This window comes from Mus musculus, chromosome 10 (assembly GCF_000001635.26).
Source record: "Mus musculus strain C57BL/6J chromosome 10, GRCm38.p6 C57BL/6J".
NCBI classification, from domain to species: Eukaryota; Metazoa; Chordata; class Mammalia; order Rodentia; family Muridae; genus Mus; species Mus musculus.
The window spans coordinates 63218549-63362191 of NC_000076.6; the positions used below are offsets into that span (position 1 = coordinate 63218549).

The window sequence follows — 143643 nt, forward strand, 5'->3', positions numbered from 1 at the left end:
AAGTGTCTTTAATGAATGTGGCTGCCCTTGCATTTGGAGTGTAGATATTCAGAATTGTGAGTTCCTCTTGGAGGATTTTACCTTTGATGAGTATGAAGTGTCCCTCCTTGTCTTTTTTTTATAACTTTGGGTTGGAAGTCGATTTTATCCGATATTAGAATGGCTACTCCAGCTTGTTTCTTCAGACCATTTGCTTGGAAAATTGTTTTCTAGCCTTTCACTCTGAGGTAGTGTCTGTCTTTTTCCCTGAGATGGGTTTCCTGTAAGCAGCAGAATGTTGGGTCCTGTTTGTGTAGCCAGTCTGTCAGTCTATGTCTTTTTATTGGGGAATTGATTCCATTGATATTAAGAGATATTAAGGAAAAGTAATTGTTGCTTCTTTTTATTTTTGTTGTTAGGGTTGGCATTCTGTTCTTGTGGCTGTCTTCTTTTTGGTTTGTTGAGGGATTACTTTCTTGCTTGTTCTAGGGCGTGATTTCTGTCCTTGTATTGCTTCTTTTCTGTTATTATCCTTTGAAGGGCTGGATTCGTGGAAAGATATTGTGTGAATTTGGTTTTGTCGTGGAATACTTTGGTTTCTCCATCTATGGTAATTGAGAGTATAGTAGCCTGGGCTGGCATTTGTGTTCTCTTAGTGTCTGTATAACATCTGTCCAGGCTCTTCTGGCTTTCATAGTCTCTGGTGAAAAGTCTGGTGTAATTCTGATAGGCCTTCCTTTATATGTTACTTGACCTTTCTCCCTTACTGCTTTTAATATTCTATCTTTATTTAGTGCATTTGTTGTTCTGATTATTATGTGTCGGGAGGAATTTCTTTTCTGTTCCAGTCTATTTGGAGTTCTGTAGGCTTCTTGTATGATCATGGGCATTTCTTTCTTTATGTTTGGTAAGTTTTCTTCTATTATTTTGTTGAAGATATTAGCTGGCCCTTTAAGTTGAAAATCTTCATTCTCATCAATTCCTATTATCCGTAGGTTTGGTCTTCTCATTGTGTCCTGGATTTCCTGGATGTTTTGAGTTAGGATCCTTTTGCATTTTGTATTTTCTTTGACTGTTGTGTCGATGTTCTCTATGGAATCTTCTGCACCTGAGATTCTCTCTTCCATTTCTTGTATTCTGTTGCTGATGCTCGCATCTATGGTTCCAGATCTCTTTCCTAGGGTTTCTATCTCCAGCGTTGCCTCGCTTTGGGTTTTCTTTATTGTGTCTACTTCCCTTTTTAGTTCTAGTATGGTTTTGTTCATTTCCATCACCTGTTTGGATGTGTTTTCCTGTTTTTCTTTAAGGACTTCTACCTGTTTGGTTGTGTTTTCCTGCTTTTCTTTAAGGGCCTGTAACTCTTTAGCAGTGCTCTCCTGTAATTCTTTAAGTGACTTATGAAAGTCCTTCTTGATGTCCTCTATCATCATCATGAGAAATGTTTTTAAATCTGGGTCTAGATTTTCGCTTGTGTTGGGGTGCCCAGGACTAGGTGGGGTAGGAGTGCTGCGTTCTGATGATGGTGAATGGTCTTGATTTCTGTTAGTAGGATTCTTACGTTTGCCTTTCGCCATCTGGTAATCTCTGAAGCTAGCTGTTATAGTTGTCATTGTTAAGAGCTTGTTCTTCAGGTGACTCTGTTAGCCTCTATAAGCAGACCTGGGAGGGTAGCTCTCTCCTTAGTTTCAGTGGGCAGGGTATTCTCTGCAGGCAAGCTCTCTTCTTGCAGGGAAGGTACCCAGATATTTGGTGTTCGAACCGGTCTCCTGGCAGAAGTTGTGTTCCACTCGCCAGAGGTCTTAGGATCCCGTGTGGAATCCTGTGTGGGCCCTTGCGGGTGTCAGGCGACTCTGCTCGCAAGGTACCCCGGTGCTCGAGTGGAGTTGGAGGGACTTGTGCCCCAGGTCAGGCCCGGGTAGTCTGCCTCCCTATATCCCGCAGTTTTAGGTTCCGCGCAATTGGATTGGGGCAGGCACTGTGTTCTACTCACCAGAGGTCTTAGGATCCCGTGGGGAATCCTGTGTGGGCCCGTGCGGGTGTTGGGCGAGTCCGCTGGCAAGGTACCCTGGGGCTCGAGTCGGCTAAGTTATTCCTAATGATATTTAACCCATAATAATAATGGGTTATGATATTTAACCAACCAAATGCTATGAGGAGAATGAAGGAGAGCTAAAATGCTTGGATATTCACTATGTACTGGTTACAAAGTGGAGAGCCCTGTGAGCCATTGGCTCAGCGAACGCTCAGTTTCTGGTTTAGAGGAGGAGAATCCTTACATTTGGAATAGGCTTGGTGCTGTCAGGTGTTCATCTTCCTCAGGGAGACTTTCAAAGATGCCTCCTCTAGGGTCCTTCACACCTCTGTAGTATCTACAGTGACCAGACAATCACTTTTCCTGATTGCTTCTCCAAAGCCTTTGTTTTATATTTGTCCCCTTTCGATCTGCCCCATGAAGATAAGATGGCTTCCTATTGGTCTCTTGGTTTGTTTTTGTTTTTGTTTTTTTCCTCTCTTGGGTTTTACAATTCCTGACCCTAAAAGGGCAACTCTGTCTACTCCCATGCCTTGATTTTGCAGAGTCCAGCTCTAGGTCTCAGCCAAGCTTTTCATTTTTCCCAGAAGTAAAGAATATATTGGAAACACATTGTATCAAGATTTCAATCACTTGTTACTGTCTCCTGATTGGATTTACTCTTTGAAACGCAGATAAACAGCATGGGTCCCTTTGCTCCTTAAGATGCTCTGATTCTTGGCCAGCAGCCAAGCTTTGTTTTCATTGCTCTGGTTAATTTAAGGACAATGCAACTCGGGAAGTCTGGGTCATTATCCCTATTTTATGGATGATGAACCTGAAAGCATAAATTACATGCCTCTATGGTTTTTGCAAATTCAAGGGCCTGAAAAGATCATTTAAGGTGTACTATGTCATTATCTTCTGTTTATAGAGGAAGATACTAAAGATCAGAGAAGAAATTTGTACAAAGCCACTCCAGGCTGTGACTCACACCCGGGTCTGCTGGATGCCAAAGCCAAGCTTTTCCGTCTGCCAGCAAGCCCCGCTTCAGTGGCGTATGCACCTGTTAGTCATATACTTAGGAATCAGTTTGGGGTTGGGAGAACCATGGCAGAGGTAGAATGACGAGAAGACATGTAGCAATGTTAGATCCTGATGGCTACTAACTCCCTCCCAAGTTCTCCCAAGTCCTTTGCAATCCAGGTGCTTTACAGGTCTGGTGGGTCAAAGAAGCAACATAGATCATCTAGGTAACAATAACAATTCTCTCTGTATCTGCAGACGAGACTGCACGGGATATTCAAGCAGTGAGGCTGTTTAGCTACAATCTTTTAAGTAGAAACATCCTTAAGTCAATCTCTCTCTCTCACTCTCTCTCTCTCTCCCCCCACCCCCCACCCCCGTGTGTGTGTGTGTGTGTGTGTGTGTGTGTGTGTGTGTGTGTGTGTGTGTTGAGACAGGGCCTCACTATGCAGGTCTGACTGTCCTGAAACTCTGTAGACTAGTCTGATCTGAAACTCAGAGATCCTCCTGCCTCTGCCTCCCAAGTGCTGGGATTAAAGGTGAGCACCAGCAACGCTGGGCTAGCATTCTATCTTTTTAGAGTTATTTCCAGTTACAGTGCCAGTAAAAACAAGGAGCTGAGTGCCAGGGCTCGAACTTTTGTAGCCCTAGCTATTCAGGAGGCTGAGGTAGGAGGAATGCTTGGAGTCAGGACTGCAAAGCAGCCCGGACAATGTGGTACAGTCTATCCTATGAACAACTAAATAAAAACAAAAGTAACAGGACAGTACTGTCGCCAAGGCTGGTCTTTACTGTGATTATTTAGTATGTAGAAAAGTTGTTTCATAGTGCTGTGCTGTGTGTGAGGACACACCAGCAATAAAACCCGCATCAGGAACAACACCGAGTAGAACAGGCAGCTAGAAGAAACCCTTGAAGATTATTTTATATCTCTAGATAGTAGTTACTATAAACATTATCTTACAGAGTGATAATATCTGTTGAGAATCAGACTGATTTATTTATCTATCGAAATATAAATCAAATTGCTTCATGAACTGTACTTTAAAGGTCATCTATCCCAGTAAAACTGTATTCCCTAGTATAGTGGGAATTCTGGAATGTTGGTTCCTTAAAAAAAACAAAGTAAAACAAAAAACCCCACAGAGACACACAAGAATGTGCTTTCATTTTAATCATAGGTGTAGGGATGTGGGGCTGCTATGGACTGTCCTCAGCAGCTGACTGTGATTTGCCTCCTGCTCTAGCAGAGGTGTGGTTTTGCTAGCTGTGTGTGAACTTTCCAGAGGGTATATAAATGCTAGCGCCCTATAGGAGGGTTGAGTTGTGGTTTTTTAGTGGTCATGCTCAAAGAAGAAACAAGAAAAGAGAAATTAGTCCCTCTGGAATCATAAGTCCAAATAAACTTGGTCTACAAGAAAAAAAAAAAGAAAGAAAAGAGAAATTAGATTCAAGGGTCTCTCTCTCTCTCTCTCTCTCTCTCTCTCTCTCTCTCTCTCTCTCTCCCTCCTTCCCTCCCTCCCTCCCTCTCCCTCTCTCTCTCCCCCCCTCCCTCCCGCTATCCTTTTTCACTCCTATCTTGTGATGGAGTAAAACAAGGGGGATAAGGAGGATGAGAAAAAGAAGAATCCACAAAGTAGCAAAGACTGGCTATACCCTAGCTACTATGAGGAAGTGCCATCCCATAAAATACAAACTCAGATTTTTTTGTTGTTGTTCTGCTTTTTGAGACAGGTTTTTTACTGTGTAGCCCTGGCTGTCCTAGAACTCACTATGAAGACCAGGGTGGCCTCAAACTCACCAAGATCTGCCTGCTTCTGCCTCCAGATTGCTGGGATTAAAGGTGTGAGCTACCATGCCAAGCTCAGAAACCGTTTTTTAAAAAGCTGATCATGATCATGTGAGCTTGTAATCTCAGCAATGGGAGGCAGAGACAGGCCAATTCCTGGGACTCCCTGGTCAGCATAGGCTACTTGGCAAGTTCCAGGTCTGGGTGAGAGCCTGTCTCAAAATTAAGGTTGACATTGCTTGAAGAACACAGTCTGAGGTTGTCCGCTGGCCTCCACTTGCACACACATGAACTCACACCTGCACACAGCTGTGCATCCCATTTATACATACACAAAGGTGTCAGGTACATAGGAAGATGCAAAAGAGGAAGTCAAGCGTGTGCTATAATGGGCAGAATGTAATTGTATTTTAACCACCATGTACTGTCTGAGAAACTTCTAGCAGGCTATTGAATCTCCTTATGCTTCAGTTTATCCGTTTCTAATAAATGGGAGCCAGGTACAGTGAGGTGCCCCTAAAGTCTCAGCATCCTGGAGGCTAAGGGGGGAAGATTATTTGAACCCAGAGTTTGAGACCAGTCTGGGCAACACCTTGAGATCCTGGGTAAACGAATAATAGAATATGTTAATAAATAAATAAACTTTAAGGGAGGGGGGATCGTGGGAACTATATACACAGGAATTCTTAATGTGAACATTATTAATACTCTTCCATCAGTGCCTGGATCCTTGCAAGTGAGCGACACACGTTAAGCACCACTCTTATTACAAAATGTATCTTAAGCCGGGTGTTAGCACTGGGTAGCTGTAATCCCAGAACTCTGGAAGCAGAGGCAAGAGGATCACCACAAGTTCTGGGGTGCTTTGGATCATGATTGGAGTGCCGGGCTAGCCATGACTATACAGCAAGACTCTATCATTGAATTTGTTAAAGTAAGAAATAGAGACAGAAAGCGAGAGGACCATACTCTGGTCTGCTGTGTAAAGTCTCAAGCAGTGAAGTTCGTGTAGTTGTGCCGAGCCATAAACTTAGAGAAAGGCCAGTGGCTGAATGGGTCGCCTAACACTGATGACTCAAGCCCTGCTGCATGCAGTTCGGGTTTCCAGACTGATTCAGGCCTTGGCAGCTTTCCTGAGGCTGACAACGAGAATGCCAATCAGAGCCAGGGGTGCTGAGCTTCTGTACCCTGGGGATGGGTGGGGAGTGGGGGGGGTGCGGGGAGCTGTCCACGAAAGATGTGAATCAGGTGACTTAAACCCATCGTGATCACCGGAGCTCAGACACACGCTGAAGATAAACGGGAAAATGTTCCTATCTAGTTACTGTGCTCTGGAGACATCTGCCTCTGAATTCTGGATTGTCAACTGAACCACCGCCAAGGGGCTAAACATAGCTAAAGTCTGTAAATTATAATTTGATCTGTCAGGTCAGGTGTCAAACAAGACCTGTGCGGCCAAATAGAGTGGTGACAAACGTCAGAGCAGGTACATCAATTGGTGGTATGTGTTTATTATAAGGCAGTAATAATATTAGTGACAATATTAGTGAGTATTTTTTTCTCATTTAATCTAAATAAAGGGTGTCTGTTTAAGCCTAGCAGTCAACACAGGCTCACAAAACTATTCTTCAGTTTCATTGATGTATAGGGGAGAAACCTGGGGAAGTGGCTTGAGAATATCTTAATCTTTTCATGGTCCTGAATTGTCCAAAAGGCTAATGTTAATGCATATTAATGGCTCCTGAGGAATAAGATAAATCAACATAGATCTACTAAATAAATGCTCCAAAAGACAATGGCAGTCAACTGGGACAGATATCAAATACAATACAGTAGTGTTTTAAGACTATAACTGAGGCTGGAGAGATGGCTCAGTGGTTTAGAGAACTGACTGCTCTTCCAGAGGTCCTGAGTTCAATTTCCAGCAACCACATAGTGGCTCACAACCATCTGTAATGGGATCTGATACCCTCTTCTGGTGTGTCTGAAGACAGCTACAGTGTACTCATAGACACAAAATAAATAAATAAATCTAAAAGAAAGAAAGAAAGAGAGAGAGAGAGAGAGAGAGAGAGAGAGGAAGGAAGGAAGGAAGGAAGGAAGGAAGGAAGGAAGGAAGGAAGGAAGGAAGAAAGAAAGAAAGAAAGAAACAAAGAAAGAAAGAAACAAAGAGAAGAATATAGCTAGAACTGCGTGGGTGACAGGGTGTGGGGCACACACCTTTAATTCCAGTGCTCAGGAGGCAGAGGCAGAGGCAGGCCAGTCCCTGAGTTTAAGGTCAGCCTGGTGTACAAAGCTAGTTCTAGTGTAGCCAGGGCTACACAAAGAAACCCGTCTCAGAAAGCAAGACAAACAAAAGACTATTAAGAGATCAGCAAGATGGCACAGCAGGTAAACACTTGGTGTTGCAAGCCTGACCACCTGGTTCCATCCTGGGATTGCCAGAGTCCACTTAGAAAGACCAAGCATGCTGATATAACCCTGCAATCCCAGCACTCCTATGGCAGAGTCGGAGGTGGAAACAGAACCATCTGCAAGTTCATGAGCCAGCTAGCCTGTGGTAAATATGCAGACCAGAAACAAGAGAAACCCTTTCAAAGTTCGAGAACCCTGACTCCTGAGAGCTGCCCTCTGATCTTTGCATGTGGGTGTGGGTACACACATATATGCACAGACTAGTAAAACAGAAACAAAAAATGAATGTTTTTGCCTTCCATAAAGATGGGTGGACACACACACAATAATAATAAACAAAAATAACTGGGCACAGTGGTGGTACACACCTTTAATCCCAGCATTCAGTGAGTTCCAGGACAGCCAGAGAATCCGCACTCCCCCTGTGTGTGTGTGTTTGTGTGTGTGTATAGACATGTATTCAGGGGCCAGGCCAGAAGCCAATGTAGGGTATCTTGTCTTTCCTTATTACTGTTGTTCTTATTCTTTCACTGAGACTGCAACTCACAGATCATCTAGGCTGGCTGGCAGCAAGCCCCAGGAATCCTCCTGTCCCCCACACTGCATACACACAGGATATCAGGTACTATGTCAGGCCTAGCTTTTTAGGTAGTTGCCTTGTATCAGAACTCAGGTCTCCGTGCTTGTGCGACAAGTACCTTACCAAGCCATCTCGTCAACACCAGGCCAAGAGTGATGGCGATGGCCTATAATCTTAAAACTTGGGGGTCTGAGGCAGGAAGATTTTAGAGTTCAAGACCAGCCTGAGCTATACAGTGATACCCTATCATAAATAAGCTTTATATTGTTTATTAGAAAATACTTCTCATGTGGGTCTAGGGTTCTCATAGAATAAAAATAGTTAAACAAAAAAAATGAAGACGCTTCCATAACCCCCTCCCCAAAGTCTCAAGGACACAAGGATGAAAACTTGACTTTTGGCTGTAGCCAGATGACCAGATCTATATTCATTCAGTCAGTGAGTGCGGGTATCCTCTGCTCTGTGCAGCTAAACCCCAGGAGGTGACAAGGAAGAGAGGTGCAAGGGGCATCAGGAGAAATGACTAGCATTGCTCACTCTGCCACTCTAGACAGTGGAGCCCAAAATCAACAGCCCAGCACCAAAGGCCGTAAGGTCAGCTACTTGTTTTTTTCCTGCACAGCAGCACTCTTGGCTTTGAGTTGCTACACTTGATCTTAGCCAAGAGGCCAAGAATCGATGCTCTGAGTTTGTTTATGAGGGAAAAAGTAAGTTGGTAAACAAACAAACACCGTGGCATTTGATTTACTTAGAGCCTTTTTGTCTCTGTAAATCAACAGATTGGGGGAATTGTGGCACATGCCTTTAATTCTAACATTCAGGAGGCAGAGGCAGGAGGATCTCTGTGAATTCAAGACTAGCCTGATCTACAGAGTGAGTTCAGGCCAGCCAGGGCTACACAGTGAGATACTGTCTCTGAAAACAAACAAATGTAAGAAACATAAATGGACACCTTGGAATTGTGGCTGGTGGAGTACCCAGGCAGAAGGCCGGGATTTGATCCTCAGCAATGAGAAAACAAACAAACAAACAAACAGCTTCAGTGAGAATTTTGAGGGAAACAAAGTTTATGAGTCTGAGCTTGGAAGGCTGAAGGCCAGACAGTGGAACCTGTCAGTTTCATCAAGGTAAGCTACAAGGTCTTTGACAGTCAACCAAGTGGACTTGCCTAGACCTCAGCCCTGTAATTCAGTATGTCATATTTAGCATGAAATAAACACCTCCAAGGCAAGTGTGTCATAGCGATCTTGCCACAAAATATTGCACGGTATAAGCAACGGACATGGAGTTTTACCTACATTCCTGTATTATTGTGCCCCAGCCCCTGTGTGTGTAACTATTTCTTTCCTTTGTTAGACATCTAATCATAACATCTACTCTGTGCCTTTTACATAAGGGCTGGGATCTAAACCCATGGCTTCATTTGTATACAGTAAGCACTCTTAACATGGAGACATGTCTCAGCCCCTTCCTAATCAAGAACTGCAGATAAATTGACGGCCCAAGATGGTACTTGATGTTAGTTCAAATTTGACTTAACAATTGATGCTTCCTGGTCCAGAACATGAAATTATTTCCACAGCTTTTATGAAACAATGTCATAGCTGTACTACGTGCATATACACAACTGCATCTCCCTTTCCAACTTTAATAAACACTTACTTATTGCTTAGTCTGTTTAAAGCCCTCTGCTGTGTTAAGACTATCTTCTAATCTGCCTTGTAGGTGTTATGATTAGATGTCTAATATTGAAAGTAGAAGGAAAGAAATATTTACTAAGATGCTAATACTTAGCTTATAGTCTAGACATACTACCCTCTTCATGATTCACTTACAGAATGTATAACCAAGCTGAGTGTGGTGCCTGCCTCATACCTTTAATCCCAGCACTCTGGAGGCAGAGGCAGGCAGATCTTGGAGTTCTAGGTCAGCCTGGTCTATTGAGTGAGTTTCAAGACAGTCAGAGCTACCCAGAGAAACCTTGTCTTGAGAAATAAACAAACAGAATGTATAACCTGAGAATCTATACCTATGTGCTCTCCAGTGATGGCCTAAACAGATATGTGTCATCATATCAGGTCTTCTCTGAGACTATCATTAAATAAAAATCATCACTGGGGCTGGAAGGTGGCTCAGTAGTTAAGAGCACTGACTGTTCTTCCAAAGGACCTGGGTTTGACTCGCAGCAACCACATGGCAGCTCACAGCCAGAACTGTAACTCTGGCTCTGAGGGATCTGGTACTCTTTTCTTCAGGTGCTACACAAATGTGCTGTACAGATATACATGCTGGCAAAACACCCATACACATAGAAAAGAAAAAAAAACCTAAAAGTCACTGTGACTACACCGTGTTGGTGGGAAACACTCAACATTGCCCTGCCTTCACAAGTGAACAAGCCTAAAGGAATGACCGTGGGTATTCACTGTGAGTGGACAGTGGGGGTAATGGTGAAATCAATGGAGAAGGTTCTCCTTTTGCTTGCTACACATTTAAATATCGAAACACACTACTACTACTACTACTACTACTACTACTACTAATAATAATAATAATAATAATAATAATAATAATAATAATAATGATCAGGATTCCACTTATATGGAAAGCCCAGAATAGACAAGTCTACAGTAGCAGATATTAAGTCAGTGACTGCCTGGGGCTGTAGAACCCAGGAAAGTGGAGGGAAAGAGGTGTGTGTGTGTGTGTGTGTGTGTGTGTGTGTGTGTGTGTGTGTGTGTGTGTGAGACAGAGAGAGAGAGAGAGAGGTTCCAAAACTGTTTAACAGTGGTTGCAATTTGCATAATCCTATAAATATTTTCAAACTCACTGAAATGAATATTCTGAATATGTGATTTGTATTGTGTCTTAGTGTTTCACTGCTGTGAACAGACACCATAACCAAGGCAACTTTTATAAGGATAATATTTAATTGGGGCTGTCTTATAGGTTCAGAGGTTCAGTCCATTATCATCAAGATGGGAACATGGCAGCGTCCAGGCAGGCATGGTGCAGGAGGAGCTGAGAGTTTTACATCTTCAGAAGACTGCTAGTGGATGTCTGACTTCCAGGCAGGTAGGATGAGGGTCTTATAGCTCACGCCCACAGTGACACACCTGCTTCAACAGGGCCACAGTTTCTAATAGTGCCATTCCCTGGGCCAAGCATATACAAACCATCACATATTGTATGTGTATTATATCCCATTAAAGTTATTGTTTTAGTTCTGAATTTCTGTTATTCCTTTGTACAATCACTTCAGACTAAACCTGGGAAGACCCTTTTTCTCTACGTCTGGAAAGTTTTAATGTCAATGAAGGTTTGCAATTTTTAAAAAAGAAAGAAGACATATGAAAATAGATTCCAGAAAGGCACAGAAAGTTATGGATGGATGGAGAGAAGCTAGCGGGGGAGGGTCCAGCTCACTGACAGACCATCTGTCTAGTGTGACTGAGGCCTGGGTTAGAGCTCCACCACCATCACCACAGCTGTAGGAAGAAGGACCAGTGGAGGCCAGGTGAGGGGAACGCATCTATTTCCAGGGCTTAGGAGGATGAAGCAGAAGAGTCAAAAGTCTGAGGCCTTCCTGAGCCACACAGTGAGCTGGTTGGTTGGTTTGTCTCAAAACCAACCAACCAGCCATCGGAGAGTGGTAGGTTACTACTAACTTGACTGAGAATGGTTTGCTAATCTAATCTAATCATTCATTCATTCATTCATTCATTCATTCTTCTTTGACAGAGTCTCATGTAGCTCAGACTGACTTCAAACTTGCTGTGTAGTCAAATCTGATCTGAACTCTTGTTCCTTCTATGCCCATCTCCTAAGGGCTGGAGCTATCAGTTATAGTAGCTATCAATCCCTGACTGCTAGTTCTTTATGAAATACCTCAGATAAAACTCTAGCTCTCTCCAGGATTCTGTCCTCCGTTCTCCGTCAGCTCGACTACTCTGTATTTCAGCCATGGAGAAGGTCCCCTTTTGCCCCCACTGGTCTTGTCTGCATCTTGTCTGTTGAATCTTTCTGGTTCTGCATTTTCTTATCCCTCTCTCTAAATCATCAGCGGCACGTTCCCCGGGCCTCTTTCCATATGCTTCACAGATTTTTCTCAGGCGTTTTAACACTTGAAGATAGCACATGCTAGAGAGCCCCAGTTCAGAAATGTGGGAGAGGGTGGTTTGCATGGAGATTCTGCTAAGGATGGATATGAGGTTTCTATTGTGGATCTCTTAGTAACTAGATTATTGAAAGCATCATTCATTGGTAATAGCAAACCTTTCAATTCTCTGGATACCCTCCTAAGAAATCTACCCACCCCTCCCACCTCTCCTTTTCTTTCTCTGGCTATGCTAGCCCACACCTGTAATCCCACCACCTAAGAGGCTGAGACAAGCAGATAGTAAACTTAAGGTCAGCCTGGACTACAGGTGAGACCCTGTCTCAAAAACAAAACAAAAAACCAAAAAAGTCACAACAGAAAGGAAGAATGGGGCAGTCTGGTGTGGAGGGGGGCGGGCGGGGGGGGGGAGGGAGGGAGGGGGAGGGAGGAAAGGAGGTTGCTTTACCCCCAGTGGGGGCCTTACCTGTCACCAGCAGAGGCTGCAGAGGCTAAAGGGGGTTCCTCTGGGAACTCCTCACTTGCTGAGGGTGGAGGAGGCTGCCTGGCTTTCCCTCCGGGGCTTGCCCATCCTGCTAATTTTAGGCTGCTTCCTCATGCTGCTGCCATGAGTGTCAAAGCATGCGGCTCCCCTTGGAGGAGCTATTTTCTCCTGTGAGCCTCACTTGTTTGCTTCCAACTTGTCTCCCTTCTCCTCCCCCACGGTGGGACTGAGCTAGCTCACTGTCATGTATCTCTATCTATCTATCTATCTATCTATCTATCTATCTATCTATCTATCTATCTATCTATCTATATTATATAGATACACTTAATATACATCTTTCAGGGGCTTGTTAGCATACAAAACCCTGGGTTCAACCCCAGCACTAAAAGAAAGAAAGAATGAAAAAGAAAATGTGAAAAACCCTTTCAAAATTACACTTACTCTGATCTGAATTTAATCCTGCATCCAAGAGACTAAAGCAAACTTTTCACACTGGATTTTAGCTCTACCTGTCAGTAGCCAGGTTTCTAAGTCATGTTTGTCTAGACAGATAGTTACTAAACTGCCCAGGGTCACTGAAGCACACAGATGAATGAAGCAGACCCGTGTTTACTGGTGAAGTCTTGGTACCAGGACATTTATCAAACTTCTGCTGTGTCTGTGTCAGTAAGAGAAACCCCGTTCCTGAGAAGGCACCAAGATATTTCAAAACATAAAGACCTGAAGGCATAAGTCTAACAAATTCCGGCTTAGACTTGGATTCCAAACAATGAAGAGACTAACTCAGTTTGTCAGTAATGAATGTGAATACAGTACTCTGCCAGGCACTAGAGGTACTAGAGTTGTAGATGTCATTACTGTCCCCCGGTAGAAAGGTTGTAATCTAAACAGGAAGTGGCTAGCACTGCTTAGATGTCAAACACAAAATGTACTGATTGTGTTCACGGTCTTCTCTGAGGTCTGTCTTTTCCGCTAGAGATACTGCATCAAAACATTTTCATAGGCTTAATCAAGATTTCTAAGAACTTAATTTTTCCTTTTTAAAGTAATAAATGGTTTGGGGGGTGGAGATGGCTCTGCAAATAAAGGTGTTTGCTGCCGCGCCTGACGACCCAAGTTTGGTCCTCAGAGGGAGAGAATCAACTTCCCAAAGGTGTCCTTAGACCTCCACATGCATGCTGTGGGCATGCGTACGCAGACATACACATCCACCTACGGTAAATAAATAGACTTAGGAAGAGAAACAATCCATCAGTCACCAAGTTTCTGACCGTAACAATTTAGATTCATTCAATCTTGAGGATCCGTGGCTAAGGATATCCAAGCTCACTGGCTGTGGTGGCCTAGGCTTATAGATAGTCTCAGCACACGGGAGGCCGTAGCAGGAAGAGTCCAAGCAGCCTAGGCTATGGAGTGAGCTCTGGGATATAGATCAGTAGCAGAACACTTGCCTAGCACGCAGAGGGCCTGTGTGGAGTCTTTTGAATCCCTCCTACCACACAAAGTAATAGCAGCAAACGATAGCTCAACACTAAAACAAACAAACAAACAAACTTAACATTTATTGTTCTGTGGGGTGTTCATTTTGTTACCAACACTGCCAAAACTTGTAAATGGGGGGCAATTTGAAACTGTTTTGGAGTTTAGCCTGCTGGGGAAAGCTTCCTGTAACAGATGGAATGGAACACGTAACTGAGCATGGTGGTACATGCTTTAAATCCCAGTACTCTGGAGGCAGAGGTAGGCAGATCTCTGTGAGTCGGAAGCCAGCCTGGTCTACCTGGTCTAGTTCCAGGCCAGCCAAGGCTACATGATATCTCGCCCCTCCAAAAAGGTTAAACAGATGAAACTGGCTTGTTGTGGCAGGGGCTTGGGGTGGGGGAAGACACACAGCATCCTGATTTGCCTCATAACATCCCATGTTTACAGAATAATTTCCCTTTGATTGAATATGTATATAGATTTTACAAGTAATGTGGACAGCATAGCATTTTTCTTGGTCTAACATTTTTGTTATTTTAGCATGGTTAAGCTGTATTGGGCAAAGCGCAAGGGACAACTATAATTTATCTCCTAGAACCTCCAAGTCCTTCTGGTCTCTATTGCTCAATCTCTTTAGGCTATCCGTTCCTGTGCTATGTTTATAAGAGTACAGAAACACCAATGCTGGGATGCTCAGTGGGGAAAGACGCTGGCTGCTGCGTCTGAAGATCTGAGTTCAATCCCCAGGTCCCACACCAAAGAGAGAACCACTTGCTTAAAGTTGTCCTTCAACTTACACACATCTTCCTACCACCCCGACACTCCCAACACTAAATAAAGGTGTTTTAAAACTTAAAAGAATGTCAGTGATTTAACCTGTCTGCCTGCCTGCCTTCCTGCCTTCTTTCCTTTCTTCTCCCTCCCCTCCCCCTCCTCTGTTTTCCCCTGTCTCCTGAATATCAGGATTAAAAGCACATGCCACTATGCCCTTTTAGAACAATTGTTATTTTACTTTTCCAAAAGAGGATGACCTGGGTCTGCAGGTACAAGCTTGGAATTTCAGCACTCCAGGAGGCTCTATATAGCAGGAGGCTCAGGACTTCAAGCTACCTAGCAAGTTTGAGGCTAGCCTGGGCTATATAAGACCTTGTCTCAAAAAAAATATTAAAAGATTAAATTAAGCAAAACAGAAATGTTGCCAACCAATCAACCACCTTCAACAACTACAATAACAAAAATAAATATCTGTAGGCATTTAAAAAGAATTTCCGGGGCTCAGTGTTGGTGGCACATGCCATTAACCCTAATACTAGGGAGGCAGAGGCAGGCAGATCTCCTGGTCTGGTTTGAGGCCAACCTGGTCTTCAGAGTGAGTTCAAGGCTACACACAGAAACCCTGTCTTGGACTCCTCCTCCACCCCACCCCACCCAAATCCAAAGAAGTGTCTGTACCTGTGTGTGTGTGTGTGTGTGTGTGTGTGTGTAAAGGCATACATGCTGCAGCCATGAATGTAGAGGTCTGATTCCCAGTTATGTCTCTCCTTTTACCACGTGGGTGGGTCCCAGATATTTAAATCAGTTCTTTAGGTTTACCTAGAAGTACCTTTAGCCATTGGTCCATCTCATACCTACCCCATCTCCCACACTTGTACAACTTAGGTGATGTCCATTAATAAGAACTCACAGAACTTCTGTCTTGGGATTGTTGTGAGATAGAACTGATATTAAAATAATAATTTATGATGCAGTGAAGTCTTTGTTTTTTAACTGTTGTAAAAAAAAAAAAAAAGTAAAAAAGCAAACCAATAAGGCGATTTGAGAGCATCTCTGATACGGAAGTGTAGTAACAGCTGGAGCAATGACTAATCTCTAGTGCACAGTCACATCCCCCCACACTGGTGGAGGGCCACACTACACGCCATTCTTTGGGGTTCCATCTGCTTGACTGTAGGTTGTATTTCCACAATTAGCTAATGGGAAACAGAGAGTCACATGGCTATAAAAAGAATGTTTTTGAGACGGTTCCGGCTTTCACAACTCAAAGATCACTGCCATTTCACACAGAGACAGTGTGAAACAGAGAAGAAAATTGAAGTCATAAAGTAAATTTGGACTGACAATTGAGGTTTGGCTAATTGTAAGGGTGAAAATTAAAAAGATGCAAGTATTATTTTCTTATGTTGTTGACTTAGTGGAGTATTTTATAACAATTCATCAATAAAATTACTTTTAATATGCTAGGAGTTATTTCTCTCTCTCTTTCTCTTTCTTGAGAATAAGACCAGACCCCTCCCCCACTACAACTAAAGGGTTTTTTGTTTATTTTTGAGGTATGTTGAAGTGGAAACCTAAGGGTTCTTTGGAAAGATGGTTGGATGGTATTTTGCTGGGGCAAACACGTGAAGGAATGTTTCATTAAAGTGGACACAGGTGTGAAAGGCTTAGGCGGACTCGTGAAGGAACATTTCGCTGAAGCAGACAGAGGAGAGAGGATGCTCTGCTTAAGCAAGCCTGTGAAAGGACACGTGATCAAGGATTCTTTGCTAACAACATGCATGTATTGGTCTGCCTTTCATTGCGTATTTGAGCTGCACTTGTCAGGATTTCATAGAGAGAAGCGCACCAAAAAACTTCTGGTGGTGTGCTGCAGTTTCTTGCTGCTTCTAAGGACTGATTTGATGCACCTGCTGAGGTTAGATCTGTGCTGAGGCAAGGCATGTGGAGGACACTTGATGTTTGATGTTTGGAGGGTATAAATAGGACTCCACAGAGTGACAGAGAACTTGGCTTGCTGGTACAGCTATCTGTGCAATGCTTGTGGGTCTCAAGTCTTCATTGATCTTCGTTTACTTGAGAGAGGCACAGCTGAGAACTCCTGGTGTCCCTCCAGGCCCCTCCTGCCTACTTGAGCTGAGGTTGAGGCCTGGCTGTCTCTGCTAGGTAGTGTCACCACTGTTGCTAACCCGACTCTACCAAACTGGACTGCTGGTGTATCCATGAGGTGTTTACAAGTGAATCGAGCTGCTTGTTAACCTGTGAAGTGAACTGCAGCTTTCCAGACAACACAGATGGGAGTTGCTCCAAAGAACCTTTCTACACTGGTCCACTTCTCCTGTATCCTTTCTTTCCCACTACCTCTGGTGGGTGGTGGGTTGCAAGAAAGGTTAAAGCACTTTATAATCATCATTAAAAATAGGGTGTGAGGCCGGGCGATGGTGGCAGCCTGGTCTACAAAGTGAGTTCTAGGACAGCCAGGGCTACACAGAGAAACCCTGTCTTGAAAACAAAACAAAACAAAACAAAAAACAAACAAAACAAAAAACAAAAAATAGGGTGTGAGGGCTGGAGAGATGGCTCAGCAGTTAAGAGCACTTGACTTGTCCAGCAGGTCCAGTTATTCAAGGGTCTCGAGGGGACCTTCTCCTAATAACCAAAATGGGGGGGGGGGTAGAGAGAGATGAGGGTCTTGTGCGAATAACGACACAGAAACCATTCTGGATTGCATCAAGACCCCAAATGTATTGAGAAAAGCCCAAGGCTTAAATGCATAAGCAAAAGGGGAAGTACAGATACTTATCAGCGGAAGGGGTGGAGCAATACAAGCAAAAGGAGAAGTACTTATCAGTGGGTGGGGGGGGCAATAGAATTGCACATTCTTAGGCAGTTACTAGGGAAAGCAGGAACCTGGTGGTATCAGGGTGTGGTCAGGACATGGCAATGATTTAGGGCTGGAACTTCTGGTGGTTGATCTCGGAATTGATGCGTCGGTGGCCTGCTTTTGACCCTCTTTTCTTCGCGGGGGGAGGGGGGGAGAGGCCCAATTCAGAGATCAAGAGTTGTCTTAAGAGCTCCCAACAAGCACTGACTGCCCTTTTGAAGTCCCTGAGTTCAAATCCCAGCAACCACATGGTGGCTCACAACCATCTGTAATGAGATCTGACACCCTCTTCTGGTGTGTCTGAAGACAGCTACAGTGTACTTACATATATATAATAATAAAATAAATCTTAAAAAAATAGGGTTTGAAAAGATTAAAGATACAGTATGTTCTTATGTCGCTCAGGCTAACCATGAACATAGTAGGTAGAGAAAGAAAACCTTGAACTCATTCTCCTGCCTCTATTTCCCAAGTCCTGGGGATGTCTGCAAGTGACACCATATCTGGTTTATTTAATTATGAATGCTAGGCAGGCACTCTATCAACTGCACTACATTCTCAGCTCAACGGGCTTTTTAAGAATAATTCAAAAGAAAGAAATACGGGCAGGGTGTGACTCCTAACACCTGTAGAGCCAGGACTTGGAGGTTGAACCCGGTCCACTGCCAGGAAGAGGAAGATGACCTAGGCTACACAGTCTGTCTCAGGGAAGCTAGGGTTATAGAGCTAAAGACTGCGTGACTAAGAATGGCCCCGCAGGCTCACAGTAGTCCAATGCTTGGTCATCAGGGAGTGGCTCTATTTGCCAAGAATTAGGAGGTGTGGCCTGGTTGGAGAAAGTGTGTCACTGCAGGCTGTCTCAGCTCTCCAGCTGCAGACTCTGGGCCAGGAAGAAGTCTGGGGTCCTGCTCCGGTACCACAGGGTTGGCTTCATCATGGTATCTCTTCTCAGCAATAGAACAGTGTCCGGGACACTGTCTCAGAAAAAAAAAAAAGAAAGAAAGAAAAGAAACAAGGGGCTGGCCGCTCGAGTAGAGGACCTCGGCTTGGTTCCCAGCACCCACGTGGTGGCTCACATTCATCTTTAATCTTAAAGGGATCAGACACCGTATCCAGCCTCTATAGACACCACATAACCATATGGTAGACATAGGTGTAAGCAAAACACCTAAATACATAAAAATAAAAATTACTAAACAAACAAAAAACCCCAAAAGGAACATTTACTGTGGGCCCTCAGATCACTCTGCTTACACTCTGCTTCGTCTTTAGAAGCCTTCTCGATCTCTGCTGGGAGTGTCTGCAGGTTCTTGGAGGAGGTAATTAAAGTTAGGTCACAGGGATTGACCTAACCCATTATGATTCATGGCTTTACAAGGACAAAGACAGGACTAGTAGAAAGAATGCAGACAGAAGACCTCAGAGCAAGGAGGTGGCCATTTGCAAGCTGAGGAAGGGGGACTTTTTTTTTCATTCCTAGAAAAACAAAACAATAATCCCCCACACCCCCCCCCCAAAAACCCAAGAAACCAAAAACAAAACAAAACAAAAAAAAAAAAACAGCCTACATCTTCATCATGGACTTCCAGCTTTCAGAACTGTGAGATAATAAATTATTTAGGTTATGTTTCTTTCTTTTGTGGTAATGGGGATGAAACCCAAATTCTTGTGCTTGCTATATACCAACCCTAAATTAAGTAACTTATGCTATTGAATAAATTCTGTTACTTAAGACACCCCATTTGTGGTAGTATGGTAGTTTCAAAACTTAATTATAAAAATATCAAGACTGGGGCTGGGGAGCTGGCTCAGTGGCTAAGAGCATTGACTGCTCTTCCAGAGGACCTGGAGTTGATTCTCAGCAACCACATGGTGGCTCACAACCATCCGTAATGGGATCTGATGCCCTCTTCCCGTGTGTCTGAAGACAGTGACAGTGTCCTCATATACATAAAATAAATCTTTTTTAAAAAAAATCAAGATTTTCTTTTGTCAAAACTTATCTTCCATCAGGACGTTGTAGCATACACCTATAATCCCAGAACACCCAAAATGGAAGCTGAAGGATTGGTGCAGATTCAAGGCTAGGCGTGTCTACATGGCAAGGTCCAGGCTAGCCAAGGTTACATAGTGAGGCCCTGTCTCATAAAATGCTAATGCTGCCAGGCCATTGCAACACATGCCTGTAACCCCAGCACTCAGAGGCAGAGGAAGGCAGATCTTTGAGTATGAGGACAGCCTGGTCTACAAAGCGAGTTCTAGGACAGCCAGGGCTACACAGAGAAACCCTGTCTCAAAACCCCAAACTGAACAACAACAAAACTAAAGCAAAACCTCGTGTTAGGCAAACTTCAATCCTTTTCATCTTTGTAAATGGTATTAGTCACTCAGCCAGTTGCTGATAAGGCGTCTAGTGGCCTTGCCAGTCTCTTATAAACCACCTAGTGCAACCCTGGTAAACCTATCCACAAAGCAAGGGTTTTGTTGTTGTTGTGTTTGTTTGTTTGTTTTTCGAGACTGGGCTTCTCTGTGTAGCCCTGGCTGTCCTGGAACTCACTCTGTAGACCAGGCTGGCCTCGAACTCAGAAATCCGCCTGCCTCTGCCTCCCAAGTGCTGGGATCAAAGGTGTGCGCCACCACCGCCCGGCCTCACACCCTATTTTTAATGATGATTATAAAGTGCTTTAACCTTTCTTGCAACCCACCACCCACCAGAGGTAGTGGCAAAGAAAGGATACAGGGGAAGTGGACCAGTGTAGAAAGGTTCTTTGGAGCAACTCCCATCTGTGTTGTCTGGAAACCTGCAGTTCACTTCACCACGCCCGGCAAAGCAAGTTTTTAAACATGTTTGCTTTTGCTTTTGTTTTTGATATCCATTTTATTTTATGAAGAAATACTTTCAGGGATTCAAAAAAAAGTAAAAAGTCAAGAGGTGAAGTCAGTAAGCTGGATGTCTTGACTTCAGGGTGCCCTCAGTTTTATTGTTAAGTCTTATTTTATTAGTGTGTCTGTGAGTATGTGTCATGTGCCTAACATGGGTTCTGGGAGTTGAACTCCAGTCCTCTCTGGAAGGAAACACACTCTTTCTTAGCTGCTAATACCGTCGACGTCTAGTGCATCTGAAAACCCAATGTCTTGGCCTCAGCTTCTCCTCCTGTAATATTCCATGAACTGGAATGAAACCTACTTCCAAACTATTTTCGTGGTCTGAATTCTGAATCTGTAGTCTGTTTGGCATCTTTCAGAAAGCTGAAGGTCTCATCTGTGTGAAGGACACAGACGTTCCTAGAATGTGCACATAGTTGACTCTAGGTCTAGGGCACAGGTTGAATTGTGCTCCATGGCTTCCTCTAGACTTGTGGCTAAGACCACCTTATCACAAATGCCTGGATCCACAGTCAACTCTAGACCACGGATTCTAATGGCTTACTAGTTGATTCCAATGGGCTACTGGTTGGTTCTCATAGATCGTCACAGGTTCATTCTAGCAAGACACTAGCAGATTCTAGTCAGTCACTGATCAATGCCAGGGTGGACTGAGGAAAGCCAGCACCACATCAAACAGGTGTCAGGGACCTTGCAGGGTGTGGTTCTTCAGTGAGGACAGGGGCAGCAGGTGAGCAGGCAGAAGACAGAAAGCAAATTGACTTCAACCTTCTTCACACAATCTCTGTTTCTGCTGTTTTGGCCTCCACCATTACTAAGGTCCATTTGGATCACTGCAAAAGGGTGACAACTTAATCTCCTTCGCCTCGCCTCTCCCTATCTCAGCAACTGTTCTGTTCCACACCAGTTGTTCCCTTTTTCCCCCTTAGCTCCTCTGGTTGCTACATTCCTCTTTCCTTGGCATGAATTTCTTGCTCATGCCCTACTTGATTGACTTTCTGTCTGAATTATGCCTTCTACCTACCTCCAAACATGTCTACTGCTGCTGTGCTTGACCTACAACAATCTTCTTTCAGTTCCTCAGAAACATCAAGTTCTTTCCTACCTCAGTGGTTTCATTCAAGGTTAGGAGACCATTTTGGTTTTCTCATTTCTTCCTAGGGATGGATTTCTACCTATCTATTTCCCGACCCTGAGACTCATGTATGCTTGTGAGACTCATGTATGCTTGTGAGACTCATGTACGCCAGTGAGACTCAGGTATGCCTGTGAGACTCAGGTACACCAGTGACACTCAGGTACGCCAGTGAGTGTAGCTGAGGATGACCGTGAAGTCCTTATTCTATTGCTTCTACCTCACAAGTCTTTCCTATTCCTTCATTTTCCTTCCCCCCCCTCCCAGATTTATTTTATGGGTATGTTTTGCCTGCACCTCGTGTCTGAGAAAGTCAAAAGAAGACATCAGACACCCTAGAAATTGAGTTATAGATGCTGTGAGCCACCATATGGTTGGTGGGAACTGAACTCAGGTCTCTGCAAGAGCAGCCAGTGGTCTTAAGCATAGGAACCACGTCTCTGGCCCCTTAGTTTTCATCTTTAAAGACAACTCCTCCATGGAGACTTTCACTGTCCATCCTATATCAAGGATTCTAAGTTCTCTCCTTTACTATGGTTTGCAATGTACTTCTGTTTGATGGTAGTCCTGACAGAAAAATTAGATCTTGTCTTAAAAAAACCAAAATGACTACGAAAGAATTAAGCAATGAGAAAGTATGGGAGTGCTCTCACATCCCAATGCTGAAACTATGCTTTCTTTTCTTAAGTATTTTACCATTTTATACTGTAGTGCCAGGGAAGGGTTGAATCCCCCTCCCCCCAGCTCCCCAGCCAGGAGCCGTTCTGATGTAACTCACAGCATCACAGCAGGGTTTTTTAAAAATTCTATTTCAGCTAGCTTGGGTTCCTCCAACGCAGGACAGTTTTGGTGGTGGGGAAGCCCCAAATTGGGGCAAGACTTTATAGTAAGCAGCAAGTGGGGGGTGGTGTTTAAGTATATAATTGGGAAGTTCCTGTGGCCTTTAACATAATTGGCTGGTGCTGGGAGTCATATCATAAACTCAGTTTCTGCTCCCCTCTGCATTGGTGGTTGTTAGGCAGGGGGTGGGCTGGTAACCTGGGGGGTACAGGTTTGTTGTGGGAATAACCTAGAGACACTGGTCTTGTTGAGGGTTAGGCTAGAAACTGGAGCTAGGCTCAGGTTTTGTTGGGGGAGGGGGCAACTTGGAAACTAATGTTAGGTACCAGCCTGTTAGTTCAACTGAGTTCAAACTTAGGTCAGGGTCTCCAAAATGGAGTTGCAATACTTCTTTTACATACTGTGGTAGTCTGCAATCTGAACCCCAGGGAGCCTATGTGATCTTACTGGGAAATAAGATCTTTGTAGATACAATCCCTTTAAGACAACGAGTTCATATTGCATTAATGTGGGCCCTGATCCAGTCGCTGGCATCCTTAGAGAAGGAGAAACTTGAGTTTAGACATTCAGGGGAAAACATCAAGTGTAAGGTGGAAGAAGGAATCAGGGTGATCTACTTCCACAAGGCTTGCCAAGGACCTGTGGCAGTCACCAGAAGCCAGAGAGAAACACAGGAAAAAATTCTCCCCTTAAAACCAGAGGGAATCAGCCCGTGGCCGCCTTTTAGACTCTGACTGCTAAAATGGAAGACAACAATTTTCTATTGTTTTAAGAGACTTGATTTGGGGTAATTTGTTGTAGTCCAGGAAATTAATTTACATAGAACAATCAGTAACTGTTAGCATTCTGTCTAAACTCCACCCCACAGCTACCTGGCAATAGCCATACATGCTCCTCCCCACAGTTAACCTGGCAATAGCCAGGTAGGCCTGACCCACTATAAAAGAGGCTGTTTGCCCCCTGTGCTCTCTCTGGCCTCTCTCTCTTGCCCTCTTTCTCCCTCCCTCTCCCCATTCCCTTCCTTTCTCTCTCCACACAGTTATGGCTGGCCTCTTCCTCCCTCTCTCTCTCTCTCTCTCTCTCTCTCTCTCTCTCTCTCTCTCTCCTTTCTCTGCCTCTACAACCCTCTAACTCCCCTCCCCATGCCCTGAATAAGCTCTATTCTATACTCTACCCTTGTGCGGCTGGTCTCTCAGGGGAAAGGGATGCCTTGGCATGGGCCTGCTGAGGTACCCCCTCCCCCACACCTCACCTCACCCCCATTGAACATATATTAATACTTCTTTATCTTTTAATAAACACATCAGTAACCATCTCCTAATCTGAAACATACTTTTAAATAAAAACAACCAACCTGTGTACTGTGGTTGACTACACAGATTGTTAACATTCATTCAAAAATACCAGGCTCAGCCCGGTGTGGTGGCGCACGCCTTTAATCCCAGCACTTGGGAGGCAGAGGCAGGCGGATTTCTGAGTTCGAGGCCAGCCTGGTCTGCAAAATGAGTTCCAGGACAGCCAGAGCTATACAGAAAAACCCTGTCTCGAAAAACCACAAACAAACAAACAAACAAACCCAAAACAAACAAACAAACAACCAGGCTCTAGTATGGTTGGTATAAGCCAGGTGCTATGGCCTACACCTGCAATCTTAACCATTCTGAAGGGAGGGTCCACAAGTTTGAAGACAGCCAAACTTAGCTTTAGTGCCATGCTTAGCTGGCTAAAGCACCCAGTAAAGCCATAACGCTGTGTAAAACTAACTACTATACAGTTTCAAAACTGCGTTTCAAGGTCTCTTTTTTTTAAAATGAGGCTGTCATTTTATTTACACCTATCCTCTGCTGGAAAGGTCTTGAGCTTCCTTCACTCTAAGCTAGCAGTACAGTTGTTTAGCATGGGACTACCCCCCGCCCCTCCCCACTTCTTCACGATTGACACACACTCAGAGATTGATAGCTACGGAGTTTCCTCCTAAGGATAAAGAGAGCATGGAACCTCTGTTTAAAAGGTTAAAATGTCAGCAAGCTACTCCATGCTCTTGGTCTTGGCGGCTTACCGAGCAAATCTTTTTCTTGTTCCAACAAATTGTCCTCCATTCATTCACTGGGTCCTTTTTTGAGACCACAACACACACAGATTTAGTATCAAGATGATGTTAAAATTGGCCTGTGAAATCTGGATTTCGTTTTCATGAAGCAGGAACTGTAGCTGTAAGCCCTGTTTTTCTCTGAGTGAAAGAGTTTGGGTAATTTAACCTCGTATCTTCCAAGAAGTTAGCTGAAAACGTGAGCCAACACTGTTCCGGAACCTGAAGCAAAGATGTTGACATTCAGTAAGATTAGACTAAGCCATTGCTCCATTGCTAGCAATATATCTTACATGTTCAAATTAGGTTCAGATGAGTTTAAGGGTTTAAAATGAGTCATCATCGGCTTTTCTAACCGTATTTGTGATGGTTTCGTCTGCTACTTCAAAACCAAAATTAGGAAAGGTAGAATAAAATTATGAAAAGGCTAAAACCCTCCAAGCAGAAAGACAAACCAAAATGAAATTTTCACTTGTCAACGCCGAAGCATTGTTAAAAACACACGGACAAGAACAAAAAAAAAAAAGAAGAAGAAGAAGAAGAGGAAGAAAGAAAATACATTTGACAGCTTCTAGCCCTAGCCGGCTGCATTAGCGTCTTAGAGCAGGGAACCGCAACACTGCGCAGGCTCCTGGATCAGACGAACCCTGGGAGGTCTCCCGCGCAGGCGCACGAATGGGGAAGTGGGCGGGGTCGCGCATGCTCCCCGGCTCACTTCCGGCCAGCCCCTCCCCTCCCCCCTCCCCCGCGAAACCACCGCCCCTCTCCCTTGTCGCCTGGCTCTCCCTCGTCGCCAGCCTCTCCCTCAGCTCTCTCCACCCCTCGTGGTCTCCGCCCTGCTCACCGCCAGCCCTTCCCCTCCCGCTCCATCCGGGTCGCTGACGGCTTGTCTCTCGGTCCGGAGAGTGCTGGCGGCAGCGTTTCTCGGAGGAGCCTGGGAAAGTTTCACGGGCGAGCCGGGCAGCAGAGGCAGCGGAGCTGCGGTCGGGGACGTCGGAGGAGCCGTGGTAATCGCCGCGGCCGGCTGAAGGAGGAAGGTCTTGGGAGCTGGAGAGCCGCCCAGAGGTCCAGGGAGCGTCCGTCCTCCATCGCTTAGGGCTCTCCCTGCCCTGAGAGACCCGGTGAGTCGTTGCCCCCCGTGGGTTCGGGGTAGTGTGACGGAGGCGAGCTCCGCTGGGGCCTTGGGGAAGGGCGCCAGCGTCCTCAACGTTTTCCGGGGCCGGAGTGGTGCACCGCCCTCGGGGAAAGGGTCTCCCTGGGGCCGAGGCCGTGGGGCTGAGCCCGGTGGGGTGAACCCTCTCCCCGGCTCGCCCATAGGTAGCTGCGGGAGTTTGGCTGGCCGGCCCGTGAGGCTGGGTGTGTGCAGACCATTCCTCTGCCCCGGGCCGCGGGAGCTGATCGTGAGGTGCATGGTCAGAGAAAGAGGAAACCAAACTGCCTTGCGTTCTCCTACCTGTTGCTGGCGAGAGAACGTCTTTCCCATACTGGTTCTGACTTTTTGGAGGAAAAAAAAAAGGGTACCCAAACGAAGCGCATTGAAATCGGAGCTATGTTCCTGTCTGATGCTAGCCTTGAAAACACAGAGAGAGAGATAGGGAAAGACAATGCAGAACTCTCTGGAACTTTCGAGTTTTGGTGTCCCAAACTTTTTCTGATAGGAGTGGAGTGAGACAGCTTCGGCACTTTCTAAATAAACATAAATGCAAGAAAATTATGTTTTGAAACCTCAGATTCAGCGAAAGGAATTTAGGTGATTTTGGACAGCAAGGATAAGACTGACTTCTATTAATGCTTCTTAATGCACCATGCTTTTTAAAGAAATGTAAAGGGTTTTTTTTTTTTTTTTAATGTTAATGGAGGATTCCCTCACTTGTTTGTGCACCATGCGTGCCCGTAGTGCAGGAAGCCAGTAGAGGGCGTAGGATTGATTCCCTGGGAGGAGTTACACACAGAGAGCAGCCATGTGGGTGCTGGGAATTGAATCAGGATCCTTTAAAAGAGACATCTCTCAGCCCCTTAATGTATGTCTTTCAAGCGCAGAAGTTATATAGATTTTCCTATCAAAAGTTAACCCTGCCTCCAACCTGGTCTTGTTTGGAAAAAAAACTCAGCAGTCCTGTGATTGTTTTTCATCTTTAAGTAATTTTCCTAGAGGTATGTATTATAATCACATTGATTTGGTTTTAAAATTAAATTAGTAGAGTGAGTTCTCGACCTTAGCATTTTGACTTATAAAATGGAGTCGATTGTTTGAAATTACGACTTGATAATTTCTAATTTTGTACATAGCTTATTAGTACAAATAATGAGAATAGTCTACTTTAAATTGTTATTTTTTTTCTAAAGTTCCATTATTGTTTTTATTTATGTTACAGATAAGAACTTCCATTTTCTGTTGATGTGGAGGTAGGTATCAGATTGTTCTGTGGGGGACTGGAAGATTATGTTTCTGCAGTTGGCTGGATACTTGCTTGTTTGGGCATTGGACACATGCCTTATTTACTGTTCTCATTAAATGTATGTAAACACGAAAACCTAATTTCATTAGAGTACTTATATAGCAGAGTTAAAGCCAGTTACTGTTTTAAGTTTTGCAAAGAATAGTAGAAGGTGATGTCATTTCCTAAACATTTGTATATGGCCCTTTAAAACTGAGAGAACTGACTGTCACCCCAAGCATATTATAAGTATTAAACAAGTGCAGTCCTCATTTTAGCTTAACACTCGATGAGAGAGCAGCTTGCTTTGAGGTCTTACTAACTTTTGTTTTTCTCCTCAGACATAGGGTACCTCCCAGTTTCCAGTGTTTCAGAAGGGACTTTTGTATTGAAACTGGAAGACCAAGGTCATTCCAAGCATGTTGTGCTGGGGCAATGCATCCTATGGACAACTAGGTTTGGGAGGAATTGATGAAGAAATTGTACTAGAGCCCAGGAGAAGTGACTTTTTCGTGAACAAAAAGGTCCGAGATGTAGGCTGTGGACTCAGGCACACTGTGTTTGTCCTGGATGATGGGACTGTGTACACATGTGGATGTAATGATCTAGGACAGCTAGGTCATGAAAAGTCCAGAAAGAAACCAGGTACGGGACATTTCTCTATTTCTAATAATTGATCATTTATTTCACTCTTGAAATGGTGTTTTGTATGACCTCTGTAAATCCTAAACTTACAGGCTTTTTCAAGATTTAAAAGCAAAGTAAAAGTGAAACATACTCTTGACCTTCCTGTGCTGCTTAAGAAGTACATTGTGTGTGTGTGTGTGTGTGTGTGTGTGTGTGGTGTGGGGGGGGGTGTGGGTGTGGGTGGGTGGGTGGGTGGGTGTGGGTGGGTGGGTGTGTGTGTGTGGTTGTTTGTTTGTTTTTATTTATTACTACTACTAGTGGTTGAAAACAGTAACAAAAAACCCTAGACTTCAGTGTTTGTTTTCTTTTATATAGACTATAAAGTTATCAAAATCTTTAATAAGTTCAGCTACCTTGAACAGATTTTGAATTCCTAATTTGTTCTCTGTGATGATTCTGTACTCATGGGGGGATGGTAAAAGCTTTTTATTTTCATTTACTTGTGTAAATTATAATTCTTCCATTTTATTCCCCATTTTACTTTAGGTATGTAATGTTTTGTTGCTTAGTTAGAAGTACTGTTTAATCCCCTAGTTGCTGCTTCCACGTTTTCAGTGCTAGCTTTTAAAGGGTTGTGAATGCCAGGTCTGACTATGGAGAGAGATCTAAGCACAATGTAAAATAATTTATCAGGTAATAAGCATTGGAAACATTTGGTCAGATTTCATGGTGTTTTTCTGGATGTTGTATTTAAAATTGGGTAGTAACACATTTGAGGTGGAATTATTAGATATTTTGCTCTCAGTTGTGATAACCCAAAGCTCCTACAGGAAGGCAGTAAATTCAGAGGAGAAAGCTGCCGTGCTGTTTGTCACAGTAACACACTTAGGCGTTCCCTGTGGTAATCCTTGTTCTCTGTCATCCCATTGTAGGAGGTGTTTAGTTGGTTGGTTGGTTTTCTTTTTGGTTTTTTTTGGGTTTTTTTTTTTTGTTTGTTTGTTTTTGGTGGTCTTGTTTTGAGAGATCAACATAGGTATAAACACTCAGGCAATTAATTGAAGTATCTTTCATACCATCTCTCCACCACTGCCATCCTTAACACCTAGTACTCTTAATTTGCAGATACTGTACCTTTTATTCTTTGTGGGTAGGATCTTAATCTCTTCTCATAGCCTGTAACTTATTACCTCATGATATGTAACTTGATTTTAATGAATGAGAGCATTTCCTTAATAAAGTGGGTCTAATTATTGTAGAACTCAAAGCAGATGAATTTTCTTGTATTACATTTCACGAAAGAATCTCTTAATTATACCAGATTTTCATAATCTCGGGCACTGAGGTGGTTGTGGGTGGTAATTTACTATCTGTACATTTTGCTTATGTGGGAATGCTACGGCAGGTTGAGGTTTTCATGGTGTTATTTTAGTGTTGTTTAGATCAGAGCCCTCCTGTCTCCCCACCCCACCTCCACGTGTACCAGTAGGAAGTATAACTTAAACCGCAGGGATGTGTTTGGGGAAAGCTGGGTGTGTTTTGGTCTTGTTGACATTGTGATGGCTGTATTGTGACATCTCTGTCTTCTGTGAATTCATCCCGGAAGCATTATTTCGTAATGCAAAGTTGAAGAGTGTGCTTCCACTTTAGATTGACTCGTTGGTGTCCAGGACGTAGCAAACAGTCCCTAGAAAAGGAAAAAGGAAAGAAAAAAGAGCATTGTTTTTCAGAGATTTAGAGTTTCAATTGGGAGTTAAGACATACATAAATGGAAGTAACTGAAGAGAATTGAAATTTTCCATGATATTATATGTATTTCAAGCCTTGGGAATTTGATGAGAAAAATATGTGTGATTGAGTGAAAGGAATAATGGTTTAATTCTGTCTGTAGTTGTGTAAATAGCTAGTAAATAAGTCTGGTGCTATAGAATTTTATTTTATTTTATTTTTTATTTTATTTTATTTTATTTATTTTTTTATTTTTATTTTATTTTATTTATAAAAGGGGTTAGTGGGGGAGCAGGAGGGCTCTGATCTAAACAAAAGTCCTGGTTCTCTGGTACCTTGAAGTGTAACTAGAGATGGAAGAACTCAAGGAGGTGTGATTGCTCTGACAGGATTTCAGCTTTCAACCTCAGTTTTTGTTTCAAGTGCATGAGTGGTAAACCTTAATAATGTTTTAACTAAAGTTCTCTTTGGAATGGTTCTTCAATGTTTTAAATGTGCTTTCCCTGTTCCTTTTATAAATTGCTAAATTTGAGGGGTGAGTTTAAAGATGAGGGATTGTCAGAACTTAATTTAATTGGTTTGAAAGACTTGATAATTGACTAGTCTTTTTATCTGTCTGAGTCACAGGCAGTTCTTTTATCAGAGCTTTACTCAAGTCTACAAAGAAAGTAGAGAAAAGCCAAGAATTATTTCTTTACATAGACTGGCTTTATAACCATAGCAAATAGTTGTAATGAAGGAACAGAATTTAGTATCATTAAGGATTAGTTACTCAGCCAGGTGAGGTGGCTCACGCAGGCGGATTTCTGAGTTCGAGGCCAGCCTGGTCTACAAAGTGAGTTCCAGGACAGCCAGGGCTATACAGAGAAACCTTGTCTCGGAAAAAAAAAAAAAAGGATTAGTTACTCAAGTCACGTGGCTTACTGTAGGAGTTGGCCTTGCTGTTTAGTAGTTCGGACCTGTAACCTGTTGGGAAAGTTTTCCATTCTGGATATTTTAGGAATCATATAAACACTTTCTGACACCCTTTTATTATACTAAGAGTGTGGGTTAAGTCCATGTCCATCTCTGGTCTCTTACATAGGTATGAACCTCTAGCTGGCCTTGAACTTGCTATATAGACTAGGCTTGCCTCCAATTTAGCGAGATCTGCCTGCTTCTGCCTTCTGTGTGCTGGGATTAAAGAAAGGACACCACCATACCTATCTTATTTAGAGACCTTTCCGAATTAGTGCTAGAAAAATGAATGTCTTTTTCACCTTCATGCATTTTTTTTCCTATGTAAGAACTTCTAAAAATACTTTTAAAAGCTAGTTTCTCAGTTTCTTAATTCATAGCTTACAAATAAATACATTTATTCAGTGTGTTATATCTGTCCATTTAAATGAATTGTTTTATTCACATACTTCTAGATTTACTTAGGACGATTTAAAAGTATATTTTTCCTAACAGGTTTATTTACTCACAATATATTTAGTTACAACTTGTTGACGTGTTTTTACTGGTTTCATGGTAGAAGTAATACTAAGCTATTTTATGATTGTAAATGATGCTATAATTTTGTTAAAGTGATTGTAGGTAGCTTTCTGTGGTTCTCCAAGTTCTTTCAAATGTAGTATCTCATTGAGGCTCGCACACTGCCTGCTGTTAGTCATTAGTCATCCCGGCGAAAGCATTTTGGTCCCAGCAGTAGCTACTTGCTTCCCTTTCTTGAGTCCTCACGTTCTGACCTATTCTTTCTGTTCATACAACATAAGTGAAATGTCCTTTTATATACAGCTGGGTTTCTTTAAAACAGTGTAGGAAATACATAAATATGGTAAATTATTTGCAGATTAGAATACCAAATTATCTCACATATTTCTTATTTTATCAAAACATACAAGATTGAAGCTCAATGGGTTTTATAAGTCTTAGTTTTCATAATACCTTCTAAGGAAGAGAAAGATGTAGGTTATACAAAGACTTGGAAAAAAGAATTACCTAGGTCAGGATGTCAGACATGCTTTGAGCACTATGAGAATCAGTGCCCAGGAATCACAGCGCAGGTGTAGGGGAAAGTCATAGTACAAACAGATGCTACTGTTAGAGAGATGTATAATAATACTTTACTTTGTATAGGACCCCACATCTGAGGAATCTCAAGAGCATTACACAATAATTCATGGTTCCTTTCAAAATGCTTGTGACACAAATTGCAAGAATTATCCTCATCTTAGGGGATAAGTTTTCGGAGAAATGGCAGCACAAGTTGGTAAGTAACTTGTCAAACAGCAGGTGGCTGGTGAAGAGCTATAGATTGAATCTGAAAGCTTAACCCTACCAGTCTCCTACTTTATTCACTAAATTGTGCTTATGTTTAGCGTTATTTATAATAATAGCTTCTGCCGAGGCAGATCAAACACTAATGCAGATTGTTCCTTTGCCATTCTATTAGATGGCCTGTTGAAGTGAATCAGTATTTCACCAAGATTGCATTATGCCACTGTGTGGTAGAAGCAGTATTTTTTACTTTTTTGTTACGCTGTAAATCAAACCTAGCGCCTCATACATGTTAAGCAAGCACTCTGACACTCAACTACACCCAACCCCAAGAACATTTAGACAAACAAAGCTCACTTTTCTTATTTCTGTTTTGTTTTATCATATATTCCTTTATTGTCTTGACTGTTTGCTGGTCCATCAGAAGGCTGTAGTGATTGCAGTGCAGGGTTGATTGGGTGGCTGGCATTCGAACTTAGGCTACTTAGTTATGTTGTGTCAGGGCTGTCTCTGGGATGCATAGGTTTATGCTTTATAAAACACGCTCTCTCTTACACACACATACACACACAGAGACACACATGCACAAATGTCGTAAAATTTGGTTTCACAGTTTGGGTGAATACCAAGGAATAACATCAGATGGCAGCCTGAGGAGTCAGTTCGTATTATTACTCAGATTTTGTTGTTCTAGTTTTTGTGATAGGGTCTCACTGTGAACCTTTGGCTGGCCGTGAACTTGCTGTATAGACTAGGCTTGCCTCCAGTTTAGCAGAGATCTGCCTGCTTCTGCCTTCAGTGTGCTGGGATTAAAGAAAGGACACCACCATACCTATCTTCCTTAGAGGCTTCTTAGGCTTCCATTCTCAGTATTCTGTATATATGTAGCATGATTCTCATGCACTCTGTGTTAAAAGTTGTTGTGAAGAAATAAGAGTGATTCCCATTTTTCTAAACTATAAAGCATATTATTGAATGTTGGGATATTTAAAAAAATATCCCAACACAGACATTGTGACAGTACACATGATTTGGGTGAGATTGTGTAGGATAAGGATCAGTAAAAGGAGCCATATACAGTAGCAAGCCCCTGCTCTCTCCTTTCTGTTGCACTCACACTTTGTTGCTAGAAAGCAAGGCAATAATACAAACAAGGAAAACGGTGCTGTGTCTAGACAACATATAAAAATATAAAACATTTGCTAGTCATAGTGGGATTCACTCGTAATTTCAACACTGGGTTTACAGCAAAAGGATCAAGACTTGGATACCAGACTATGTTATATAGAGATACATTCTCTGTGGTAGCTGATCTGACTGTCTCTGACTGTGGCTTGTCCCTCCTGCAAGCCTGTGTGTCCGCACTACTGGGAGACCAGTTCTCTTGGGGGGAATTTGGATATGGAGAGCTGTGGCATAGGGTCAGCTCTGGGGTGCACACAGAAACCAGAAGGATCCTGTTCCCAGCTGTTCCTTGGTTCCTGTGTCCTTATGGCTCTGGGCGGGTCCCTCAAAGCAGAAGTGGTGGTCTTACCTGTGCTCACAGGTGTGTTGGCACTCCTGGGAGACCAGCTCTCTCCTGGCAGTATTTGGAGCTCTGTCACGGGATCAGCCTAGAGATACATTCTCACCAACAAAAATCAAAACAAATTTGTTCTAGTTATAAAAGGGGAATTTCCTAACCATTAGTACTGCTAAAATTTTATTTATCTGGACTTAATCTTCTGTCTTATTTTCTAGCATGGTATTGTTTTATTTTTTATTCTTAAGACTCTTTAGTAACACATTTTCTACATACTATTCAAAACTAATACTTTCTTACTGTAATTTGAAGTGCTGGAGAGAGAGCCCAGGGTCTAATATATATATATATATATTAAACTAATATATACCATACTAATAAGTAAGTATACAGTACCATTGTTCTATACCCTAGGTCCTCGATCCTTTATCAGTATATAGGTTTAGACTGATTTGTTCCTTTTTTATACAATTCTGATCTACGGTTTTTTGTTTTTTGTTTTTTTTTTAAATATCTTTTTCTGGTTAAAAAGTAGTACATATTCTTGGTGGAAAAATTGACAAGTCTAAGAAGGCAAAAATCAGTGTAATGACATCTTGCAAAAGTATTCTTTTTTGCATACTTTCTTATGTTTCTGATTACAAATTAAGAATGTTTTTCTCAACCTGTTTTCAATGATAGTTAAATAATTATTTTCCATATTAAAAAAAATTTGAGGGGCTGGAGTGATAGCCCACCCTTTAAGTGTACCTGGCTGCTCTTCCAGAGGACCATCTGTAATTCTAGTTCCCTAGGTAAATCAATACCCTCTTCTGGCCTCCTTGGGAAACCACCTCCTTTGGTATGCATGTCATACCCAAACATACATGTAGACAAATATAAACAAAATAAGATAATCCAAAAAATTTGAAATTGTTGACAAGTGATAATTTAATATTCAAGATTTTTTAAACTTTATTTCCATATTTATATATCTATACATATTTGCCATGACTGTTCATTATCAGTTTAGTTCTTGTTTCAAGTGCACATGCTCACAAGAATTTTGTTTGTAAATGAAAGTTCCAGAATACATTCTTCTGACAAGCTTCTGACTACAATATAATGAGCATCGTTTGAAAGTCTAGTAAGGAAAAGAAAACAAGACACAAATCATAGGAGTGCAGATAAATATGAGCAGTGCTGTTTACAGAGTGACTGTATGGAATGGTAGCTCCCACCTGTAATCTTCAGACTCAGGAGTGCTGGACAGTGGAGTCCAGTCTGATCTGGTTTGCAATAGTTGGGTCCTGTTTCAGAAGTCCCTAATCCCAAGGACGGTGCTAGAACCTTGTGAAACAGTGTGGTTTACAGGGGTGCGTAGCAGAGGTGAGTAGGAAAGATAGATATTCAGTGCTCTTAGAGCAGAGAGTGGGAAGTGCATCAGAGGCAAACTAGTTCAAAGGACCACAGGCAAGTGTCTTACCTAGGGTTTCTGTTGCTGTGAGGAGGCACCATGATGACAACAACTCTTATAAAGGGAAACATTTCATTGGGGCTGGCTTACAGGTCAGAGGTTCAGTCCATTATCATCATGGTGGGAAGCATGGTGGCATGCAGGCAGACATGGTGCTGGGGAAGGAGAGTTCTTTGTCCAAATCCACGGGCAGCAGAAGAAACTGTGAGCCATAGTGGGTGTAGCTTGTGCATATGAGACCTCAGTGCCCACCCCCACAATGACACATTTACTCCAATAAAGAGACCACACCTACTCCATAAGGTCACACCTCCTAATAGTACCACTCCCTATGGGCCTGTGGAGACCATTTTCTTTCAAACAGCCACAGCAAGTTTAATGCTTTCTAGGGAATGGAAATCTTTCTAAATGGAATGTCTGAGAATAGAGAACATAAAAATTATATACAATCATATATATACACTCATTCATCTGTTCATATATGATGTTCATTATATTGTACCCAGAAGCTTGGAACTGTCATTTAACAAACATCCTCACAAGCATAGGCACTTGTAAAATGATCTACAACTGTGTTTCAACAGGTCGAACTTTTAATTTGGCTACTAGGCACTAATTATTTTTTTTAATTTTTAATCTATTTTATGTATATGAGTACACTGTAGCTGTCTTTAGACACACCAGAAGAGGGCATCTGATCCCATTACAGATGGTTGTGAGCTACTGTGTGATTGTTGGGAATTGAACTCAGGACCTTTGGAAGAGCAGTCAATGCTCTTAACCACTGAGCCATCTGTCCCTCCTGACATTAATAGTTTTTAATGGTATTCACTGATTTTATCAAGGAAGAATTGAAGGAAGGAGAATTTGGAAAGTAATTAGTTTAACTGTGATAATATTTCTTTAAAACACAGAAGAGAGATTGGCAGACCAAAGATGGACAGCCTTTGTTAACTTACTGGATGTGAATTGTGTCTCAGTAAATATTGAGCGAGCCAGCCCTGGCCCAGGTGGGGTCACTGGTTGGGAATAGGGAATGTGAGGTGTGAGCACTGTTAACTATTTGAAGAGAGAAGATCCGGTGAGGTAGATTTTATTGTGAATGTGAGAGCAGTATTCAGTGGACAGTATGGAATTAAAAGAGAGAAAATCGGAACTAAATTCATAAAGTGTTGATTTTCCAGTTTTGCTTCTCCCTATGTGTATTTAATTAGGTAGTCTGTAAATTTTTCCATTGTTCCAATGTATCAAATAATTAATAACAAAGTTATTATTTTGTGGTTAGAATTCAATCTTTTGGAAACTGTTAAAATTTAAAGTAACTTGTAAATTTAAAGTGTCATAAATGGCTGTCTACTTTATCTGTCTTCTATTTTGTTATTTTTTGTTCCTTTTGAGATGCCTGGTACTCATGGCTACTCTCCTGCTTCAGCTTACCAAGTTCTGAGATTATAGGTGTAACCTGTACCCTTAGTTTTATTTGTTGTTTTGAAGTTGAATTTTTATAAAATGATAAGAATGTCTGTTCGTCAGGTACCATTTGATAGCTTGATCACTTGAATTTTGTATTGCTTATTGCTTAACAAACACAACCCTATCAGTTAGTTTCTGTGTTTGACTCCATGCTTTCTGGGTTACTCGTAGTTGAAATAACCATGATGATAAACTGTGTTTTTGGCATAGGAGAGAGTTCCTCTGCTGTACACTCTTTTGTGACATGAAAGTAGTGGGGAAGGAGCTAGAGTAAGACAGAGGTTCTCAGGAGTGGAGGGGGCAGGAGCATCTGAAGCGCAGCTGGGGGAAGGTGGCCTGCTTTTCTTATTAACTCGTAGGAATTTGGGATTTTATTTCCTTTTAATATTGTCATGTAAGCCAGGCAGTGGTGGTGCACACCTTTAGTCCTAGCACTCAGGAGGCAGAGGCAGGCAAATCTCTTGAGTTTGAGGCCAGCCTGGTTTATCATCCAGAGTGAATTTCAGGACAGCCAGAGCTACACAGAAACCCCGTCTCAAACAAACAAACAGACAAACAACAAACAAACTATCAAATTGAGTGCAAAACTCAGATTGCTGTCCAGAATTGACCCAAAGTACTTATGAGTTGGTACATACATATTTTCTGCTTATGAATTGGTACATACATATTTTCTGATCCAAGCATTTGCTAGTTATTTCCTAACTTTAACAACAGTCATGAACCTGGTAAAACTACAATTACCTTTTTAATAGTTTATTTTAAATTACATGTATGTGTCTTTGTGTGGACAAGCAGTATGTAGTACAATTGCTGTCAGATGCCCATGGAGCTGGAGTTACAGGTGGCTGTGAGCCACCTGGTGTAGGTTCTGGGACTCAAACTCTGGAAGAGCAGTAGTACTTGCTCTTAACCAACAAGAATACTTATGTAAAAAGCTAGTTAGTTATCTCTGTATGAACATATGTTTACACATATACTCAGGTGAGCAGTTGAGTAAGTCTGCAAATAGAAATAGGAAGGAAAGCATTTAGAAGTTGACATGGGAGGTGTATAGGGAGGAGGGAAAAAACATGGGAAACTTTAAAAAAAGGAATCTTAATAAACTATTATTTTACAAATATGCTGATATTCAGAACTAGTAATAGCAACCACCATTGTGTATCATGCCCTGTGGAATCCTTCTGTATTACCCCATTTATTGTTGTCTGAGACCGACGCTGCCCTTGAGTTAAGCAGTGATGGGATTACAGGTTTGCGCCACTGTGTTCTGCCTTGTTTTTGTGGGTAAGGAAAATAAGGTGCTCTTCTAAAGGACTGAGTCTGGTTTCTTAGCATCCATAGAACTACCTGTAACTGCAGCTCATGGGTGTTTCAGTGCCCTCTTCTGGTCTCCACAGGGACCTATACACATGTGGCATATTCATTCATTGTCTGTATGTCTGTCCCTCCAACTTCGCACAATTAACACAGTGAAAATAAGTTCAATGGCATAATAGAAGAAAACATGCCTTTTATAATAACAGTAAAAAAAAGTAATAACTCCGGGTCATTATAAAACTGTGTAAAAGTGTAAGACCTAGATGAAGAATTGAAAGCCCTGTCTGTGCTTTTTATCTGAAAATTTCAGTTTCTGGGACACCGCCTGTTAGCTGGATTTTATTGCAACAGCATTTTATGGAGATTAGAAATAGCTTTAATGTTTCTTTTGGAAACTGGCAAAATTATAATTTATTCCTTTTGGAAACTGGCAAAATTATAATTTATTCAACCACCGTAATTGTAGTGCTATGTAGTTGAGGTCTGGTATGGAAGACATCTAATATACTAGGAAAGAAATAACGAGGTATAGAAGAATGTAGGAAGTTAGATCAATCAAAAGAAAACATCATTTGTATTGACTTATAGATGTATTCAAACAGGTACTCAGTAGTTACTGTAGGTGCAGAGGTGGGAGGAAAACAAGTAGGCTGATGAAGTACGTGAAGGACAGGCTTCGCTTTGTATCTGTTTGGAAATACAGTGTTTAAAAGGTAGGAATTGAAGAACTTAGATGTAGTCCTGGTCTGTTGGTTGTAGGTCTATTGTTTTGTACATTGCTTATTCTGTATGTCTTAGTGTTCTGATCTATTAAATTAGGATAATCATGATAAGTTCTTGCAGGTTTTGGGGTTAGGATCAAGTGAGAACACATGCAGTGCTTGGCATGTGGTGAGGGAGTATTCAGTAGACGTCTGCTTTTTAAATAAAGAGCTACTAATGGTGCAGTTGGGGAGGGCACACAGCTAGTCTGCCTAATACCAAGTAGGGGATTAGATTGTCTTCACATTTACCTGATACCTGTTACATGTCCTTGTGAGAAACTGTGTCATTCACATATTTGCTTCCAGATAGCTTATCTCTTTATTATAGCTAAAGTTTAGGCATTTATTCAACAAACAGTTGTTCTTATGACTTGGCTACACCAAGCACAAAAATACTTCTTTAAAGACCTTGTTGTAACTTTTATTCAAGAACTGTGCTAAAATATTAAAAAACCAAAACCCTGTGATGCTGTATTTGAACTAGACAAAATGGATGGGGTTCCTTCACCTTCAGATGTAAAAGGTGACTTGGGGTAGGGGAGCTGTGATACTTCCTCCTGTGAGAAGCATGGAAATGACAGAGTTAAAGTTGGTTATTGATTATCTTAACTTAAACACTTGTTTGGTGGAGACAAGTGTGCATGTGCAGGTTTACATGGAGAGGTCAGTAGAGAACCTGCAGGTGTTGGCTTTCTCCTCCCATTGTGTGTGTAGGTCCTGTGAAGGGAGCTCAGCAGACTTAGTGGACAGCCCCCTTTACCTTGGGGCATCTTGTAGGCCTAGCCATTGATTTTACAAACGATTTAATGAGTAATTACGATCGATGTATAGTTGTGTCCTGATATTTTAGAAAATAAGTATTCAAATTACTATTATTCAGGTTTTTAAACATAGCTGAACTGAAATGATGAACTGACCTGTAAGATGTAGGAACAAAAAAACATTTGATCATGCCTCTTGTTTCTGAGTGTATACTTCTTTTCACACCGATATGAATATATTTTTTTCTTACTTACTATAGAGGAGAAATTTATATGTCAAGAAAATTAAAGCTTTTCTTTCCAGTACTCAGGGAGGCAGGGGCAGGGGAGTCTCTGGGTTTTAGGACAGCCAGGGCTACAAAGAGAGACCCTGTCTCAAACAAAACAAAAGAAAACAAAACACCAAGAAAGAAAGTCGAGGTGTATATGTGTGGAGTTACAACAGATAAGATTGTGAGAACAGGAAAGGAGTGTTGAAAGTGGAAGTGATTGTGATTTGTTAGTCTGTTTCATTTTCTCCAAAACCACTCCTCATCCCTCTATTATCTGCCCCTTGACCTCACACCTGAGATTGATCTTGGGCTCCTTTCCTTGTCACAGGATCGGTGTTGGCTGTGTTGCCAACATTTGGCATTTTACCCTATAGCCTGTTATTTTATTTCCTTTGCAAATGGATGTGACCCTTAGCTCATTACTTTAAATCTTAGGCCATTGTGTGTATGTATGTATGTGTGTGTGTATATGTGTATATATATATATATCTGTGTGTGTATATATGTATATGTGTGTGTGTGTGTGTGTATTTACATATATATATATAGCTAGAGAGAGAGAGAGAGAGCGAGCGCGAGCCAGCTTACCTGTGCCAGGAGGATGATGTACAACTCACATAGTAAGACACTCTCTCAAACAGTAACATCAACAAGAAAATCAGAATTATTCACCAATCCCAAAGTGATTAATATCCTTATTTTTTAAAGTAGGAATAAAAAAAAAACCTCTATAAACTTTTGTGTTTTGTATATTATAAAATTCAGTTGTTTAGTAATTAAGGGAGGGGAGGAGGAAAGCACAGATAATAGAGTTGATAGTTTAGTTTGCAGTTCTTCTCTGTATAAAAGTTTGGGCTATCTGGTAGTGTTTTTAAGTGAAAATGGAATTCTGTATGTGGTACTGAAGGAGGCAGGGTTTCATAAAACCCAGGCTGGAGAATGGCCTTGAACCCTTGATCCTCTTGCCTCCGCCTTTCAAGTTCTGGGATTACACCATCTAACATTAAAAATAAAAGGATTTTGATCATGTTCTTTACACACACACACACACACACACACCCTGCAGATCTTCCCTAGTTTCCCACCCAACTTTATGTTAAGCAGCATCCCTCCCCCAATCAAACAAAGGAAGAACTAATAAGGTAACATGGATGCAAAAGCCATGAAGTCAGTTTTGTGCTGTCAAACTACTCCTGGCCTTGGGACCTGCCCTGGAATGTGGTCGATACGCCCAATGAACCCTCCCTCCATTGGAGAAAATGGACTTTCCCTTTCACTGCAGATAGCTTCTTGGTTGGGGGTGGACTTTTTATCCAGTTTCTCTTCTTTGTGTTGGGATTTTCTCTGGTCTGAACCTGTGTAATTCTTGTGAGTTCTGTCACAGTATCCGAGTTCACCAGTCCTATTGTGTCTGGAAGATTACTTTCTTGGAGAGTCACCCACCAAGTCTGGCACTTAATACCTGTCTGTCTCTTTTGCATGGATTCCTAAGCCTTGAGGGGGAGGGCTTTGATAGTGACATCCTGTTTAGGGCTGAGTGCTCCAAAGTCTGTCTCTCTGCCCGTTGTCCAGATGTGAGTCTGTGTTAATTACCAAGAAGCAGCTTCTCTGATGAGGGCTGAGTGATGTTCTTCTCTATGGATATAGCAGTAGTCATAGTCGTTAAGGGTTGTTTTATTGCTATGTTCCTTCAGCTGAATAAAAGCAGTAGGTTTTCTTCTAAAGCCCACAACCTATCCTCTGGTTGTTGGCCACTTTTTATTTAGCAATGGGTGTTGTCTCATGGAGTGGGCCTTAACTGCAGTCAGAGAGTGGTTGGCTACTCCTACAATTTTTGTGCTACTATTTGTACCACCTTATCTTGCAGGCAGGTCACTGTTGTAGGTCATGGGATTTGTAGCTGGAAGACACTGATTACTTTTCCGCTTCAGTAGCGTGCAAAGTACATTTTACATTTCTAAGTTCTATATTTGATGTAGGTAACCTGCTGGGTATCACAGTTTAACAAAAAGAACATGCGGGTCTCTGTCTGTTTCCTGTTTTCAATGTAATTGAAAGCTGACTGCACCTCTGCCACAGCCCAGCAATCACAGGAACACAACATACCTTATCCCTAGCTCTGGGAAAGATCAGAACAGTAAGTGCAGTTTCCACAAGTTACCTATAGCTTTTGCAACATTATAAAATTGGAAATTTATGTGTTTAACACTATCTTACTTGTTATTTGGTTGGTTGGTTGGTTGGTTGATTTTTGAGACCTGGTCTTCCAATATTATATAACATTGGCTGGCCTTGAACTAAGGACAGTTCGTTAGCCTCTCAAGTGTTCAACATGTAGCATTTGCCACCACTTCAGCTCTGTTTTTTTTCCCTCCTCGATAAAGGGGTTTTTATTATAGCTCCTGGTATCTGGAATCCATGAATCTCTTGTAGGAGCCTCTGCTGTGTCACTGTGCTCAGTTTCTGATATGTTATTTTTGTTGTCTTAAGATTTATAATTATTTTATCTTTTACTTTTTTCTTTGACCTTTTAGTTGTTCAGGAGTATGTTGGTCTAAATACCCCCAGACAGACTCTCCCTTTGTAACCCTGACTGGCCCAAGACCTGTTATATAGACTAGGCTAGCCTAAAACTCAGAGATCTGTCTACTTCAACCTCCTGAGTGCTAGGACTAAAACCAATCACTACGTCTATTGTTTTTGTCTATTTATCAAGATTGTCTCCTGTTAGTGATTTCTACTTTCATGCTGTTTGTGATCAAAAATAACACTTTGGTAAGATTTTTGTCTTGTTGAAATTTTTTAAGCCTTATTTTGTGGTTTGACGAAAGAGTGTTCCTTTTGTATTAGATATTAGGACTATTTAGTCTAAGTTAAAGTCCCATGTAGTCAGTTCAGTATTTCATGGGTGTTTTCTGTCCACTTGATTAATCTATTGTTAAAGGGAAGGGATCAAGTCCCTTACTGCTTTTGGAGTTCTTTTTGCATGTATGTCTCTTGATACTTACTTGCTTTATATTAGGTGTTTTGGTGTTTGGCAAATGTTCTGTGGTAATTGATCCTTTATCATTAGATAATGACGTTTAGTCTTGTAAGAGATTTGATTTAAAGGTGTTTTTGTTTTTGTTGTTGTTTTTAATCTAATGTTAAGTATAGCCACAGGTGCTCATTTTGTTAGTTTACTGGCAGTCTCTGACAGCCTTTGACTTACCTATACCCCCAGCACAGTAGATAAAATATGTGTTAAGACTTAGTTCATGCAGAAGAAAGTTTTATTCATTTTGAAATGTAGTTTGAATTTGCCTTTTTTTTCCTCTTGGAGTTGAGCATCTTTGAAATAATTAAAGGCTAATGGTTTTTCTGAGTGAAGTTCTTGTCTTTACTCCAGTTTTGATATGAATTACTGATCTTTTCCCTAGGAATTTCCCTTTAAGAATTGGATTGGGCTTGGTGGTGCCCACAGTACTCAAGAGATGAGGTCAGAATATTGTGAGTTCAAGGTCAACCTAAGCTATATAGTGAGGCTCTGCCTCTTTAGTGAATGAATGAATTAGGAAAGTTATTTCTTTTTCTGAGATGTGTATAACATTTTCCCCCATCTGTCTTTTTACTTTGATTTATCTTTGTTTTGCTGTAGTAATCTGAATTTTCTTAATGGATACTCGGATCTTCTTTTTCCTGTCTGAGCTTATGGCTTAAGTATCACTGTCTTCCAGAATCCTTCCAAATGTGTTTGGAAGCCTGAATGAGCAGCTTGTGCTCACAAGCTGTCTTCTCATGTCTGTAACCTTTATCCCAATCCTATTTCTTCTATTTCTCTCAGACTTCACTTTTGTATTTCAGCAGTTGGAGGACAAACGTGTGTATTTCGATATTAATGTACAGTATTTTATATTAGATGCTCATATTACATTTGATATTAATGTACAGTATTTTATATTGGATGCTCATATTACATTTGATATTAATGTACAGTATTTTATATTAGATGCTCATTACATTTGATATTAATGTACAGTATTTTATATTGGATGCTCATATTACACATTAGAATTTGATGCTTTTGGTTTCATAGTCATTCAGATCCAATTTAAGTGCTCTTAATTTGTTAATTGGAAAAGCAAAAAGTCTTATTCATTTTTGTATTGTTTTCTTTTGCTATTTTCTTTGAGAATTGTTTTAGTAAGATAATTGATGATAAGCCTCTGTTATTGATAACAGATTTCTTTTTTTTTCCTTGTAATTAAGATTTATAGGACTGTTTGTGTAAGCTAATGATTCTTAGTTTTCTTGATTTTTAGAAAGGGGTTATGTTACATCTTGTTATCTTTTGTGTGTATGTGTTTCTGTAATGATTTTATTAAACCATATACAAAGTAATACAAAGAGTGAGAAATTGGTGTAATAAACTTGAGTGAGTGTACTGGGGCACCGACTTGAGGAATTCTCGACTTGCTGGGCTGGTTATGCACACCTGTAATCCTAGCGCTTGGGAAGTGGGAGGCAGAGGAAGGAAGATTGCTGCAGGCTTAAGCTGGCCTGATCTACTTAGTAAGGTCAGGTATACAAAAAGGTCTAAAAAATAGGTTATCCACTCAAGATACTCTAAGGTAAGTGCTTAGTGTATCAGTAGAGTTGTGTGGATTCCTAGATGTTACCTAGCACTATACGCCTACTTAAAAAAAAAAAACAAAAAAACAAAATCTTAATCCAGATATAATTTGAAATGCTCTACATGCAGGAATGTCAGTTTGCATGATGCAGTCAGTTTCATTATTGGATAGCATTATTTACTGTGCTCTCTGGTTGATGGAGTTTGACTTGCTTTTGTCATGAGGCTTCTGGTGTATTGAAGATGATAATTATAACGTTCTTATTAATCTTTTTTTTTTCTTCCCCCCTTCCCTTCTGCCTCTCTTTTGCCCTGCTTGCTCCAGGCCCGCTCGCTTATTCCGGGCCCATTCTTAATAACCTTATAAACTTAATTTTAAATGTCATGTTAAAAAGTTGTATGCTGGTAAAACACTACCAAACATTGTGTATATTTTTATTTTTGTGTGTACGGGTGTTTGTCCTGAATGTTTATGTGTCTATTGTATGCATTCAGGCCTTTGGAGGCCAGACAGGGCATCAGATTCTCTGGAATTGAATTACATAGTTTGCAAACCAGTGTGTGCATGCTGGAAAAGAACCCAGGGCAGCTATAAGATACCAAGGGCTCTTAATCTCTGAGCTTTCTCTACAGCCCTGACACTGGGCATCTTAAAGAAACGTTGGTTGTCACTGGCTGGCTACTTTTGATTTAAAACAAGCATATTTTGACCATATAAGGGGGTTTATAACTGTTGGTGCTAAAATAGAAATCCATAAACTAAGACCCACCATTTATAGTAGCCCTACTACATTTTACTTCTCTATTCAGAATATCCAACCTGTTTTTCTATTTTAAAACCTGAGCCTGGAGTGATGGTGGTATATTATATGCTGTAGTCTTAGTACTTGGGAGTGAGAGGTGGGAGGATCCAAGGTTCAGGCCAGCCTGGGCTGCAGTAGTGAAATTCTGCCTCAAAAAACTAACAAGCCAGGCGTGGTGGCGCACGCCTTTAATCCCAGCACTCGGGAGGCAGAGGCAGGTGGATTTCTGAGTTCGAGGCCAGCCTGGTCTACAAAGTGAGTTCCAGGACAGCCAGGGCTATACAGAGAAACCCTGTCTCAAAAAACCCAAAAAAAAAAAAAAAAAAAAAAGAAAACCTAACAAAAAGAAATGTTAACGAATTACCAGTTCAGATTATTTCATTATGAATACTATACTGTAGTGTGTATGATAAAAATAAGTTTGAATTGTAATTATAGTGCTGAAATTCCCATAGCCCAGTTTATTTTTAAGTGATTTCTTTTTCAGTGTTGATTTTAAGTAAGAGTACAGTCTTCTGAGATGATCTTGATAAGTCCAGATTTCTCTAGGATGTTCAGGTCATTTATTATACCTTATCATAATAATTATCACAGTGAGAGTTTCATAATGAGAATTGTATATGAAACATATTTGTTAATTTTTTCAAAACAACTGGTTGCATTTTATGTTTTTTTTTTTGGGGGGGGGGGGGGTCCGAGACAGGGTTTCTCTATAGCCCTGGCTGTCCTGGAACTCACTTTGTAGACCAGGCTGGCCTCGAACTCAGAAATCCACCTGCCTCTGCCTCCCTGGTGCTGGGATTAAAGGCGTGCGCTACCACGCCCGGCTGCGCTTTATGTTTTAGCATCTCCTTATTTGATAGAAAATGAGAATTGAATATATTTTAATCCTCAATTCAAGCTCAAAATTAGAGTGTAATGTTTCTCTTCCTGACTTTTGTTCTGTAGAGCAGGTTGTTGCCCTGGATGCCCAGAATATCGTAGCTGTTGCGTGTGGAGAAGCTCACACGTTAGCGCTGAATGACAAGGGCCAGGTGTATGCTTGGGGTCTCGACTCTGACGGACAGCTTGGCCTACAGGGATCAGAGGAATGTATCAGAGTACCCAGGTAACAAAGGTGACCGCACAGAGGTCCTTAAGCTTCTATAATAAATTTATCTATCTAAATCATTTTGTTTACTGTGCTCATGTATTGTTGCCTAATTATTTCTCTCCTTTGAATCTTTCAAGAAGTTACTAAGTTGGTTCTTGTTAATGATTTGGGTTGAAGTATTTGGTTAAGTATGAGTAATACTTACATAACTGATATTTACTCCATAATGGATAGAATTTCTGTTCATAAAAAAAGTAGGAATTGTTTTCTTTTAGAATTGGATAGACTGATTTCAGCTGCTGGTTCTACTCTGTCAGATGTCCCAGCTATTGAAATTTTTATTTATTTATTTATTTATCTATTTATTTTTTGGATTTTCGAGACAGGACTTCTCTGTGTAAGCCCTGGCTGTCCTGGAACTCACTCTGTAGACCAGGCTGGCCTCGGACTCAGAAATCTGCCTGCCTCTGCCTCCCAAGTGCTGGGACTAAAGGCGTGCGCTGCCATGCCCGGCTGAAATATTTATTAAATACTGATTGGTTGCTGAGCATGGTGTCCAATGCCTTTAATCCCTGCACTTAGGAGGCAGAGGCAGATAAATAGGCTGCTCTCTGTCAGTTCCAGGCCAGCCTGGTCTGCAGAGTAAGCTCTAGGACGGCCAGAGCTGTGTAGAGAGACCCAATCTCAAAAGCACAAGCAAACAAATAAAATACCTAGTGGTTGCATGTTTCTCTGATTTTTCTTTAAAAAAGGATTTATTGGTTTTGTTTGTTTATTAATTAAATCTAGAAGTCCATTAAAATGGAAACCCTCAGTACTGGGTATGTACCACCATGCCCAGCTCTTGGTTTATATCTTAGAAGGAAACCATTTAGCTTTTATCCACTATAATGTTAACTTTTGCTTTTGTTGTTTTTTAAGATCTTATTTTTTTATGTGTGTGTTTTTTGCCGGCATGTATATATATGTATGTACCATAAGAGTACCTGGAACCCAGAAAAGCAGAAGAGAGTATCAAATTCTATGGAACTAGTGCAGTAGTTCTCAACCGTCCTAGTGCTCCCTTTAATACAGTTACTCACGTTACAGTGACCCCCCCACCATAAATTTCTTTTTTTTTGTTTTGTTTTGTTTTGTTTTATTTTGAGACAGGGCTTCTCGTGTAGCCCAGGCTGTCCTGGAACTCACTCTGTAGACCAGGCTGGCCTTGAACTCAGAAATCCGCCTGCCTCTGCCTCCTGAGTTCTGGGATTAAAGGCATGCGCTACCAACGCCCGGCTATAAAATTATTTTTATTGCTTTATAACTGTGATTTTGCTACTGTTATGAATTGCAGTGTAAGTATTGGATATGTAGCCCCTGTGAAAGGGTTGTTTGACCATCCCTAAGCGTTGAGAACCACTGAGCTAGAGCAACAGATGGTTGTGTGCTGACATGTGGGTGCTGGGAACCAAATATGGGTCTCTCTGCAAGAGCAGCAAGTGCTCTCAACCACTGAGCCATCTCCCCAGCCCTTTGTTGAATTTCTTTTCTTATCTCAACATAATAAAGACTTTTTATATATGCCCCCCTTGCTTTTGTGAAACAGGGCTTCTCTGTGTAGCCCTGACTATCCTAGAACTAGACAAGGTTGGCCTCAAACTCACAGAGATCTGCCTGCCTCTGCCTCTGCCAGAATTAGAGGTATGTGCTACCACTGCCTCATGCAATATGCCCGGTTTATACCTCTGTGTTCAGCCTCTAGCTTCCTTTTTTGTTGTGTCCTTACTTGTGATTAGTATCAGAGTAGATGGATTCATTTCTCTGAGTTTTTTGAAATAGGAGTCAGTAAGAAAGACTTTTTTAAGAATCAGTATCAGTTCTGTAAATGTTTTTTAGAATTTAGCAGAGAAGCTCTTAGGTCTGTGCTTTCTTTTCCATGGACACATTAGTATTGATTCTATCTTGCTCCTGTTACAGGTCTGTTGAGTTTCTTGATGGTTCTGTTTTGACAAAGCGCTTATGTTCAGAAATTGACTTGTTTCTTCTGGGTGATGAGGTTTATTGTGTAGAGTTGTTTGTAATAGTCTCTAATGTCCTTTGTAATTTTGTATCACTTGTAATGCCTCCCTTTTCATCTCTGATTTTATTTTAAATACCTTTAGCATTTCTTTTGCATGTATGTGTATATGTGGGTGTGCATATGCAGCAGTGTCATGTGTGGAAGTCAGAACAACGTGCAGGACATAGTGCTTCTCCGTCGTGAGTTCCAGGAGTTGAATTCAGATCTTTAGACACGGCAGCAAGTGCTGCAGTACTGAACCATCTAGTTGGCCCATGACTACTTTATTAATCTACTTAGGAGGATGCCCATTTTTGTCTGTTGAAAAACTTTGTACATTTAAACAAAAAAAACAAACAAAAACCAACTCTATTTCTTTATTTCTACTGTGGTACCTATTTTTCTTTCCATTTACTAAAGTTGGGTGCTTTTTGTTTTTGCTTTTCTTGATCTTTGAGATAAGAATGGATGTTTGCAGGGTTTTTTTTTCTTTTTTTTTTTTGGTCTTATTTTAACGTAAGTACTGATTGCTGAAATCTCAGTACAGCTTTCCTGTAGTCCATAGGTTTGCTGTGTTTTTATTTCCCCCCTTTTAAAGAAAATTTTTCCTCTTTTGATCCATTTGATTGTTTAGAACTAAGCTGTTTAATTTTGTATAGTTATTTAGTCTCTAGTTGTTTCTTGCTACTAGTTTCTAGTTTTATTGTATTGTGACTGAAAAAGATAAGATTTTGTAAAAAAAAAAAAAAAAAGAAGATTTTGTCGGGGCTGGTGAGATGGCTCAGTGGGTTAGAGCACCCGACTGCTCTTCCGAAGGTCCTGAGTTCAAATCCCAGCAACCACATGGTGGCTCACAACCATCCGTAACGAGATCTGACTCCCTCTTCTGGAGTGTCTGAAGACAGCTACAATGTACTTACATATAATAAATAAATAAATCTTTTTTAAAAAAAAAAGATTTTGTTTTTTTTTTTTTTTTTTAATTGAGGGGCTAGGGGTAGAGCTTATTTGAGAGATAGTGCTTGTTGCCTTGTTGCAACATGGCACCCGCCCCCCCCCCCCCAAGATCCAATTGCATGTTCTTCTAATCCCAGTACCAGGGTGGTGACAGAAGCTTTAGATGGTCGTCCTCAGATTAATAACAACTTTGAGGACAGCCCAGAATAATAAGTGAGACCTTTATCAAACTAAGAAAAGGGGGAAGATACATTATTGAGAATTGGTTTGTGGCCTACTAGGTAGTTCAGCCATACCCTGGAGAATATTCCACATGCTGTTGTGTAGAAGGTTCTGAGGTTCTGTAGTTGTCTGCTAGGCTAGTTTGGTCTAGGGTACCTTTTGACTTCTGATTTTGTATTGAGTTTTTCTTGGCTATCCTGTCAACTACACAAAGTGGGACATTAGAGTCCTGTGTTACTGTGTTGGAGTTGATCTCACTTAGGTCTAGAATACCTAGAGGACGTGTTTTGCATATTAGGATGCTCAGATGATATTGAATTGTTTTCTGAGTTGACTCTTTAGCACTGCATAGTGCTCCTGCCTCTCTTTACTGCTTTTGACTTAAAGTCCCTTTCATCTGACAGAAGTATGGCTACTGTTTTCTGTTACTTCTCTTTGCCTAGAGTATCTTATTCCATTGCTTCACCTTGCATTTTGTCCTTAGAGGTAAAATGAATTTCTTAGAAGCAGCTCTTAGGATCTAATTGGGGTGGTCCACACCTTCAGTCCCAGCAGTGAAGAGTCTGAGCCAGAATTGTCATTTAGGTGAGCTTGGACCACCAAGTGAGGCTGTCTCAAACAAACCAAAAAGAAGTAGTAGCAGCTGTATGTGTTTGGATTTTGTAATTCACTCAGTTACTCTTCTTGTTTGTTTGAAGAGGGACTGTCCTGGAACTATGTAGGCCAAACTGGCCTTGAACTCAGATCCACTCGCCTTTGCTGAGATTAAAGGCCTGCTCCACCATGCCGAGCTCAGTCACTTTTTTTAACTAGAGAATTTAGTGTGTTGTCATTTAAGATGTTTGTTTAATTTTACAGTGTCTCACTTTGTAGTTCTGACTGGCTTCAAACTCTGTAGACCTTGAAAAATGGTGCATTCACCAAGTGATATTTGGCTGTGACTGTGTTAGGCTTTGGGAGTCCCGTGGATATAGGATATAAGATGAATTCTGCCTTTATAGAGTTCATTGTTTAGCATATGAGACAGACACTAAATGAATATATAGTAGTGATAACTGTATGAAAACAGGAAAACGTGTGGTTCTTTGAGAATTTAGTATTTTGAAATGTTTTATATGAACTTGTAAATTGAAGTTAATAATGAAAAGATGAATGTGGTGTGGGTGGTACCCACCAGCAGGAGCAGTTAATACCAACTTTAGCACAATTAAACACATCCATGTGTTTTTGTTTCTAGCTCTTTTGCATTTATTTTGTTATAGCATTCTGTTATACCGTTAAAAACTTAAGGTACATTAGAACCTGCTAGTTTAAAGCAGCACAACTCTCAGGTTATATATGTGTGTGTGTGTGTGTATATATATATATATATATATATATATACTAAATAAAAGTGTATATTCTTATGCACTGTGGAGTTAGAGCTAACTGCCCCTTTTCCTGCTCACAATAATATTCACTGCAACTGTCTTTGGAAATCATAGGGATCAAAACTCTGTTCAGAATTTGCTCCAGACTTTGAGTTGGCAGAGTCAGGTCAGGTGGCAGTATCAGCTAAAGTCAGATAAGAAAAATTCCTCTTACCTTTCCCTTGAGAAACCTGTATTTAGAAAAGCAGGAGAAGATTGGTCAGGTGAAGGGGAAGTGTGTAAGGTGCTTGGGATGTAGCAGCCAGCCCTCCCCAACTCCCCAGGAACGCATTGTGGCTAGGAAAAGCTGAGAGTGTGATAGCATTACTGATTATTGATTATCATAAATGACATTGATTATCATAAATGCAAATGGACTAAATTTCCCTAGTTGAAACAGGAGTGCCACTGATGTGGCTGTAAGCAGAAGAGTAGGTGGGGGACTAGGATCCATCATTCTGATGTTGGAGATGTGGAAAACACCAGGTTCCAAATAAACTGCCAGGTTTTACACTAAAAATTAAGAAAAGTCTTAGATAATGGAAGAAAATGCTTGAGTGATCAACGCATCCTGAGGGATGTTTATCTATAAGCATGGTTTACCTTGCTTCTATTCTGTCTTTTTAAGTGTTTTCTCAGCATATCTTTTTATACTTGTATATTCTGATTATTGGTTTTAACCTGAAGTTTTGATAATTGGCCGTGACTGAAAGAGACAGCATGCCCTGAAAAGTCAGCAGACAACTAGCCAGTGAGTTGCACATGAGTAGCACGTAAGATCCACTTGTTCCACAGAGGGAATTAAGTCTGCTCTCTTTTCTTTTCTAGAAATATTAAAAGTCTTTCGGATATCCAGATAGTACAGGTTGCGTGTGGTTACTATCATTCGCTTGCACTTTCTAAAGGTAAGCACTTGTCCCTTTCTAACTAATTACTTCTTGGTACTCTGAACAAAAGGCCGCTGGGTTTTCTTTTACAAGATTTGTCCTGATTTCATTTCCATGTATTTTAAATCAGCTGTTAGTTTCTATGTTTACAAAGCTGCTGAAATATTTGTTGAGCTTATGGTGTCTATAAATCAGTATTAGGGTAATCTTTACAGTGTTAAGTTTTCCAACACATGAACATGATACTTCTGCATGTACTCTGTTTCTCTTACTAGGCTTTTTTCCTTTGTTTATTCAAGACCGGGTCTTATATATCAATACGGCTATCCTTGAACCCACTATGTAGACCATGCTGGACTTGAATTCACAAAGATCTTCCTGCCTCTGCCTCCCAAGTGCTGGGACTAAAGAAGCACACCATTACACCTGGCATTAGTGTTTTCTTTTATCTGCAAATACCTTATATGCCTTTATTATATTTTTTACTAGGTATTTAACTTTTTTGTGCATTATGTAATTTTTTTAACCATATAGGCTTGAAATTGGGTTATTACTTAATTACTAAATATTTAGAAGCAATAACTTATTCATATGCCAGTTGAACATTAGAGAATGAATTAGAGAATCTTCCATGGTTTTTGCCTTATCATTTAAAACTTGGGGGCTGGAGAGATGGCTCAATGGTTAAGAGTAGCAACTGTTCTTCCAGAGGTCCTGAGTTCAATTCCCAGCAACCACAAGGTGGCTCACAATCATCTGTAATGGGATTTGACGCCCTCTTCTGGTATGTTTGAAGATAGCTATAGTGTACTCAGAAATAAAATGATTAAATAAATCTAAAAAAGAAGAAGAAAAAGAAAATCTAGGGAGAAAGGGGAGATAAATTTGAAGAGGAGGAATGGCCCAGTGGGTTTATGACTACCCCGCCCTTCCAGAGGACCTGAGTTCAGTTCCCAGCACCCATATCAGGTAGCTCACAAGCATCTGAATTCCAGCTCTAGGAGATCTAAGGACTTTGTAAGCATGTACACTCACAGAGACATGTACACATGAATAAAAACACATAATTAAAAATAAAAAGATAAATTCAGCCTGGCATGGTGGTACATACCTATAATCTCAGCACTTGGGAAGCTAAAACAGGAAGCTTTCTACATGGTCCATGTCAGCCTAGGCTATCTCAGAAATAAAAAAATACATTCTGGTGTCTGTTACTATTTTAGTAAATGTCTCGTGGGGTCCACTGTGAACAAAACATTAGGTTTAGCTCTATAAAAACTGATAAATTAAGAAAGTTTTCTATCTGGAGCTGATTTTTCTTTCTTGCATTTTATAGCTTTAGGTAGTGTCTTAGTTAGGGTTTTACTGCTATGAACAAACACCATGACCAAGGCAAGTCTTCTAAAGAACAACATTTAATTGGGGCTGGCTTACAGGTTCAGAGGTTCAGTCCATTATCATCAGGGTGAGAGCATGGCAGTATCCAGGCAGGCATGGCGCAGGAGGAGCTGAGAGTTCTATGTCTTCATCCAAAGGCTGCTAGTGGAAGACTTGACTTCCAGGCAACTAGGGTGAGGATATTATACTCACACCCACAGTGACACACCCATTCCAACAAGGCCACACCTTCAGATGGTGCCACTCCCTGGTCCAAGGATATACAAACCATCACAGGTAGTATAATGAGAAACGTAACTCTGAGTATTTAGTGTGAGTTCACTAAACTGTGCACACCTGAGTGTGTAGTGTGCAGTGAGTGAGAAGCTATGACCACTGGCCCTCACAGCATCACACAAAGAACATAAATAGTTATGTACGGTGAGAGGGGCTGGAGAGGAAAAAGTTGGTTTCTATAACGTTTAGTGGGAATGAGATTTAATCTGGTATGTCCAAGAGTGAAGACCAGACTTGAGCTGAACAAAACTCAAATTAGGTGCTCAGGGCGGTGAGAGCAGCGGGCTGAGTGCTGAGGATGATGAGTGTGGCTGGAGGGTCGAGATCAAGGAAGTGTAAACAACCCCCCACAGGCCCTCCTAAGGAGCCTGTCCTAAGAGCAGTGAGAAACCATGCAACGGTTTTACTCTGTAGCCCAGGCTGTCTTTAAACAAGGAGCAATCTCTCTCTCTCTCTCTCTCTCTCTCTCTCTCTCTCTCTCGCTCAAAGATTTTTTTAAAGGGTTAATTTTTTTTCAAAGATTTATTTATTATTATATCTAAGTACACTGTAGCTGTCTTCAGATGCACCAGAAGAGGGCGCTAGATCTCGTTACAGATGGTTGTGAGCCACCATGTGGTTGCTGGGATTTGAACTCAGGACCTTCAGAGGAGCAGTCAGCGCTCTTAACCACTGAGCCATCTCTCCAGCTCCATCTCTTCTCTTTTTTTTAATTTAAATTTTTTTGTTGTTTGTTTTTCTAGACAGGGTTTCTCTGTGTGGCCCTAGCTGTCCTGGAACTCAGTCTGTAGGTCAGGCTGACCTTGAATTTAGAGATCCACCTGCCTCTGCCTCAATTTTAGTCAGAAGTGCTGCCCAGCTAAAAGCAGTCTGTTTCCCTCTCTCAAGGGTTGGGATTGTAGGCATTAGCCACCACACCTGGCTGCAGTTTGCTTCTTATGCAAATACAGACATGCTTGAAGAAGAGTCAGAGACTTAATATTTTAAGGGTTAGATGGAAGTTTACTTTAAAATTTCTTAATTGTTTGTGTATAGATTTGGATCCAAAGGACAGCCTTGGGAGTTATTCCTCTGAAGCCATCTATATCTTTTTTTTGTTTTGTTTTGTGACAATCTGTCACTGCCCTGGAGCTCACCAAATGAGTGCTGACTAGCCAGTGAGCCTGAGGGGGGGGGGGGGGGGAGGAGACTGGCTCTGGCTCCTCCTCTTCCTCCTCCTCCTCCTTCCCCTCCTCCTCTTCCTCCTCTTCTCTCCTGCTCCCCAGTGGGTGAGATTGCAGAGCAGGCCACTGTTCCTGTTCCACCTGGCCCTGTCCTGGGGACTGTGAACTTTTAAATTTGCTTGTTTAAATAGATTATTGCTAGTTATTTTAACAAAAACCATCTGAAGTTGCTGGCAGATGAATCAGAACTAACAAGTAGTAGAGAAAATGATGAAAGGAAATAAGAAGGATGCTAAAACAGATCTATTTACCAGAAAGAGAAAAACAAACAAACAAACAAACAAACCCAAACCTGTAACATAGTAATCCTTCGTAGATTTGGAGTTGTTGATGTCTGAGAAGGAACGACATCCCGGGTATCTGACCTCTGCTGGTGAAGGGCAACGCGGGGAGGAGAGCCCTGAGGATTGGCAATGGGGTGGAAGCCATATTCAGTCTGGGCACAGTGAGTTAGAAGTGGCTCTGGAACATCCTTGTGTAGGTGTCAGATAAGTAGTGGGTTGCAGGGTGTTTCTTAGTTTAGATTTGCATATGCTGATAGCTGAAGCCTTGAGATTAGAAGAGTACCTCTTGGGGAAAGCTTAGAGAGTAAGAGAGATGAAGAATGTTAGAGAGTCCTCTGTTGTAGGGCATAAGGAAATGAGTGTATTCCTAGCTTGTATGACTGGTTACCAGTGTGTTGCTGAAACTTAACCAGTTTCATAAGACATAGTCTCTAAGTAGTAGTATGTTTTCATATAAAAAAACCAAACTTCTTCGTTCAGTAAGTATGTATTTTCATCTAATGAGAGAATGTCTCAAAAGGGTAGTTGATCTTCAAATGATACTGTGTGTGTGTAAAATAATTTTATGATTTTTGTCTTACAGCAAGTGAAGTTTTCTGTTGGGGACAGAATAAATATGGCCAGCTGGGTCTAGGCATTGATTGTCAAAAGCAAACTTCACCACAGCTGATTAAGTCTTTGCTTGGAATACCATTCATGCAAGTCGCAGCAGGAGGAGCCCATAGTTTTGTACTCACCCTTTCCGGAGCTATCTTTGGATGGGGACGTAACAAATTTGGTCAGCTAGGTCTTAATGATGAAAATGGTAGGTGTGCTTTATAGTTAAGCATATTTTTAAAAGATGATCTTCTGAGATAAATGAGTGATTCTTAGAGCATTGGAGAAATGTATACCCAAACATTCCCAGGACTAATAGTGGTGGACCTGAGGATGTTAGTTTAACATTTTAATGTGTTTGGGAGGATCCTGGGAAGGCTGAAAATTAGCATGTAATAAATTGGAAAGTTTGTTGGGACCTGGAGATATCGCTCAGTGGAAAAGCTCACGCCTAGTACGCACAAGGCCCTGGGTTTAATCCCCAGCACCTTTTCCCCACAAAAAAAAGAAGGAAAATATTCTTGAGATCACTTGTACTGCTATTATATGTAGGTCCATGGTAGACTGCTTGCCTACTACACGGGACTGTGGGGTTAATCCCCAGCACTGAAAGAAAAGCAAGGCTGTGCTGTTTATGTCTTCATTGTTGGATGCCATTAAGAGACAGTGTATAAATACTGAGTTAAGTTGGTAACCAGTGTTGCTCCAGGATTGGCCACCATTAATGGAAAGAAGCTATACAATTAATTAGCCAAGAAGCTACGTCTAAAGTTTCCTTTTAGAACATATGTGCAGTAGCTTAGCCTGGTACTGAAAAATTTTTGCTCTGGGAAAGTAACATGACATATTTAGTTGATATTATTGTTTCAAGTTGGATTTATATGATCTGGGTTGTTAGATTATTTTTTGATTGAGCTTCTTTTTACACTGATTATTGTCTTGAAAATAAACATTTTAATTTTAAACAACTATTTGAAACAAGTCACAATCTTTTTTCTGACATTTCATACTTACCAGTTTTTGAATGCGAATATTTGGCATATAAGTCATAGGTTGTAACAGTCAGTATACTTGTAATGCCTGAGATGGCCAAAGTGTGTTTTTACCTAATAATAATGATACGTAAATAATTCTCTCATAGAATTAGATAATGGTTTTTATTCTGCATAAAAATATACTCATGTTATGCTATTATTGTTTTGCCACAAAGTGCAGAAAGTAGATCAGGCTATTGAGTAGAATCTCTGAACATGGCCATTACAGAATAAAGAATTATACACATGTAGAAAATCTGAAAACACCAAAGTCCTGTATTGTTGAACCCTGTGTACATTGGTAGTAGGGCAATCGAATGCTCATCTTTGAGTCCTTACTTTATCATAAGACCTGGAAACCCAGTTTTATAGGCCTTTTTTCTTAGGAAGTCTTTGATTGATAGTAAAAATTATTATTACAGCTACTGAATTTGGAAATCTATAAAGGAACACATTTTTAGTTAAAATATCATTAACGTCTTTTATTGGAATTTTCAGATAGGTATGTTCCTAATTTACTAAAGTCACTAAGATCTCAGAAAATAGTTTATATTTGTTGCGGAGAAGATCATACTGCTGCATTAACCAAGGTATTGTACTTAAAAAACTTTTTATTATTTGCAGTAATTTTTCATAATTAGTGAATGCTTTTGTGCTATTTCCATTAAGCTTGAGTAATGTTTGTATTTCGGGAATAGTTTATATTGAAAACGGCCTAAATTATTTTTGAAAATAATTTGCCTTAATGTTCAGTTTTGCTTAGGGTTGTGAACTGTGCATTTGATCGGCTGTCACATTCAGTTGCAGCAGTGCTTAAATGTAGTCCAGACTCACCTCAGACTGTAGACGTGCCCTCTCTGTGCTTCAGCAGTGCTGGGGCTGCAGCCATTCAGGACCACGCTAGCACTTTTTGGAGGGGCGTTTGTCTGTGGTATTGATAATAGAAATTACAGCTCAGGATCTTGTGTATACTAGGTCACCTCTCTACCACTGGGCCACATCTCCAGCCCCCTTTTTATTTTTGCTCAGGCTGACCTCCAGTTTTTAATCCTATTAGCCTCCTGAATAGCTGGAATTATTAAGCATTTTGAGTGAGATAACTTCATTTTGGTTCCCCATGCGTGCAGTGCTGTGTATCCGTCACACTTGTGTTTATTCACACTGCCCAGTTTGCTCTAAGCTTCCATTTGGTTTATAAATACTTCCACCATGTAAAGAAGCAGCAGAGTTTCGTTATCTATATTTAAATATTTTATATTTTGTAAATATATTAAGCTAAATGCTGTATTTAGGCTGAACATTAAGCTAGCAATGACTGTTTTTAATACAGCCTTGTCAATTGTGTTAACATTCATCCTCATCTTCTGGGGTCCTTGGGTGGTGAGTAGACGTCAGGTGAAAATGAACACCTTCAGATAGTGCAGTAGTTAATGTGCTGATCTCAGTTTGATCCTCACTGTATAGAAACAAAACAAATTGCAGCTAATTTTTACTGGAAAATAATGTATTTGTTCATAGTAACATAAAGATTCTGAGAAATTGTTTTTTGGCCAAATTAGAAATTGATGTTTCAAAAGGTCTAGGGATATGTACTGGTTGGTAGAGTGCTTGTCAAATATACAGGAGTTCCTGGGTTCTATCTCAAATGTACCACAGAAACTGAGGTCAGAAAATGAAGCCTCTCTTTACAGCTGTGTAGGTCTCCCACCCCTACCCCATTGTCATTATTTTGTCTTCTATATTTAGTAAAAGAAATTAACGTTTTTTTCTTTCTTCTCCTCTTCCTCCTCCTCCTTCCCCTTCCTCCTCCTCCTTCCCCTTCTTCCCCCTCCTCTCCCTCTTCCTCCTCTCCATTTCTTCCTCATCTTCCTCCTCCCACCCCCCACCCCCCTACTGAAACAGAACCTCACTGTGTAGCTCTGGTTGGGCTTAGAACTTACTCCACTATCCAGTGTTACAGCTGGAAGCCAAAGCTCCATGTGTAGCCAAGCACTCTACCAACTAAGCTGTACCCTGTCTTCTGCTCTGTATTTGATGTGGAAAGTTTTTTTTTTTTTAGATTTATTTATTTATTATATGTAAGTACACTGTAGCTGTCTTCAGACACTCCAGAAAGAGGGAGTCAGATCTCGTTTCGGATGGTTGTGAGATGGTTGTGAGCCACCATGTGGTTGCTGGGATTTGAACTCCAGACCTTCGGAAGAGCAGTCGGGTGCCCACTGAGCCATCTCACCAGCCCGATGTGGAAAGTTTTATACTGTGCCATTATACTATATTTAAAAGATTATCCTGTTAGATATTGAAACCAGAGTGTAAAATTACACACACAGACACACACATACAACTATAGTTAAAAACAAAGTGTCAAATTGAAAAATACTATAGTTATGTTAGGCTATTACATGTCTCTCTTTAAAATGGCCTTAGCATAAGAGGCGGAGGCAGGCAGATCTCTGAGTTTAAGGCCAGCCTGGTCAACAGGGCTACACAGAGAAATCCTGTCTTCCAAAAACCAACCAACAAACCCAACAAAGCAAAACCAAACCCATTGCCTGGTGAGTTTCAGTCATGAACATTTACCGATAGCCTCCTGTAGCAGGTCTGTATGTGCACACGTCTGCTCTCTGCTCACATGCACTGTTCATGGGGGCTTTTTATCTGTATTGACTTTGTTTTTGGCTTGAGCTCCCTATGTAGTATGGGTTGGCCTTGAGCTCATTATCTTTTTGCCCCAGCTTCCTGGTGGGAGGACATCACACTCTGTGCAGAGCATTTGTCTATCTTCAAGCATAGCTAGCTTGCTAATGAAAGATAACATTTTTTTTAAAAAGTTTTTGTGAAATGTTAGATGTCTCCTTTGAATTAAAAAGAAGGAAAGAGAGAAAGAAAGGACGAAAAGAAAGACAGAAAAATAAGTAGAATGATATTTCAAAGCAATGCAGTTAAGTTGGTCGGTTTAATAGTGGTTATTTTGTTTGATAGGTGAGGTGTCTCCTGTAGTCCTGCCTCATCAAACTGTTGGGCAGTATTTTAACCTCTCCTTAAGTGCAGAGATTTCAGGTGTGCACCACCATGCCCAGTAGCAATTACTTCTTTAATGAACACTTAAATATTTTATCATAATGAGAACGTTATTGAGTATTTACATCTGTCAAAGCCTGTCTGGTGGTTCAGTCCTGTACAGTTACAAGTACCTGAGATGCTGAAGCAGGAGGACCTTAAAGTTCAAGGCCTTCCTCAACTAAGAACAAGTTCAGGGTCAGCTTTGATGTCTATTTAAAAATCCTATTTTAAAATAAAAGGTGGAGGCTGGTGAGCTCGCTCAGCAGATAAAGGTGCTTTCCAAGTGTTTCTGGTAACTTGACCTGAACTCAGGTAAAGGTGGAAGGAGGGAGCCAAACTTTAGAGCGTCGTCCTCTGAGTACACGTGTTTACACGTGTGCAGCATGCACGTCCACACTAAGACGGTTTGCCAGTGGCACACGCCTTTAATCCCAGTACTCAGGAGGCAGAGGCAGGCAGATCTCTTGAGTTCAAGGCCAGCCTGGACTACAGAATGAGTTCCAGGACAGCCTGGGCTACACAGAGAAACCCTGTCTCGGAAACAGAACAAAAGTAGAAGAAGATATGCGGGTGTAGACTGAGCTGTAGGTGGAACCTTATCGTCTATCAAACATGAAATTATTTTATCTTCGTTAGTTAGCCATCATCTAATTTCAAAGATAGGAAAGAAAACACTGAGTCTGTGTCAAAAGTGAACTCATTTTGTAAACATTAGTTTACTTGTTGTTGAGCTTCTCATAAGTTAATTGTTCTGTTTGCTTGTTGTTTTCCAGGAAGGTGGAGTGTTTACCTTTGGAGCTGGGGGCTATGGCCAGCTGGGTCATAATTCTACCAGTCATGAGATAAATCCCAGGAAAGTTTTTGAACTCATGGGAAGCATTGTTACTCAGGTCGCTTGTGGAAGGTAAGCTGTGGTAAAGAAGAGAGGACTTTGCTCTCTAGACTGCTTGTTGAGCTGCTGAGGATGGTAACACACACTTCTAATTCTTGCCATAATAGGGAGAATCTGTAACAAACCACCTACCCCCCACCCTAAGGAAAAAATTCACACCTTTTAAAGGATTGTATAATAAATTGTCTTAGGGTTCTGGTAGGCTGAGGTGAAGTAGTTCTGAGTGTCTGGTTGGCTGCTGAGGAGTAACAGCTGTTCCTGGTGATTCTGTTTCAGTTTCTTAGAGAAGAGGTCATTCTCCATTATAATGGCATCATTTTTAAGTATTTGCCAACACCGCTTTCTCCTCTTACCAGCTAGCCATCCTATCATGTATGTATGTACGGAAGTGTGAACCATTTACACATCTTCAAGGAGGAGTGGGCCTTCTACTGCCTCATGAGTTACCTTAATCCTGTGGGTGCTGCCTCATGAACCTTCTTACATAAAGAAATGTTTCATTACCAGCATTAAAAAATACTGTCTTCTTAAATACTGAGCTGTCTTCTAAAACCAAAATCTGGGTGAAAACAATCCCCAGGCAGACTGTAAAACCAGCCGAGGCTGCCATTTGGCTCAATTTGGGGCTTTGACTTTTGATCATGTAGTTGCTTTTGGAAGACTTCTAAATGCAGTGTGTTTTCTAAAGCAGTTTTGCAAGAAATGTTCTCAAATAAGTAGCTAGCATTGATTTACCTTATAATATAATTCTAAGTGCAAAATATGATTCTGCGTGTGGATGAAAAAGTTGTTTATAACAAATGTCAGTTGGGAAGGCTGGAGACGTGGCTCAGAGAGTTAGAATACTGAGGGCCTGGATTTGAATCCCAGCAGCCACACGCCAGGTCTTTGCTGTCTGTAACTCCAGCTGTACGGATGTTGTTGCACCTTTTGGCTTCCTTGATCACTGTCCATGTGTGCCAGATCCACATGCAGACTAAACACAATTATTTTAACAATGGGATCCTGGGGGACTAGAGAAATGGCTCAGCAGTTACTGGCCGCTCTTCCAGGGAACCCACCCGAGTCCTGTTCCCAGCATGTATGTTGTCTCACAACCATCTATATCTCCAGTTGCAAGGGATCCAACACCCTTTTCTGGCTTCTGTGGATACCAGGCATGTCTGTGTACCGCAAAGCACTTGTATACATAAAATAAAAAGGTAAACATTTATTTAGCTGGCATGATGGCATATCCCTTTAATCCCAGTCCTTGGGAGACAGAGGCAGGGAGATCTCTGAGTTTGAGGCCATCCTGATCTACAAAGTGAATACAGGACAGCCAAGGCTTTATTACACGGAGAAACCCTGTCTGGAAAAAAAGGAAGAGAGAAATAAATGGGGTCCTGTAACGGGATGGGGGGTGGGGTGGGGTCAGATACTTGTTAGTAAGTTCTTGCCTTGCTAGCACTAGGACCTGAATTCAATTACGTCATCACATATAAAATGCCAGGCATGGTGACACATGCTTGTAAGTCTGACATTGGTGGGACAGAGACAGTAGAATTCTTAGGATTTGCTGACCAGCCAATCTAGCCTAATTGGTGAGCTCCGGGCCAGTGAGAGACCCTGGGTCAGAGGTGGTCCCTGAGCTTGTCCTCTTGCTTACACACACACACACATAAGGAGAGAGCAGCTCACTGTGTTGCCAAGGTTGGCCCCAAAGGCCTTGACATAAATGGTCCCCAGCCCTCTCGGATTTCCTAATACCTAGGGTGTGATTAATGGTATGAATCTATCTGGCTAATAGTGTTTTTAGGTAGACATACACATTTAAATTTCATGAATTCTAATTTGTTGCCTGTGACTATTATAACTGAGGAAATATTGCCCAAATCCAATGTGTTTTATCCTTTGGTCTTTTTTCTTCCAAGAATTTTTATAGGTTTAGCGTTTAGATTTGGATTTTGACCTGTTTTGATTTTTTTTTCCCAATTTGGAGGATTGAACCAGGGCATCATGCATATTAGAAAAGTGCTTTGCCAACGAACTGCATCCCCAGCCTTTGTTTTTGCGACATTTCATTTTGTAGCTGAGGCTGGTTTGGGACTCATCGTGTAGCCAACTTGGACTTGGAACAACAGTCTTCATGTGTCGGTCTTGAAAGTGCTAAGGTTAATTCTTGTATTCAGTAAGTCAGCAAAGGTCCAGCTTCACTCTTCTGTGTGTGGACAGACAGTCTTAGCAGCTTTCTTTGTATATAAGAGTTTCCTTTTTATGCAGAATGATTTTTGATGTATTGTTGAGAAGCATTTGGTCTTAAAATCTAGGACTTAATTTTGGGCCATTGATTTGAGTGCACGCACTACATACAGCTTTAGCTACTTAAAGTCCTGAAGTATGAGCCCACCAGTCTTGTTTTTCTGTTCTCTCCCCTCCACACTCTCCTGGCATGGCAGATCTTCTTTCCCTTTCCCTCCTCCTGGTCCCAAGCCCTGGAATCCTAAAAGTCCATTGGGGGGACAAGCAGCGTTAGGGCAAACCTACTACAAAGTTCATTAGATTATTCTCTTCTGTATCAGATTGGATGATCATGTCTTTGGGAATTTGGTTTGGTTTTTTTTGTTGTTGTTTTGTTTTTCTTTTCTTTTTCTTTTTTTTAAAATTAATTTATTTTTTTAATTAGATATTTTCTTCATTTACATTTCCAATGCTATCCCAAAAGTCCCCTAGCCCCCCCCCACACTCCCCTACCCACCCAATCCCACTTCTTGGCCCTGGCATCCCCCCTACCCCCCCCCCCTACTGAGATGGGAATTTGTTTTAATTAGATGTGTGCAACTGTATTCTGGGCCACCCTGCATTACCTGAAAATAATCATACCAACATACCATCTTAGTATGCTGTTGAATTCAGTTTGTTTTGAGAATGTCTCACAAGGTGCCTCTAACTGGCTAAAACAGACCCCTGCTCCCTGGTGCTGGCAGTACACAAGTGCCACCATGCCTAAGTTTCCACTTTCTCTCCTGATTTTAGTAGTTTGAATTATCTTTCTAAGTCAATCTAGTCTGTAGTTGATTAGATACTTTTAAAAGTTGTTTTGTTTTAAGTCAGGCTCTCTGTTGCTCTCTGTCTGTCCTGGAACTCTGTATTGAGTTAACCAGACCTCTGCCTCCCAAATGGTAATACTAAAGACTTGTATCACCAGACTTGGCAATTTAAGGCAAACAATAATAATTGTATCAGATTCTGCCAGTACAGTCCTTACCCAGATGAGAGACAGATTCTCAGTACTTACTACTTATCTGTTTTCCCAGAATCTACTGTCCAGTTCCTTTTTTGAAAACTTGACCTCCTTGCTTTGTGATGACACAGTTGCTATAAATTATGTATTTATATCGCTTCTTAAAAGTGCTGTCACATTAAACTTTTTTTTTAAGATTTACTTATTCATTATATGTAAGTACACTGTAGCTGTCTTCAGACACTCCAGAAGAGGGAATCAGATCTCATTACAGTGGTTGTGAGTGATCATGTGATTCCTGGGATTTGAACTTAGGACCTTCGGAAGAGCAGTGTGCTCTTAATCACTGAGCCATCTCTCCAGTCCACCTCATTAAACTTTTATTGATAAATTATTTATGTTCATAGGTGTATCTGTGGCTTTCTTTCTGTTAGTTGTGCAAACCATGTATATAGTTGTCTTAATGTGTTGGCTAGTATGCTAGTCTAATCATTAAAGTACTGATAATCAGGCATGTTTTGTTTCTTTGTTGGAAAACTCAGTATTTCACATTTAAGTAGTATGTCAGTCATAGATTTTTGTAGGTTTTTGTTTTTGTTTGGTCTGTTTTTGGTTTTGGTTTTGGTTTTTCGATACAGGGTTTCTCTGTATATCCCTGGCTGTCCTGGAACTCACTTTGTAGACCAGGCTGGCCTTGAACTCAGAAATCCTGCCTGCCTTTGCCTCCCAAGTGCTGGGATTAAAGGCGTGCACCACCACCGCCCAGCTGTTTTTGTTTTTTTAAACAGGGTTCCTCCTTATAGCTCTGGCTATCCTATAACTCTATATAGACCAGGCTGGGATCTGTCTGTCTCTGCCTCTTATGTGCTGGCATCAAAAGTGTGCACCACTGTGCCCAGCTATTTTTGTAGGTAATCTTTATCAAACAATTTCTAGTTTATGTCTTGTTTATTTTCAGTGCTATCGATTGGTCCCAGGGTCTTATCTGTGATAGCAAGCACTCTGTCTTTGAGGGATATCCCAGCCTATTCCTAGTTGCTCTTCGTGGACCTGTTAAGATGATTTGTGATTTTTATTAAGTGTGTGTGTGTGTGTGTGTGTGTGTGTGTGTGTGTGTGTGTGCATATTTAGAGGCCAAAACAGGACATTGGGTATCCTCCTCTCTGTCACTCAGTGCTGCATTGCCCTGAGACGGGGGCTGCAGTGGGCTGGAAGGAAGTTCAGTATTTCAGCAAAACTGGCGGTAGCTAAAGCTCTCAGGATCAGCGTGACGTTCCTACCCCCATGCTGCATTCACAGGCACTCTGCCATTCCTACCTGGCTGTCGACAGGATTCTGGGTGCTCTGGCCAGTTCCTGGTGCTGGATGATGGTGCAGACACTCATTTCCCCCCAGCCATTTTCCCAACCCTGGTTTATTTTTAAGAGGATCGTGTTGGTTAATTTGTACTTTAATTCTTTGGAATTTAACCTTAAGTCAGAAGTTTTCTGTCATTTTATTCTAGGCAGCATACCTCTGCATTTGTTCCTTCTTCAGGACGAATTTACTCCTTTGGTCTTGGTGGTAATGGGCAGTTGGGAACTGGTTCAACCAGCAACAGAAAAAGCCCTTTCACTGTAAAAGGAAACTGGTTTTCTTATAATGGACAGTGTCCACAAGATATTGGTAAGTGCTACTGTATTTAACGTGTGCTACATATATTACAGCTCTTATTAAAATGCTGGTCTTCTGTGTTTACATGAACTGTTAGTAAAGTAACAGATTAGGAGTATAGTGCTAAGAGGAGGAATATTGAGTTTATCTATCCTGGACTCATGGTAAGACCCCAAAGGCATGTGTGTATGTTATCTACATCTATACATGCAGAGAAATTCTGGCCGGGCAGTGGCTGCACACACCTTTAATCCCAGCACTTGGGAGGCAGAGGCAGGTGGATTTCTGAGTTCGGGGACCACCAGGGCTACACAGAAAAGCCCTGTCTCGAAGAAGGGAAAAAAAAAAGAAAAGAAAAAGAAAAAGAAACTCGGGTCATACAGAAACTCGGGTTCCAGTGAAAAGGGTGATTTGAACTGATGTCAGTACATAAAACAAGATTTCCTAATTGAATTGTTTTAAAATTAAGGAGTTGTGTTATCACATTGTTTTGTAGCACTCTGTGGATCTCTTTTCAGTTTGCAAAACTAAAACTTTATAGTCATTTAAGCAAATGTACTGGCTGGTTTTGTGTCACTTTGGCACCACAAGCTGGAGTCTTCAAAGAGGGAAGGGTCCTCAGTTGAGGAAGTGCCTCCAAGAGATAAAAGTGTAAGGCAAGCCCTTCAGGGCATTTTCTTAATTAGTGTTCAGTTGGGGGCAGGCCCAGACCATTGTGGGTGGAGCCATCCCTGGGCTGATGGCCCTGGGTTCCATGAGAAAGCAGGCTGAGCAGGTAGAAAGGGTCGTCTACTACTGAGAGTTAGTTACATCTTCTGATTTTTGGAAAGAAAACCTTTGAACTCTTAAATCATGGTAGTCTAAGCCAGACGAACCTTACTTCATGGTGGGTCGAGGAGTGACTCAGCAGCTGAGAGTACCCGGTACGTTGCTAGTTCTCAGGACCCAGCTCAGCACCCGAGTCTGCTGCTGTTCTCCAGCTTCAGGAAACCTGATGGTCTTCTGCACCACACACAACACACATGGGCTACACACAGATGCACAGAAAAATGAAAACTCAATATTTAAGCCAGTGGTGGCAGTGCATGCCTTTAGTCTCTGAACTCAGGAAGGCAGATGGATCTCTGAGTTGGAAGCCAGCCTGGTCTACAGAGTTCCAGGACAGCCAGGGTTACACAGAGAAACCCTCTCTTGAAAACCAAAATGGCAACAGCAAAACTATAATTGTATTTTACTGTTACATATCTGATTTCTCACTGAGGATTTTTTTAATGATGTTTTACTTAGTTGTAAGGGAGTAATCAAGGAAATTAAAACAATTTTTCTTTCTCTGAAAAAGTAGGTAGCATACCAAGGTTTAATAACCAAAAAGTCAAGCCAAGCATACTTACATACACCAGTAACTACAGTGAAGGCAGGACAGTATAAATGGGAGGCAGAGTTATGAAGTCTTTACTCAATTATTTGAACTTTTCCATGGTTTGTTTTTTTTTTTTTTTTTTTTTTTTTTTGGTTTTTCTAGACAGGGTTTCTCTATAGCCCTGGCTGTCCTGGAACTCACTTTGTAGACCAGGCTGGCCTCGAACTCAGAAATCCACCTGCCTCTGCCTCCCAAGTGCTGGGATTAAAGGCGTGCGCCACCACGCCCGGCTTCCATATTCTTTTTAAAAATGACTTTTTCTGTTTGCTGTTTTGAGGTGAGTGAGTCTTGATGTGTAACCCAGGACGGCCTCTGACTCTGCAGTTCTCTCTCTGCCCACCAAATGCTGGAATTGCAGGTGTGCCCACTTTAAGTTTATTTTCTTTTCATCTTTTATAATAGTAATCACTATTTCATACTATGTTTAAACCAAAATGTGAGATACAGATTAGAAAACAGTGTTGTGTGTGTGTGTGTGGTGGTGGGGAGGGGGTTAGTATGTTTCCCATACTTGGCTATCTCCACAGGGAACCTTCCAGAGGGGTAGCTGAGCCATTTCTGAATCAGAGCTTCGTTCACTGTCCAGATCTGCTTGGAAGGGAGAGCATCTAAAGTCATCTAGAGGTCCACAGTTCTAAACGTTAAAGTGAAAGAGTCCCATGCCTCAAATGTCTGTGGTAGAGCAAAGGCTCACAAACTTGCCAATGGTGCCTAGGCTTGCGGAACTCTCTCATGTTCACGTTTGGTCAGCTCATCCTGGGGAGTCAGGCTACTTATTCCTACCTGTTTCTGGGATGAAGGGAAGGAGGCCTGATTATACAAACCCCATGGCAAGTTTGATAATCTAGAAAATGTAATATGAATCTTACAATCTAATACTTTACATATTATTTTTATTGTAGGTTCTGAAGACTATTTCTGTGTCAAAAGAATTTTCTCAGGTGGAGATCAAAGCTTTTCACATTACTCTAGTCCTCAGGTACTAACTAATCATATACATAATTAGTTCAGATAAGTTGGAGTAATTTTAGAAATTTATCTCCCTCTTTTATATGTTATAGGTCAACTGTCCAAATTTGTTTTCCTACTCAAATGTACAAAAAAATATTTTTTCTCAAAGCTATCTGCTAAGTTTTTGTTTCTGGTAGTTAGGAAAAATTGACTTCTGTCTTCAACAAAACCAAACAGATAGATCATCGTGGTTCTTAACTTGGTATTGTAAGCGCCATCTCTTCCTCTGACCGATCTCTTTCACTTTAACGTTTAGAACTGTGGACCTCCAGATGACTTTAGATGCTCCGACCCTTCCAAGCAGATCTGGACAGTGAACGAAGCTCTGATTCAGAAATGGCTCAGCTACCCCTCTGGAAGGTTCCCTGTGGAGATAGCCAAGTATGGGAAACAGTCTACTTATACATAGCCCTGTGAAGAAATTTCATTTCAATATTTCATTGACTGTCATTTTCTTGATGGTTTATATATAAAAATGTTAAGTACTTAGAGTTTCCATGTTTTTAAGATCTTAAAGCTCTAGTCCTTTCAGACAGGAAAAAACCCTAGCTGATGACATGGCACAATGTGGAGCAGCCGTTTTCAGATTCTGTTTAAACTGTGTTCCTTTGTTGCTTTAATGCTCCTTTTTTCAAAAATTAATATTTATGTATTTTGCATATATGTATGTACTGCACATAGGCTGTTGTACACATGTGGCAGTCAGAAGACAACTTTTGAAAATTCATTCTCTTCCACTTACATAAAGATTATTTGAAGATGGAGCTTGGTTTAGTGGTGCATGCCTTTAATCCCAGCACTGAGTCAGAACCAGGTGGTTCTCTATGAGTTCAGGGACAACACCGTCTACAGAACAAAGTCTAGGCCAGGCAAGGCTACATAGTGAGACTTTGATAGATAGGTGGATGGATGGAAGGGAGGAAGGAAGGAATCTAGTTCTTCATTTCCTTGAATTGTCCTTTTGTGGTGGAGGGTGGTGGGTGTGTGCACAGATGTCTGCAGATGTGCATTTACTTCTGTGTGCATGTGGAAACGGTGGGTCTATGCTGACTGTTCCTCCCATCCCTGAGCATTGTAGGTTTTGAGAGATGATCTTGGGCCTTCCACCCACCCTCCCCCATCCACCACCACCAAAGTTACAAGTACGTCCCACACCCAGCGTTTCATGTGGGTCCTGGGGAATCCAAGGTCATTTCTTCATGTTCCTTCCTGCACCAGGCACTTTATCAACTGAGCCAACTTGGCTGCTGAAGATGAATGCATTTAAGCTTAAGTCAAATAGTTAATACCTTTATCTAGTATTGTATAATCAGTCTTTATATTTAATTTTTATTGTATACTATATTTATTTAATATATTTAATTTAATTATTATTATGTTTATTTAATTTTAAAGATCAAGTTCTTTACTAAACCTGGAGATTGCTGGACTACAAGGGTCTTGGGGATCTTCTTGTCTCTGCTTCCCTAGTTCTGGTCTTATAAGCTCACACTGCCACTCATCGGTCGTAGGGGGTTGGGCTTGAGTCCCGCTTACAGAGCAAGCAGTCACTAAGTCATCGCTGGCCCCATTAAAAAAAAAAATAACAGTCATAACTCTGTAGCATAGGTTGGCCTTAAGCTGTAGATTCTCCTGCCTCAGCTTCTCAAATGATCAGATTCTGCTTATATGCCACCATATCCAGGCCTAAATTGTCATTTAAATCTTTATTAAAAACAAAAGGCAAGTAGTAATATATATCATTTATTTTATTTTTAGTGAGATAGATGGAACATTTTCTTCATCTGGCTGCCTAAATGGAAGTTTTCTGGCTATTAGGTAAGTGGCAGTTCCTTGATTGACTGAACCTTTCAAACTTGAGTGATGTATTAAAGAACTAATTACTACATACTTGTAACAGTCGGCAAGTTTGTACATATGTATAGTGTACTTTGATGAGACAACCCCTCATTGCTCTCTCGTACCTCCTCCCCACTCAGCCTCTCTTACTTTCATGCCCTCTGTGTCTGTGTGGTGCCTACTGAGTTTATTAAGTTACTTGTCTGAGCAGGCATGGGGTTATAATACTGGAGCCTGGGGACTGCTGAGTGGCTACAGCTCTGCAGAAAATGACTCTCCCTCTCTTTTCCATTTTTAGCAATGACGATCACTATAGAACAGGTACCAGATTTTCAGGGGTTGATATGAACGCTGCTAGACTCTTATTCCACAAACTTATACAACCTGATCATCCTCAGATATCTCAGCAGGTTTGTTTTTAAGTGCTTGTATATTTACTATTTAGCTGCTGGATTTTTACATAGTATTTTATGTTTGCAGCCTAATTAATTAACGTTGTGTTTTATGGATTTATATTATACTTCATAATAAAAAATTTAATGGGGCTGGCGAGATGACTCAGTGGGTAAGAGCACTCACTGACTTGCTCTTCCGAAGGTCATGAGTTCAAATCCCAGCAACCACATGGTGGCTCACAACCACCTATAATGAGATCTGATGTCCTCTGCTAGTGCATCTGAAGTCAGCTACATTGTACTTACATATAATAATAAATTTTTTAAAGGGGGGGGGGCTGGTGAGATGGCTCAGTGGGTAAGAGGCACTGACTGATCTTCCGAAGGTCCGGAGTTCAAATCCCAGCAACCACATGGTGGCTCACAACCATCTGTAACAAGATCTGACGCCCTCTTCTGGAGTGTCTGAAGACAGCTACAGTGTACTTACATATAATAAATAAATCTTAAAAAAAAAGATTTAATGCCAGGTGCAGTAGCACACGCCTTTGATGCCAGCACTCAGGAGGCAGAGGCAAAAGCAGATCTCTGTGAGTTCGAGGCCAGCCTGGTCTACAGAGTGAGCTCCAAGACAGCCAGGGGTACACAAAGAAACCCTGTCTCAAAACCAACAAAACAAAACAAAAGTAAAAGTTTTATTTTAAAGCTAAACTACAAGTTTAGATATTAAAGAGGCATAAATCTTTTCAGATGTTTGTAGCAGACTCTAAATACTTTACTGATTTGGGTCTGTTAATAGCTTTATTTAGCCATTGTGATAGTTTAAATGATTATTAAATAAAGTTGTTTGAAATTTCTTCGCAATGCTTAGGCAACTGTTTTTATTGCGTTCCAACATACATCACTGAAAGATGTCCATTTTATGTTTCACTCATTTCATGTTTGTCATAGTTCTTGATTTCCTTTTTTCTCTCTTATGTGTGCATATGTGTGTGTGCATCTCTGTGAAGTGCATTCATTTTAAATGAAGTAGGTTTTGCTTTTTGTCAAAATATAGGTGGCAGCTAGTTTGGAAAAGAATCTAATCCCTAAACTGACTAGTTCCCTACCTGATGTTGAAGCTCTGAGGTTTTATCTTACCCTGCCAGAGTGTCCCCTGATGAGTGACTGCAACAATTTCACAACAATAGCAATCCCCTTTGGTACAGCTCTTGTGAACCTAGAAAAGGCACCACTGAAAGTACTTGGTAAGAATTTTAGTATTTTTCTTGTGCAATGTTTTCTTTCTCTTTAAATGACAGTGTTAATGAGTATTTATTTATTTATTTATTTATTTATTTTGCTGTTTGAAATTTTCCTGCCTTGCTTATTCTTGATGAGACAGAATTTTCTCTTTTACTGGCTTTTATTGGGTGTTTAATTCTAATTATTAGAGTTGCTGAAGGCAAATCATGTTAAACAGTTTTAATCCAACATAACACACAGAAAATAAGAGAAAAATTGAAAACTTACCCATATTTTTCTCCCTTGTTGCCTTGAGTGATTTTGCTGTTAAAGAACTAAGAAGAGCCATTGAAACTGAACAACATTGGTTTCCATCACCCTGGGCCCCAGTATCAACCCGCTTTCCCTCTAGTTCCTTCCCTTGCTAATTAATTGCCTTTTGTTTTTATCTCTGCTTATTCACAAGATTCCTGAATTCACAGTTCAGTCTCTATTTTGCTCTGGGTCTTGGGCTTCCTATGCTTAATCCAGTTTTTTGCTTTCTCAGGGTGTGTGCTAGGCATGTGGAACTGAAATATATTGAAGTAATAAAATCACACAAGAACTTCAAGGATGAAAGTGAAAAGAGCAGGAAGTCAGGGATGGGTTGCTGGGACTGAAGGAGTGAGCCAGTGTGGACAGGTAAAGCCACACGCTGCTCCCAGTGTAGACGGGGTCATTGGCTCAGGTATCTGGAGTTAGAAACTCTAAGTAAGAAACAGGAAGAAGACAGTACAGGTTACAGCTGCATTATTACCTCTCTAGTTTTGATTTCCCAGAGTGCTTCAGATCTGTAAATACATTGCTTCACAATATTTCAGTTTTATATGTTAAGTTGAATAGTAAAACCTAGATTTTTAAATATTTGGATTTTTAAGGTATATTTTGTTGAAAAATAATTGATTGCTAAAACAGCTTAATAACTGATTTTTATATTAAGTGTAGTAATGAATTTTAACTATAACTTATGAATTTAAATATAATTAATGATACCAAGAATGTGAATTTAGTAAGCCTTTCATACTTTATTTTTACTTTCGAGAGATTTCTAAGAACAATATCCTTTATCTTGGTAGTGAGGAAAGTTATCTATAAGCCCTAGAGATGTTATATAAAGTATTGCTATGTTCATCTTCCTGAAATGTTCAAAGGGTTAAAAACCACTGCTCTAGAAGAAAAGTTAGTATGTTTTTTTTAATTCTGATTTTTGTATCATTTTATTTGCATGTTCACCCTTTAATAACAGAAAACTGGTGGTCAGTACTTGAACCTCCACTATTCCTCAAGATAGTAGAACTTTTTAAGGAAGTTGTGGTACATCTTTTGAAACTCTACAAGATCGGCATTCCCCCTTCTGAAAGAAGAATTTTCAACAGTTTTCTTCATACCGCATTAAAGGTTTTAGAAATATTGCATAGGGTATGTCCATTAGTCCTTTATTTTTCTCTTTCCCCATTTCTACTAACACATTGATAATGTTCATTTTAACATTAATATTAGAATGGCATAAAAGATACATATTAAAGAAATTTAGAAGTTATTCATAGTTTCTCCTAATTTCCTTTACAAGAAGTAATATATCTATACTTTTTAGCTTTGGGTTTAGTTGTCTTTGTTAGGCATCTGTAGCCTACAATTGGGCAGAACAATAGCATATTAATGAATTAGAATTCTTATGTTTTCTTGTAAAGAACCTAATGTGTTAATTTAATATACATTATTTTTAGTTATAAGTGGTTATCATATAAAAGTGACTGGGCCCTTATAATTTTTGAACATTTAAATTTCTATTCTTTCGGTATCAGGTACTAATGGCCTCAATCAAAGTAGAATGTTTCATTTGAAACAAATGACTAATTTGAAAATGAAACTATATATAATTCATTAATTTGCCTATTGTTCTTTCCTGCCCTTTTTCCCAGTGTAAGAAATAGTACACTTTACACTGTAGAAGTGCAAAGTTACATGAAGAAATAGAGTCTCAGCTGTCTGATTAAAGATGGATTTGAGTCATCCCTGACAGTTGGTAGGTATATCTCTGTTATGCCATTTGGTATTTTTGAGTTGCGACTTAAATGAGACATGACCTAAGGGAGAAGCATGTGTCCATAGCCCGCAATAGACTGAAGCGTCCATATGCTACAGTCTCTTCCATAACGACTCTTTGCGCTTGCAGATGGTTGCCAGAGTAACCATAAAGGGAGTAGAGGAGGTAGATCCTCTCTGGATCAGAGATTCCAGACTGGGGACCGTTACTTTACCTGCTTTTAGGGAAGCTCCTGGGTCTTTTTCTTCACTACTTAACTTCCTGATTTTTTTCCTTTTGTATTTAGTATGTCCAAGATTCGTAGGCAGTTCATTCCTCTTCTCATTGTATGATTACAGAGATGATAGCAGTTTCTTTCCAAGAAAACAGGTCATTCCCCAGAACAAGACTGTCTTGCAGTGCGTGTACCATGCTGCAGTTGTGAAGATCTTCTCACGTGGTAGCAGGGCTCTCTGCCTCTCTGCCTTTGTGTATACTTTTGCCTAGGACTCAAGAGATGAATTGATTTGCTTTTGTCTCTCGGATGAACTTTTCCCTGCTGTTTTATGGCCGTCCTTCAGCTGGACCTTATGTCTGCATAGCCCCACTTTGACTCCTTGTCTGCTTATCCTCTTAAAGAGCACTGCTTTTCTTTAGCCCTCTCTGCTGTCTCAGGAGAAAGGGATGCCTGTAATTCCAGCAAGCTGGAAGCTAGAGCAGGAGGATCAGCAAAAGCCAGGCCATTGTGACCTACAGAGAATGGCCCTGTCTCAAGAAAGGCGTGGCAAGAAGGACTTTAAAGTCCTAGCTAGGACTTCCCAGCCCGAAACTGCAGTCTCTACTGAGAGCCCTATTAAGATTCCATCGTCACCTTTTTTATAATTAGTTAATACTTCAGTTTTTAAAATAGAATATATGTTCTTCAAGGATTTTGGGTCTCTCTCTGTGTGTGTGTGTGTGTGTGTGTGTGTGTGTGTCCCCTTTGCCCCTTTATTCTCTGGGTCTGTGGATTGAACTGCACATGCTGCCTACAGTCTGACGCTTAGGTTCTGGGGATAGGATTTTGTGGTATATAGTCCCAGCAGGCCTTAAAGATCACAATCCTCCTGCTTCAGCCTCCGGGACCCTGAGGTTGCAGGCATTCTCTACCAAGCTTGGCTACAGAGACCTTTTTGATGGAGCTGTGCCAGATGCTAGGATTGGCCTCCTTGTTAGTTCAAGGTTGAGATGGGAGTGGTGTCTTAACATCTATTGTTTGCCAACAGTTATTAGAAACGTCTGTATATAATACATGTGAGCACTGTGTATATAGAATTAATTTTAAAAAAGATTTTTCTTAAAATATACTTGTAGAGTTGGTATTGTCCATTTTTGTAAATTTAGAAAATGATGTCCTCCCTGCCCCCCAGAGTTACTTTGCCAGGTGGTGGTGGTACACACCTTTAGTCCCAGTACTCAGGACTCAAGAAGCCAACCTGGTCTACAGATTGAGTTCCAGGACAGCCAGGGCTACATAGAGAAACCATGTCTAGAAAAACCAAAAACAAAATCAAACAAATAAGCAGAAAACACAAAAGCAACTCAGCATTAACAGTAAGAAGCCAGGCATGGTGGCACATGCCTTTAATCCCAGCACTCGGGAGGCAGAGGCAGGCGAATTTCTGAGTTTGAGGCCAGCCTGGTCTACAGAGTGAGTTCCAGGACAGCCAGGGCTACATAGAGAAACCCTGTCTTGAAAAACAATTTAAAAAAAAGTTAGTAAGAGAGAAGGTCAGATCTGCTTCCCAAGCCCCTGCTGTTTTTCTTTCACATTAGTGTGTCAACGAATTGTTGGTAGTTGGAGAACTCACATATCAGGTGGCTCACAACTTCCTACAACTCCAGATCCAAGGGATTCTAACAACCCGAGCCTCTGGTCGCCAGTACTGTGCTCACACACAGAGACTTAGAGTGGCTTGCTTTGTCTTTAGATCTGGAGATTTAAATTCTGTAGAGTGCATTATGTCTATTATCTCAAATGGGTTTTGTATGGTGTGTGTGTGTGTGTGTGTGTGTGGTGTGTGTGTGTGTGTGTGTGTGTGTGTGTGTGTGTGTGTTAGTGTGTTACTAAGGATTGAGCTCAGGGCTTCTTTAACTGAACTATGTCTGTTGTCCATATCAGTTCTGTGCTTGGACTAGAAATTATATGAACACATTTTAATCTCTTAGGCTGTTTCTTATCAATGTGATTTTGAATAAGATCTTTATCATATGCAAATGAATAATTATCAATAAAATATCACCTTGATAGTTTCTCAAGATTGATATATTGTTCCAATCACATGACAGACAGTTATTTATTTATTTACTTACTTACTTACTTACTTACTTTTGACTTTTCAAGACAAGGTTTCTCTGTGTAGCCCTGGCTATCCTGGAACTCTCTCTGTAGAACAGGCTGGCCTCAATCGAGCTCACTAGAGATCCACTTACCTCTGCCTCTTGAGTGCTGAGATTAAAGGAATGTGCTACCACTGCTGGCTAAATTATATAACTTTTAAATACTGTTTTTCTATGTATGTGTTGAATGTGTGCATTCCACCGTATATGGAACACTGGCTGTCTGGCTTGATGACAAATGCCTTTATGTGCTAAGTTGTCTTGCTGGTCCTGAGTTACCTAATTTATATGTTATACATTCTGAAGGCAGGGATTTCATAATTAGATGATTTGAATGGGGAAAACCACTACTTTTATTTATTGGGTTAGACAGAAAATAGGTTCTTATTTGAAGTTGTTAATATTTGAAAGCAGAATGATAGTGGAGTGGATTTCCTCTGTCTTTTCCGTTTTGCAGGGGGTTGGTCCAAGGCCTTTCACATGCTAGGCAAGTGCTCTACCGCTGAGCCGTGTTCCTCGCCTTGGGATAATTTTGTTAGGCAGCTCCTGGATCTGCTTGGAGCCATGGTCTTTTCTATACATCTGCTTTGAAGAAAGCTTTCCTTCATTCTACTCTGCTGTAAATAAGTACGTGTGGATAGTTATTATCAGGAATGACTGATTTTCACCTTTCCACAAAACCCTTACCAGAAGTTTTTTTCAAAGACACTTAGGCCTGAAGGTGAGATGCCTCAGTGGTAACCTGCCACCAAGTCTAATGACCTGAGTTCAGTCCCTGGGACCAGCATAGCGCAAGAAGAACCGATTCCCACAGGTTTTCCTCTGACCTCCATGTGTATGCTTATGGTAGGCAGCACATGCATGGACACACAAACACACGCACGCATACACACATAAATTAATCTGAAAAAAAAGAAAGACTGTGTGGGAGCTATGTACTTATTCTTTCTCTCTTCTCAGTGATTGACACCTAGGGGCGTTTCCTCAGGTTACCCCGTGACCTGACCTAGGAGCAGGGACACCTAGGACAGGAAACCAACTACAGCTTGTGCTCACTGTGACTGCAGGATGTGCTTGTTCCTCCCCTACGTCATGTCCTTGGGAAATATTTCTAATGCTCTAAATGGCGTCATGGAAAATACCTTTGATGTCTGCTGTCAGGAATGGGTCTGTAATCAGAAAAATAAGTTTACTGGGTAGTAATTGGGTTATTTGAAATCTTACACAGTACATTGTAGCGGTACTAATGCACCAAAAGAAAAGGGCTTACTTGGTACGTCTAGCTTAGTGGCTATGTAGTATACTGGTTTTCAAACATTTGAGATCAGGGCCAGGAACCTTCAGACTGAATGGATAGAACATAGATTGATTCATTATAATTACCCCATAACCAAAATACTGAATTATAATGTGAAATAAAAACATTGTAATCAAAATTTATACATTTTATTTTGAACATTTTTAGTAAAAAATTATATGCAGATTTTTTGAAAGTTATGTGATTTCTGTCTTTCCTTTGCAAATATTTATTATCTACTGTATGCTTGTTATTATATTCGGTGCTAGGGATTTAGTGATAAGGAAATTATATAATTTACCCCCTTCTTAAGCTGGCCATCTAGAAAGATTATGTATGTACAGATAAGTGAATATTTATGATAATATAATTGTTAGATAAAGAAAAATAGAATGTATTCATGGAGGGATTAAAGAAGGCTTCTTAGAGACCGGTTGCTACTTTGTAAGATAGCGTGTAAGTATGCATACCATATAGAAAGGTAGGGGTGTGTGTGTGTGTGTGTGTGTGTGTGTGTGTGTGTGTGTGTGTGTGTGCGCGCGCGCGCGCAAAGTTCTGTGCTTTTGGATTGCTCTTCTGAGTCAGACATGGTTCACAGGCTTCCATTCCGGCACTTGGGAGGCAGAGCCAGGTGGGTTTGAAAGTTTGAGGCTGGCATTGCCTATGTAGTGAATTCCAGGACAGCCAGAGCTACATAGACAATGCATCAGAAAAGCAAAACCCTTTGATTAGTCTTCAGTTGAAATATGAGCTGGGGGTAGGCAAAGGCATGTGGGTCTCTGTAAATTCAAGGCCAGTCTGGTCTATATAACTAGATACTCTGTCTCAAAAGTTAAAAAAAAAAAAAAAAAAGGAAAGGGAAGAGGGGAAAATGTTATGAGCCTGACCTAGTGCCAGCTATGGGTAGCTGAGACAAGATTGAGTTAAAGGCCGTCCTTGGCTACATGCAGAGACCTTATTAATTTTTGTTATAAATATGAGTGTTTGGGAAAAGGACAATGAAATTTGTGTGTGTGTGTGTGTGCATGTGTGATTTTGTGTTTATGTTTTTAGTAAAGAGTGTAGCTAATAATATTAGTATTAAAGACTATAGGGCGCATGGACACATCTTCTATAGTGGGATAGGTAATATTTCACACTTTATATCTGTTTTTTAAGTAGATCTTAGTTCTGTTTGGAAGTTGATAATAACAGGTTCCCTCTGGTTTCTGTTTTTGTTTTTGTTATTTGTCCAAATGAGAACATTAGGAAAAGTGCCCTGGGTACTGTGCCACCCAGCTCTAATCCCAGCCCACCAACAGCAGATACAGCCAGCCTGGTCTGCAGAGCTGGAGAAGCAGACCGTGCCCCGCCCCCCGCCCCCCCCCCCCCACCTCACCCCACCGCACCTGTCCCATAACAGTAGGAAAAGAGCTCATGATTTTTACTTAGTAAAATAAAGGGATTAAAAATATAACTTTGAAAATAAAAGCAGTACTGTTTATGAGACTATTGAAATATAATAATGTGTCTTACAAGTAGTGTAATGTTTAGTTATAGCTATAATTGAAACATAGTTTTAGTTGGTTTTAACGTAAAAGTCTACAACTCAGTTAAAATTTCAGCTTGCTTTTAGATCAGTATGCTATTGATCCTTTTCTTTGAGGAAGAGGTATATAGTGTTCATTCTTGTTTTCCTTTAAAGCAAAACTTTGAAATCTGTGAAGATATATAAACTCTTAAAATAAGATAAAACTCAAATTTTAAGAGTTTATATTTTCACAGATTTCCCACATCAAAAATTAACAATAGCTGTTCATTGCACTTCATCCTTTTAAAGATGCAACAGATAGAGATGGTTCTTATTAGAGACTGGGTTTTATTTTTCGACATGGTCTCACTCTAGCTCTGGCTTGCTGAGAACTCACTATTTAGACCAGGCTTATCAGAATTCACAAACATTCTTGTTGGGGTAACCAGACATAGGTCACCATGCCCTACTACTTAAATTATTTTTTCTATTTATTCATTTTGTGTACATGAACCACAACACACATGTGAAGGTCAGAGGACAACTTACAGGAGTCAGTTCTTTCACCTTATGGATCCCAAGGATCAAACTCCTGTGACTAGTCAGGCTTAAAAGGCAAGCAAAGGGTGTGCCACCACCGCTCAGCCTATTTTTTTAATCTTTACACTTGTGTGTGAGTATGATATAATAAGTGTGCAACTAGGCCCAGAATCTCCTGCACGCTAAGCAGGCCTGTACTACTATGCAATATGCCTGGCCTCTTCCCTCTTCAGTTTTCATTTTAACTGTTTTCATACAGTTGGGGGGGGGAGAGAAGAATTTAGTTGAAATGTTTAAGTATTGAACTTTTTAAAAAAAATTATCTATGTATCTAATGTATATGAATGTTGTATCTGCATGCAAGCCAGAAGAGGCCATCGGCTCCCATTACAGATGGTTGTGAGCTACCACATGGTTGCTGGGAATCACAATCAGGGACCTCTGAAAGAGTGGCCAGTGCTCTTAGCCACTGAGTCATCTCTCCAGCCCAAATAGTAAATGTTTACTCAATGACTTTGGTAAATGGTTATTTTTAGTAATTCTCTTTTTTGTTTTTTGTTTTTTTGTTTTTGTTTGTTTGTTTGTTTGAGGCAAGGTTGTTTCTGTAGTGTTGGCTGTCTTAGAACTTGCTCTATACATCAGGCTGGCCTCCAACTCAGAGACTCACCTGCCTTTGAATCCCAGTGCATGTGCCAACCATGTCCTGGTGATGTACAGCATTTTTAAGTGGCTGTTTTCTTCTCTGTGGTCAAGAGCTTGCCATTGTTACTGTCAGGGCGCTGACTTTTATACCTACCGCTAGGATTTGTCCGCTCTCCTTTAAAGAGTTGTCTTAAAACTTCATTTGGAGGGTGGGAGACGCCTGGGCTGTCGCGGGGTCGGTGAAAAGACAAGCTGTAAGGGTGCTCGGCTCTTCCCTCATCAGCCCAGGCTCCTTTACCCTACAGCCCATTTCACAGGGCCGACCTCTTTTTCCTTCTTCAGTTTAGAGCACCTGCCCTCTCTTCCGCCCTTCATTTGCGTTTCCTTTTGCTTTTGGAGAGTTGTGGTGAGTGTCCTGAAAGGTCCAGGTCCACAGCAAGGGCCTTCATGATTGTGCTTGTCCATCCTCTGTGTTCTCCGCAAAGTAGTTTACATGCTACGACATTATCAGCTTCTAGTTGCTTTGCTTGATAAGTACTTGTTGGTGCATTACATGACAGAAGACCCCTCTCCGTCGTCTCAGGGCTGCTGAGGAAGCCAGATCACTGGGTTACAGTGGTGCTCGTCACTGTGGACTGGCTTCCCTGTGGACCTGGTTCTCTCTCCGTGGAGTCTGTAGCCGTGTTTTTACATCCTATCTTGACACCACCTTACATAACCAGGCTGGAGAGGTTGCCCAGTGGTTAAGAACACTTAATTGCAGGTTGGCGAGATGGCTCAGTCGTTAAGAGCACTGGCTGCTCTTCCAGAGGACCCAGGTTCAATTCCCAGCAGCCACATGGCAGCTCACAACTGTCTGTAACTCCAGATCTACACGGATATACATGCAAGTAAAATGCCAATGCACATACAATAAAAGTAAATTAAACAAACAAAAAAGGAACACTTACTGCTGTCCTAAAGGGCCTGAGTTCAGTTCCCAGCACCCGTGTCAGGTTGTGTTCTAATGCCGGTTACTCCAGCTCCAGGAGCTCTGACACCACCTTTGGCCTCCAAAGGCACTGTACACAAGAGGTATGCATTCCCATAAACAAAGAAACCAGAGAGTAAAGAATAACTTAAAGGTTTGTTTGTCCAGACGTCCAATAGCATAATGTTTATCAAGCCTTACTGTTACTGTTTAGTTCTTCTTTGCCAACTTGAAGGCCCTGTCCTTTCTGGCTTATACAATTTATAGTGTGTTGTGGTTATAAAGGTATTTATTTCTAGACTTGGGGTTACTGAGTACAAGTAGATACATCCTAAAATACTTTGTCTCCTAAAACAGTTGATAAGGATTTTTCATGTATAGTAGGCACTGAGTAATTTTTGTTTTGTTTTTAATAGAAAATTAGTTAAATCTCCGAAGCCTTTTTTTCTAATTAAGAACAGAAAGTACAGACTGAATTACTACTTCTTTTCTTTTAAGGTAAATGAGAAAACAGGACAACTTATTCAATATGACAAGTTTTACATCCATGAAGTCCAAGAGCTGATAGACATAAGGAATGACTATATCAACTGGGTCCAGCAGCAAGCCTATGGAGTGGTACGTCTGTCTCCTCACCTTGTGACTGAGCCTGTGTGCCGTTTGTACAATGCAAAAGGAACAGTTTAGAAACAAGTATTTTCATAGCTTTTATTCCAAGTACATTATTTTAGAATAGTGCATTCCATACAGAGCTCTGTTTCTATGTAGATATTCTCCCAGCACCAAACCAGTGCTACTGCCGCCATTGTACTTTTCTAGAGCAAATGCAGGTGTGGCTTGAACTTTGAACTCTTATTTCCTTTGAGGTTACTACCTCTTCTCTAATGTTGAGAGTAGCAGATACCAGATCTCTTAGAAATGTCAGATGTTTGCTTTAAACCCAGGTGAGAATCCCAGAACCATTTATTCCTTGTTTTAATTTTATTTAGGATTGTTAATACACATTCACATGTGGATGTACTTCTTTGCCTGTGACTAAAGGTCTTTAGTAACAAGTTAACAGATATTTAATAGCTTTAATTGTTTTAAAGTAAGTTTAGTCACTTAAGTAACAGATAATTAATAGTGTATGAGAACTAAACATAGTGGCCACTCCTGGAGTCTCAGCACTCTAGTTGCCGAGGCAGTTTGTTCTGGGGCAGCCTGATGAAAACAGTAAAACCCTCTGTAGGCAGCCTGTCTTCTAACCAAGGTAGAATAAATGCTGTCTGACTAGGATTTCTTTGTAGCAAGCACCCATTGTTCTGTTTGAATATTTGCGGAAATTTCGTAGTCTTCTCACCTAAATTCATCCTAGCACAAAGTTCCAATGATATCAAACTATATCTCATTAAGGAGCTATTTTGGTGTTAGCTGTTTTCTAATAAGAAGAGGAAATAGAGGGCTATAGTTTTGGTTTCCTTTTTCCTCATTTCTCCCTATCTTTAGTTACTGTCTCTCCATTTATAAATGTACATGACACTGAGTACACACTATTGCACGAAACTGGCTTCTTTTCCTTAACTTTCCTTTTTTTTTAAAGACAGCCCAGGTTTGTCTGGAACCTACCATGTAGACCAGGCTAGCTTTGAACTCAAAGAGACCACCTCCCTCTGCCTCCAGAGTTCTGGGATTAAAGGCCTGTACTACTGTAACATCTAGTTCTTTGTTTTAAATTAAGTTCATCACACTTTTGTATTTACATAGAACTTTTGATATTCTTATTCCTGAAGTTTTAAGAGATCAGATTCATATGTTCATTGGGTGTCATTTTTATAGTTAGTAAAGTTTTAGTGACTATCCTAAAGATACTCATACTATTTTTTATGTACATCTATTTTATGTATATACACACAAACATGAATACTAGTTTGGCTAACGGGGTCGTGAGTTGTTTCTCTGAAGATAAATTCTTGCTCTGTCTAGGCTGGATTCAACCTTGGAAAACTTGTGATTCAGTTTCCCGGTGCTGGGATTATAGGCCGGTGATACCACTGCAACTTGTACACAGTTGCTGAGCTAGATAGAGTTTGGATAAGGGGCTGAAGAGATTTATTTTATGTGTTCAGGGTGTTCTGCCTGTATGTATATCTGTGCTGCATTTATGGACCTGATGCCTGCTGAGGTCAGAAGATGGCCTTGGATTCTCAGGGACTAGAGCTAGAGGAGGTTGTAGGGGACTGCATGGATTCTGGGAATTGAACCTGGGTTCTCTGGAAGAGTCATCTAGCTGTACCCTCACCCGCTAGGCTGTCTCTCTCCTCCCTCCCTTTCTCTCTTCCCTTTCTTTTTCCCTCTTTTCCTCCCTCCCTTCCTTATGCACCAATGAGCTACCTCAGCACGCAAAGGCACTTGCCACCAAACCTGGTGGCCTGATATCAATCCCTGGGGTCCAGGTGGTAGAAGAAACTGACTCTTACAAGTTATCTTCTGATCTCCACATTTGCTGTGGTGTGAATGCACCCCCCCCCCCCACGCACACACATACACAAATAACTACAATAAAGTTTTAAAACTAAAACTTAGGAACCTGCATATATGGTTGGATATATTTATAATACCAGCATTCAAGAAGTGGAGGCAAAATGATCAGAAGTACACTCTGCTGGTTCTATTTCAGAAGAAAAGAAAGGTCCATGCTGGGTTTATTATGTTTGCGTTACATTGAAATTTGACTTAAGTGGTTTTGTTGAGTTAAATGAGGTTTTTTTTCATCTTTGATGTTAAATATTTGTAGGTCATAAATCTTATTTACTCAGTATTGGACTGTGTGTATACATTTGTTCTAGGGAGTTTAATTTTATGTGCTCATTGGGTAGTGATTTAAATAGCAATCTGACATGTTCAGTATATGGCTAGATGTAGTTTGACATATGAGCAGGTATAATATCAGGTTAGAACAGCATTAGAGGACATACTGTAGGACATCAATGCCAGGTAGGACATTCTTTGCAGTTGTCAAAAGCATGATAGAATTTAGCAAAAAATTAGGAAAACTACATGAGGCTACGCTTATTTCTGCTACCATTTGCCAAGTTGGAAGGGATATGCCCCACTCTGTCCTAAGGCTCTATCATTTGTTGTAAAGTTCACAGAACTCAAAGAACTACAACATAGCCAAGTGCAGTTTGTTATAGGATAAGGATACAGATGTTAGTCAGGTTAAGACAATAATGAAGACTCTAGGAGAGGTATCAGTAGCAGAGCATATGTTTTTTTCTCCATGGGAAAGTCAAATGCGTACCTGGCATTGATGTTTGATACTGCTCAGGATTGCTAAGCAGTGAGGCTGAAATACCCAGTGTTGTTATTGGGTGTCATTTCCCACAAGGTGGCTAGCTTTCTTAATTATGCACGTGTGAGCGTTGTGCCTGTGTGTGTGCACGTGCACAGGGGTCAAATCACAGCATCAGGTTCCCAGGATCTAAGTTACAGGTGGCTGTGAGGGTCCATGTGGGTGCTAGGAACTGGACCCTGCTCCTCAGGAAGAGCAGTAAGTGCTCTTTACTGCTGGGCCTTCTCTGCAGCTCCAGGTCTGAACTTCCTGAAGGCAGAACTGATGTTTGATGGCTGAAATCTGCATCATAAATTACATTGTTTATATTGTCAGCAGCTAAAGATCCTAGTCATTCCAAAGACCCAGAATAGCCCAGGGCAAATGCTGTATGTTTTATAAAAATTAATTGTTCGCTACAGTAGCCACCAGGTGTAAATTCAGTAGCATATTTCTGAAGATTGTAGTACTTTGAGTACTATGAGCATAAACACTGAGCATATGTGGAAATTTTCAACTGATGGAGTGCTTGTCTAATGTGTGAAGGCTTGGGTTTTATACTCAGCACTACACAAAACTGGGCATGCTGACAGAGGTCTACAACCCCAGGAAGTAGGAGGAGGATCAGAGTTACAGGCCATTCTAAACTGTGTACTGAGTTCATGGCCAGCCTGAGACATGTGAGACCTGCCTTAAAATAGTTTGTACATATGTGGGCTGGGAGTGTAGATCACTCATCATTCAAGCCTTTGCTTAGTATGTGCAAGGCCCTGAATTTAATCCACGATTCAGGGTTCAGCGTGGTAAGGGTGGGGGTACAATTGTTTCCTGTTCTCTTAAGTTTTCATACCTTCATAAATCTGTTTTTACAAGTTAGCAACTTTATGTTCTGTCTTGTGCTTTTTATTTTAAGTTAATATTGCATATTGCTTTAAAAAAAAACACTAGTAGGGCTGGCAAGATGGCTGAGAGTTAGAGAAAAGTACTTGCTATGTAAACAGGAAGAGAGCCAACTTGTATAGACTGTCTGCTGACCCCCACAGACACACCTGTGCTCTCTGTCACACAGTAATAATAATAAATACAAGGAACAGACTTAAGTATGGTGGTAGATGGTACCTCTAATACAGCTTTGAGGAGAGTTCAAAACTAATGGTAGAGTACCCAAAAATCTTTACTTCATAGATAGAGATGTGGAAGATGTTATGGAACGGTGAATCTTTTTGTTAATTTATTTTCTACCTCATTAAATCAATATTCAGCTGTAGCAAAATATGTGACCGCAGGCCGGTCTCTTGAGTTCGAAACTACTCTGTCCTCCCAGGGATATACAATGAGACCCTGTTTAAAAAAAAAACCAAACAAACAAAAAATAAGGAAGGAAGAAGGAAAGAACGAAAGAAAACAGAAACGCTTAAGGGGAAAATACAACCATTACAAGGTGCCTTCCATCTTTCTGGTGATCCGTCACATAACTTATGGCAGCTTTTCTCTCATTTTGCTTCTATGTAATATACTAAAGATTTTTTACTTCATTAAGGTCAAGTCTGAGAAGTAATTAATTCCATTTTCTAGGTAAAGAAAAAGAAACAGCCATCACGATGTTTCAGGCTAAGAATTAGTTTGCTAGTCTACATAAATTCTGCAAGGGGGGAAACTCAGTTGCTTAAACCAGATCTCATATGTTCAAACCTGAGAGTTCAAAACTGATGATAGAGTACCCAAAAATCTTTACTTCATAGATAGAGATGTAGAAGGTGTTATGGAACGGTGAATCTTTTTGTTAATTTATTTTCTACCTCATTAAATCAGTATTCAGCTGTAGCAAAATATGTGGCCTCTGTGTTGACTAGAAATAGATCACTAACACTCCTCTTTCCCCATTGCTGCGTTCTGCGCTGCTGTCTTAGGATGTCAGCCATGGAGTAACTGAGGTAAGTCTGGGGACATACAGTTTCAGAGTCATGAAGGGTGTTCTTTCCTGTATCAAGAGTCAAATTTGTCTTTAGTGTGAGTTTTTGTTTGTTTTTTAATGCGCACAAACACACACATATCTGGTTTTAAATAGGTACATTATATTGGTTTTAAAAGTTGACTCCATAGAAATTATCCTGTATAATATCAGGAAGACCTGTACAATTCAGAGGAGTTTTCTAAATTAAAGCCTGTTGCTGGGTGTGATGGCATGTGTCTTTAATCCCAGCACTTGAAATGCAGAGGCAAGCAGATGAGGGCAGCCTGGTCTACATAGTGTGAGTTCAGAACAGCCAGAGTGCACAGTAAGACTCTGTCATAGGACAAAGACAGCAGCAACAAGAAAACAATGATATTACTTACCATGACATGATACCTTCTAACAAGAGTTACTTTGAAATACCTGTTCTTGTCTCCCAATGTAAAATACAGTATGTTCTGAGAAATAAATTTAATTTTAAATTTTTATAAATGCTTACCAGTAGAGCAGAATATTACAGAAGTGAAATGATCTATTTTTTAAACTAATAATTGATACTCAGATTGTTGTTGTTTCCCCTTAGTACATAAAGCTATGGCACTCTGACCTGACAGTGGGCGGCCGTGCTTTCCTTGTCAGACCTGGGGGATTGCTACTTCCTCTGTGTTACGCTGCTTGGTGGTCTTTTGCTTTGTTTTGGCTTATTGAGTATGATTTTCCCAGTACTTGAACTAATGAACATTGGTTAGGTCACATTACATAATTATTGCTTGTTTGCTTCCTCAGTAAGTATCATATAAAACTATGAACGGATGGGGCTAGTATCAGACACAGCTCAGTGCTAGAGTTCTTGCTGTCATGCACAAGGCTCTGTACACAACCCCCAGCGGTGTAAGACTTTGTGTTTGGGGGAGAGGAAATGAAAACACTGTTTGAAAACATGGTCAGGGCTTAGACTGACTTGAAATGTTGTTTGCACCTTCCCTGTAGGAACTAAACCAGCATTTCTCAACGTGTGGGTCAAAACTGACCCTGACACAGGGGTTGCCTAAAATTATTGGAAATATCAGAGAATTTCCATTGCAGTTCCTAACAGTAACAAAACTGTGGTTATGAAGCAGTAAAAATAACTATGTTTGGGGGTCACCATAACATGAGCAGCTATATTAAAGGGTCACAGCATTAGGAGGGTTGAAACCACTGAGCTAAACATATCCATAGTAATGACGGATAGAAACGAAGAGTGAGGGGCTGGTGAGATGGCTCAGCGGTTAAGAGCACTGACTGGCTCTTCCGAAGGTCCCGAGTTCAAATCCCAGCCACCACATGGTGGCTCACAACCATCCATAATGAGATCCGATGCCCTCTTCTGGGGTGTCTGAAGACAGCTAAAGTGTACTTACATATAATAATAAATAAATAAATCTTGAAAAAAAAAGAAAAAAAGAAATGAAGAGTGAGGAATGTGGAGGTGGTTCAGTGGGTGAAGGTATCTGCCACTGGACCCACATGTTGGAAGGAGAGAAGAGCTACTACACTGTCCTCTGACCTCCATGCACGCGTATGGCATGTATGCACTCACAGAAGCACAGAAAGATTTAAATGGCTCAGCAGACAAAGGCACCTGCTGCCAAACCTAACAACCTAGGTTCAGTCCCTAGGACCCACCTGATAGAAGGAAAGAATTCCCCTCTGACCTCCACATAGGTGCCATGTATGATACCAGGATGCCTGCATAATTACATACTCATACAACATAGATTTTTCTGCTGAGCATGGTGAGACGCTTTTAATTCCAGCACTCAGGAGTCAGAGGCAGGTGGTTCTCTTAAATTCTGGGCCAGCCTTGATTACATAGTTCCAGGACAACCAGAGCTGTGTAGGTAGACCCCGTCTCAATCCAAAAGAAACAGAAATCACCTGGGGAGTACTATTTCAGTACCGTCTTTACGTTAAATTCAGTTGTGGTACACACTGTTGTTCCAGTGAAGGTACAAATTCAAGAGTTTGTAGCCATCCTGGGCTCAAAATACAAAGGGCTGGGATATAATTCAGCAATTGAGCACTTACCTAACATTCTCTTTTTTTGTTTGTTTGTTTTTTTTTTCAAGACAAGGTTTCTCTGTATAGCCCTGTCTGTCCTGGAACTCACTGTAGACCAGGCTGGCCTCAAACTCAGAAATCCGCCTGCCTCTGCCTCCCAAGTGCTTGGATTAAAGGCGTGTGCCACCACGCTCGGCTCAGTGGTCACATCTTATCTAATGCCATGACCCTTCGATACCTAACTTGCCTAACATTCTCAAAGCCTTGAGTTCACTAGCAAGCTGAATGAAAATCCTGTAGTCAAAAATGAATGTTCTTGAAAATTTCTAACCATACCTGTGAATGAACAAGAGTGTGATAATCATCTTTACCAAAAGTGACAGCACCCACACACCAGTTCATTTCTTTATTTCCAGTTGGCAGATATCCCGGTGACAATTTGTACATATCCATTTGTATTTGATGCCCAGGCAAAAACTACTCTGCTCCAGACAGATGCAGTCTTGCAGATGCAGGTAAGTGCTGTGCAATGGTCCTTTGATTTAGGGATGTTGTAAAAAACTGTCTCTGTGCTGCTGGGTTTTGGTTTTTTGTTTTTGTTTTTTAAGTATTTGAAACACTGGTGATAATACTAATGTGGGGACGCCATTGTAGACTGTCATTTGCATAATAATGCCTCGTGGAGCTGTGAGAATTGCTACATGAAACATACAAACATGAAAGCTGCTTAGTTAACAAGGAGCTGTCATAAAAATAGAGTAGCAGCCTTTATTCATGTTAAACCTTCAAAAATGATGAACCCCCTTTGTTATATATAATAAGTCCATCTTTCCAAACAATTTAATCAGGTTCACTATTACAGGTTAGATTGTTTCAGAAGCCTGGCTCCACTCTGCCCTTTAATTACATATGTGAGAAAAGATGGCAGGAACTAGAGGTGAGATAAAAAGTTCAATGTGGGAGCAGAGGCAATTCATCACTTAAATGAAAAGAGTTTGAAATTGCTCTGAGCCTGGCATGGTGACACACATGATTAATCTCAGCTCTGTGAGTTCAGAGGCCAGCCTGGTCTATATAGCAAGGTCTAAAACAGCCCGGACTACAGAGGCCCTAGCTCAGAAAAGGAAGGAAGGAAGGAAGGAAGGAAGGAAGGAAGGAAGGCAGGCAGGCAGGCAGGCAGGCAGGCAGGCAGGGACAGGAAATTACCTTGAGGTTGGTCATAGGTCATATATATTGGTGGTGGGGCTGGGATGTTTTATGGGGAGGGATACATACATATATATATATATATATATGTATGTATATACATATACGCACACTTATTTTATATATGTGTGATATCACAGTGAAACTCATGACTTTATGTTAGTTATAAATAAATTAACTAGGTATGGTGATGCTTGCATGTGATCCCAGCCCTCGTCTAGCAATCGGAAACTTCCAAGGGAAAGCGTTTAATTGGGGACTTGGTTACAGTTGTAGAGGGTGAGTCACCACGGCAGAAAGACAGCAGTGGCACGGGAGCAATTGCTCCAGAGTTTTGTATCCTAATCTGCAGGCAGAAGTGGCTGGGCCTGATGTGGGCTTTTGAGACCTCAAAGCTCATGTTCCATGACATGCGTCCTCCAACAAGACCACACCTCATAATCCTTCCTGAGTAGCCCACCACCGGGAACTCAGTACTCAATACATGAGCTTATGGGGCTTATTCACATTCAGACCTCCACACTCAGCTTCACAGCACAGTTAGGTTAAATAAGACTGCCTAAAAGTAAAATAAAAGTCTGATTTGTGTTTGTTTGTTTTCTAGATGGCCATTGACCAGGCCCACAGGCAGAATGTCTCCTCTCTTTTTCTCCCAGTGATCGAGTCTGTGAATCCTTGCTTAATTCTAGTTGTTCGCAGAGAGAATATTGTAGGAGATGCGATGGAAGTCCTCAGGAAAACCAAGAATATAGATTATAAAAAGCCACTCAAGGTAAGCAAGCACTCCACATAAATTGGGACTTCTCTGTAAAAGCTGTTCTAGGGTGTGTGTGTGTACGTGTGTATTTGAAACACTTTGTGGTTTGTTTGTTTTTTTTAATTACAGATTTACTTCATTCTCTGTTTTGCTTATGTGTATGTACAGTATGTACAAGCCAGAGAGAGGGTTAGATCCTGTGTAATTGTAAGTGGGCGCTGGGAACCAAACCTGGGTCATCTGCAAGAGCAACAAGTGCTTCTGGCCACTGAGTCATATAAATTATATCTTTAACTTTTGAAATTATAGGTTGCTGAGATTCATTAGCAGTGAATAGCTCGTTCACAGGTCTCTGAGATGTAATCTTTTGGTTCTTCATGGTCTATTCAGTGTTCACATCACCCTGTTTTAGGTTATATTTGTTGGAGAAGATGCTGTTGATGCAGGAGGTGTTCGCAAAGAATTTTTCTTGCTTATCATGAGGGAATTGTTGGATCCTAAATACGGCATGTTTCGATATTATGAAGATTCCAGGCTCATTTGGTTTTCAGATAAGGTAATATGCCCGTCTACCACAATTATCTCTTTAGATCTTTGTTTCTAACATATTCTAGTCAGACAGAGGTCTGTTTTATTACAGCTTGAAATTAGGAACTTTTAGACATTGTCAAAACACAGTCTTGTGTTTTACACATTTCAAATTAAAATAAATTGAAGAACAGTCAGCTTTAAAATAATTTTCCTTCTGAGTGTGTGGAAAATTTCATGGTGATTACTGTCTTAGCCTCTCTTCTGGAGAGAACTTAGCATTAGAGATCACTGACCGCTTGTAATTCAGATTCAGGGCCAGTAGACGGTAGCAGTGAGCCAGATCTTCCTTCCCAGCACATATTTGGATCCAGGAAGCCACCTGTTGGATACTACTGCTTTGACACGTGTGCATGGGAGACAGCTGATAGTTACTAGGACCCCGTGTTCAGTTAAGACTAAGATGTTACCAGCTGGTCCTTTACAGAAAATGTTTGGATTCTATTTTGTAAAAAAATTTCTGAGTCGCCTATGTTATAAATATATAAGATTTCTTTATATGTACATTTAGTCTTTTTGAAGGCTGTCTTGTATCGGGATAGCAGCTATTGATGTTCAGTACTTAGGGTAATTCCTAAGGGCAACAAACTACTGCACTGGAATTATACTGTCTTGGGTGCTTGGATAGAGAGAGAAATAGCTCAGCCTTATTGTTAGGCATCCAGCTCATGGGCCTGTCCCAGTGTTCGCTGGCGCCCTCCAGTGGCCGCAGCCTAGGTCTTGGTCTTGTGTTTTCTATCTGTTGCAGTTCTCTTTACTAATGCCCATCCACATTGTCCTGTCTATTGAGGGCGTCAGGTGTTCTTGCCTGGGCTCTTGTCAAGCATCCTCAGCACTATGCAGTTCTCCAAAATGGTCAAGACTTTAAAATACAGCCAAACAATAGCACCAATATTATGATGTACATGAAAGTAAATACACTTTAAGTTATTGCGTAATTTATTTCATCTTTAAGTTATAGTGAGTAGAGATAAAACTAATGATGTTTGCTGTCATTTGAAATAGTTGAACTCTATTAATTTGATTATTATAGTTAGTTTATCAATGTGTACATGTTTAAGTTAAGGGATTTTTGGATTTGTTATTTTAGTATAATTTAATTTTATAAGTATAAAATGTTTGCATAATTGTAAATCAGACTTACAGAAAAAGACACATTGGAAGACGCCCCGCTTGCTGTCATTCTCTCCTTCCTTATTTACAACTGCTTTTGTGTTTTCTTGTTTTATTTTTCTTTATTTTTGAAATGGGGTCTCTCTATGTAGCCCTGGCTATTCTGGAACTCTATGTAGACCAGAATGGACTTAAACTCACAGAGATCCCCTGCTTCTGCCAGTGTGTGCCACCACCCCTGCCGAGTTCCTGATTCTCTTAGTTTAGCCTCCCTAGTTGCCAGGATCATGGGTGAGCCACCATAACTTGAATGTATGTTGTCGGGTTTTGTTTTCCTTTGTTAGGCTTGAGACTTGGTCTCACTATGTACCTCTAAGTAACCTGGAGCTCCCTGTGTAAACCAGACTGGACTCCAGCTCACAGGTCCCCTGCTTCTTCCTGAGCGCTGGAATTAAAGGCATGGTCTAGCTCTCTCAGCCTCGGTTGAAAAAAAATTACTGTTTTAAGGGTTGTGTTTATAGCTCATTTGGAATAAAGCAAATGTCTTAGAAGCATAAAGACTTGAATTTGATCCCCAACATCCATCCACTTGAAAAGCTTGGCATAAGGGCTATGGAAAGATGGCTCAAGGGTTAAGTAATACTGGCTGCTATTCCTGAGGTCCTGAGTTCAATTCCCACATGGCCACTCACAACTGTCGTAGTCCCATGGGATCCAGTGCCCTCTTCTGGTGAGTAGATCTATATGCAGACATAACACCCATATTCATAAAATAAATCTTTATTCCCCCCTCCCACCAAAAAAATCGTGGCATAGTCAGGCTACTGTGACTCACACCTGTAATCCTAGCACTTGAGAGTTGAGTCTCAGGACAGCTTAGGCTACATCTAAAATTCAGTTTTAGGCCAGGCCTTGCCTCAGGAAAAAAACACAACAGAAAGCTAGGCAAGGAGGTATGTATGTGTAACCCCCTGCTGGGAAGGCAGAGTCCAAGCAGATCTCCGGGCACTGGCCAGACAGTCTAGACTCATTGCTGAGCTCCAGGCCAGTGAAAGGCCGAATTTCAAAGGAGGTGGCTAGCTTTCTTGATGATACCCAGGGTTGTCTTGCACATGTATATGCACACATATACACACACCAAGAACAAATTTTCTTTTCTTTTTTTTATTTAGATTTTTCTTATTGGATATTTTCTTTATTTACATTTCAAATGTTATCCCCTTTCCTAGTCCCCCCCACCCCCCAAACCCATCAGATTTTCTTTAAAGGTTATTTTGCTTTTGTTGTCTGTCAGCCATCATCTCATTCCCACCCATCCTGGGTGTCAGACTCAGGGCCATGTCCATAATACACAGCCTAACAGCCCACATTTAGTATTTAACGACACGGAGGTGCTTTTGTTTCTGGGGGGAAAAGTCAGTTATGAAACTATATATGTGTCTGTAATCTTGATAGTTCTGGAACTGGCTATATATACCATACTGGCCTTGAACTAACAGAGATCCTCCTGCCTCTGCCTCCCAAAAGCCACAATCCTTAAAACAGTAAATTTTTGGTGTTGTTTTTTGTTTTTAAATTCAAGGCTGAGAGTGATGGAGCATGCCTTTAATTTCCAGCGCTAAGGATTTAAGTTAAGTAATCCCACTCGCCGCTAATAGACAAGTTTCTAAAAAGAAAGTGCATTGCCTGGGACTGTGCCAAATGATGTTCATGCTGTGGAGATGGCAATAGGAGTGAGCTTCTTTCTCATTGGTTGATTTTTCTGTGTAGTCGATTTTTTTTTCTACTGTAGAAAATAAGTTTTTGTACTAAAAAAATCAAGGTTTAGCTTGCAAGACAAGTCTTTCACTTTTTTCTTCTCTGTGTTTTAGACATTTGAAGACAGTGATTTGTTCCACTTGATCGGTGTTATCTGTGGATTAGCAATTTATAATTTTACCATTGTGGACCTCCATTTCCCTTTGGCTTTATATAAGAAACTGCTGAAAAGGAAGCCGTCCCTGGATGATCTGAAAGAGCTGATGCCAGCCGTCGGGAGGTCAGTGGTTGGAAAGTGCCGAGGAGGGCTTGAGGCTGAGAGGAGAGGACTGCACACGAGGCTTGCCTGCTGGAGACAGCCGTGGCTTCCTTGTCTGTGCTAACGGGTTCAGGACAGCCCAGTGTGTGCTGACTCATGAGCAGAGCTGTCAGTAAGAACATACGTTTTACTGTAAAGACGCACTCGGTTTGGTTTTGTTCTGTTCTGTTTGCAGAAGCATGCAGCAATTGCTGGACTATCCAGAAGATGACATAGAGGAAACATTTTGTCTAAACTTTACGGTAAGATGAGCAGGAGCTTGGCCTCGGTTAGGATTTCTCGTTCCATAGAGCAAATGCTTTTTGTTGTTTACCAAGACAGGGTTTCTTTGTAGCCCTGACTGGCCTGTAAATTGCTCTGTAGACCAGGTTGCCCTCTAACTCAAGGAGATCTGCCTGCCTCTGCCACCAATGCAGTTTTTTAAATGTATATTAAAATGTATACATTTAAGCCAGGCGTGGTGGCGCACGCCTTTAATCCCAGCACTCGGGAGGCAGAGGCAGGTGGATTTCTGAGTTCGAGGCCAGCCTGGTCTACAAAGTGAGTTCCAGGACAGCCAGGGCTATACAGAGAAACCCTGTCTCGAAAAATCAAAAATAAATAAATAAATAAATAAATAAAATGTATACATTTAAGATGGATATTATATGGTGTCTTAGTCAGGGTTTCTATTCCTGCACAAACATCATGACCAAGAAGCAAGTTGGGGAGGAAAGGGTTTTTTATTCAGCTTACACTTCCATACAGCTGTTCATCACCAAAGGAAGTCAGGACTGGAACTCAAGCAGGTCAGAAAGCAGGAGCTGATGCAGAGGCCATGGAGGGGTGTTCTTTACTGGCTTGCCTCCCCTGGCTTGCTCAGCCTGCTCTCTTATAGAACCAAGACTACCAGCCCAGAGATGGTCCCACCCACAAGGGGCCTTTCCCCCTTGATCACTAATTGAGAAAATGCCTTACAGTTGGATCTCATGGAGGCATTTCCTCAACTGAAGGTCCTTTCTCTGTGATAACTCCAGCTGTGTCAAGTTGACACAAAACTAGCCAGTACATATGGGTATTAGTCTGCATGATTATGTGGGCACAACACATCTTGGGACTGGAGTTACATAGAGATGGTTGTTAGCTGTTATGTGGGGACTGAGACTTGAAATCCAGGTTCACTGGAAGAGCAGCCAGCCACGATACATTTATTGAGCTTTTACTATGTCCCAGCATTATTTCATTTTATCCACACCGATCCTGTGAGTTTTTATCCTTAATTTACAGATAAGGAAAACTGAAATAGTTGCATGTCAGCCATTGTTCACCTGCTCTATGCCTTCAGTAATTAGGTACTTTGCTAATTAAGAAGAGAACTTAGGAGAGTCAGGGATTCGTTCTGAGCCTGTGGCTATAGGACGATCAGAGATGGAAAGATGATTTAGACACAGCGTAGCGTTACTAATGCACTTAGACTGCCTCGTAGATGGATTTGTCCAGTTTGTCTCTCCTCCTCACTGACGGCCATGCTTGCTTAACTTGTCACTTCTGTCCTTCCACCATGGATCTGGGAATTGAACTCACGGTGTCAGGCTTGCACAAGCAAGCACCTTTATCTACTGAGCCATCTTGCCAGACCTCTTAGATTGTTGTAAGATTGGAACGTCCAGCGTGTTTGCAAGGAAATTCAGTGCATGCTTTAAGTTGAAGTAAAATTAGTGCATTATTTTATTTTATTTATCACAAGAAAAATCTTACTGGGAGCTGCAAGAGAAGAACACTTATTTCTCTTACATGGCACCATGCCTCTGGCCTCCACAGGCACCTGCACTTTGATACACATTCGCATATTCAGACCTACACACCTCAGTTGAAGGCTTCCGGTGAAGGCAGCACCAGTTTTCTTTACATGTATGGTTCCTGGTGTGTTTCCAAAGTGGGTGACCCCATCCAGCCACAGCAGCACTTTATGTTTGGGTCTTGTGTGACAAAACTTTTCCTGGAGAGAGATGGATACCACCAAAGCCCAGCTTGGTAAACCAGTGAGATTGGGGTTGCTTACAGGAATATGGATAGGGAATTACTTACAGGAGCAGAAATGACAGTTGCATCACCAAGACTCACCCCAACGCAGGTGACAGGTCACAAAAGTTGGGAACCTAGAGCTCACTGCACTGCACAGCCTGTAGGCAGCTCAGCAGGGTGGAGAGTGTCCTTGCCAAGTGACTTCCTCCAGGCAGCTGGTCTGCTCTCAGAATCACCTTTGCAGCATAGCTTCCTGCCCTCTGAGAGAGACTCTTGAGTTTATATTGCTTACTCTGGCAGGCAGGGGCCCAGTATAACAGGTAGGAATGAGTTTAGGAGGGAGTTAATTTTTTAAAAATTAACTAACTAGGCTGGGTAGTTTAGCAGTTAAGAGCACTGACTGCTCTTCCAGAGGTCCTGAGTTCAATTTCCAGTAACCACATGGTGGCTCACAACCATCTGTAATGGCATCCAATGCCCTCTTCTGGTGTGTCTGAAGACAGCTACAGTGTACTTATAATAAATGAATGAATGAATGAATGAATCTTAAAAAAAAGAAAAAGCCAGGCAGTGGTGGCACACACCTTTAATCCCAGCACTTCGGAGGCAGAGGCAGGCAGATTTCTGAGTTCGAGGCCAGTGTGGTCTACAAAGTGAGTTCCAGGACAATTAGGGCTATACAGAGAAACCCTGTCTCAAAAAAAACTCAAACTCCCCCCCTCAGTCCCCCAAAAATTGTGAGTAGGCTCTTGGTGGCATAATTTTGACTATATTTAATGAGAGATGCTACTTTTTTTTTTTAATTTCTAGATCACAGTTGAGAACTTCGGTGCAACAGAAGTAAAAGAGCTGGTTCTGAACGGGGCAGACACTGCTGTTAATAGACAGAATCGGTAAGTGGATTGCACTGGACTCAGCGAAGTGACCAGGGTTAGTAGGCATTTTCTAAATTACTGAAAACATCACAACTTAAAGAAAACACTATTGTATGTTGTGTATGGTAGCGCACTTCAGGAGGCAAAGGCAGGCAGCTGTCTCTGATCCAGCTAGGACTATGTAATGATGCCCTGTCTCATAGTCCAAACACAAACAAACAAACAAACACCATAACATTTGAACGTTTAATGTGCCTTTGCTCGTGAAATCGCCTATAAGTAAAGGAACAAAACAAACATGAGAAATGAGAAGAAACAACAGCAAACATGGTTTGAAAGGAAATGATGGCCACTGATTAGCAAATCAGAGAAAGCAGTGATGGACTGGAATACCCAGAAGACACCAGTTTATTTTGCAGAACAGCAGTTCAGATGCTGAACTAAACTCAGTCTTAGAAAGTGCCAGGCAATGGTGCACGCCTTTAATCCCAAAACTCAGGAAGCAAAAGCGCTTGGATTTGAGTTTGAGGACAGCCTAGTAGTCTCTGAGAGACCCTGTGGGCTTGTTTTGTTTTGTTTTTAAAGCCTGTCTATAAGGCACTTGAGATTATTTCTAGGCTATTTCTTAAGAAAAATACTTTCAGAATAAGGTAACTGGCTATCATATAATTTCAAAGTATTCCTAAATCATCAAAAAATACTCAGTTCAACAGCTGGTCTGGCCTAACTACTGGGCAAGAGGGAGGGAGTTAGAGCCCTGGGTCAGCTCCGTCCTACTGAGAACAAGTAGATTTTTCAGTCCCTTTGTTTTTAAGGAATCTATACAATATATATTTCTAAGAAATAGCTATTAAGCATTCTTTCAAGATCATCTTTAAGATGTTTTTGTTTGCTTGTTTGGTTTGGTTTATTTTTAATGAAGGAATTAGCTATGGTTTAGTGTAGCTTGGGATTGGTTTCTTTTTACCCATTGAACTCTATACTCATTTTTCTGAGTTTAGTTGAAAGTAGCAAGAAATGAAGGAGCAAAAATGTAATGATAAGCATTGGGTATTCTCCATAAATGGTGCGTGTGACTTGTGCATCTATGCCTGGCTTTTATTTCTAGGCAGGAGTTTGTTGATGCCTATGTGGATTACATATTCAATAAATCAGTGGCATCTTTATTTGATGCTTTCCATGCGGGCTTTCATAAGGTCTGTGGAGGAAAAGTTCTTCTGCTCTTCCAGCCTAATGAATTACAAGCTATGGTTATTGGGAATACAAATTATGATTGGAAAGAACTGGAGAAGGTAAGGAAAAACCAATCTCTACTTGTCAGTGGAAAAGCAAAACTATGCGTTATTGGAAATCTAGCCCTTGTGTGCTTTTGCCCTTCCTATAGCTCCTTGCTGTGCTTATTGTAGACACTTGCCTGCCCCTCCTGCCCTACAGTGCACTGTGTGGCGGCACTGGTGAGGTGATTGGGAGGCGTGCTATAGGAACCCTAGCCCAAGACTGAGTGACTTTCTACCCATGCTTAATTAAGGCTTTTGTTTCCTGTTTTTCTACCAAATCCCAGTGTTAAGCTTGACCATGGTGGGAGAGGACTACAAAAGGAAAAGCCTTGGTAGCATTTGAAATGTAAATGAAGAAAATATCTAATAAGAAAATTGTTTAAAAAAAAGGAAAGGGAAAAGCCTTGGTGCTCTTAACACTTTTGTTTTAAAGCGGGGAAAGGGGCTGGTGAGATGGCTCAGTGGGTAAGAGCACCTGACTGCTCTTCCGAAGGTCTGAAGTTCAAATCCCAGCAACCACATGGTGTCTCACAACCACCCATAATGAGATCTGATGCCCTCTTCTGGTGCATCTGAAGACAGCTACAGTGTACTTACATGTAATAAAAAGGGGGAAAAAATTAGTAGAAACATTCTGATTTGTCTTCCTGAAAATAGTACAAGAAACATTTACCCAGTCCCATGTTTGTGTTTAATAAACCTCTCACTATTTTAGTAAACTCTTACTTACAAAGGTGACGGGTCTGTTCTTCCTTCCTGGGGAGTCAGTATCTTCACATTGTAAAATGCCAGGGTTGTAATATTCCTACTCTTAACATGATAGGTTTCATGGAATACTCCTTAATGCTAAAAAAGGTTGTATTACTTTTAGAATACAGAATACAAAGGAGAGTATTGGGCAGACCATCCCACGATAAAAATTTTTTGGGAAGTGTTTCATGAATTACCACTAGAGAAGAAGAAACAATTTCTATGTAAGTATATTCTGAGACAATAATCTAAAGTATTAGCTCAGTTTAGTCTTTGTTATTAAGATTTTTATTTACATGTATGTTGTATCTGTGCCGAGTATAATGTATACAGGTATCCCGGAAGGCCAGAAGGGTATGCCATGCGTCAGACCCCCTGGAGCTTTTATAGTTGTGGGCTTTATCTATAGAGCTCAAGTGATGTCTGCAGTTGCCTGAGATCCTGTGTCAAAGAAACAGCGTTGGAGAACTAGAGAGAGCTGGGAGCGCAGCTTAGCAAGGGAAGCCTGACTTGGAGTTCAGTCCCTGGGACCCACATGGAAAAGGAGAGAACTTAGAAAGCTTAACTAACCAGTTTTCTAAATGGCTCTTCCAAAAAGGATTTCTAAAAGCTTTTGCCATTGTTCATCAAGTATTGAGTACTTCCTTTAAAATAATGAATGCAAAACTAGACTGTGTTGTCTAAATTGTTTTCCTTGGCAGTATTTTTGACAGGTAGTGATCGGATTCCCATTCTTGGTATGAAGAGTCTGAAACTAGTCATCCAGTCAACAGGAGGTGGTGAGAGCTATCTCCCGGTTTCCCATACCTGTTTTAATCTTCTAGATCTCCCAAAATATACAGAGAAAGAAACCCTCCGATGTAAACTGATCCAAGCTATTGATCACAATGAAGGCTTCAGTTTAATATGACCTTGGACTTTTCTGTTTAGTACAAAAACCACTCGTGTTTCTCTTGTGAATTCAGCACAGTGAGAGTTACTTCTGTAATTCTTACTTATAAATTGTTCACTACTGTACTGATGAAAGCCCAAAATTAAAAACTGTGCATTAATACTAAACTGTACAGAACCATGAATTGTCCATCCTCATACAAGTATTGTGAATACATTAAAGTTTTACTCACAGGAATTTTAAGAGTTTGCATATTTCGGAAATTACCTGATGTGTGGGTGCATGGAAATGTTGCTTACTGTTTCTTCAATCACTGGGGGGAAAGACTACGATGGCCTGCCCACAGTCATTTGATTATTTTTCCATTTTGTAAATAAAAATTTTGTAATAAAATAGTGACATTCAGATACCAGTAGTTTCTATGGTTGTAATTGAACAGAGTTTTAAGGGTTAAAATTTATGATTCAGTCTCACTTGCAGATTCTATCTGTAAAAATCATGGTGGAAATGATCTCTAGACAGGGTTTCTCTGTATAGCCCTGGATGTCCTGGAGCTCACTTTGTAGACCAGGCTGGCCTCGAACTCAGAAATCCGCCTGCCTCTGCCTCCAGAGTGCTGGGATTAAAGGCATGGGCCACCACGCCCGGCGGAAATGATCTTTTTGCTACAATATGCAGACCTAAATTAAGTGTTACTTAACTTTAAGCTTTCTGAGTCCTGAGATAGATATAAGCCACTGTGAGAAACAATCACGAGTTACAGCTTTAAAACTACTGATGCTGCAGTATTCAATTTTTAGTGCTTAGAAAATCTGAGATTTTAAATGGTGCTGTTGCTTATTTTCAGTTTATTAATGTGGGATAACTGAATATGAATTGATGTGGTACATCTAACAGAAATGCCATAAAAAGCTTAAAATACTTAATATCTTTGATTTAACTTAGGTGGTTTGTGTTATGTGTAGGCCAGGCATCCCAGTCACAAGCTGAGAACCACACAAAAGCAGTAAGCACTCAACTGCTGAACTCTTGCAGCCAACACTATTTTGAATTGTTTTGGTGAGGCTATTTGGGCTATTCACTAAAACGGACTCCTGTCTAAAAATGCTTAGTTGGGACACACACCTTTTTCCTTCAAAGCGCACTCCTCCCTACAAAAAATGAGATCTTAAGTTAGTAAGTTAGTCCCTGTGTATGTACAAGAGTCACCTACTGTGGGCATGCCCACCACACCCAGCAGTGTTCTGGGTGAGGCTCTGGCTATTTGTACTGTCATCTCATTTGGCATTCTTTCCAAATTGGAGGAGGAGGGGGAACCACAGACCACATTAAACCATTTCTCCACTTGGTGTATTTAGCTTTCTTTGCCAGGTGTCTTTTACATGGCCAGCTTTGGATTCACTCTGGTCTGACACTAGAAAACCAACACCCTCAGTCTTACTAAACACAGGTAACAAATGTGTTAAGATAGACTTTCTTGAGGCATTTAGTGATAGCAACCCTTACTGGGCTAGTATGCTATGAACAATGGAAGTTAACGGGAAAAAAGTCAAATGACAATTTTAATATAAGACTTTAAAACAAGATACAAGTATAAAACACTGTTTTTGTATTTCAAAAGTTGGAGGAAGATAATCCAGTCATTAAACGGTCTACAAAACATATGCCAGATTACATAAAAGTCTATGTACAATATAAAAAGAGCTGAAAACAGTCTTCACTGTAAAAATAATTTAAAACAAATTTTTCAATTTAAAATATTGTCTATAGCACAAACACATCATGCAAATGGAAAACTAAATATACTGCATTCTTTAGTGTAGCCAAATAAATTCAGTTATCTTTTAGGTAGGGAAATGAGCTACTTAATACTTTTCTCCTCTGGCAGTAATGGTCCTAACTGGGTATTTTATGCATAAAGAACAGCTATATTTCAAATCATTTTTTTGTAATAAATACTAAACCCACATGAATATTTAAATTTGGGGGCAATGTTCCAAAGAAGTCTGTAAAATAAATACTGACTTTCTGAGGTGTGAACTGTTTGAAAGGCTAAAAGTTTCTGCAGTTGAGAAAATTGATCCCTAGTTTTAAGGCAAGCTAAGCTTTTAAATAACTAAGAACTAGTTTCATTTGACTATTGGATCTGTATTCATCTCCATAATACAAGGCTAACACCTTGGGATACATTACACCAAATCCTCAACAGGCAACAGTGTACTTTCTGGTTGAGCTACAATTTATCTTATGACTTTGGGACTTTAATTAAGAGGCCTATTGCTTTCCTCATTAATGGAAAAACAGCAGTCCAAAATATTACACTCTCCCCAGTAGAAGTACCATTATTAGATTCAGAAAGGCTTTGCATATTCACATCTTGGCAGTATTTGTGGTGAAGATCTATGCAGGCTCTACCACAGTGATAGGTATTTAATTAAACAATGGCAAATATTCAAACTAAGGGGACCTATATAGACAGGCACTATTGTTTCTAGAACAACTGAAACACATTTCCAAATCATTTATCAGATTAGTCTCAGGGGCCTGTTTGGACATTACCACGTCTGCAGCAAGTACAAAAACGATGCAGTAAGTACGCTTCACACACTGAGCACCAAGTTTTGAGTGCTCCAGACACGGTGCTGACTCCTCACATTACAAGTCATCTGTGATTTTAAAAAGTTAGCTGCCACAAGTTTTGGAAAATGCCAGTGTTTAAAAAGTTAACTGTCCTAAAAATAAAAGTTCAGCAGAACAGAAATTGAGGGCTTTAAACTATTCAATGTTACAAACAAAAAAGTGTGAAATACCATTCTTTGGTCTAGATAAGCTGTTCCCTTTACATTAACATTCCAATGGCTTTTGAAAACTTTAAAAGGTTGAAACTCATTAGGCAAAAAACAAAATTATACATACATACGAATGTATCATACAAATGAACCTTGAAAGGAAGATGAAGTCAACCAACAGTGTTGAATGTACAAGTACAAACAGAAATGATGGAACTTTAGAAATTATCCAAGAAGACAATCTATTTTCCAGTCTATAAATAATACATCTTTCAGATTTCCTTGTTCAAGTTCACAAGTAAACATTCATTTTTTGACATGCTAAAGTTCCCAATGCTGGTGGAGCAATTCCTGAATCCGGACAGCTTCAATAGTGTTATGATTTGTCTGATGGATAGTTTACATCTGTCAATTCCTGTCTTGTAGCTATAGCTTCATTAACAACCTCTTGATCCCCTCCATCAGCTCCAAATCCAGATCCTCCAGCACATTCGGGCCTCTCCGTATCATCTTCCAAGCCATTGTAGAATTCTTCAATTTCACTTTCATCTTCCAAGGGTTCTTCTAAACTTGGACTCTGGCATGTGCCACTGTCACTGTTACTGCCACAGGAACTAGAGGACAAGACGTCATCTTCAGAGTCTGAGTATACCTCAGCACCGTGGAATATGTAACGATTTGGTGGTACAAACAGGTATTGATTACCTGAAATACAGAAGAAAATAGCACTTAGAATTTTATGTGTCCCTTAGTACCTAACTTGTTGGCTTACTCTTGAACTCAACTCTTACTTCTGCCTCCTGAAGGCTGGGATTACATCTTTTCAAGTCTAACAGCTCCCTTGTTTGCACCAATGACCAGAAACATACTTCCAAAGCTTGTTCCAGGGGCAAATATGATACAGGCCAAGTGCAATTCCCAGAGCACAAGCCTCCCATTGTGTATGAACAGATTGTGCCTGTGTTAGAGGGGAGGGAGCAGTGTTTGCACCACCCTAACAGTTGACAGGACAAAATAGGTGTCCAGTAGATAGGAACCCTGTTTTCGAGATCTTAAACAAGGCAGCCTTGTTTGAGCAAGAAGGTAGAAGAGGGTACAGCCTTAAGGCAGACCTAGGCCTAATTACCTTCTGGGGTACATCTTCAACCCTGAGTTTTCCCACCCAGAACATGGTTCCCACCCTATAAGATCATAAACTGACCCAAGTCTTAATCATTTGCTGGGGAGGTGGGAGAACGGAGTAAAACCCACTTTTGGGATATAACTCAGCTGACAGATCTCGTTCCCTAGCTGCTTGAAGCCCCAGGTTTAATCATACACACTACTGCCAGCAAAGACAAACTCATCGCCCAAACTTACTTTAACTTAATACACACAAACACATAGCACTACCTTCATCAACTAATGTCAAAACAGTTATCTGACATTGGGAATCACCCTCCTCTGATCACAGTACTTTGAAAGTGATTCAACAAAACGCATTCCATACCCTCAAGCCGCTTACTAATCTGCTCCTTTGCAAGTCTATTAGGCCAGCATTTTCTCACTGTTTCTGCAACTGAAGTTCTTTCATTTTTGTCTGCAGTACTGGAACCAACAGCCTTAAAATCTGGATTTTCCACATTAATGTTCTCAACATTCCTACTAGTCTGTACTTCTTGTGGTTTTTCTTCCACACAACTTGATTCAGATACTTCTAAATCATTAACATTGTTGTTTGTTGCTTGGTCTACAAGTGTAGCAATCACAGAAGAGTCTTGTGGTACAGTTCTTTCAGGTGAACTTGAGTCTTCCGAAATATGAAGAGGTGTTGGTGGCAACTCTGATAAATGAACCAATTCCTTTTGTGGGCGTGGAGGTTTTTCAGTAATTTCTGAAAGCTTTACAGGGTTACAACAAAGTTTGGCATATTCACCACCTAGCCTATGACACAACTCATTAATTATAACATCGCAGTCTCCAAGGAGCTCTACATCAAAATGTAGATGAGGCAAAGGTTCCCTATTTATTAATATTTGAGGCACTTCATGGGGTATAGAACCTAAAAATGGGGTGAAAAGGGGAGTTAGAAAAGAGAAGTTAATTTTAACAACTGTCAAGAGGTGGGCATGGTAGCACACCCCCGCTAATCCCAACAACAAAAAGAGGGGCAAGCAGAAATACAAATCACATTTTCAAAAGCAACTTCCTCTCAATAACAAACAGTAGACTTTCCTCCCGCTCAGGCCTTAAACTCATGGCACTTCTGTTCAAGACTTAGCTGAGATCCTAGGTGTTCCAGTTCAGAAAGCTTAAACTAATCCTTTAAATTAGCTTAAAAAAATAAAAGTCTAGCTGGTTGTGAAGGCTCATGGCTTTAACACTTGGGAGGGAGAGGCGGGTGGATCTTTGAGGACATCAAGAATGACAGAAACTTGGACATGGAGGAGTGGTTTCAATTCAAAAAATTTACCCTTTGGGATTATGTTGGCCCATAGGCTGAACTCCTAGACATAAGTAAATATTCTTGTGGAACTACAACTATTATGGAATAGAACTCATTTTTTTCATCTATCCTAGGCTGGCTTCAAATCTGCTGAGTAGAACTCCTGACTCTTCCTGCCCTATACCACATGGTTTACAGGCACCCCTGCTACCAAATACTACCACTCCTGGCTACCAAAGATTAGCTGGGAACAGCTTTGATCCCATCCATCACTCAGGAGACTGGAATGTGGGGCTAGCCTAGTCTACATAGGTATCCCAGGTGCCAAGTATAGTGAGATCTGTTTCAAGAAATGGAGTGTGTTGGGGGAGAGGGGGACGGGTTATGTGCCTACATCCATGTAAGTGTACAATGTAAGTACTTGGCCAAACAAAGCACCAGATCCCCTATAAACTGACAAAATTTGGGTGTGAGTCCTGGGTCCACTCAAGAATAGCGTTCTTCACTACTGATCAGTCCATCTCTGGAACACACACCACACACACACACTTCTTTCATACATAAGCACATAAAATAGCAATGAGGGGATACTAATACTGTACATATTCTAGAGCAGTGGGTCACACGACCTGTGGTTACAACTCCTTTGGGAGTGAATGACCCTTTCACAGGGCTTGCCTAAGACCATCAGAAAATAGATATTTACATTGTGATTTATAACTAGCAAAAATTATAGGTTAAGTAACAAATTTTTTATCATTGGAGGTTATAACATGAATTGTACAAAAGGGACTACATCATTAGGAAGGTTGAGAACTACTGTTTGGGGGAGGGGGCGACACTTTTTTTTTTTAAAGTGTTATTTTGGAAGAGCAATCAGTGCTCTTAACTGCTAAGCCATCTCACCAGCCCCTTGGAAGGACACTCTTAACATTCTTGTCTGGCCAAAGTAGGCAGACATGCAGGCAAACACCCCCACACATAAAATAAAAAGAAGAGACTATTCCTGGAATTAATTAAAGCTGACCTCTGCAACTTTAATATGCACACTACTAAAAAGCATGCGTCAAACAGTTTTGCTTTGATTTTATATGAACTACAATTAAAATCTGATATTCTGTCTTCACAGTCCCATTCCCATACCAAAATGTCACTTTATGAGTATCACCTAAAAAGTAAAACTTAGACCTTCAACTATTTTCTAAATGAAAAGAGTAAAATCACATCTTACACAGATCCACAACTCACAGCATGCACAACTGTCCCCTAAACATCAACTTACTTGGAATTAGTGCTACTGGTCTCACTTTCAGAGAAGATCCAATAACAATGAGGAGGTCAACTTCATCTTTGTCATACTTCATGGCTCTATGAAACTGTTCTGGTAAGTTTTCACCAAAGAAGACAATCTCTGGCTTCATGATGGCAAGTGGCTCATCAGCTGGGCACCTAGGGCACCGAGGAACTACCTGCACAAAACATGAAAGTCAAGTAGCCCAGGTTAGCACTCGGCACATTCCCAGCAAACAAAGCGCTGTGAATTTGATAGTGTCTGCTGTGGAGCCAGTGTGGAGCCTGGGGGTGGGTGACCTACCAGGCAGGGACACTTTTCACCAAGCCGGACAACCAAATTTAACTCCCAGGTAGAAATTGAGAACTGACTCCCAGGTTGATCTTCTGACCTCCACAGCCTGATCTCTCTTATCCAGTCTCCACACATGCTATCATTTCCCCATACGCACTGTGCACCCACAAGATACTATAAATATGCAAAGAGCGTGGTAAAGAATGAAAACAAGACCTTTTAAAAATATTTATGAAAATGACTCCATTTGAGTATACTGTCTTTTTTTTTCCTGGTTATACATGAGTTCAAAGTTAAAACATATATCTGGATGTGTGTTGCTATATTTTCCTGTAATAAATACTTCATTATCATTTTGAAAAGTGTTTTAAATCTTACCACAACTAATGTAAGACTAATTCCAGAGGTGTTCCCTGCAACTTGTGACTTAGGCCTAGATTATATAAGGAGGTGCTTAGGTGTATTAAGGAGGACTTTAGGTTGGTTGGTTTGAGAAAGAGTTTGTAGGTGACCATGACCTTCAACTTCTTATTCTCCAACCTCCTTAAATGGTAGGATTTCAGGCAGGAGAGCAATCCCAGGACTACAAATGCTAAGCAGCCATGATCTACCAACTGAGCAACAGAAAAACTTTTTTTTTAAAAAATGAGACTCTTGCTATCCAGCTCAGGTTAGCCTGACTCTTACAGTGCCCTGCCTCAGCCTTCAAGTGTGCTCTAACATGCTCTTGCAAAAAAGACCTGTTTACATCAGGATTTCTAACACTCATGCTTCTCAGAAGGGGGGGGGGGGGGGGATGAAGATACAACCAAAAGTGAAGTTTACACAATTCCTAAAATGAGATGAATTAAATTACCTGATTAAAAATGTCTCCACGAACAGCTTCACAATCAACTTTGTATTTACAAATCAGGCAAGATGCTGTTGCAAAGGAACCTAAAACAACCAAAATAGAACATTTATTTTTTTTTTTAATATTTATTTATTATTATATCTAAGTACACTGTAGCTGTCTTCAGATTTCAGATGTACCAGAGGAGCGTCAGATCTCATTACAGATGGTTGTGAGCCACCATGTGGTTGCTGGGATTTGAACTCAGGACCTTTGGAAGAGCAGTTGGTGCTCTTAACCACTGAGCCATCTCTCCAGCACCAAATAGAACATTTATTGAAGGGCTATTTGTGGCTTGCTCCATGAAGACTTTTTACAGTTTTATGTATGAATGCTGTATCTGCCTGCACTGCTACATGCCAGAAGAGGGCATTCATTACAGATAGTTGTGAGCCACCATGTGGTTGCTGGGGATTGAACACAGGACCTCTGGAAGAGCAGTCAGTGCTCTTAATGCTCTTAAATGCAGAGCCATCTCTCTAGCCCCACCATGAAGACTAACCTGAACTCTCCTGTGACGTATTTAAGGAATATAATACATGTGATATAGTTTATCTACTAATACATGTGTATATAGACCTTATCTTCTAAAGCTACTATTTGCAATAACATAACTCTGCAAGTGCCAAAACTGCAGCTGGAAGGTTCCAACTGAGTTACCTTAGCTTGGCTGTGTCTTGTTTAGTCAAGGCTAGCCTTGAACTTGTTATCAAAGTATACCCACCACATCTGAGGCCTTCAGCTTTGTTTGTGTCCTTTTCAATTTTGTCCACTCAAGGTTACTAAATAACGCTTAGTCTCGTCACTAGACAGCAGCTTCTTTCCAAGCCCGGTTACCTATTGAACGCCCTACGAGAGCCACTGTGACGTCACTAACCATGACACTGAAGGATCCTTTGGATTCCTGCAACCTGCTCCAAGGTATCTATATTTTGAGTATAATTTCGAAGTAGTTTTCCTTCCTTATCTGACAAAGCTATGAATTTGTGACACAGAGACGGCTGGAACTGTCCGGGATATATTTCCTATGTAATGCAAAAGGCAGAAAAGTTTAATTAATGAAAGAAGCATAACAGATATCCTGCTTATGTTTAGTCAAACAGGTACTAACAATAAATATTCTGTAATAACCAAAATACATGAACATTTTAAAGCATCTAAATGGATGGCCCCTAGAAAAAGCTTGTTACTTTATGAAAACTCAGCAATTAGTAAACTTGGTCCCTTGAAGTGCAAGATAACACATCGTAATGGACTACTTAATGTCAGAAGAAATACATACCTTAGATACATCTAAACTTTGTTGGCTGCAAATTCATAGTTTTTCTTTAAGGAAAAAGGGGGGAAAACTTTACACTGAAATTACAGATATTAAAGGTATGGTGACTTTACAACTAAAAAAAAGGCTGTCAATGAATTATTTAAAACTTTCTGTTTGATTCATCATTGATAAATATCAACCTGCTGGGAGTTTAAAGCTGAAGTTTTAATTCCTTACCAAAATTGCTTTCCTTCCACTGCACAGGCACATACTGGTATAGAACAGAGCTGCTCATGAATGTTGAGTTGCTGGATTTTGTGTGTGTGTTTTTCCCCCCAAATAATGCTTCAATGCTGTTTCTTCTTTAAAAACAAAGAATTCAGATATACACATGGCAAAAAGATCAGAGAAAAAGTATCAATTTTGGTCCTCCCAACTTTTTAAATATATACATTTATTAATTTACTCATTTATATGTGCATTGATATTTTGCCTGCATGTATGTCTGTGTGAGGGTGTCAGATCCACATGCCATGTGGGTGCTGGGAACTGAACCCAGGCCCTTTGGAAGAGCAGCCAGTGCTCTTAAGTGCTGAGCCATCTCTTCAGCCCCTCATCCTCACAACTCCTGATAGTGTTCTTATTCAATTTCATTTAGTGAGTGACTGTGGCAAGGAAGTTTCTTTTTTCTTTCAAGTAGCTTACACTATCTGTTTCCTTACATTATAGGCTTTATCTAACCCATTATAATGTTAGCAAAAACTAAACACAACCATATGTATGTCCATCAATACGGAAACTAGTTGTGCAAGGTACAACCATACAGTGGAATATTCAGCCACTGAGAGAATGAGAGGGCTCTCATGTACTGACCTAAAAATAGACCATGACACACATGAACAAAGCAAGTTAGTCACCAGGGTGTAATCTTTCTGGTTGTATTAAGCAAAAACTGAAGTTATGTGTATATACATATGGATGGTCCTGTCTTTAATTTTGCTCTCCATTACAGTGCATTCAGAAAGCACTCATGAAGCTGGACTGAGTGGCACATGCCTGGAATCCCATTAAGAAACAGCTGGAAATATTCTATAAATTCTAAAAATTCTAAAAACTTTTAATGAAAATTTTGCCTTATATAGACTGAATCTAAAAATTCTGCTGTAACTCAAATAGCTTGGAGTTTTTTTATAGGGCATGGGTTAATTATTCCAAATCAAAAAGATAGGTCACCCATCTCAAGTCTAAACATCCTAAAGGCTTTTAAGAAACCAACTATGTTGGGTATTCTGCTGAGATCAAAAGTTTAAATTTTTTTGTTAAAAGATAATAGCCTGCGTAGTGTTGGTGGCATACACCTTTAATCCCAGCACTCGGAGGTAGAGGCAAAATTCACCTAATCTTAGAGTTGTAGAACCTAGGAAAACAGTTGAGTTTGTTTGGTTATAACCTACATTTTCATTCTATAAACACTAGAAGGCTGGTGGCATGGGAGGCACAGAGTTTAATCCCAACAGCACATAAAAATGTGAAGGGGTAGAGAAACTAGAGCAGTGGGAAGTATTTACACTGTCAGTTTGAGGCCCAGTGCTCTAACTCTGAATGCAGGAGGCAGAAACAAGGGACTCCAGCTGAACAGTCTAGCAGGATCCCCTGTCCCAAGAGATGGCGAGAGCCTGGCCTACATCAGACTGCCTCAAAACAAGAGATCTACACTGCACACTGCATACACACCACACACATGCAATGTGAAACAAAATTCCACTAAGAACCCTCCTCCTACTTATTCATTAAACTCCACTCAATTTCTTGACAGCTACCTCTTGAAGGTTATTTAATTTTAACAGAACATATTTTCTGTACAGGGTCACAACAGGGAATATTTTAGGCTTTATGGGCTATACATTTGCCATATGGTCTCATATAGAAAAAGAAGTCAAAGATGATCTGTAAATAGACGTGGCGGTCATAAAACTGACTCAAGGACAGAATAGTAAATGTAAAACAGTGGTCCTGTGACAGCTCCCAGTTATTAACAATTAATTCTCAGCTAATATGGTAGAGTAAGATTGGGAAGAAGCTAGTGAGCCGACACATAATCTCTGAGGGAGAACAATATTTAGACTAGAGATTACAATTACTAACATTGTGTATCTACAATGTCTTGATGTAAGAGTAGAAATACCTATGTAAAGTAATGGATGTTAACGATATAGCCATCCTATAAATACAATATAATGTATACCATAAAAAATGCACTTATCTGTCCACTTAAAGTAATCCATAGGTCATCACTCATGGAGAATTATACAATATTTCATCACATTTCAGGAAATAATTTTGATAGTATGTATGCCAAACCGACTAACCAAATAAAAGAATTTCAACTAGGGAAGCTATGAACTAATTCTTACTGAACTTGAACATGAACATGCAAAACTCACACACATATGATAATGCAGAGCATTACACATACTTCATGTTATACATAGTTCATATGGATAAAACTGAATTAAAGGTAGGGTCTTATTATGTAGCCCTAGATGGTCCACCTGCCTCTAACTCCAAAGGACTGAGATTAAAGACCTGCACTACCATACCTAACCCTTGGTTTTTTATATTAAGAAGTAATTTTATATAAATGAGTGCTTTGCCTGAAGGTAATATATATGTACCACATGCTTGCTTGGTGCCCAAGGATGACAGAAAGGGGAGTTGGAGAGAAGTGGAGTAATGGATGGTTATGAGCCACCATGTGAGTGGTAGGAACCAAACTCTGATCCTCTGTGCAAGAACAAGTGCTGCTCTCAACGGCCCCCATTTTAACACTTTTAATTATCTGCATGTCTGGGGTAGAGGATGTGGGTGAGTGCAGGTGCCATGAAGTGGAGGCCTGAAGGCCAGCAGCACGTGACTCAACTGGGCCTGGGGATAACTGCAGCTGTAGAGCCTCTGGATACAGATGCTGGAAACTGACCTCTGAAAGGTGCAAGCAGCAGCATGCACACATAACCACTGGCTCGCCTCTCCAGCCTCTGTTGTCTGAGATGACTATGAAGACTTTTTCCAGATTTCCTCCCTGCCCATGTTTGTTAGGTGGTACATAAAAAGGGGGAGTTCTCTGGTGAGGCTTTTAGGGTCTACATATAGAATATCATCCACAAACTAAGGTCACTTTAATTATCCCATCTATCTTTTTTTAATCAAACTAATTTTTTATGCCTTTAATCTGCCCTAAAACACAATTAAAATTTAGGAAAAACATACTTTAGCATGTGTATTCTTTGTGGGTAGCAAAATCTGGGGCCTTGTGCTAAAAATGGTCTACCACTGTGTGCTATTTCACTCTGTAACCCAGGAGAGCCTGGAACTCAAGTGTTTAGCAGAGACTGCCCTTAACTCTTGAGACCCTTCTGCCTCCACCTCCTAAACCCTGGATTAGGGACATAAAAGGGTTAGCTTGTTACGCATTATTGGAGAGCTAAGTTTACTGGAATTCTAGTCCTTATAATCCCCTAAAGAGGAACAAAATGATGCTTGCCCATACACCTACATAAGCAATAAATAACTAAATGTAATTTTAAGAACATGTGGAACTTTCAATTTTAGATATGTATCTGCACTTGACAATCCCGGTAAAATACTGGGGGGGAAAAAAAAAAAGACTAGTTATGACAATGCAGTTTCCCCAACTCACAACATAGAATTTATAAGAAAAGTTGTGGGAATACTAACATATAATCACTAACCAGCTATGCTTGTATAAGATGAAAGTAACTTTTACTTGCTGGCCTTCCTAAATCTGTGTCTACTTATAGTAGACACCATGATACACCAGGGTCCTGCATCCATTAAAACAATCTTTGACTGGTATTCTTTAAACAGTGTAGCAGCACAGCTTCCAATAGTACACCTTAGCTGCAAAGTCTGGCCATCCTCTAATCCCAGCACCAGGATACGGAGACAAGAACTAAAGCACCCTTACAGTTCTGAGACTGTACTGAAGGAAGACAGCCTTTCTAATCCACCTTAGGGCTTACAAGATGGGAGGTGGATTGGGAGATAAGTCTGTTGCCTAATCTGCTGACCTGAGTTCTAATCCAGGAACTCTCGTGTGATGTGGGGGAACCCAACCCCCTAAACTAAGGTAGTGCTGTCACATCCACCGGTGCACTTGGGAGTGCAACACCATTCACCACTCCACCCCTCCACAGATGAAACTTTTAAAGACGTCTCTAAAACATCTCTCTAAATCAGAAAAGCCTTGCATATGTATTTCCAAGTTCCCTAACAGTGAACATAACAGCCAGGCATAGCAGCTCCTGCTCTAATCCCAACAGATGGGAGTTAGACGCAGGAGGCTCAGGAAATTCAAAAGCCATGGCTAAGCAAAATTCAAGACCGGCCTGGCCTACATCAGACTGCCTCAAAACAAAAAACCTTAAGATTAAACTGGAAAAAAAAAACAAAAAAACAAAGAAACAAAACAAATAAAACCTTGCAAAGTTTCTAGTGACTAAAATCTTGAGACAATTTATATAAACTTTATATTCTACAGCAGAGCAGAGCTGCACAGCAGACATAGGAGCCAAGTGTTCAATTTCTTTAGTTCACATGAAAGTGAAATTTTCAAATGCCTAATAAAAAATTGCTACTGCTTTGTTTTTGAAGCTGAGTCTCATGATGTAGCCCTCCCTGGCAGGTCATGAAGTATCCTGTGCCCCTGAAATCCCGGAGCTGCAGGACTTGTATTATTATGCCTGGCTCCTGAACATAGTCCCAAACATAAAAATGTTTGCTTGTTAGTATTTAATAAGTACAATTAGTATATTTCACTTTTCTTTAGCAAAGTATTTAAAATCCTTAAGTAAGCATGCCCTCACTGTGTCATTACACACATTCAATAGCCACATGCAGTCACATGGTGGTGACTGACTTATCAACTAGAAAGACGTCCCTTGTAATGTTTCCCAAAACATGTAATCTCAACCTTGAGTTATTAAAAATCATTTTAGACATATGCATATATTAAGACCTGTCCATTATAAAACATACCACATAGTAGTCATAGAACCTTTATGATTCAGAAAAAAAAGAGTAAGTGAAAACAAGTCTTTCTTTTTTTTTTCAGATCTACAAACTTCCAAAGGAGAGGGCAAGACACACAGGCAAAAGACCAAAATTACATTATTTAAAATCAGTCCTAAACAACTTAAGTTCTAACTACCACACTGGTAGCCTCCAAATCACTGGGCAATGAATGTAAACTTAAAAAGCCTACACGTGAGAACTCTTTATCATAAAGACAAAAACGTGTGATACCTTTGCAAACTTGAAGAATGGTCTTGGGTCTTTTCTAAAATACTCAATATCAAACATGGCTTGAGGGTCTGGGAGGTCTGGGAAGTCCACCGCAAGGCGAGCATAGATACCGTCTCTTGATCTGAAGTCAGGAATCCCACAGGAGACAGAAACCTGAAACAGACAAGACCTAAGTCAACCCATTAACTGTCTACCTTCACAGTAAGTACCTTTACTACATACAATTTAGTGGGAAGAGATGAAAAATCAAAGTTTGAACAGAAACACCACAAGCTTTCTAATTTCAAATACAGGTAAAATACGTAAATAAGTATAATTAAATCTGCCACATACTGCTTTAATGGGCTAATCTTAACCCTTTGAGCATTTAAACAAATTAAAACAAATACAATTGGTTGGAATAAATCTTTTTTTTTTTTTTTTTTTTGGTTTTTCGAGACAGGGTTTCTCTTTATAGCCCTGCCTGTCCTAGAACTCACTTTCTCACTTTGTAGACCAGGCTGGCCTCGAACTCAGAAATCCGCCTGCCCCTGCCTCCCGAGTGCTGGGATTAAAGGTGTGCGCCACCACACCCAGCTCAATTTCATTTTTTAACCAAAAAGTAGGTACAACTTTTTACCAATCATTCCAAACTGACCTCACATAGGCAGCTTTACTACCTCAAGAATACTCAAGTTTTGAAACTTTATTCAATACTGTATTATAGACTGAGCACACTGGTTCATGCTTAAAGTCTCAGATACTCAGGGAGACTGAAGGGCTGTTTGGGCTCTGATTTCCAAGACTACCTGGGGACAATCACAGCAGCAAAATCATTCTCAAAAAAGGGTTTGGGATCTTTGTTATGTTGTCCAGGAGTTAGAACTACCTTACACATATCACAGCAAAGTTTGTTGGGTTTGTTTGGTTTTTTTTTTTTTCAGAAGCCATTAGGCTTTATTATTTTATATGAACATAGGGAAGCCTACATGTATATGTGTTCTACACAGGTGCCTGGTGTCCACGGAGGTCAGAATGCATCAATCATGCAGTTGTGAATTGCCATATGGGTACTGGGAACTGAATCTGGGCCCCTGGCCTTATAGTAAGACCTCTTAAATTCTAAGTCATCTCTCTAGCCCAAGAATGAATCATTTACTTACTTATTAATAGCTTAATTTTTGTCTTTTGTTTGACATGGTCTCACTACAAACACACAAACACAAACACAAACACACACACACACCTACCTGCCTCTAGAACTAGTGGCATGGGCCACCTCGATTCTCATTGAGATAGTGTCTTTAGTTAGGCTGGGTAGCCATTGGGCTCCAGGGATCTGCCTGTGTCTACATCCTAATGCTGAGGTTACAGTCACTAAGGCCCTGAAAGGCAAATGCTGGGATAACAGAAAATGCATCACCATAGCCAGCTAAGGATATGCATTTAATTATAAATTATAATGATAAAACCCAGGACAGTGGCACAAGTTTATAGTCAGAGCTAAGATAGCTGAGGCAGGATCTTTTAAGTTCAGGTAGCCACCCTAAGGAACCTAAAAAGGGCTAAGGATAGGTCAACTGTAGAGTGTCTGTCCAGGCTCAAGCAGTGAAAATAATAAATTACAACAAAGGGCCAGTGAGATGTCTCAGCAGCTAAAGGCTACCGTACTGGATGACCACATGTAATACTTGCAAGTTGTCCTCTGACACACTCATGTGCGTGCATACCCACATATACACACCACACAAGAAAACAAAAAAATTGGGAGGTTTTCAAGACAGGCTTTCTCTGTGAGCCCTGGCTGTCCTGGAACTTGCTCTGTAGACCAGGCTGGCCTCCAACTCACAGATTCACCAGTCTCTGCCTCCCAAGTGCTAGAATTAAAAGCATGTGTTACTACACATGGCTACACAAAATTTTTTTAATAACCAGGTATGATGGCACTGGCCTTTAATCTTTGCATTTGGGAGCCAGAATAGGACTGGATCTCTACAAGTTTGAGGCCAGCCTGGTCTACAAAGGAAGTTCTAGGCCAGCCAGAGCTACATAGTATAATCCTGTCTCCAAATAAATTAAGACAATACCCGTTTCTGTAGATAAATCTTGACACTCCCGATAGGGGAATGGACAAGCTTTCTTCCATTCCAGTTTTACAGATCCATTCAACTTGGAACAAAACAAACAGATTGTCTCCTGCTATATACTCCTAATCCCAATTTTTCTGAAACAGAAGGACTGCTGCAAGTTTGAAACCATCCTAAACTATAGAGACCGTCTCAAAAAAAATAAAGCCAGGCATGGTAGTACATACCTGAAATAATCCCAATAGTTGGGAGGATCTCTGCCAAGTTCCAGGCCATCCAGGGCTGTGAGTAAGCCCGTTTCAAGAATAACTAAAACTGGGGGCCTACAGAATAGCTCAGCCAGTTAAGGTGCTTCTGATGAAGCCTGGAGCCAAGACTGACAGTGAGGAAGGACAAGCAACTCACAACTCAGGGTGTACTGACTCCCACAGTGCTATAGCTCACAAACCACCACATGCACGCACCCAAACACAAAACTTAATGTTTGTCCCTAAAAATAAAAAAAATAAATAAATAAAAATAAAAATAAGAGGCGAACCCTAGTCTAAATCACACCTGAAGCAACCCTAGCCCTCGTCTGGGGCTGAGGGGCCAGCACACACCGACCTGCTTTGGCATGCTCACCTGCCTCTGCCTCCCACAACTGAGATTCTGATTCATTCATACTTTTCACTCTGTTCAAACTGCTCTGGTTGCTAACATAATGCCTAACATACAACACAACACAGTATGACTTGGTTCTAGACCAAGTCTCTACAATCTTACAAAGGTAAAATGAAGGAGGGCAGGGGGCTCAGCGGTTAAGAGTACAATTACACTTCCAAAGGTCCTGAGTTCAAATCCCAGCAACCACATGGAGCTCACAACTACCCATAAAGAGATTGGACGTCCTCTTCTGGTGCGTCTGAATATAGCTACAGTGTACTTAGATATAATAATAAATCTTTAGGCCAGAGCCAGCGGGGTTGACCTGAGTGAGCAACTTTCATTCCCAGCAACCACATGAAGGCTCACAACCATCAGTACAGCAACAGTGTACTCATTTTAATAAATAAATCTTTAAAAAAGAATGAAAGAAAACTTTCTCCACTAGACTCTTGCTACCATAGACTTCAAAAAGCTCTAATTCTTCTAAATCATCTTTAGGAGCCAGCATATAATGTGTAAAAATTCCAGGTTTGAAAGAGGCTTGAGGCTCTTGCAGAGGACTTGGGAGGCTCACAAACATCATCACTCCAGTTTCAGGGGATCTGATGCCTCTGGACTCCTTGGGCACATCACACAATGGTACAAAAACATACATATAGATAAAACATCCATATACATAAAATTAAAACCAAACAAGTCCAGGAGCTAGAGAGTCTAGCCACTAAAGAGAACTTGCTGCTCCTTGAAAAGAATCCAGGTTTGCTAGCATCCACATGGTGGCCTACATCTGACTAACTCAAATCCCTGGGAACCCAACACCCATTTCTGGCCTCTGTGGGTACCATGCACATTTATGCATGTAGGCAAAAATCAATGAATGAATGAGTCTGTTTCTCTCTCTCTCTCTCTCTCTCTCTCTCTCTCTCACACACACACACACACACACACACACGATCTTAAATAAAAACAAAAAAATAAACCATAATTCCACTTACCAATTGTTCTATAAATATACAAATCTTTAAAGTTGTCAAACTTTTCAAAACACTGAACTAGTTTAACAAATGAGGCTCTCTTCAGTTTTTATGAACAAAGGCTACATCAAGAGCAGAAAAAGTTAGCTGGAAAAGGAATATCTACTAGCTTTCTCTTTACTGTTTTTCTGCGTCTTACATACCCCAGCTCCAGTCAGAACTATTATCTTTTTACACTCCTGCAGTAACTTCACAGCATCTTCAATTGTATTGATATCTTTTCTTTTTTTCCGCTTTGGTGGTTCTGAAAGGATATTAATAACAATCTGCCACAGCGTCATATCATCCAGCTCAGGTGGAGGAATTGTTTCTGGTAATAAATCTTTAAGAATTGTTCGAGGATCGGTGCCAATCATGAGATGTTGCTGAACAAAAGTATATGGACCTATATTAAGGGAAGAAAGACTCACATCAATTCCACTTCTAATAAAAAGCTATTTTTTCAAGCAATGAGTTAGCAATATATACATTTTTATGCAAAGAATACAATTTATATGTATTTCATGTCATATCCCTAACAAGATCTGACTAATTCAGTTTGGGGAGGGTGTGCTTAAGTCTAAGGGGTTTTTTTGGTTGGTTGGTTGGGGACAGGGTTTCTGTGTAGCCCTGGCTCTCCTGGAACTTGCTCTGTAGATCAGGCTGGCCTAGAACTCAAGATTCTCCTGCCTCTGCCTCCTGAGTGCTAGGATTAAAGATGCCTGCCACTACTGCCTGGACTGTCTAGGTATTCTGACTGCCTTAGATGGGAGGACGTGGTGAGCGACTCAAGGATTACCATGCAGGAGGCCAAGAAAAAAAAAATCTTACCAATACCTGAGCAACTAAATCTAAATGGTAAAGGTGACAGAGAATTTAAAGTTGGTACAAAAGCAGCTGTTGGGGTGGTACCAAATAACTATAATCCCCAGCATTTAGACACAAGATCAGAAATTCAAGGCTAATATGTGCTGGCTGGCTACCCAGCCAATGAGTTCAAGCCAGTCTAGGCTATACGTGTTCCTGTCTCAACAAGCAAGCAGACGAACGACAACAACCACAACAAAACAAGCAAGCAAAACCCCCAAAGGCTGTACACAGAAAGCAAAAACAATGTACAGAAGAAAAGAGGTGAGGACCTAACCTCAGGCACTGACAAACGGACATGGTACATACAGCACACCTATAATCCCAGCACTCTGGACTGCTGGTAAAGTCAGGATATCAATGTCATCCTTACATCCTAGACTCCACAAGTTTAAAGCCATCATAGGATAGATGAAAATGTCAAAAAAAAAAAAAAAAAAAATCAAGAAAAGAGAGAAGGAAGAGTAAGTCAAAAAGAGCTTTGGTTGTGATGTACTCCAGAGGCTGGGCAGAGACTGCAGAGTAGCTTAACTAGCTTGGGCTATAAAATATCTTGTCTCAAAAAGGAAGGACGGACAGAAGGACGGAAGGAATGAAGGAAGTTTGCAATTGTTTCAAAGATGCACATGCCTGAAGCATACCTATCCGCGGCCGCGGAGTCCAGTCACTAGAGCTGGCGTGTGACGTTCTGTCATCGTCATCACTTTCACAGGAATGAAAGCCATTAGTGAGGAGTCCATCGGTCAACAGGAGGTTGTCTGTCAAAGAGATCAAAAGGCTGCGGCTCAGACAATCCCCAGCTGGGCCCTGCGGTCCACACCTGCAATCCCAGGTACTTTGAGGCCCGTTTGGCCTGTATGGTGAGACACACACAGGTTCTTGAGACAAAAACAAAAAACCAGAAAGGCACAGAAGCACACACATCTGTAACTCCAGCACCTGGAAGGCACAGACATTGGAAACCAGCCTGACATATATAAAATAGTGAGTTCCGGACCAGCCTGGGCTAAACAGGGACCCTACCTCAAAAAATCCAAAATGAAGACACACACACACACACACAAATAAAATCTGTGTAGCCCTACAAAAGCAGCTCAGGGTTCCATGCCCAGGACAAAGAAATACAACTTCATGAAATGCATCAAATAGAAATTACTTCTAAATATCACTGAGATAAAAATCAATCCCTGGCTGTGTTCTCACTGCCCCAACCAGAGAAAGTCTCTTTCCGTAGCCCTTTCAAGTAGCAATCTACCTGCTTCAGCCACTGGGTGTTAGTAAATGTATGATTTAAAGAACACGAAGCATACTTTATGCGACTTGTTTCCCCTTTAATACCTGACATCAAGGGTCATTTCCTATTTCAGTCCCTAACACGTTTTGTTGTTTTTTAATTCATGGCACCATTATACGAGCCACAAACATCTACAAGGGCACTGACAGACTCTGATAAATTCTGTACAAAGCTTTTCAGGAAGACGATAAGTGGCATTATTACAAAAACAAAACAAAAAAGTAACCCAAACGTTTGGCGTCAATAGGGCAAAACCAAGCAGGTTTGTTTCAGGTTTGTTAATCTAAAAATGTTGCGAGCATGATTTTGAAAGGAAAAGAAAACTTACGAAAGTACAGTACAACTATAACTCCTCTATATCGAAGTGATAAATGCAATCGCAGAAAAGCAACATTTTTAGGAATAGCCATTTCCTTACATTTTTTAGACTGTGTCTCAAGAAATAGCTTTGGTGTATTAAAATTTCTAACTTCAAAAAAAGACATAGGTCTATCCAAAAAAGAAAAAAAAAAAAAAAAGCAACACAGGTGTCAGTTTGCAAAACGAAATCGCATGTCGATCCACGGGACAGCCCCAAAGTCGCAAAGCAAAGTGTGCAGTGAGGAAAACTATAACTTCACTAAAGGCGCATCGGGAGGGAAACCAAACCGAGGGAGGGAAAACTTCACTCTAACGCCAAACTGCGAGAACCGCGGTCCCGGCGACTGCGCGCAGCAGCGCAAGGCGGCCCAGGCGAGCGGCGAGTCCGCGCGCGGCTCCGCAGCAGGGCCGGCGAGCTCGGCGGCGCGCGGCCGAGCCAGGGCCGAGCTGCGCCGCTGCCGCCGCCGCCGCCGCGGAGCCCGCGGAGCTCTCGGGGCCCTGGGCAACCTGGGACCGGGTCACAGGCGGGGACGCGGAGGGACGCGGCTGCGCGGCAGCGCGCGCGGACTCACCTCGGTAGCCGATCGCTGCCGCCGCCGCTGCCGCCGCCGCCTCGTCCTCCTCCTCGCCCTCGTCGTCGTCGAAGTCGTCAGCCGCCCTCGGCTCCCGCCGCAGGCCGGACCCATTGTCTCCGTCCCCGGCCACGGCCGTCGCCGGGGCCTCCCGCTCCGCGCTCGCCGCCGCCCCTGCCGCCTCCCGCCACAGCGCCGCCGGGGCCGCGGCGCTCGCCGCCTCACACCCCGCGGCCGCCGGCGCCACTGCTGCGCTCGGCTCGCCCGGGCTGCGCCCGAGGCCAGGCCCGTCTCGGCGGGGCCTCTTGCGGAGCGGCTCGTCCGCCGGCTGCGACGCGGCCTCCATGGCGGCCGCCGCGGAAGGGGAGCCGGCGGCCTGAAGGGCGAGCGCCACCTCGTCCGCCATCTTCCAACTGCCTCTCTGGCCCTCCGCCCTCGCCTCCTCTGCTCCGCTCGACGCGCGGCACTGGCGCCCCCGCGGCTCGGCTGCGGGAGATTTAAACCCCGTCACGTGACCCGCCCCTCCCCGCCCCCGCGCCTCTCCCGCCACCCACGCGGGCCGGACCACAACACGCCGGGTCACGTGGCCGGGCGCCGCCCGCGGCCTGGGCCCTTCCCGGCCCCACCCAGGGCGGCTCGGCTCCCCTCAGCGGCCTCTGGCGCCTCCCGCCCGCCCGACCCGTTCGCTCGCTCGCTCGCTCGCTCGCTTGCTCGTCCGGGATCGCCGCGGTGGTTCAAGTTTGCGATGGCGCCGCCACTTCCCACCTGGGCCTCACGCGTGCACCTTGCCTGCCTGCGCCTCTTCGCCTCAAGTCGGCTTTTACCTCAGGGGCTCTGGAGAGCCCAACCTGGCCGACGCCGGCCTTCCTGAGGAGAACTCCTCCACCTGCCTTGCCCTTGCTCTGTGACAGCTCTTCCTCAGGTTACCCCTGTGGTCTCTCCTCAGGAAGTTTGCGCTCTCTCCCAATCTCCCTTCTCAAGTGCAATGGAATGCCCAAGCCAGCCCTCGGGGCCTGTTGCCCTCCTGGAAAGATCTGGCGATTGAGGACCCGCCCTATCTGCTCTCTGGACCCACCAGGTCCTCTGTACCTCGCTTTAGTCTTTGGTAAAATTCATCTCTTGGGGCAGCAAGAGAGAGGACAGAAGGGAGAGTGGTTGGTTCTCCACAAACTTCTGTGTTAAGAGTCAGATTGGGCCTGGGCTCTTGTGACTTGGGCGATTGACTGAACCTTTTCTAAGCCCAGTTTTTAATCATCTCTAAAATGACAGGGCCAGGACCGAAAGAGACTGTAGCTCAGTTGTAAAGTCACGCTTGCCAGACAACCCCGAAGCCCTAGAGAGAGGGAGGAAGGAGGGTAAGTTGAAGGTAATCTCCAACTACTTAGGAAGTTCAAAAAAGGCCTGGAATACATAAGACCTCGTCTCAAAAACGAAATTTAAAACGATAGACCATGAGAAATCAGCTAGTCAGGTTTAAAGTAAATGACATTAGTTTTAAAATCCTAGGCAGTTGATGGTGGCACAGGCCTTTAATCCCAGCAAGCTGGAGGAGACAGGAGGAGGTTCACTAGGACAGCCAAGGCTACACAAAGAAACCCTGTCTCGAAAAAATAATCTTACTTCTAGAATTGTAGAAATGGCTCTGTAGTTAACAGCACTTGTTGCTCCTGCAGAGGCCCTAGGTTTGACTCCCATCATCCACATGACAGCTCATACCTTCAGATCTGACACCTGCTTTTGGTAAACACAGACATGTATGGAGCCAAAAGACCCAAACACATAAAAATCCTCTTTGTTGTTGTTTTATGAGTTAGGGTTTCTCTGTGTAGCCCTGGCTGTCCAGGAACTCTGTAGATCAGGCTGTCCTTGAACTCAGAGGCCACCTGCCTCTGCTTCTTGAACTGCTGGGATTAAAGATGTACACCAGCAAGCCCAGCATAAAAATACATATTTAAATAATTTTTTAAATAATCCTTAGTTCCTTCACAACTCTAAGCCCCTTCACTTTCTAGTTACCATGAAATTCTGAGCACCTGTATCCATTTGGATCATTAGGGCTCAATTGCACATGGTTCAATTACAGTGGGGTTTCCCCAGATTTTAGAGTTAGAGGCAGCAGGATCAGAAAATTAAATCCATTTGCACTAGGTAATAAATTTGATCCCACCCTATCTCAAAAACAAAACACTAGCCACACGTGGCAGCACACACCTTTTACAACAGGACTCAGGAGCCTGGCATGATGGGACAGACCTTTACTCCCTGCACTTGAGGCAGATGCAGGCAAATCTAGGCATCCTGGTGTACATATGAAGTTCAGGCAAGCCAGGGCCACGTAGGCTCAAAGACTAAAAAAAAAAAAATAATTAAAATTAAAATATTAAACCTGGGAGTGTTGCTATAGCTCAGTGGTTAAGCACATGCAATAATCTTTCAGAGAACTTGAATTTGGTTCCCAGCACCTATTTCAGGTGGCTCACAACCACCTGTAACTCCAGTTCCAGACTATTCTGATTTCCAAAGGTGTTTTGTGCACTCGAGCATACACACACACACACACACACACACTCACACTCACAAACAATGCAAACAATTTTTAAAAATCCTTAGGCCCAGGATGGATGTGGCTGAACACACTTTCAACCTTAGCACTCAGGAGGCAGAATGGAGATTTGAGGCCCGCATAGTTTACATAGCAAGTTCCAAGGCAGACAGAACTGTAGAGTGAGACCCTGTCTCAAAAACAATAAATAGTAATATTCTTTAGGTCCCCCGCAGTGGTACACGCCTTTAATCCCAGCTCTAGGAAGGCAGCAGCAGGTGGATCTCCATGAGTTTGAGGCCAGCTTGTTTTACTTATGTCTAGGCTACCAAGGACTACATCATTAAAGACTGTACCAAACAAAAGTAAAAAAAAAAAAAAAAAAAAATGGGGACAGGGACATGGATCTATGGGGAACAGCCTGATGATAACTTGATCTCTGGGGCCCACGTGGTAGAAAAAGAGGATCTCCAAGCCACACAGCACAGGAGGCAGGAAACATGTATAGCACTGTGCTGTTTAAGCATACGTTGAAGGGGTTTTACAAGCTAACCATGAAAGCAAGTGGCACTTGCTACTTATTGCATCCAGCTTTCTAGAAGTTAGTGGTGCACCTATACACAAAGAAGACTGGCAGGTTGTATTGTTCCAGTTGGCAGACTAGAGAAGTTCATGAATCAGGCAAGAATCAGGACTGATATAGTACCTTTGGTACCACATAGCAATGCACAAAGCTCTGCATTCAATCCTAGCCCCTCAGAAATCAGGCATGGTGGAACGTGGTCTGCAGTCCCAGCACCTGGGAAGTAGAAGCAGGAAGATAGAAAGTCACATGTCAGTCCTGTTATGCTGGCTAGGTTTATGTCAACTTGACATAGGTAGAGACATTTTAGAAGAGGGAATCTCGGTTGAGAAAATGCTCCCACTAGATTTTCCTGTCAGCAAGTCTGATTGATGTGGAAAGGGCCCGGCTCACTGTGGATGGTGCCAACCCTGATCCTGGGTGCTATAAGAAAGCAGGCTGAGTCAAACAGTGGTGGTGCATGCCTTTAATCCCAGCAGGATTCCTCAGGAAGCAGAGGGAAGTGGATCTCTGTGAGTTCGAGGCCAACCTGGTCTACAAAGCAAATTCCAGGACAGCCAGGGCTACATAGAGAAAGCTTGTATAAAAAAATAAAAAATTATATATATATATAATCAGGAGAAAGAAAGAAAGAAAGAAAGAAAGAAAGAAAGAAAGAAAGAAAGAAAGAAAGAAAGAGAGAGAGAGGCTGAGCAAGCTATAGAGTACTCCAGTAAGCAGCATCCCTCCATGGCCTCTGCCTCAGTTCCTGCCTCCAGGTTCCTGCCTTAAGTTCCTGTCCTAAAGTCCCTCAGTGACTGAGTATGACCTGAGAGTTGGAAGCAGAAATAAACCCTTCTCTCCCAAAGTTATGTCCATGGTGTTTTAGTACAGCAACTGAAACCTTAAATAAGACACTTGTCTAAGCAAATTCATGGCCAGACAGAGCAACATAAGATTCCGTCTTGAAGTGAAGGTAGTAGAGCAGGAAGGATGGAAGGGAAAGAGGAGGCCAAAGGAGTAGGAAGAAGAGAAGAGACAATGATTGGGGGGGAGGTTGCTGGGGATTGTAGCTCAGTGGTAGATTATTTAGATAGAATGCCCTGGGTTTTAGCCTCACCACACAAAAGGAAATGAAAAAGATATCGTAGCTATGTGTATTGTGCTTGTGTTGGCTGCTGGATTACCTATAATTGTGGCAGTGGTGGTGGTGGCAGTAATGATTGTTATTTTCCAGCACTGGGAATTAAACTAAGAGTATCGTGAAGTTTAAGAAAACACACTGCCGAGCTGGAGAGATGGCTCAGTGGTTAAGAGCACCTACTGCTCCTCCGAAGGTCCTGAGTTCAAATCCCAGCAACCACATGGTGGCTAACAACCATCCGTAATGAGATCTGATGCCCTCTTCTGGTGCATCTGAAGACAGCTACAGTGTACTTAGATATAATAATAAATAAATCTTTAAAAAAAAAAAAAGAAAAGAAAAGAAAAGAAAAGACACTGCTGAAGCCAGGCAGTGGTGGTACACACCTTTAGTCCCAGCATTCAGGAGGCAGAGGCAGGCAGATCTTTGAGTTCAAGGGCAGCCTGGTTTACAGAGTGAGTTCCAGGACAGCCAGGGCTACAGAAGAAAACTCTGTCTTGAAAACAAACAAACAAACAAACAAACAAACCAAAAGCTACAGAAAAAAACTGTCTTGAAAAACCAAAAAAAAGAAAGAAAAGAAAAGAAAAAAGAAACACAAAACACAGTACCACTGAGAAGCACCCCTAGCTCCCCATTGTAAGATTACAAATTATTCCCGTAACCTACTAGATCCACTCTTTGCATGATATCAGAGACAGGCTTTGTGATTGGTTGAAAGCCCAATCTGCAAAGGGCCAGCATTAGGAAGTACATCTTTGGGAACTGGTTAGGTCATGAAGGTGTCAATCTCAGGAATGGAATTAGAGCACCTATGAAAGACATTCTAGCATAGTGATGCCCTTCCTTAATCTAAGCAGGTAGGAAGCAGTGACAGGCAGATCTCTGTGAGTTCAAGAGCAGCCTGGTCTGTGTCAGGAGTTCTAGGACAGCCAGGCACCATATTCTCAGCTACCCCATCTCTAGAATCTGAGAAATGAGTTAAGTACCCAGCTCATGGATAATTAGAACAGCCATGCTGGGACAAATAATATATTTGTTTTTGTCTGGTTGATGTGCAGGTGACCAGGGAGGCCAGAACTGGGTGTCAGAAGACATGAAGCAGGAGTTGCAGGAGATGGTGAGCACCAGAGGGTGCTGGGGACCAAATTCTCTGGTCCTCTAGAAGAGCAGCAAACGCTCTTAGCTGCTGAACCTTCTCTCTAGTTCCTACCCCACCCTCACCCCCATTTTTAAAGCAGGATTTTCTACTTTTGGGCTCAAGAAGTTCTTCTGCCTCAGCCTTCTGAGTGGACACACCACACCACACTTCACTGTGCAGTCTATGAAGCTCAGCAGCAAAATGCTTACCTAGCATGTTTCAGCAGTAGGGCTACTAAAGAAGAGGAGGAGGGAGGAGGAAGAGGAGCAGCTAGAAGCATCTTTGTCCAAACAGTATGAATATGAGTTATTGTTGGGATGAGATAATTTTCACATCAGATATGCATATACATATACAAATAGACATACATGTAAGGGATTTTGCTATAGTACAAAAGTTTTTCAAGTTCTGTTTTTGTTTTTGTGGTCTTTTTAAAGCTGAAAAATAGCGCAACTCTGTTTTCAAGAGTATATATCTGTTTTCCCTTGTTGGAGTAGGTGTGGCCTTGTTGTAGGAAGTGTGTCACTGTGGGGGCAGGCAATGACACCCTCTGTCCTAACCATGTGGGAACCAGTTTTCTCCTAGTAGCCTTCAGATGAAGATGTAGAACTCTCAGCTCTTCCTGCACCATGCCTGCCTGGATGCTACCATGCTCCCACCATGATGATAATGGACTGAACCTCTGAACTTGTAAGCCAGCCCCAATTAAATGTTGTCCTTAGAAAAGGTGCCTTGGTCACAGTGTCTGATCACAACAGGAAAACCCTAACTTAAGGCAAAAGTTGGTATCAGGAGCTGAGGCATTGCTGTGAGAGGCCTGACCTTGCTTTTGTTTGGAAGAATGTGGATTTGGGACTTTGGATTTGGAAAGCAGTGGAATGCTTTAAGTGGGGCTTAATGGGCCATCCTAGTAGACCTGTGAAAGACTTTGTTGCTGAGACTTCTACATCTTCATCTGAAAGACGCTAAAAGAAAATTGGCTCCCAAGTGGTTGGGACAGAGGGTCTCAAAGCCCACCCGCACAGTGACATACTTACTTCAACAAGGTCACGCCTACTCCAACTAGGCCACACCCACTCCAACTAGGCCACACCTCCTAATAGTGCCACTCCCTGGGCCAAGCATATTCAAACCACCACACTTTTTCAAGTTCTGGGTTTTTGTTTTTGTTTTTGTTTTTTTTATGCTGAAAATAGCATAGCTCTGTTTTCAAGAGTTTTCAACATAATCTCTGTTTCCCCTCTCTCTCCTCACTGTCACACACTCCTTTCCATCTTCTCTCCCTCCCCCCTCTCCCTTCCCTCTCCCTTCCTTCCCTCTCTCTCTCTTTCCCTTCCCTTCCTCTCTGGATCTCACTACCTAGCTGAAGTTGGCATGGAATTTGTTATGAAGCCAAGACTCAAACCTGAGAACCTGGCTTTTGGGTTTCTACACCTAAGCCCAGCATGAACATCATTTAATGACCTACTAACCAAAAAAGAGATTAGTTTCTCCTTTGGTTTGCAGAAGGCAAAAGGCTGGAAACTACCTGACTTTCAGAAATATTTGCTACTTAGTCATCAAAGTCATTCAGGGTCTAATTTTGTGATAAGTTTGGGCTAGACTTACCAACTGCTAATTATACTTTATTTTCTTCGATTAGAGGCACCTTGCTAGGAAAGTTTGGGGAATATTAAATGATTTTAAGGCACCATAATGAGTACCTTGAATATGTTTTTCTCCAGAATTTTGGAGTTTCACATGTAGTGCACTCAGTGTATACAGCAATGAAATTTAATACAGTTGATTGCTTTGAGTTGAGGTTTCCAGAGGCAGCCCAAGCTGGTTTATGATTCTCCTGTCTATCTCTCTGCTTTCTAAGTGTTGGGATTGTAGGCATGTGCCTCCGTGCCTAGATTCATGTAATTTTCACCACCCCTCCTCTTCCTCCTCCTCCTCTTCCTCCTCTTCCTCTACCTCCTCCTCTTCCTCTTCCTCCTCTTTCTCAGGGCTTCACTATCAAGCTGGCCTGGAACTCACAGAGATCTGAAACTCAACAGAGATCCACCTGCCTCTGTCTCTTGTGTGCTAGACTTAAAGGTATGACCCATGCCTTTAAGGTGGTGGTGCATGCTTTTGGTCCCAGACAGAGTCAGGTAGAAATGTGTGACTTTGAGGTCTGCAGAGTGCGTTCCAGGACAGCCAGGGCTACACAAGAGAAAAACCCTGTTTCAAAAAACCAAAAACAAAGCAAAAAGGTGTGGCCCACCATGTCTGGCCCATCTTTCTTTCTTTCTTTCTTTCTTTCTTTCTTTCTTTCTTTCTTTCTTTCTTTCTTTCTTTCTTTCTTTCTTTCTTCCTTCCTTCCTTCCTTCCTTTCTTTCTTTCTTTCTTTCTTTCTTTCTTAAACAGCCACACAAAGGAGCTAGAACAGCGTTTTCAGCCTTGCCTCCCACGGTACTGTGGGGTATAAAAAGGCTATGTAAAATCAACTCAGGGCTTCAGTATTAACTGGAAGCCCTCCTAATCTATCTCTCATCTCTTCTCTCTGTCTTTCCTAGAATCACCCTCACTGCTCCCACAGAGGCTGTTCGAGTGCTGCCGGTGGGCCTGACACACATGTATACACATAAATAAAAAAGAAAAAGAAAAAGAAAGAAATCTCTCAAAATATTAAATGCATATACTGGAATGGACCCAAGGTACACTTCCACGGAAGGCTTGCTTAACACGCAGAAGACCGCTGGGTTCAATGCCCAGTGCCACGCTCAGAAAAGAAACAGGACGAAGCAAAGTTAATTGGAATTCAGTTATACCTGGGAAAGCTCTGGCCCCTAGTACACGTATCCTGTTATTCCTCTATGGCTCAAAAGTGATCTATCCTGTATATTTGAACACCTGGCCCTCAGCTGACCTTGCTGCTTTGGGAGGTTGTGGGACCTGGCAGTCAAAAGTAGGTCTTCTGAGCAGAACTGATGGAAACAGGGTATAGAAACTGCCAGGCAGTGTGATGGTTTAAATGACACATCCCACCTAGTGCTGATATGTGAACACTTGGTCCCCTGGTTTGTTGCTGTCTGGGAAGGCTTAGGTATGTGGCCCTGGAGGTGGCCTTTGAGGTTTCTAAACACTTTGCTGTTCCAGGTTTCTCTCTGTTGTCTGCCTGAGGTTTTAGGTGTGAGTTCTTGCCTTTTCCCTCCACCATGCCTGGTGCTTGCTGCCACACGGCCTTTCTGTGATAGTGACAGACTCTTATCCCTGTGAAACTGTAAGCCCCAAAGTAAGCCCATCTATAAATTGCACGAGATGTGGTGGGGAATTTTTGTTTGGTTGGTCAGTTGGTTTTGGTTTTTGGTTCGTGGTGTTGTTGGGATGTTTTTTTGTTTGTTGGTTTTGGTTTTGGTTTTGGTTTTGGTTTGTTTTTGATAAGGTTTCTCTGTGTAGCTTTGGCTGTCCTAAAACACACTCTGTAGAGCAGGCTGGCCTCAAACTCAGAGATCCACCCTCTTCTGTCTCCTGAGTGCTGGGATCAAAGGTGTGCATCGCCGTACCTGCTTGGTTATGGTGTTTTATTATAGCAATAGAAAAGTCGGTAATAGAGGCAACCCTGTCCTAAGGATTCTCCTTGGAACTCAGGGCAGGGCTAGCCAGAGGGAGCACATCTGCCCGCGGGGGAGGACTGAAACTCCAGTTTAGATACAAGTTCCTTCTGGTGAACAGCTTTAGAACTAGATCTTTAGCTTTTAATAGTGGAGGTGGGCTTTCATCTCTCCTCCAATTTCAGCCCATCTCCTAAATGATTTTCAGGTTCCCTCTTCACAGGCAGGGAGACATTACAGTGGCCTTGATCAGGGCATTGTTGAGTCCCTGTTAAGGGATAAGTTAAGGTCTGGTCAGTTGCTATGTATTTTAATGCTAAATTCTGTAGCTGAAGGTCTAGTTGCCTAGGAGTGAATTCTCAACAGCTTCTGTTGTGCAAACCTTGGTTGAATAAAAATGGCTACAGCAAATTACTGGAGGGATTAGAGGTGGGGGAGGGTGCTGAGTTAGCTGGGGTTGGGGGTTGGAGAGAGAAAGAGAGAGAGAGAGAGGCAGACAGGGAGGGATGGATGGATGGAGGGAGGGAGGGAGGGAGGGAGGGAGGGAGGGAGGGAGGAAGGAGAAAGCCTTCATGAGAGGAGATGGACCATGAACACATGACCAGGAGAAACAGCAAGTATTTGGGGGCCACCATTGTGGACATAGCCAGGCTAGCCATTAGAAAAGTAGATTAGTAGATTGCTCCCCCCCAGTAATTGTCAAAGCCAAATAAAATAACAATAGTCAGAGTCTCATTCATTTGTAAGCTAGAGGGGGGATAAATTCAAATTGGATCAACCCCAGGGATAGAACTACCTCTGGCCTCAGGTAGAGACTTAACATTCCAGGCTACCCAAAACAAAGGCATTCATCCAGTACGGCCTACCAACTCACTAGCTTTGGGGGTATAGTTCAAGGCTGAGTCACCTTTCTTTAATTTGTATTTATTTGTATGTGTATGCGTCTGTGCTGCACGGGTGTGTGTCTGTGCCTCCTGTATGCATGGTGACCAGAGCAGGCTTCAGATCCCCTGAATGGGAAATTGCAGGCCTTTGTGGGCTACTAGGGAACTGGGCTCTCCTCTGAGGAGCACTGAGCACTTAAGCAGCTGAGCCTTCTCTTCCAGTAGCTCCTCCTCCTCCTGCTCTGTCCCTTTCAGACCCTGCCCAGAGGGTAAGTGTGCTTTCCCCAGTAATTTGAGATTTTGTCTTTTTCATTCTTTCCTGGAGGCTACCTCCCATTTGTCATGCGTAAACCCAGAAAGGGACAATTTGGTCGTTTGAATATGCTTGGCCTATGGGAAGTGGCACTGTTAGGAGTGTTGGTCCTATGCTCAAGCTCTCTCCAGTGCAGAAGAGACTCTCCTCCTGGTCGCCTGGGAAAGAGAGACTCCTGGCTGCTTTAGGATCCAGATGTAGAACTCTCAGCTTCTCCTCCTGCTTCATGTCTGCCTGCCTGCATGCGGCCATGGTTCTTACCAAGTCAAAAATGGACTGAACCTCTGAAACTGTAAGCCGGCCCCAATTAAATGTTTGCTTTTATAAGAGTTGCCTTGGTCATCGTGTCTCTTCACAGCAATAGAACCCTAAGACAATTGGCTCTCTCTCCTTTTCCTTATCCTTCAGGCAGCTGAGATGTACAGCTTTCCTTCCTTGTGCTTCTGTCTGTCTGTCTGTCTTTCTTTTCTTCTCTTCTCTTTTCTTTTTTTTTTGTTGTTGTTTGTTTTTGTTTTTTTTTCGAGACAGGGTTTCTCTGTGTAGCCCTGGCTGTCCTGGAACTACTTTGTAGACCAGGCTGGCCTCGAACTCAGAAATCCGCTTGACTCTTGCCTCCCGAGTGCTGGGATTAAAGGCGTGCACCACCCACCACCCGCTCTTTCTTTCTTTCTTTCTTCCTTCCTTTCTTTCTTTCTTTCTTTCTTTCTTTCTTTCTTTCTTTCTTTCTTTCTTTCCTTCTTTCTTTCCTTCTTTCTTCCTTCCTTCCTTCCTTTCTTCCTTTCTTTCTTTCTTTCTTTCTTTCTTTCTTTCTTTCTTTCTTTCTTTCTTTCTTTCTTTCTTTCTTTCTTTCTTGTTTGTTTTTCATTTTTCCCAGACACAGTTTCTCTGTGTCCTGGAGCTTAGTCTGTAGTCCAGTCTGACCTCGAACTGGCAGACATCCACTTTCCTCAGGAGTGCCTGGATTAAAGGCATGCACCACTACTGCCCAGCTTTTTTCTCTTAAACTGGTTAAATTGTTCTCTAAGCTCCAAACCTGTCCTTAAATTCTTTTAATAACGAGACAAAGAGTGGGGTGGTGATGGCAAGCACTCAGAAGCAGAGGCAGGCAGATTTCTGAGTTCGAGGCCAGCCAGGTATACAGAGTGAGTACCAGGACAGCCAGGGCTGCACAGAGAAACTCTGCCTCGGAAAACCGAGAGAGAACACCTCACTTTCCCCAGAAACAGAACTTTTGAAGCTTGTAACCCAGCCTTGCTTCCGGTCTCATTTGCTGCTCCCTGACCTGACCACTATGTAAGAAGCAACAGGCTGATGTCCCTCTGCTCTGAAGCCATTCCACTCCACCCTCCCAACTTGTAATGTCCTGAAATTCCCAGAAACTGTAAGTCAAAACGCATCCTTTCTCCTCAAGCTGCTTCTGACAGATATTCTGTCAGTGACAAGAAAAGTGACTAACGCCCCTGCTCGTAAGTGCTGCTGTGGCCTGTGACTACCAGGAGATAGCTCCTTCCTTATTAGGCTATTCAGGCGAGCCACTGCATGCCCTGCATCTAAGGTTCATCCAGCTGCAATCCAAACGCAAGAGGGTGAGGTGGAAAGATGGCCTAGCAGGTAAGAGCATTTACCACGCGATCGTGAAGACCAGAGTTCAGATCCCAATACCCACAGAATAAGCCAGCCATCCTGGGCACCCCTGTACCTTCAGCTCTGGGCAAGGAGGGTGTGGGGATAAGAGGATGGCTAGAGCCTGCTGGCTGCTCAACCTGGAAAAAATGCGAGGTTCAGGGAAAGGAACAGGCAGACAGTGGTAGGCAGCTGAGCATGCACAAACACACAAATAAACAAATGCTATTCCAGTTTAGACCAGAGGCTTGAGCATGAGAAAATTTTGGTGTCTCCTTGTCTTGGAACCCATCCCCTGTGGACATCAAGGGCTGACTGGATTCTGTAGGACTGTGCCAGTAAAACTGGAGAGATGCCCCGAGAAACTTCTGATGCTTTTTCTTGTTTAGGGACAGGGTCTCCTTTTTCCCAGGTTAGCCTCAAACTCACTGTGTAATCAAGGATGACTTTGTACTTCCGATCTCCCCGGATAGCCTTCCGGTCTGGGGTTATACAAATGAGTCACCTGAGCTTTAAGCATTGAACCCAGGTCACGGTGCGTATTTAGGTAAGCATCATGCCAACTGAGCCACATCCTTAGCCAGCTAGGCTGAGAGACCCACGAAGCAGAGGGGGACTCTGTCTGTGGCAGCTCAGAGCTTTTGGCTATGATCTCAGATCTGCAGCCACAGCAGGTGGATCCTGGCAAGAATATGTAAACTAAGGCCAAGACCTAGGCTGGAGAGATGGCTCAGCCGTTAAGAGCACCGACTGCTCTTCTGAAGGTCCTGAGTTCAAATCCCAGCAACCACATGGTGGCTCACAACCACCCATAATGAGATCTGACACCCTCTTCTGGTGTGTCTGAAGACAGTGAGAAGGTCAGCTCTGGAACTTTGGGAGTCGTGAAACTCTTGCTCCTCTGAAGAAAGAGGCTAATTAACATCCCTCTGACTTCCGGAGGGAGCTGACCTGCGGGTGGGGACACATTCCACAAGGTGCCGTTGCCCACCTTCAGACAAAGGAAGTCCTTTTCACCTCATTTCCTAAAGACCAGTCAGTTTAAAGGGTGCACTGTTCCACCAATCATATTGTGCCTACTTGCTGATGCTCTATTCTACCCCTGGAAACCATATAAAATCTCACCAAATGGGCACCGGGGATCGCCACCTCTCCTTGGGGCCTGGGATGATCCAAGTGCACTGGAACAATAAATTCCTCTTGCTTTTTGCATCAATCCCGGCTCCACGTGGTTCACTCAGGGGGTTCCAGGTAAGCTAAGGCTCCCTGGAGTCTTACAACAGCTACCATGTACTTACATATAATACATAGATAGATAGATAGATAGATAGATAGATAGATAGATAGATAGATAGATCGATCTTTGGGCTGGAGTCAGCAGGGCCAGAGTGAGTGGGCCAGAGAGAGAAGAAAAAGTGTCTGAAGAAAGCTACAGTGTACTTACATATAATATAATCCCCTAGTTCCTGTTCACAAGCCCAGCCCAGCCCACAAATCCCCTAAAAAGGCTGATTTTGTGTCAACTTAACAGCCTTAGTTGAGGAAATGCCTCCTTGGTAAGGCATTTTCCCAATTAGCGATCTATAGGGAAGTAGGTGGAGCCATCCCTGAGCTGTGATCCTGAGCTCTATATAGGAGGAAGGCAGGCTGAGCAAGCCAGTGAGCAGCATCCTTCCTGGCTTGTGCATCACCAGCTCCTGCTTCCAGGACCCTGCCCTGTTTGGCTTCCGGTCCTGACTTCCTTCTAGGATGGAGAGTGATGTGAAAGAGCAGGCCAAATAAACCCTTTTCCCGCCGACTTACTTCTTGATCATGGTGTTTCATTGCAGCAACAGAAATCCCAACTAAGGCACCCCTTTCTCCAGTTCCCATTCAATCCTGGAAATCTTTCTTCTGTTGCTTCTCCTTGCTTTCTCTAGAGACTGCCTTGGCAGTTTGGAATAAACTTTTCCCTCTTCACCCACGGAGCGGCTATTTTGGTTTCTATGCCCATTTTCATTCAGATGTGTTTAAGCTCTGCCAAGATTCCTCACTCATAGAAATCGAGATAATGAATATGTCTCTCTCTCTCTCTCTCTTATTTTTTCCCTGAGCCACTATGTTCCTGGTAATTTGCTAAGCAAACTAGAAAACTAATACAGATGGTTTGTAGTAAGGGAATAAATGTTTTTCATAGGACCTAATAAAACATGTTCCAGCTACTATATTAAACAACCTACAAACCCTTTAAAAGAAATTAGGTTCCATGTTTACCTACATTTTTAAAAAAAACCCAGTTTCAATTTGTTTGCTTTCTGAGACAAGGTCTCATTGTGTAGCTCTGCCTGTCTTGGAACTCACTATGTAGACCAGGCTAGCCTTCATTTACCTGAGATCTACTGGTATCTGCCTCCTAAGTCTCAGACTAAAGGCTTGTACCATCACCCCTGGTTAAATGTCTTTTTTTTTTTTTTTCATTTCCAATGTGATTTTTCAGCTGTATATTTCCAGCTAAAGTTAAAAAAAAATAGTGTGTACTGTAGGTCTGCAAGGGTATATATGCCCATTTGTGGAGGTCACACGAAAGCCAGAAAATGCATGGAACTGGAGTTCTAGGTAGTTGTAAGCTGCCTGATATCAAACTCTTGTTCTTAGCAAAGGTAAGAACACTCTCAACCACTGAGCCGTCTTGCCAGCCCCTCCAGTTATAGTGAAGGAAATGAGCTTTATACACGTACAGTGCTTCGGATGCTCCATTGGGTTCTTTCACTGAGTGACATTTTGTAAATTAGTATTGTCACTTAAGAGAACTTATGTAATCATTTGTATATGCGAATGTATGTTGTGTATACATACATACATACAAACATACAGACTTGTGTACGCAGTCACCAGGACACATGATCGCCAGAGGTTGACGCCATATCGTCCTCAATTTTCAATGATTTTTCTGAGACAAATTCCCAGAGCTAACCAATCGGCTGTCAAGCTCCAATCCTCCTGCCTCTGTTTCCCCAGTGCTGCTGGTATAGCTGTCCAGAGTCCTTACACAGCTTGAGTTTAAGAGCCTCAGGTATGAGTGACAAGAAAAGAAGAAAGACAGATAGATATACAGAAAAGCTGGGATCAGGCGGTCTGGGCTCTGTGGCACAGCCTCAGTCAGCATGGTGGGAGCTCATCATGTTTATTATATACATTTGAACAGGGATGCAGGGTTACTGCATACAGTTGAACAAGGAGGCAGCTAATCTCAGCAGGAGCAGCAATTGTAAGAAAGCTGTCTTCAGGTGGAAAATTCTGAGAGAAAACTACAGGGTTCCTCTTTGTCACAGGTTATCAACGTTCACACTCTGGCCAGAGGAAGGCTTTGCCATCTCTTTCAGCCTAACCTTGTGTGGTGGTTTGAATACACTTGGCCCATGGGTAGTGGCTCTATTAGGAGGTGTGGCCTTGTTGGAGGAAGTGTGTCACTGTGTCAGTAGGCTTTGAGGGCTCCCTCCTGGTGCTCAAGCTCCACCCAGTGTGGAAGAGACCCTCCTCCTGGTTGCCTGCAGAAGAGAGAGTCTCCTAGCTGCCTTCAGACCAAGATGTAGAACCCTCAGTTCCTTCTCCAGCACCATGTCTGTCTGAACACAGCATGCTTCCTGCCATGATGACAATGGACGGACCCTCTGAATCTGTAAGCCAGCCCCAATTATATGTTGTCCTTCATAACAGTTGCCTCGGTCATAGCATCTCCTCACTAACCCTAACTAAGACAGTAGTTGGTATTAGGGATTGGGGTATTGCTGTGAGAGACCTGACCATGTTTTTGTTTGGAGGAATGTGGACTTGGGAACCTTCAGTTTGTAAAGTAGTGGTATGCTTTAAGTGGGGCTTAATGGACCATACTAGTAGGAATACGGAAAACGTTGGTGCTGTAGTGATTTGAATGGTGTGGACCTGGCTCAAAAGGCTTCAGAAGAGAATTTTAGTATGTGGCCTAGAGACTGTTCTTGTAATAATTTGGTGAAGAATGTGACTGCTTTTTGCCCTTTTCTGGGGAGACTTCCTGAGTTTAAGGTGAAGAAATTCACACTGCTTGCATTGAGAAAGGAAGTCTCCAAAAAACCTAGCACTGGTTTACTCTCATGAAGAGTGGTTTTTTGGTTTTTTTTTGTTTTTTTTTTTTTTGTTTTGTTTTGTTTTTTTGAGACAGGGTTTCTCTGTGTAGCTCTGGCTGTCCTGGAAATCACTCTGTAGACCAGGCTGGCCTCGAACTCAGAAATCTGCCTGCCTCTACCTCCCAAGTGCTGGGATTAAAGGCGTGCGCCACCACGCCCGGCTATGAAGAGTGTTTTGATTAAGTGTAAGTTTGGAGTTTTTCAAACCCTATTTTTTTTTATTTATTTGTATGTTTGTTTGTTTGTTTGTTTGTTTCGAGACAGGGTTTCCCTGTATAGCCCTGGCTGTCCTGGAACTCAATGTGTAGACCAGGCTGGCCTCGAACTCAGAAACCGCTTAACTCTGCCTCCCAAGTCCTGGGATTAAAGGCATGTGCCACCCCTGCCTGACTCAATATTTTTAATAACGTTTTTTAAATGTTTTAATCTCTCTTCTAGCCCACTACCTGCCAGAGGTAGTAGAAAGAAAGGTTACTGAGAATGGGAGAAGTAGACCTGTTTAGAAATTGTTCTTTGGGGCTGGTGAGATGGCTCAGCTGGTAAGACCACCCGACTGCGCTTCCAAAGGTCCTAAGTTCAAATCCCAGCAACCACATGGTGGCTCACAACCATCTGTAATGAGATCTGACTCCCTCTTCTGGTGTGTCTGAAGACAGCTACAGTGTACTTACATATAATAATAAATAAATAAATAAATAAAAAGGAATTGTTCTTTGGAGCAGATCCCATCTGCATTGTCTGGACATCAGCAATTTAGCTCATAGGATTCAACAGCTCGATCTACTGACAAATACTTTACTAATATACTAGCTATCCAATTCAGTGCCAGAATAGCAGACATGGATCCGTACCTTTGGCATGTCCTAGCAGAAACAGCCAGGCCTCAGCCACATTGGCACAAGTCAGCAGGAACAACCAAGACCATCAGTGACGTTAGGAGAAATTCTCTATTGTGCCTCTCTCAACAAAGGGAATATCAGCAAGGACTCTAGACCAAGAAGCGTAAAAGCTAGCTATGCAAGCAAGCCCCCATCACTATTTATTGAGTCCTGTTTATACTTCCTCCAAACTTCCTATGTCCTCCATGCAGCTTGTGCCACCACATGTCTTGCCTCAGTACAAGAGTCTGTATCAGCTGACATCACTCTGTCTATCAGCCCACATCCACGGAAATGGCAAGAAGCCACCAGAACACCACCAAAAGTTCTTTTAGTGCATTTCTCTCTATGGAGTCACCACAAACAGAACTCAACAACACAATGTAAGGCAAACCAATAAATGGGTGTTGTTAGTGAAACCTTCATCACACGTTCTTTCACAAGCTTGCTTTAGCAAAACATCTTTTCACCTGTGTCTACTTCAGGCAAACACTCCTTCACGTGTTTGCTCCAGCAAAACGCCATCTGACACAACTCACTTTCCAAAGAAACCAGAAGTTTCCACTTCAGTAGTAAGCTTAAAAAGGAAAAAAATACAAAATGTGCTGTTGAAGTATTCAAGGGACACCAGGAAGTGGAGTGGAACTAAATCCTGTGTTCATAGATATTAAATATAATTAAGAGCGGTGACCTTGGGGCAAGATCCCACCCAGCTAAGCTTATTGTTTATGCTTTTGCAATTTGAACAAGGGATAGTTACATCATGTTAGGTGTCATTTCATTTGGGCTTTAATCTGGAATGAATTACCATACAGAAATGGAGGGTACCACCTGTGATACATATCTTGAGGCTGGAAGACACAAGCTATTGATCTGGATCTTGAGGCATGGCGGCCATGAAAAGCTTAGGCCCAGGCATGGTGGTACACACCTTTAATTCCAGAACACAGGAGTCAGAGACTTGCAGATCTGAGTTCAAGGTCAGTTTACAGAGTAAATTTGTGCTTAAGCACTGAAGGATGTAATAGAATAAGGGGTCATGTTCCAGCCCCAGGAAGCAGCAGAAGTCACCAGCTTCGGCCATGGCTCTGGCTTTAGAGTCAAGAATAGAAGGAACTGGGCTGGCAAGATGGCTCAGTGGGTAAGAGCACTGGCTGCTCTTCCAGAGGTCCTGAGTACAAATCCCAGCAACCACATGGTGGCTCACAACCACCTGTAATGAGATCTGACACCCTCTTCTGGTGCATCTGAAGACAGCTACAGTGTACTTATATATAATAATAAATAAATCTTTGGGCCAGTGCAAGCGGGGACTGAGTGAGCAGGGTTGACCAAAGCAAGCAGAGGTCCTACATTCAATTCCCAACAACCACATGAAGGTTCACAACCATCAGTACAGCTACAGTGTACTCATATATATAAAATAAATAAATCTTAAAAAAAAAAAAAAGAATAGAAGGGACCGCTGGAACAATTGATGACAATTGATGCTTAGTTCGCTGGAACTAAGGAATTAGTGGTGATTAAGAGACCAGCATCATTGAGGTGAAATCTTCTGGGAAATATTTTCTGAGAGCACAAAGAAGCTGTGTTCCAGATATAACTAAGCTGCAGCTGTACATTGTAATGTGTAAAAGTCACCCAGGTGGTACTAGTTTGAAGTGTAGAATCCAAAATAAATTCAAGATCACTTAGCCTCTTCCCCTCTGAAGGGACTTTCAGAAACATAGTGGTCAAAATGACTAAGTCTACAGCTGCCAAAACAAAATGAACCTTCCTCAAAAAAATAACCATAACAAGATAAGCAGTTCCTAGAGAAATTCTCCTTACCTCGCCCCACACTGAATTCTGAAAACAAAACAAAACAAAACAAAACAAAACAAAACAAAACGCGAACCGCCCTGACCTTGTCGATAGCTGTGATGTTAATAGCTGACCCATAAGTTCAAAATGTAATGCTGCTTTGCTGAATAACCCACCATAAGGGCAGGCACAGTGAGTCAGTAGGCCAAAGGTAGTCACCCTATGCAAACCAACCAATGCCTGAAAAGGTTACTTGCTACACCAATTAGAATAAGCCAGCTAGCCCTGTTGCCTAAATCTGACCCTTACAAGGTATAAAAAATGTGTTCTTGGGCCAGGTGTGGTGGCACACGCCTTTAATCCCAGCACTCGGGAGGCAGAGGCAGGCGGATTTCTGAGTTCGAGGCCAGCCTGGTCTACAAAGTGAGTTCCAGGACAGCCAGGGCTACACAGAGAAACCCTGTCTCGAAACCACCCCCCCCCCCCAAAAAAAAGTGTGTTCTTTCTTTCTTTGGAGTCTCTCCTCTTGCCTGCGTGCTGAGGAGGGTCCCCAATGCATTGATCAATAGAAATCCTCTGCATGCAGTTTGCAGCAATGTTGATCTCGGTGGTCTTTGTGAGTGAGGGTCTTTTGGCAAATTCCAACAGAAGGCATGAAGGAGTCATGAAAAGCAGCTGAGGCTTGGCACTGTAAGAGGCCAGTGAAGGCCATTGGTGAAGGTACAGCCTCAGTTGTAGTTAACAACACAGGGCTGATGGGGTCATGCAAAAAAGTTGAGGCTGAGTATTATGAAGAAGCCCATGAGAGGCTGTGTAAGGGTCCATGGTTCGCCAAAGAATGATACCCCAGACTCAAATAGTATGTAAACACAAAAGTCTAGTGTGCTGGGGTCTCCCATTACCAAGGTAGAGAGACAGCCAAGTGAGCTTGCAGGCTCGATTTAAAGCACACTGGAATCCCTGGTAGGTGAGCTTTATCTTACTCTATCTCTAGGCATCCTGGAACCATTATGGAGCATGAAGGCTGGAGCCTGGGGTTTTTTCTATTAGTAATTGACTTGCCTGAGTTTTCCTGGACTTGACTCGTTCTTAGGCCTCGTCTCCTTAATTGCCAATTTGAAGTCTGTCATGGAATCAGCCTAGCCTTCTCAGCTGTTGATGAAGCCTAGTTGTAGCGGAAGACCCCAGCATATTGGAGATGTCAGTACCGTGGGATAACCACCAAGGAGAGCAGCAACAGTGTAGTGAAATCAGCCAGAGCCTAGAGTACTACAGAGACCAGAGCTGGAGAAGTGACCAAATTCCTTTAGAGGAGCTCAGAAAATCATGGGTGAATCCCAGACATTGGAACAAGAAGCTGTGAAGTTGTAGTTGCCTTGGAGACCCCAAATGAGAGATGCCAGGGTTGTGGGATACCTACCTAGGAAAGCTGCTAACAGGGAGTGGAACCAGCCCAAGAGAAAGTTTGTTAAAGTCAACAAAGCTGAAAGGAGTTGGACATCAGACATGGAGATGCAGAGTTTGGAGTTTTCCCCACTGGTTTTCTGTCTTGCTTTGATCCAGTATTTCCTCACTATGAAGTTTTGGAATGGTAATGTATATCCTGTGATGTTGGAAGTATGTGGTCTGCTTTTTGATTTTGATTTTATAGGGGATTACAGTTAAGAGATTGTATGAATCTCAGAAGAGACTTTGAGCTTTTAAACATTGTTGAGACTGATAGAATATGGGGCATTAGACTGAATGTATTTTGCATTATGCTATGTTTAGGTATGGTCCCCATAGACTCCTTTGTTTGAACAAGCCTATGAGGGCCAGGAAGTAGAGTGTGGTGGTTTGAATATGCTTGACCCAAGGAATTGGCACTATTGGGAGGTGTGGCCTTGTTGAAGGAAGTATGTCATTGTGGGGGTGGGCTTTGAGGTCTCCTCCTATCCTCAGGCTCCATCCAGTGAAAAAGAGAGCCTCCACCTCGCTGTTTATGAAAATGAGTCTTCTGACTGCCTTAGGATCAAGATGACTCTGGGCTCCTCCAGCACCATTTCTGTCTGGGTGCTGCCATGCTTCCCACCATGATGATAACGGACTGAACTTCTGAAACTGTAAGACAGTCCCAACTAAATGTTTTCTTTTATATAAAAGCTACTTTGGTCATGGTGTCTCGTCACAACAATAAAATCCAAGCTAAGATAGCAGTTGGTTCCAGGAATACCACCATGAGGTTGAGACATTGGCTGTGTGCATGTCACAACTACATTTACACAGGACTTCACTCACTCCCTACAGATAAGTGGGTTCTGGAGACCTGAACTCATGTCCTCACACTCAGAGGGCAAACACATTATTGACCAGACCTTGCCTAAATAGATCTTGAAGCTTAAACTCATAATAATAGCTCTTGATTACTTCTTGTTGTTAGCTTGTTTGGTTTATTTAAGTTAGGATTTTCCATGTTCCCCTGGATAATTTGGTCTTTTTTCCATGTAACCGAGGCTGGCTAAATCCTGTGTCAGTGTTTGGGTCTCAACCACCTGTGTATTGGGGTTGTAAGTATAAGTCATCACACTAAATTCAGTATTTCTTGGTAAATCTTTTCTTGACTTTCTCCAGACTCCCCTTTGCATATAAACACAATCAGATATCTGTGGATAAAGAGGTGATGGTAGCATCACTACTGTCCACAATGGTTCCAGAATGTTCCACTACCATCAGTATTTCCATCTGCAGTGTTTCACCCTAAACAGAATCATTTGGTCTCTTGTTCTCTCCTTGCTCTTCTCTCCCTCTCTCTGTATGCAATCTTTCTCTTTCTCTTACCCCTCCCCTCTGTTTCCTTTCCCATGGCGACTTCCCTGCCTGTATTATATAAAGAGCCTCTAGAGGAAGGGCAGCCCAAGCCCTGGGCTAGAAAGTTCAGGGCTGCTGGTGAGATGGCTCAGCTGGTAAGAGCGCTGACTGCTCTTCTGAAGGTCTTGAGTTCAAAATCCCAGCAACCACATGGTGGCTCACAACCACCCATAATGAGATCTGATGTCCTCTTCTGGTGTGTCTGAAGACAGCAACAGTGTACTTATGTATAATAATAAATAAATATTAAAAAAAAAAAAAAAGCTGGGCGGTGGTGGCGCATGCCTTTAATCCCAGCACTTGGGAGGCAGAGGCAGGTGGATTTCTGAGTTTGAGGCCAGCCTGGTCTACAAAGTGAGTTCCAGGACAGCCAGGGCTATACAGAGAAACCCTGTCTCAGAGAAGAAAAAAAAAAGAAGAAGAAGAAGAAGAAGAAGAAGAAGAAGAAGAAGAAGAAGAAGAAGAAGAAGAAGAAGAAGAAAGAAAGAAAGAAAGAAAGAAAGAAAGAAAGAAAGTAAGTTCAGGGCTGGAGTAGGAGATTGCAGGTAAGGACTGAGGGATGCTGGGAGGACTTGGAGGTCAAGCTGTTTTGATATGTAAAATATGCATCTGAGTCCCTAGGTTGGAAATCAAATGTTCACCATCCAGGAGTGCTTAGGAGAGGAAACAGAGAAGGAAGTGCCTTTGATTTTTATTCTAATTCGGGTGGTGGCTTCCCCTTTGGGGTCCTACCTCATAGTCTTTATTCAGTCTGGTGATCTGAAAAGCACTGGCCACAGGAAATGAGGAAGGGGGAGGGATCAGTGTTCCAAGGAGAAAGGGGTCACTGTTCAGATCTCTGGAAAAGGCAGTAGGCTCTTAGGGTAAACAAGGGGTTTACTGGGGCGGGGGGGGGGGGGGGAGTGGGAAGGGGTGGTGTTAAAACATTTGCCATTTTCTAATATTTGATAGGAGAGACTAGCCAAGATTACAAACCTGAAATTCCAGCACTTTGGAGGTAGAGGCTGAAGATCCTAAACTCAAGGCCTTCCTTTAGTCAGGCATGGAGGTGCACACCTTTAATCCCAGCTGGGAGGTAACGCAAGTTGATCGGAATTTGAGGCCCGTCCAGTCTACATATCTAGTCCCAAGCCAGCCAGGCTATATAGTGAGATGAAACCCTGTCTCAAAAGCAAAATTAAAAAGTTCAAGGCTATTCTTTGATATACAGCAAGTTTGATGCTAGCCTTAGATACACAAAACCCTGTTGTGCCCTAGTGGCCTTCAATCCTACTACTCTGGAGGCAGAGGCAGGTGGATCTTCCTGAGTTCAACACCAGCTTGGTCTACATAGGTCCAGGACAACCAGGGCTGTGTAGAGACCCTGTCTCAAAAAACCAACAAAAAATTGATTACATACTGTGTCTATCCAGCTATCAGTGTCTATTATCAGCTATGTTTGGTGTTAAAAGGGGAGTATAGTCTTTTTGATGCAAGTCTTTAAGACTGGACAGCAAGGTCAGAGCTGTCACTCAGAGGCCAGCTGGGGGCTATATAAAGGGAACTTTAAAAACAAAAACAACATACCTTAGAACTAATACTTGGGAGATAATGAATATTTTTGTTTGTTCTTTGAGACAGGGTTTCTTTGTGTAGACTTAGCTGTCCTAGAACTTGCTGTGTAGATCAGGTTGGCCTCAAACTCACAGAGAAGCATCTATATCTGTCTCCCGAGAGCTAGAATTAAAGGGAGGCTCTAGAGCACACCTATAATCCCAGCTCTTGGAAAGTGCAGACAGAAGGACCAAAGTTCAAGGACATCCTCAGCTTCTTGTGAGTTGGAGGCCAGCAGGGCTGTGGGGGACCTTGTCTCCAAAAACAAACATGCTCTTGACCATCGGGGCCTCCCAAGTGGAGAAACGGTTTCACAGATTAAAAACTTGAACATTGGATTATTATTATCATCATCATTATTTATTGTCAGTGTTCTATTGCTATGAAGCTATACTGTTAATCCCACTGGGCAAGAATAAGACCACCATGACAAATTTGAGCCATATTTGAAACAAACTTGATTTTTATTGGGGTGCACCAAAAACTGGCCAGTGACTGTCTCCTAAGTTGTGTTTAAGAGAGCAGCTCTAAGTCCATTTTGTGGGCACCTTTTAAAGAGTAAAATCATAAGTAGCTT

At 41.7% G+C, this 143643-nt stretch overlaps 2 protein-coding genes and 2 long non-coding RNA genes across 18 annotated transcripts, besides 4 other annotated features; 1 reads left to right on the top strand and 3 right to left on the bottom strand.

Moving 5' to 3' along the window:
• Positions 1–23682: 23682 nt before the first annotated feature.
• 1700120B22Rik (RIKEN cDNA 1700120B22 gene) lies at positions 23683–25605 on the bottom strand. Its single transcript, NR_166111.1, has 2 exons — positions 25339–25605; positions 23683–24716 (listed from the first exon to the last, which is right to left on the bottom strand). It is a non-coding gene; the product is annotated as an RIKEN cDNA 1700120B22 gene (long non-coding RNA).
• Herc4 (hect domain and RLD 4) lies at positions 25203–99333 on the top strand. Of its 13 annotated transcripts, XM_030245233.1 has the most exons (27): positions 25525–25615; positions 26870–26900; positions 27274–27577; positions 31406–31538; positions 45478–45637; positions 51080–51156; positions 54903–55124; positions 56449–56540; positions 59787–59917; positions 64633–64793; positions 67104–67180; positions 67469–67593; positions 68971–69030; positions 69350–69461; positions 70504–70693; positions 71956–72128; positions 80572–80691; positions 85297–85320; positions 87800–87898; positions 89194–89361; positions 89759–89902; positions 92919–93085; positions 93300–93366; positions 95939–96021; positions 97112–97295; positions 98152–98254; positions 98732–99331. In XM_030245233.1, exons 4-27 carry the CDS (start codon positions 31523–31525, stop codon positions 98938–98940), a joined length of 2964 nt encoding a protein of 987 aa, XP_030101093.1. In that variant the 5' UTR covers positions 25525–25615; positions 26870–26900; positions 27274–27577; positions 31406–31522; the 3' UTR covers positions 98941–99331. The 13 variants fall into 13 exon arrangements, 9 of the variants coding, with proteins under 9 accessions (XP_006514051.1, NP_084390.1, NP_080377.2 ...); XR_003948785.1 differs by lacking the exons at positions 31406–31538; positions 85297–85320 and adding an exon at positions 72632–72735 and having other exon boundaries at positions 25234–25615; NM_030114.2 differs by lacking the exon at positions 31406–31538 and having other exon boundaries at positions 25249–25615; positions 98732–99333.
• Gm51767 lies at positions 54261–58749 on the bottom strand. Of its 2 annotated transcripts, XR_003948883.1 has the most exons (3): positions 58531–58748; positions 56785–56876; positions 54261–54615 (listed from the first exon to the last, which is right to left on the bottom strand). It is a non-coding gene; the product is annotated as a predicted gene, 51767 (long non-coding RNA). The 2 variants fall into 2 exon arrangements; XR_003948882.1 differs by having other exon boundaries at positions 54261–56876; positions 58531–58749.
• Positions 99334–100456: 1123 nt separating the features above from the next.
• Positions 100457–120487, bottom strand: Sirt1 (sirtuin 1). 2 transcript variants are annotated; one of them, NM_019812.3, is made up of 9 exons: positions 120017–120487; positions 118432–118548; positions 117088–117329; positions 113197–113349; positions 107491–107638; positions 106578–106657; positions 105419–105605; positions 103201–103752; positions 100457–102416 (listed from the first exon to the last, which is right to left on the bottom strand). In NM_019812.3, exons 1-9 carry the CDS (start codon positions 120420–120422, stop codon positions 102088–102090), a joined length of 2214 nt encoding a protein of 737 aa, NP_062786.1. In that variant the 5' UTR covers positions 120423–120487; the 3' UTR covers positions 100457–102087. The 2 variants fall into 2 exon arrangements, with proteins under 2 accessions (NP_062786.1, NP_001153061.1); NM_001159589.2 differs by lacking the exon at positions 118432–118548.
• Positions 120423–121051: a promoter, noted in NCBI's record as "629 bp promoter fragment". NCBI's record gives the evidence for it as "EXISTENCE:reporter gene assay evidence [ECO:0000049][PMID:20157332]".
• Positions 120470–120499: a protein binding site, noted in NCBI's record as "-50 to -80". NCBI's record gives its function as "promotes gene expression" and the evidence as "EXISTENCE:protein binding evidence [ECO:0000024][PMID:16892051]".
• Positions 120658–120687: a protein binding site, noted in NCBI's record as "-240 to -270". NCBI's record gives the evidence for it as "EXISTENCE:protein binding evidence [ECO:0000024][PMID:16892051]".
• Positions 120972–120989: a protein binding site, noted in NCBI's record as "CBS1". NCBI's record gives its function as "promotes gene expression" and the evidence as "EXISTENCE:protein binding evidence [ECO:0000024][PMID:20157332]".

Bases quoted from the DNA above. Each gene is read 5' to 3' on its own strand.
- Herc4 (NM_030114.2), top strand. From the start codon at position 27,352: ATGTTGTGCTGGGGCAATGCATCCTATGGACAACTAGGTTTGGGAGGA. The intron at 67,594-68,970 runs GTATGGGAAACA...TTTTATTTTTAG, and splicing joins TTCCCTGTGGAGATAGCCAA to TGAGATAGATGGAACATTTT. The intron at 93,086-93,299 runs GTCAGTGGTTGG...TTCTGTTTGCAG, and splicing joins CTGATGCCAGCCGTCGGGAG to AAGCATGCAGCAATTGCTGG.
- Sirt1 (NM_019812.3), bottom strand. From the start codon at position 120,422: ATGGCGGACGAGGTGGCGCTCGCCCTTCAGGCCGCCGGCTCCCCTTCC. The intron at 117,330-118,431 runs GTATGCTTCAGG...CCCTTAATATAG, and splicing joins GACTCCGCGGCCGCGGATAG to GTCCATATACTTTTGTTCAG. The intron at 107,639-113,196 runs GTATCACACGTT...TGCATTACATAG, and splicing joins CATTCTTCAAGTTTGCAAAG to GAAATATATCCCGGACAGTT.